The sequence below is a fragment of the Sarcophilus harrisii genome, chromosome 2, assembly GCF_902635505.1.
Source record: "Sarcophilus harrisii chromosome 2, mSarHar1.11, whole genome shotgun sequence".
NCBI lineage: Eukaryota > Metazoa > Chordata > Mammalia > Dasyuromorphia > Dasyuridae > Sarcophilus > Sarcophilus harrisii.
The window spans coordinates 195,662,205-195,789,657 of NC_045427.1; the positions used below are offsets into that span (position 1 = coordinate 195,662,205).

The 127,453-nt window shown below is 34.3% G+C and overlaps 1 protein-coding gene and 1 long non-coding RNA gene across 2 annotated transcripts; one reads left to right on the forward strand and one right to left on the reverse strand.

Annotated features, from left to right (window-relative positions):
* The first annotated feature begins 4,457 nt into the window (after positions 1–4,457).
* TAF1B (TATA-box binding protein associated factor, RNA polymerase I subunit B) lies at positions 4,458–100,171 on the forward strand. Its single transcript, XM_003757871.4, has 15 exons — positions 4,458–4,538; positions 5,932–6,030; positions 13,928–14,018; positions 16,588–16,685; positions 17,982–18,077; positions 22,445–22,595; positions 43,944–44,100; positions 52,586–52,685; positions 77,472–77,619; positions 81,159–81,336; positions 81,946–81,992; positions 85,039–85,129; positions 88,127–88,197; positions 89,430–89,649; positions 98,741–100,171. Exons 1-15 carry the CDS (start codon positions 4,521–4,523, stop codon positions 98,931–98,933), a joined length of 1,758 nt encoding a protein of 585 aa, XP_003757919.1. The 5' UTR covers positions 4,458–4,520; the 3' UTR covers positions 98,934–100,171.
* On the reverse strand, positions 99,005–118,154 carry LOC116421486. Its single transcript, XR_004231859.1, has 2 exons — positions 118,005–118,154; positions 99,005–99,248 (listed from the first exon to the last, which is right to left on the reverse strand). It is a non-coding gene; the product is annotated as an uncharacterized LOC116421486 (long non-coding RNA).
* Positions 118,155–127,453: the final 9,299 nt, after the last annotated feature.

Genomic DNA, 127,453 nt, shown 5'->3' on the forward strand with positions numbered 1-127,453 from the left:
AAACCAGACTCACTTTGGAGGGGGATGAGGAGAAGGGAGGTTGGTGGAGAGCTTGTGGCAGTTTTGTCCATCTCCTTCACTTCTCCCTCTAAAGACCAAGGACTTTTGCTTATCCTGACTCTGGCTGATTCTGAGGCCTCCAGGGAGCTAGCCTGGAACTTTACACTGGAGGGGATGTGGGAAAACTGGGACACTGATGCATTGTTGGTGGAGTTGTGAATGGATCCAACCATTCTGGAGAGTAATTTGGAACTATACTCAAAAAGTTATCAAACTGTGCATATCCTTTGATCCAGCAGTGTTACTACTGGGCTTATATCCCAAGGAGATCTTAAAGAAGGGAAAGGGACCTGTATGTGCAAAAATGTTTGTGACAGCCCTTTTTGTAGTAGCTAGAAACTAGAAATTGAATAGATGCCCATCAATTGGAGAATAACTGAGTAAATTGTGGTATATGAATATTATGGAACATTATTGTTCTGTAAGAAATGACCAGCAGGACGAATAGAGAGAGGCTTGGAGAGACTTACATGAACAAATGTTAAGTGAAATGAGCAAAACCAGAAGATCATTATACACTTCAACAATAATATTATATGAGGATCAATTCTGATGGAAGTGGCTCTCTTCAATAACGAGATGAACCAAATCAGTTCCAACTGATCAGTAATGAACAGAACCATCTACACCCAGTAAAAGAACACTGGGAACTGAATGTGGACACATAACATTTCCACTCTTTCTGTTATTGTTTGCTTGCATTTTTGTTTTTCTTCTCAGGTTATTTTTACCTCCTTTCTAAATCTGATTTTTCTTGTGCAACAAGTGTATAAATATGTCTACATATATTGTATTTAACATATAGTTTAATATATTTAACATGTATGGGACTACCTGCCATCTAGGGGAGGAGGTGGAGGGAAGGAGGAGAACAGTTGGAACAGAAGTTTTTGCAAGGATCAATGTTGAAAAATTACCCATGCAGATGTTATGTCAATAAAAAGCTATTAAAAAAGAAATGAATTTATATTTACTTGTTATATATCTTGGCAATGGGCATTTTCTCTCACAGTTTGCCATGCCTGAATCCTTTCCTTCCTCATTTCTACCTATTGGCTTCCCTGGCTTTCTGTGAGTCCCAATTAAAATTCTGTCTTCTACAGGAAATCTTTCCTAATCAGTCATAATTCTGGTACATTCCTGTCTGTTAATTATTTTCTATTTTTCCCTATATTTAGTTTGTTTCTACATATTTGTTTACTTGTATCTCCTTCATTAGATTATATTACATATGTATCTTTTGCTTCTTTTGTATCCTTAGTGCTTAGCACAGTGCCTAGATCATAGTAGGTACTTAAATGTTTATTGATAGATTGATCATATGTAATAGTTTGACAGAAAATTAAACATAAACATCTTACAGAGCATTGTGGTGGTGGGGGATAGAGCAAAGTACCTAGGATCAGAAAGTCCTGAGTTCAAATCCAAATTCAGACCCTCACATAAGTCAAAGGCTATCTTCAATTCTTTAATCTGTCTCTCATCCTGCCTTCCCTCCCCATGTCCTGTATTAACTCTATTCTTTTCTCTGACATTGGAGTCATTGATGGAGTCCTTCCTCCTGCAAATTTCACTTACAATCTAGCTTCCATTAAGCAAGTGATCTTCCTAATGCATAGGTTAAATAAAATCACCTTTCTCCCTCTCCCTCCATTCAAAAGACTCTAGGATTCGGCTTTTAAAGCCCTTCATTATCTACCCCTTTCTACTTATCTAGTCTTCTTTAACCTTGCTCTCTTCCATATCCTCTGGAATTCAATGACCTTTATCTCCTTGATACGCCAGCTGGAGTATGACCTGCACTCCATCTCTCAAGATCTAGAACATTCCTCCTCCTCACCAGTTTGGTTGTTGTCCTTTATTCTCCAAGAGGACCAAGATGACATCATTACCTTAGAAATAAATTACAGTGTGTTCCACTGTGCCTGATCTCCTGATCTCAGAATGCTCTGCCACACACCTTTACCTCCTTGGCTTTCCTGATTAATTAAATCTCAGTTAGTCTCATTTTCTTCAATAAACCTTTCCAGATTCCCCTAGTGCCTTCTTTTAGGTTGCTCGCCATTTTATCCAGTATATATTTTCCCACTATTGTCTTCCCATGAAACTGTGAGCTCCTTGAAAGTAAGAACTGGTTTTATGCCTTTCTTTAAATCTCCAAGCACATAGGTATTTGATAAATGCGGCTTGTTGTGATTTGACTTGACTTGCCCTGGGTTGCACAGCTAGATAAATGTCTGAGGCACAATTACAACTCTGGTCTTATATCCAATCCAGCACTACATGAATACACACTTCTCTCAGTAGAATATAAGCTCCTTGTGGACAAAGGAGGTTAGTTTTAATTTCTGTTATCTCCAGCACCTATTACAGTGATTACCACATAATTGGCTCTCAATTAGTAGTTGTAGAAGTGAGTTGAATGCTAATTAAATTTATCTGATTAGATTTAATTAGTCAAATAGCATTTATTTATTTTTAATTTCATTTATTTACAAAGCATATGCATGGATAATTTTTCCAGTACTGACCCTTGCAAAACCTTTTGTTCCAAATTTTTCCCTACTTCCCCCCCATTCCCTCTCCTAGTTGGCAGTAGTACAATACATGTTAAATATGTTGAAATATATGTTAAGTCCAATATATGTACACATATTTACACAGTTATCTTGCTGCACAGGAAAAATCAGATCAAGAAGGAAGGAAAAGAAAAACTAAGAAAGAAAACAAAATGCAATCAAATAATAACAGAGAGAGTGAGAATGCTATGTTGTGTTCCACACTCTGTTCCCATGGTTCTCTCTCTCTGGGTGTAAATGGCTCTCTTCATCACTGAATAAATGGAACTGGTCTGAATCCTCTCAATGTTGAAAAGAGCCATGTCCATCAGAATTGATTGTTGTATAGTCTTGTTGTTTCCATGTATAATGAGCTCCTGGTTCTTCTCATTTTACTCAGCATTAGTTCATGTAGGCCTCCCCAAGCCTTTCTGAAATCATCCTGCTGGTCATTTTTTACAGAACAATAATGTTTCATAGCATTCACATATCATAATTTATTCAGCCATTCTCCAATTGATGGGCATCCATTTAGTTTCCATTTTCTAGCCACTATAAAGACTCTTGCCACAAACATTCTTGCACATACAGGTCCTTTTCCCTTCTTTAAGATCTCTTTGGGACATAAGCCCAGGAGTAACACTGCTAGAACAAAGAATATGCACAGTTTGATGACTTTTTGAGCATAGGTCTAAATTGCTCTCCAGAATGGTTGGATCTGTTCACAATTCCACCAACAATGTATCAGTGTCCCAGGTTTCCCACATCCCCTCCAAGATTCGTCATTATCTTTTCCTGTCATCTTAGCCAATCTAACAGGTATGTAATGGTATCTCAGAGTTGTCTTAATTTGCATTTCTCTGATTGATAGTGATTTGGAGCACTTTTTCATGTGACTACAAATAGTTTCAATTTTTTCATCTGAAAAAGTCTATTTATATCCTTTGACCATTTATCAATTGGAGAATGGCTTAAATTATTATAAATTTGAGTCAATTCTCTATATATTTTAGAAATGAGGCCTTTATCAGAACCTTTGGATGTAAAAATGTTTTCCCAGTTTTTTGCTTCTCTTCTAATCTTGTCTGCATTAGTTTTGTTTGCACAAATTTTTTTAACTTAATATAATCAAAATTTTCTAATTTGTGATCAATAATGACCTCTACTTCTTCTTTGGTCACAAATTCCTTCCTCCACAGATCTGAGAGGTAAACTATCCTATGTTCTTCTAAATGGTTTTTAATACCACTCTATATCAAGACTATGAACCCATTTCGACCTTATCTTGGTATATGGTGTTAGGCGGGGGTCAATGCCTAGTTTTTGCCATACAAGTTTCCAACTTTCCCAGCAGTTTTTGTCAAATAGTGAGTTCTTATCCCCAAATCTGGGGTCTTTGGGTTTGTCAAACACTGGATTGCTATTGTTATTGATTATGTTGTTCTGTGACCCTAACCTGTGGGAGCACTGATGGACTTCTCCATAAATAGCCTTTATCAAGCTTCTGCGCTCTATGCGTTAAAAGATACAAAACAAAGCAAAAGACAAAATTTAAAATTTCACGGGGGAGACGAGAAGAATTAGACACAAAACAAGAAACAGACAGTACAAATTTCGGGTAGTCTCAGAAAACACCCTAACCGGTCAAGACTAGTGTCATGTTGTTGCCTCGGGAACTTCAAGCGCAGTAAAAAAAAACGAGAGCATCAGTAACGGAGCTGCAGCAGTCCCATTGCCAAGCGGGGACTGCCGGCAGGTATAGGAACGCAACGATCCCGGAACCAAATATCTCTGCCGTGAGTTTCCGGGCCGGTGCTATTCTCACGCATCCCTCTCAGGACTTCCGGAATACGGGCTGCGGGCACTTGTATTCTCTGAGTAACGGAAGGTAGCGGTTCCGCTATGGATACTGAGGAGACGGTGAGTGCTTGGGATGGGGCCGGGATGGGGATGGAGAGCGAGGGAGCGCTTCGTCTGACCTCCGGGAGATTGTGGGTATTAATCAATGCACGGAGAGCCTCGGGGCGGGGCGGGGCTGGCCCGGGTGGTGCCGGGAGTGGCCCTCTTGCTCTCGCTGCTTGGTCCGGATCGTGGCTCTGTTGTGTGCGTGCGTGTGCGTGCGTGTGCGCGTGCGTGTGTGTGTACATTTGAAGAGGTACTGACCGTTAGGTGGTGTCCTATTGTGTAAGTGCGCGGACGTATGTATGTGTGTGTGTGTGTTTAAAGAGAGACGGACAGTTGCTAGGTAGTTTCAGAGTGTGAATGGGTACACAAGCTCAGGGAACATTTCTGAAGCTCGGCCCTGGAGGAGGCAAAAACGCAGGAGGAGACACCAGCTCTGCCTTTTAGCTTACATTCTGCTGGAGGAAAATAACCGCTGGTAGATAACTAAGCCGAGTTGTAATTAAGATGCGGATAGATTTGAAGGGGGGGTGTGTGGGTGTCTTTTTGTATTGTGAATAAAGACAGTGCCTGGCACCTGGTAAGCACTTCGTAAGTGTTTATTGGTTAATTGTGTCATTGTAACAAGCTTTGTTTATTTGGAATTCTTTTTTTCTTTTTTCTTTTTTGATCACCTCTACTTTAGTTGAGAATTCTTTCCTTAGCCCTTACTCTGAAAGTCACCGATCTTGTTTTCTTATAACTCTTTTTGTGTTGTAACCTTTAATAAGGTGATGTATCCATTTTGAGCTTATTGTGGTATAAGATGTTGATCTGTATCCAGTTTCCTGTCTGATTTCCCCCAGCGCTCTTGTTGTAGTCGTTTTTTTCAGTTATTCCACGGTGAGGAACATGCTAGTCGCCGAAAAGAGAAGACATCAGCATTTCATCTGACCTAAACTTGTGAATCTCACAGAATTTGAGAATTAGAAGGGACCCTCATAACCATCTATTCTAACCCATGCTTGAAATGAATCTGGTTATACCAAGCAAGTTGTCCAGCCACTGCCTAAAGAACACACTACTTATCAAGGCGCAACCCATCTCGCCTTTTTTTTTTTCCCCCCATCTCACCTTTTTTAATAGCTCTAATTTTTAGGGAGTTTTTCCTGATATCTCTAGAATAGACCTCCTTAACCTGAATTTTTACTTCTCAATTTACATTTATATTAGAAGACCAGGAAGATAAATCTTCCCAAATCTACTCTCTGTCTTTTTTTTTTTTTTTTTTTTTTTTTTTTGGTCAGGGCCTCTAGTTCATGTCTTCTCCTTGAATAATTAGCCAAAATAAACAATAATGAGGAATGCATTATGTAGATTACATTTGAGTTAATTAGTTTGAATGCATGTTCTTTTTCCTCTTTTCTTACAGAGAGACTTTAATGAACGCTGTACACAGTGTGCTGCTGTTTCCTGGGGAATTACTGATGAAGGAACATATTATTGCACATCTTGTCTCAATGTTACAGAGGTGAGTAATAGAAATTTTATGAAATAAGTTTGCTTACATTTAAAAGGTTTTGTCATAAATGTAAAATGCTGAAATATAATTTGCAAAGCTTTATAAATGAACATCCAAACGTATATTTTTATATCTTCTTCAGTAATGTCATGAAAATATATCACAAAAATTGTGGTCTTAGGAGAATTGTAAAATAAATTTAGGATGTTGTCTTAAATTATATTGAGACAGATTCTGCTAAATGTTAAAATGGTTTTTCTTAACAATTAAATGTTAAACTCTTTCAGGGAAAAGATTGTCTTAACTTCCTTTAAGGAAGATATTTTAAATCTTCAAAGTCATTAGTGATTTGATGATGGTCTGGCACCTGTGATTTTATGGATGGAAAAATACTTCTTGTGGAAGTTCCCTACTCCAAAGCAGATCAGTAGATCATTTGCTATATATATTTATAGGAAGTTGCCTGAGGCAGTAAGAGATTACATGACCATGGATCATATAGTTAGTTTGTCAAAGTACAGATTGTACTTTGTCTGTACAAGTACAGTTATAACCTAGGCCTTCTTGACTTGAAAGCTGGCCTTTTATCCACTGTGTTACATGTTTTTCTACGGCGTAGGTACTTAAGAAATGTCTATTTTAGTATTCTTGGAAATAAACTCTGGGACTCAGGGAAAAATATTTTCTACTTTTCAAATTATTTGGCTCTAGTTATTAATACTGTTAAAGGTTTTGCGTGTTATTCTATATTGCTTTCATTCATAGCTAAATTTGCTATAGTAGCCAAAGAAATTCCCAAAATACTGAGTAGTATCTATAAAAATACTGCAAACAAACTATAAGCAGATCCTTACTTCTGTAACCATTAGGAGACTAATGTCCTAATCAAGTGACCAAATATGAACTCCCCTAATAACCTTTCTGCCTCCTTCAGCACCCATTTAATAAGTGCTTAATATGTACTAGGTTCTGTGATAGAAATTTGACAGTCTCTTCAAATAGCTTATATTCTGTTGGGGAGAAACAACATGTACACATATAAATGAATATACATATACAATATAAGAACTTCAATTTGAAGGAAGCTAGGACTTCTAAAAGCTGGGAAGGTGGGGAAGTTTTACATTCTAAGTATATGCAGGGGAAGTAAGGGGGGAAGAAGAGGTACTAACAGGCATGTATAAAGAATATAACAAAGAAATACAGAAAAATATATGAAGTAATAAAAGGCATGGTCAGCAAAATAAGAAAAACAACCACTATATTGACTAAAATATTTTTTTTAAAGTACCACTTAACTTTTTACAAATAGGTGAATAAAAGGATAAAAATAAATTGATTTTTGTTATTAAAATTCATATTACATTTTCAATCATAATGTTTGGATTTGATGATTTTATATATAAATATATTCCATATTTTGTTTGCATTTGAAAGTATAGCTATTTTAAAAGTAAAAAGAAATCTAGAGAAATTCTTGGGGTAGCAGCATGGTACAGGGGATCATTTGCTGGATTTGGAATCAAAACCTGAGTCATGACTTTGCCACATTTTTACTTGTGAATTTGGGCAAATCAACTTCCCTTCTTTGGGCCTCAGTTTTCCCTTCTGTGAAGAAGATCTGCATATTTCCTTCCAGCTTTAAATGATCATTTGACAGAGCACTCAACTAATAACATTTATTAAGTGTCTCAAAATACCATGCGTTGTGTTTAAGTGCTAGGGAAACAGATATACATGAAATGTTTCTGCCCTTAAGGAACTAATATATATTAGCAGATGACAACTTGTACATATATATGCACATACAACAAATGCAAAACAATTTCAGGAACAGTAAGAATTTTGTAGCAGGTTGAAGGGCTTCAGTAAAGTCATTGAGTAGGAAATGGCATTTGGAATGGGCAGAAAGACACAAAAAAGAATGTTCCAGTCATGGGCAGTAACCTGTACAAAGCACAAAGGAATGGATGTGAGGAGGACAAGAAAGCCACTTTGGCTGGCTCATAAAATGTGTGAAGGGGAGCAATATTTAGTAAGTCTGGAAAGGTAGGTTGGAGCCAGGTTGTGAAGGACTTTTAAGTGTCCAACAAAGGACTTTGATCCTTTAGATAATAAGGAACTCCTGAAGTTTGATTCAGGATCATGGTCAGATCAGTTCTTTAGGTCTCTTAGCTCTTTGGCAGTTTTGTGGAGGATTGATTGGAGAGACTTGAGCCAGGTATACTAATTAGGAGGCTTTTATAGTAGTCAAAATAAGAAGTAAAATAAATGCTCAAATTACTATGGTATCCTTGTTAGGTAAAAAGGAGACAGATATGAGTGATATCATATTGCTAAAATTGATAAGAGTGAGTAGCTGATTGGATATGTAGTGTTGAAACCCAAAGTAAAAATTTGTAATATTGAAATGTTAGAGGCAATTCCACTTAAAAGCAACCTAAAGATTCCTGATGTTACTACTTCCATTTAAGAAAGCATTGGGAAAAATAAAACATGCCATTTACAAAGAATTATAATGTGAGCAAAGCACATTATTTTTCATTTGATTCTGCCGAAAACTCTGTATAGTAGGTATTTGGGTATTTTCGTCCCTATTTTTTAGATGATGCCTTATGAGATTCTTTATTCCCTTTTGTGTCTTTCCCTTTTGACATTTCTAACCCAGCTCTTCTCTTGAACCTTGCCACCATTATTCAGTTTCACACCTCATCCCAGATTTAGAGTAACATCTTTCATAAAAGAACCAGGATTATAATAAGCCTTTAGGGTATTTTTCCCTTCTCTCCCTAGTGTTTGTGCCTCTGACAGCCGTATCCCTAATTCCATATTATCATCTTATTGTCCTCCAGATCACCTGCCTTAAATTCTCGCACTACTTGTCCCTTGAAGAACCTTGTTATCTAAAATTCTAGCCCTATTTAACTCTCCGGCCCATAGAACTGTCAGCAATGACTTGGCACTGCACTGCTTAGTTGGTTCAGGGAAAAGAAAAGAAAGTTCTCATTCCCACTCTTAGTGTTGCATTAATGAGAGATGTATTCCAGCATTCCAAGAGGTAACTCTCAATTTATTTTCACATAGAAACATTTGTATACATGATATATGATTCTAGAGTACTGAATAGTTTGTCTTTTATGAATTAAGCAAGCTTGTGTTCTAGCCTTGGAAATCTAGTCACCATGTATAGTCATTTTTTCTACATAGAATAATATGCTGATGATGTCTAATGATCAAACTTTGATATTGCAGCCTGTTACTGCCAACTTTGTATTTGGCATGTAATAAGTGCTTATTAAATGCTTTAACTAGCTGACTGGTCTAGAACTTTTTATCCCTATGGAAGGTTCTATAAAACCTTTTTTAAAAATTAGGTTCCTTTTAATAGGAAAGTTTTTCCTTTCAGGAATATATTAGATAATTTCTTCCTATTAAGCATTTAGGGAACTAAGGGATGGAATTACTGGAAAGTATTTTGCTTTGTAATAGTATGGGGAAAGTAAAACTTCAAAAAAATAATCATGGCAAATAAGAATTCACTGCAGGGGGAAAGGAAGAATTCTTTAGTTGTATATTACAAAAAAAAAAAACATAAAATTCCTTTCAAATTAGCTATAGAATGTACAAAATGTTTGGGAATCCGTATAATAAGATATACACAGCATATAAGTACAACTACAAAATTCTATACAGAAATAATTGAACCCTAACATACAACATATCCTACCAAAAAAAACTCTTATGTGGGAGTTCTGAGAGCAGAGCTAAGATGATGGAGTGAAGCTAGGAGGCTGTTCAAACTTTCCCAGTTTCTCTCAAAAACCACATGAAACCAAATCTCTGAACAGAGTCTGATGGAATGAAACCACTCTCTAGCTTAAGATAGATTAGAAGGACTTGAAGAAAGGTCACTCTTACTGGGGTGGAAGGGATGTTCAAGCAGTTCAGATGGTGTCTGGGAAAGCCAGTGAAAGGGTCTTAATCACAGCATATCAGGAATTAAGACCCTTGAACCTCACACAGTAGCAGAGCAGACCAGTGAGACAGTCTCCAGTCCCAGGGCAGAAGGCAAATTTCCAGCTCAGGAAAACCAGGCTGTTTTCCTGGAGAGAGTAGATAGGGCTATCCTCTGTTGTGAGCAAAAAACCAAACACTAGGAGCCCCTATGCTCAAAGCCAAAGCTCAGAGCAACACAAGAAGCTTGGGACTGTAGACTCTTTATCCTAGGAGCAGAGCTTGACCTTAAAAGTCACAAAAAAGGAAGAAAGAAAATGAGTAATAAACAGAAAACCATAGAAAGCTACAATGATTACAGAGAAGACCAAAAACACCAATTCAGAAGAGGACAAAATGCCCACAAGGGAAATCTCAAAGAGTGAAATAAATTGGTCTCAAGTCCAAAGAAGTTTCTTGGAAACACTCATAAAGGATTTTAGAAGGTAAATAAGAGAGGTAAAAGAAAATTTGGGAAAAGAAATGAGAAGTATATAAGAGAGAGTTAATGGTTTGGAAAAGGTAGGACAAAAATTGACTGAAGAAAACAAATGGAAAAATAGATACAAAAGCTAACTGAAGAAAATCATATATTAAAAACTAAAACGGGGGCAAATGGAAGCTAATGACTCTAAGACATTAAGAATCAGTTCAACAAACTAAAAAGAATAAAAAAATGAAAGAAAATGTAAAATACCTCATTGGAAAAACAGCCGACCTAGAAAATAGATTCAGGAGAGACCATTTAAAATTATTGTTCTACCTGAAGGTCACTACCAAAAGAGCCTGGATAGCATTTTTCAAGAGATCATCAAGGAAAATGTATATGGTGGGGGAGGTATCAGCAAAATTTCTCTATGGTTCTGACTCCAAATGCAGGGTCTTTAATTATACAATTTAGTTTTCTTTAGGCTTCAGACTACTTTAGATCCATGGCCCATGAGTGAATATAAATAAAAACATTGTCTTCTCTATGACCTAAGGCTCTCTTACATAATAGCAATGCAGCTCACAGCTTCATCTTTTTCTACTGGGAAGATTTGAACCTTCCTTCCTACACATACACACCCCTTCCCCTTCTCTGTAAGGCTCTTTGAGTGAATTAATGGTTTTTGAGATCCAATTAGGTATATATATAGCCTCCACATAATAGGCAGAATAGTTTGTGGTTTTTTGTTTTTTGTATTTTTGGCCTAATCAGTGATTGGACAAGATAACAAAAGTTTATTGGGTTAGTGGAGAAAGCAAAAACATTGGGGATGAGATTGGAGATCTCATTTTCTGGCAGTCACATTCTATTCATGGAGAGTATTAATACCTTGAATGCACCATTTTCATTTAATAATATAAGAATTCTGTGATTTACCCATCTTGTTAGAGGAACTATCTCACATAGCTCATGCATAATAGGTCACTTTGGACAAAGGGTATTAGTATGACTCCAAGTCATCTGTTCATTAGTGAGGAGAACTCAGTAACAAACATTTTTTAAAAAAATAGTAGAGTGGCCTTGTTGGGAATTTTTGATCATTTATTCTCACAATATCTTTGTGTCTGCCAAAGACTTCATTCAGTCTGGTCCTCATGGATAGAGGCCTCCAAAAACATAGGTTCTTTAAGATAATAAGGACTTAGGAGGAGAAGCTTCTTGTTAGCCTGTCTAGGTTTTATGAGAACTTGTTTGTTTTTTTTTGGACCCACTAGATGGACATTTAAGAGTAATTCAATACATGGGAGTCGTCTATGCAGGTAGAGAATACAAATTCTGTAGAACCCAGAATCCTATGAAACTCTGGGCTCCCTTTTTTAGATTGTGAGGAATTAAATGTAAGTTATTATGGATGCTATATGGAATTATATGGATTTTCCCTATCCACTTTATTTCCAAACCTTAATTAAGCAGATTGGACCCTAAATTTTCTTAGATTTGCTTTTTCTCATTCTTTTATCTCTTGTGTGAACTATCATCTGATCTAAGACCTCTGCTACTGGGGCCATAACCAGTTCTGTGAATATTGGTCCCTCCCTCACTCTCTTCTTCTTTCCTCTCTTCTCTCCCTCCAGTAAACTATTAAGTCCTAATCTTAGCTACCACATTTTTTTGATTATTATTTTCTTGGGACTTCTCCTTTTTTAGGGTTCCTTTCTGGACATTGAAATGAATTATTTCTGTCTTTACTTTGCCTTATGAATCTAATGAATCTAGGTAATTTTTACTTATAATTTCTTAAACTATTAGTGTCTAGGCGATTTTAATCATGTGGTACCATTGATTCTTACATTCTTTCTCTTTGGCCTATTACAAAGGTCAGTTGTTTGTGATATCAGATACCTTAATCTATATTTTCTGTCTTTTTGTTGGGCCCTAGTGTTTCTTACTATCTTGTGGAGTCATTGGTTTCTATTTATTCTATTTTGATTTTCAGAGTCTTTCTTGGGTAAGATTTACTACTTGCTGTTTTCCTCAAATTTCTTCTTCTAGGGCTTTTGTTTTGCTTTTTATCTGTTGCTTATTTTTTTTCTAAGTATTTATGTAGTCGTAAAGTATACATTCCCTCCTCTCCAAAAACTTCTTGGCCTTTGCAGTGCAATTAGATTTGCAATGCTTTTTGTTAAAATCAGACCCAAAAATCAGGGTTGTATCGCCTGCTATATTTTTGGGTAGAGTTGTAGACTTTATTTGATTTCATTATGAGCCCCTGGGTTCTTATACTATCCTGAGTTAACCCTTTCCTCCAGCGGATCTTCACATTTCAGAGCTCTGGATTTTTAAGGCCATCTCTGGTATCTTAAGACAGTTTTGGAGACCTTAGAGCCCCTTGGGACCTTGGTTGTCCTGAGTCACTATGCTGAACAACACTTTTCTGGTCACTCCAGGCTACTACTCCCAAGGCTTCCAAAGTTTCTAACCTGGGGCCTTCTGGTAGTTCAGGTATTTTAGGGGACATTGCTCTGGTCTTGCTGCATCTGGACACAAAGCCTTATAAGTTACATATATTCCATCTTGGGTCATACTGAACCTCATATTGCTTGAGAGCTTCCTTTCCTATTGCACTTTAGGTTCTGGTTGACTTTTTATGCAGTTCTGTCATGGAAGCTGTCAGTTACTATATTTTCCCACTGGATTTCTTTTATCTTTCAAAGTTTTGCTGGAGTAGAGGTGGGGCAACTAGCCAAGTAGCTATCTTAGCAGGAACTGCTCCTATGATGTATATGGAAGATCTGGATGTTCTAATATGCCACCATCTCTCCACATTTTTTTCAGCTGAATTTGCAAGAACAAATCTTCTCCCAGCCTATGGAATTCTGCAACTGACAAGAACTCCCATTTAGACATACCCTCATTACCCGTTGTTTTAATTATTTATTAGTTTACTCTTTAAATTTCTCCAGCAAACACCCAATTTACTTGGTAATGAAAATTAGTAGATATTTTGACTCCCTAAAAGAGGAAGTAATTTCCTAAGAGGTATTATCTTAGGAACATTTTTATCATCCCTTTCAAATTTTCCAAGCATTTATCACACTGAGCTTACAGGCAGTTTGAAAGATTTCTTTTTATCCCACTGAATTACCTATATACTCCCCAAAAAGTTAGCTATAGGAAACCATGGTCTGATTACCCAGGACTACTGTTCTTTTCTAACAATTTTCTGACACTTAAAAAAATGAATTTAATTACAAAACCATTGTAAAAACAACTTCTTCTGATTCCATCAAATATCAAACTAGTCCTAATCTAGGCACATCTAGAAATTCCGATTTTCTATCCAAATTGCCTTTTGTTTGGATAATGGGGAATCAGGGTGAAATGCAAAAGTACTAATGAGCAGTCCTACAAACTCTTATATCTTCTGATGAAGTTCAAGTATCATTTTCCATCTTTTTAATGATCTGTATCTGCTTTTCTCAGAGGCATAAGGAGGTTGAAAGTATTGTGGACTTTACACCTAACACAAAGATCCAAGCCATCAACAGAGGACTTAAAAAAAAAAGGAAACTTGGTATGTATACTTGTGATATATTAATCAATATTGTTTGTAATCATGTACACACACATATACATATAAAATCATTTTTAAAGTTTTCATTTAAAGGTGACTAATACCTCTAATGTGAGGCTTGTAGAACCCTTTTCAGGGCTGCTCATCCATTTTCAGTGTTCACCTAATTCATCCAAATCTTACTTGTGGCTACAAGAAGCTGTAGCATGTGCAGCGGCCACTGGTAAACCATCTTGGTAGATAGATTAAACATGGTTGAGGGTAATAGATAGGCCTCAGACCCATCACTGAGTTAGGGGAGAATTTCTGCCTCAAGCATGTGAAGAATTTTCCTTGACAAAATGGACATATAAGAAAAATGTGTTCCAGGTGCCAGGAAAGCAGACACTGTGGAACACTCAGAGCTCAATCAGACATCCAAGAAGCCAAGATTCATTCGCTGCATGCTGGATTTTCTTGTAATGTCATCAATCAAAAAAAAAAAAATTGAACAAAAATAGTCAATACAAAAATAGGGTCTAATAATGTATTCTCATTCTTCCCTTATAATCAATTGATTTCTCTGTTTAGAAAAGAGATAAATTTCGGTGTATTGTCTGAGGCAGTTTTGGTTTATTTAGTTACTCAGTTCAGCTTCTTTCAAGTGATCTTTTCTTTTACATCATTGTAGTTAGTGTTGTATATTGTGCTTCTGGATCTTATTTATGGTGTCACTTCATACAAGTCCTTCCACTTTTCTTTGAATTCCTTATTTCTGTCATGTCTTATTGCTGTACAATAATTTTTAAATACACTTGTATACCCCGGTTTGTTTACCTGTATTTAGTATCCACTTTGTTTCTAGTTCTTGGTTACTACAAAAAGAGCTGTAATAAATATTTTGATGTATATTGCATAAAAAAGGATTTTTTAAAACTGCTGTCTGAAAAATAAATTAGATCCTTTACAAGGTTAGTGGGCTAACTATTACTGATAGATGACTGTTTGTCAGGGATATTCTAGAGGGAACATATACATTGGGTAGAGAAAAGATTAAGCACTATGTTCCATGTATGAATTTTAATATAACAGAATATATATATTTCCTTTTGTGTAAATAGTTTTGGAGAGATATTTATAATATTTAGTATAACAAACTCTTAAACTAGTATAGCATGAGTGCTGGACATAGGCATCAAGAAGATGTAGGCTCATATTTTGTGTCTGACATTTTCATAATCTTGCTCATTTGTAAAAATGGAAATAATAATGCCTAAAGAATCTATCTCACAGGATTTTTAGAAGGCTTAAATTAAATAGCACATTTTAAGTACATTGTTAACTTTAAAATATTCTATGAATATCAGTTATTATCCAAGAAATACTCATACTAACTTATTCATATCTGCTCATTAGAGCAGGTGACTGATGAACCTCTAAGAGATGAAAATTTTATTAGTCAAACTAAGAATCCATTGTCCCATTTAAATTTAATAAATAACATTGTCTTTCTAAAAAGTTCATTAATTCAGTTCAAATATTTATTAAAAATACCTACTATGTGTAATCCTGTTCTCTGTCAGTGAATTTGTAATAGTATGTTTTCGAGTTTCATTATCTTTACCATGAAATCAATGAATTCATGTTTTTCCACCTGCTCCCATGACTTCTGTCATGGATATAACCCTTGGTGCTCAAAGGCTATCCCTGGATCATAAGCTGTGATAGGTTTATCAATCTGAAGGGTTTCAAGTGATGGCCCCAAATCTTTTGTCTGAGGACTAGCCTTGTTAAATTCTGATCACCAGATTTGCCACAAATTGATCACTTTCTCAGTTTCAAAAATTCACTAAGACCAATTACTAAGTTAGGGAAAGGATTGCAATCTACATTGGAGAGATGATGGAATGATAGATCCTTGAAGTATTGAAATGCTAATGCTACTAAAAAGAGTATGCCACTGGTCATTTAGTATCTTTCTTTTTGGCTTTTTCCCAGTATCTGATCACCTTTTCCATAAGACTCGACTGTCATAGCTGACCTTCTGTGTAGTTAACTCTTGACTCCTTCTTTATTCCTTGACATTCATGTGTTCCTGGCATCATTTATACTGTCTTCTCCTAGGTTAGCAGATAAGTATGGAAACAAGAGTTGGATGCTTTATATAGTTTTTATATGGCATTCATCCATTAAAGTACACATTTTTCATTACCTTTAGTTTTATCCAAAAAAAATAAAATTCTTTATCTCTGGTGTATATTTTCTCTATCTCAGGTTATATTATGAAAAAAAATTACAGGCCATTTAAAAAAAAAAAAGATTTTCTTGTTGATATATTATTAAAGTATAAAACTGACTTTTAAAAGGCAAATCGCTATTTTGTGTACCTACTTGATAGAAAGGAAACAAATGTTAGTTTGGAAAAATAGAATGTGGAAATAGTAAAACCTATATTCTGAGGTATAAAGAAAATAGATTTGAAAAGATTAAACTACAATTTTTAATTGTACAGTAATATTGGTAGAAATGCTTTTTTGTCAGATGTCAAATTGTGAATGCAAATAATTGAAATGTGTTCTTTGTCATATAGAGAAAGGCTGGGAATGGTATATCTGCGAAGGTTTTCAGTATATACTTTATCAACAAGCCGAGGCTCTGCTATCCCTAGGAGTATGTCCCAAATTAAAGGTAAGGTGCAGTAGAATGTGTATGTTAACTTAACATTTTGTTATTTCTAGGACAATAGTATTTAGAGTAAAACTAAAGATCTAAGACCACTGTAGAACTATTTTTCTCATTGTCTCTTGAATACCTTTCTGGTTTACCATACTTTTTCCCTGGAGTGATATATCTCATGTTTCATCTTTACTTAAATTTCATGTTCTCTAGTTTTTAGTATTTGGATTAGTTACTTTAATTTAATGATAACTAATTCTTTGTAGATGCCTTTCATTTAACAAGTATTTGTCCTTAATAGTAAACCTATATGCCTTGTACTGCTAAAAGGAGTCTACAGTATTAGTGAGAGAATAGTGCACATGAATTGATAATCACTAAGATTATATAGTCTGGTTTTTAAAAACTAACTGCAAAAGGAATTAAGAAAGATCCCTATGGGCTGAAATGGTCAAAGAAAGCTTTTTAAAGAGAGGAACTTTTTAAAAACAAATCTATCTTTGATAAGATAAACAAGAAGAAATCTCAGCAAAGAATGTCTTGAATTTTTATTGAGTAAATAGATATTAGTTTGTTCTTTTAATACATTTTATGGGAGTAAACTTTTAAAGAACATTTATTTAAATCTTTGAACTACTAGAGATTTCCCTGAATATAATAATAACATGTAATAATTAAGTCACTGATTCAAAACAGAAGTAAAACATTTAGACAGAAGAACTAATTAAATTAACTTTAGTTATTACAGTTTTTTTCCTGCTGCAATAACCCTGTTGTAAAAGACTATTATTTTACACAATTGTTATGCATTTTCATTCTGACTTGAGTGATGCAATATATCATTTCAGCCTGGCTAATATATTTTATTAGGACTAGGATTTTATTTATAACTAACATGGAAACAAACTTTTGGTAAAATCAATCAACAGTATAGTGTACATAGTACATAGTATACATAACAGTATAGTAAAATCAATTAACAGTATAGTGTACATAAAGTGTTAAACTTTGGAGTCCAGTTAGATCTGGGTTTAGATCCTACCTCAGACATAAGTTCCTGTGAACCCGAGCAAGTTACTTAGCTTTCAGAACCTCAGATTCCTCATCCTGAGGGAATTGGACTCAATGACTTTTATAGTTTCCTTACAGCTTTAAATCTCTGATCTTATGATTATTTAGTAATTAATATGTGCCTAGAACTTTTAAAAACTTGTTTGGAAAAACAAAGAAGAATATCATATAAGAATATGATACTGTTATATGATGGACATATCTGTTATAAATTGAACTATTTTTTTCTTTCCTTAGGATGAAGTATTACATAATTTTTGGAAGCGTTATCTTCAAAAGAGCAAGCAGGCATATTGCCGGAGGCCAATTTATTCCAATGATAATAAATCTGTAGTAAGTCTCCAAGTTCAAAAATTGAATTAACTATTAATTAACTAAGCAAAAAGTTAAAAGTTTGAAGAAAGCACAGATAAGCAGGATAACTTCAAAAGTAATATGTTGAATTTATCTTTTCATTTAATTTATTTTTATTTCTACCCCTGAGATTAAAAAGAAATGTAAAACTTTTCTAACATAATTGCAATCAGATAAAAAAATGCTATTTTGGCAATTTACACACACACACGCACACACACACACACACACACACACACACACACACACACATTATTCTCTGCATTAGTACATCATCTCCCTGTTACAGTATGGATAGCATTCTTCATTATTGGCCCTCTGCAATCATAGTTGATCATTACATGGATCCTCATGTATCTCCCTGCATATAAGTCCTGATAGGGTGAATAATGAATTTCTTGTGGTCCCAGGTATTCAAATTCATACTATTTGAAGTTAAAATTATGATAATTCTTTCTCTCCCAATAAAAATATGCTTTACAAATTTGAATAATGTGACTTCTTCAGGAAATTCATTTTCCATACTAATTGGGACCTAGTTATATGTTCCCCTGATATTCAGCTTCACTTTACTTCTTACCTAACTCATCTCATGACTCTCTTGACTTTGTTTTGGCAACAATTCTACCCCTCTACCTGCTTCCTCCAATTAGTGAATTCCTCTCCAGAATCTCCATTTGACACAGTATCCTCACTACCTATGCTCACTTCAGATCTTGTTCAGCCTGTACCCTGGACTGATTTTCTAGTTTACTTATTCTGATCCACTGTCTTTCTCCTATTTGAATATGTTTCCTTATGATTAGGGCTGTCTTTCTGCTTGTGTTTGTCTTTCCAGCACTTAGCACAGTGCCTCCTTCTAGTCTGTTTTTCTTTCCATCTATCCACCCATCCATCCAGAAATCTACATAATGTAGGTATGAATATATATATGTGTGTGTGTGTATATATATATATATATATATATATATATATAACTTGTTCAACTAGTTGATGGTTGAACCTTGTTACTTTTTTCCAGTTCTTTACCATTATAAAAAAGAGCTGCTATTAAATATTTTTGCACATACAGAACCTTTTTCTTTTTCTTTGATCTCTCTGGTATGTAAGCCTAGTACTGGAATCACTTAATTAAATCAGTAACTTGTTGATTCAAAAGCAAATTCCAATTTGCTTTCCAGAATGCTTGAGCCAGTTCTGGTCTCCAACAACAGTACATAAATGTGCCTGTTTTCCTGAAAGCCCTCCAACATTTGCTTTGCCAGTCTGATGCGTGTGAGGTGGAATTTCAGATGTAAATTTCTCTAATAGTGATTTCAGCATTTTTTTTCACATACCTATAGATTAATTGGATTTTTTTCCTTAAGAATTGTCTTATCATATCTTTTGATTGTTTATCATTGAGGGGAGGATTATTAATTTTAATGCCTTGAATCAGTTTCATATATGTATATTTATATTGGAAATGAGACATTTGTCAGATAATCTTGCTGCAAAGATTTTCCCCAGTTAACTGTTTTCCTTTTTTTAATCATAACTTAATTGGATTTGTTTGTGCAAAATTAATTTGATGTAATCAGATTATTAATTTATTGCCTTTGATCTGCTCTGTCATTTTTTTGGTGAACTTTTTTCCTATCCATAGATTTGAAAGGTAATTTTTTTACTTGACTAATTTGTTTATATCTGACTTTTTATGTATCTCTCTATTTAGAGCCTGTTTTGTTATATAGTGCCATGTGCCTGGTTTCTGCCAGACTATTTTCTAGTTTTCTCAGTAGTTCTTGCTGATGTTTCCTTATCCTAGTAGCTGAGTTCTTTCAATTTATTAAATTCTAAGGTACTTTACTTCTGTCTTATTGTGTACTTGGTCTGTTTTGTTCAAAATATAATGAGGAATACATCCAAGATAAGAAAGGAAATGATTGATTGGGAACCAATCTTTGTATCAAGTATCGGTGATAAAAGTTTGACATCCAAGATAAACAGACAGCTAATAGAAACAAAAGTCATTCCCTTGGACAAGGGGTCAAAGGATAGCACAAACAGCTGCCAAAAAGATTGCATACTATTGACCAACACATGAAAGAATATACTAAATCCTAATAAGAGGAATGGCAATCAAAACAACCCTTTGGTTTTACCTCATATTGAGCAAATTCACAAAAATCACAAACACTAAGAACAACTGATGTTGGTCTTACCTTCTCTCAACTCCTTAAAGTCTTCTGCCAAGGGAAGCCATCTAAGGAGCTTTTTGTGACTGGAAAGCTTATTTCTCTCTTCCTCCCACCTTTCTCTTCCTCTCTCCTCCCTCTCGCTGTCTCCCCATCTCTATCTATTTTTCTTCTCTGTCTCCCTCCTTCCCTCTTCTACCTCTTCCACTATGGGAATTAAAAAAAAAAAAAAAACTCAACCAACTTAATCACTGTCTTCAAATAGCTTACATATATAATAATAATAATAATACATATATATATATATATATATATATATATAAATATTTAGAGAGGGAATTGAGAGGTATTGGAGATTATCTTGTGAAAATAACCAAGTCTGATGAAATTAATATTTTGAATTAAGGTTTCAGTATCTGTCCAGGGCATTATCATCTATAAAATAGCCTACTTGGAAACCATACTTTAGCCAAATTCCTAGATCCTAGATCCTAAGAATGTTCATTTTATGAGTTAAATGATTATACAATCAATGACTACAATTGCAGATGGGATTGATCTCCTTTTATCTCTCTGATATAGTAAAGCAATGAATGATGATATAGTTTGTCCTACTTATACTAGGATCATTGTTTGCTGAAAGAAGATTTTTAAAGACAAAAGTGGAAAAGCACTTTTCAGATCTTTTGTGCTTGTCCTGCAAGATGAAACCACTGAGATCATTGCACATTCTTGCTGTTACTGTGTACAGTGTATTCCTGGTTCTGCTTATTTTGCTCAGCATCAGTTTATGTAAATCTTTCCAGGCCTTTCTAAAATCAGCTTATTCATCACCTTTTATAGAACAATAATATTTCATTACCTTCATGTATCATAGCTTACTTAGCCATTCCCCAATTGATGGGCATTTACTCATTTTCCAATTCTTTATTACCACAAAAAAAGCTGTTTCAAACATTTTTGCACATGTGGGTTCTTTTCCCTTCCAGATCATGTGTATATCCAGGTAAATCCTTTAAAAAAGGATTCTCAGTTATGGTACATTAGTCATGTGATGAAGGGTGCTGATTTTATTGCTTTGGGGAAAGAATAGTTTCTATAGGTCCAAGGATTCAGATCAGCATAGTTTTAAATATTTTTGTGTAGGACTATAAATTTATGTTTATTTATTTATTTAAAACAAATAAGAAATATATTTACCATTTGTACTTAAATATATGTACATGTATATGTATATGTATACACACACATATACTCTATTTTGTGCACCTGAATATTTTTTGCAGTCATGATTCATGTTTTCATAAATATTAACTCTGATCATGTCTCTTATCTACTGAATAAATTCTAGTGGCTCTCAGTTGCCTGTGGGATCAAATATAAATTCTATTTGACATTTAAAATCCTTGACTTATAGTTATTATAGTAATTATAGTAGCATCAATTATTATAGTAGGAATTATAGTAGCATCAGTCTCCTAGGGTTTTTGTAGATCGTGTGAAATAATATTTGTAAAGTGCCATAGATTAATTCCTGGCACATAATAGGTACTTAAAAATTCTTGTTTCCCTTTTTCTATCTTGGCTTTCTTTAAGAATCAGTCAAGTTTTACCTTCTGTAAGAAGTTTTTTCTGGTGTCCAACTTTGAGGACCTTTTCTTCTGAAGTTACCTTCCATCTATTTTTTATATATGTATATACCTTGTAATTATATAGATGCATACACTGTTTTCCTCATTGGGATGTAAGCTCATTAAAAGTCAGGATTATTTTTTAATTTTTCTTTGTATTCCCAGTTTGATACAGCATCTGGCATACAGGCACTTATTGTCAATACATTCATTGAGTTGAAAATCAGTTGAGCACCCCTAGCTCTCTAAATGGCATTAGTATTATATGGACTTAAAATGCATGTTTGTAATTATCTACACACAGTAGCAGTCTGTATTTGCTATCTAAATGACTATTAATGAACAGTCATGTCATCTGTCCTCAAGCAGTTAATATTCTTCATTATCTTTAGTCTTAAAAAATGATATGGTTGTTGGGTTGCCAAATGATTGTTTTGTACTTTTGTCCAAAAGATATAAATCATTTTAACTTTGTAGAAGTTATGTTCTTCACTATTTTCCAGGCAGTAATTTTTTTTTCTTTTAATTTTGAGAATAGGCGTCTGACAGCTATTTGAGTCTTTCAGGCTTGGATAGTGAACCTGAGCTGCTTAGTATCCATAGCTACCCTTTCTCAGAAAGTGAAGCAGAATCTCACTCTGAAGTCAGTGATAGACTGATTCTTCCCAACATCAAATTTACACACTCTGGTAAGTGGAAATTCAAATTATATAGAATTGTAGAATTTTAAAATTGAAGGGGATCAATGATTTCATCGTTTTTAACTCTTCAATTTTGTATATCAGGTATCTGAAGTCTTAAGTAGGTTTCTTGCCCGAAGTCTCATTGGCAAAACTTAGATTCCTAATTCTCAATCCAGTGTTCACCTTATTATTATACCACAATTTTGTAAATCCTATAATATTTGTTTAAAAATGGTACACATTGGCAGAGGATATGCTATATATGACTTGGGAATGAGGAAGAATTAAATTTTAATTCTAACTAGTCTTAATTCTTTTTGTGATTATAGCATATCAAAACAGGTATAGGATCTTAGGAGCTATGCTAAAGAGGCAAGACAGTTTTCATGTCATCAGAACCATAGTAACTAGGTTGCCCAGTGGAGAGAGCATAGAACTAGAAGTCAAATCCACTCTTCTGTTCAAGTACTTAATATCAACTGTAAAATGGGACTAATAATAGCACCTATCTTCCCAGGATATTGTGAAGATTAAATAAGATGATATTTGTAAAGTGTTAGCATAGTGACTGACACATTTTAGGTACCTAATAAAAGGTTTTTTCCTCTTTTCTCCATAGGAGATCAGCTGAGGCCAAGAAATAGATCTTTTTAAACTAAATTACTTTGCTGAGTAATTCACTCAACAAATATTTCTTAAGCACCTACCTTGTGATAGGCACTGGGATATGAAGCTGTTCTGGTGCTCAGGTTTGCAAGGGATATAGCAGTAAATACAATTGAATTTTAAGAGAGACTACACTAAAAATAGTGTAAGACTTTAAATAGGAGATGAAAAATAAGTGGACTCTTGAAAAAAACTAGTGATATTTTTGAAGAAGTGAAGCATTTCAGTTCTCTGTATTATTCCCAGAGGGGAAAGCATTCTAAGAAAGGATCAGCCCCATTGTGGATACTTATTGAGATTAAATATGTGGAATGTCAAGTTTGAGAAAAGTGATTGTACAATGTGGTATGATTATTGCAATAGCCTAATTAAAAGTTCTTTCTGCCTCAGGTCCCTCTACTCTGTAGTCTGTATTCTATATAGGTGCTGAAGTGATTTTTCCTAAAGTGCAGGGATGTCCCTTGTAGCTCTCCTCATTAGCCAATCCAGTTGTTATAAGGAGTAAACTCTGCGTAACCTCTAGAAACAAATACAGACTTCTCCTTGGGCATTTAAAGTTCTTCACGGTTTAAATGCGGCCTACCTTTTCATATTTAAGATGCAGTATTCATTTTGATGTACTGAATATTTCGACTATACTAACGTCACTGCTGTTCTTCCTTATACATGTCTCTGATTTTGTGAGAGTAGGCCCCATGCCTGGACTCCTTTCTGATCTTCATGTTTGAAAATATCTAGTTGTTTTTTTTTTGTTTTGTTTTGTTTTGTTTTTTTTTTGCTGAGGCAATTGGGGTTAAGTGTCTTACCAAGGGTCACACAGCTAGAAAGTGTTAAGTGTCTGAGGCCAGATTTCAACTCAGGTTCTCCTGACTTCAGGGCTGGTGCTCTATCCACTGAGCCACTTAGCTGTCCCCTAGTTTCATTTTCAAAAGTCTTTCCTAATCCTTCCAGGTATACGTGCCTCCCCCCTTAGATTTTGTTATTTAGTTGTTCAGTTGTGTCTGGCTTTACATGACCTTGTGGATTTTGTCCATAGGGTTTTCTTGGCAAAGATACAGGAGTGGTTTGCCATTTCCTACTCCATTGTGTCCCCACTTTAGAGATGAGGAACTGAGGCAAATAGGGGTTAAGTGACTAGCCTAGGATCACATAGCTAATAAGTGTCTGAGGCTAAATTTAAACTTAAATCTTTCTGAGTGCAAGCCCTGTGCTCTATCCATGGCACCACCTTATATTAATTGTGAGTATATGCTTTTATTTATATCTTTGACTCCAGTGATAAAATGTAGGTTGGCACTTTATTTATTTATTTAGATTCTGGCCACTGATTTCATTGATAATGAGGATTATTGGTAAGGAAATTCCTTCTACTAATGTTGATTGGCAGTTGTACTGTAACTTACATTAAGAGCTGCCTTTGGTCCCAAGAAGTTAAATGACTTACCCAAGATCACACAGCTTCTGTGTCAGAGGTAGGACTGGAATCCAGGCCTTCATATCAAGACTAGTTCAATCCACTGTGAAATGGCTATCTCTATCTGACATATAATAGATGCTAAGTAAATGCTTATTGATTGATTGATTTTCCTAGAACAGAGTCTGTGAAAAGGATTAATATAAATTAAGCATCAAAAAATAGCTGGAAGACAGATTGTAGAACAATTGAGTTCTGGATTGAGTGGTTTATCTTTATTTTTTATTTTATTTTATTAAAAGTTTTTTATTTACAAAACATATGCATGGGTAATTTTTTCAATTGACCCTTGCAAAACTTTGTTCGAAATTTTTCCATCCTTCCCCCCACTTCCTCCTCTAGATGGCAGGTAGTCCAATAGAAGTTAAATATGTTAAAATATATGTTAAATCCATTATATGTATACATATTTATACAGTTATCTTGCTGCACAAGAAAAATTGCATTCAGAAAGAAAAAACTTGAGAAGAAAAACAAAATGCAAGTAAACATCAACAAAAAACGTGACAGTGCTATGTTGTGGTCCACACTCTGTTCCCATGGTTCTCTCTCTGGGTGTAGATGGCTTTCTTACTCACTGAACAATTGGAACAGATTTGAATCATCTCATTGTTGAAGAGAGGAGTGGAGTGGTTTATCTTTTATTCTAGAAGCAATAATAAGAAGTTGCTGCAGGTTTTGAGAGTGGTATTGATAAAAGTCTTTTTTCTTTGTAATATTATTCGACAATTGTACGTAGGTGAAATTGGAGAAGAAAGTCAGAAGCAGTGATGATATGTAAGGCTAGAGCTTAGAGTTGATGAAGTTCAGAAGTAGAGTAAGGGCTATGTGAATGGAAAGAAGGGAAAGATTAATCAAGCAACAAATAATCATAAATTGCCTACTATATGCCAATTACTTTCTAGGCCTGGTAATATAAATACAAAGAATAATCCTGTTTTGAAAGAGCTTCTCTTCAAGCATGGGAGACAAGAAATACATGTCTGAGTATGTATAGGATACATTTAAAGAAAATAAATGCAAAATAGTTAAAATACAGTGTAGTTAAAAAGGGAGAGGGAAAGATTATCATTAAGCTGAATCAGGAAAAGCTTTATGTTAGATGATGGTGCTTGAGGATGATGCTTCCTTCTTGAAGGAAGAAAGGGATTTTGTTAAATGGACATAAGATGGGAGAATGACCAATAGAAAGGTAGAGAGATGGAAGATAAAGTGTGATGCATTGTTGGAATCCTTACAAAGTGTTAAGTCATTTGATAGAGACAATAATTATCTAATTTGGCATGGTTCAGTATGATTGATCTGATCCTACAAGGAGATGTTATGGGCCAGAACTTGAAACAAGGTACTAAGTGGAATTGATGGAAGCAATGCTTGTGTGCTTGGGTTTGCACTTTTATGAGTTTACACATTAGAGGTCACATATTAGAGCTCACACATTGGAGTTCACAAGTATGGGAGATGCACAAAATTAACTTTGTAACTTTGTGAATTCACACCTCCCATAATCCCACTCTTGGAGGAGGAGTCAACCTTTTACACCAAGCATAAAAAGAACTTCAGTCAGTCAGTCAAACAGAGTCAGTTCAGAAGAAGCCACAAGTCGGAGTTGAGCTAGAGCCAGAAGTCACTTTGGAAGATTGACAGAGTGAAAGTCAGTTCTTTACATTGCCAGGAGTCGGAGTTGAGCTAGAGGCAGAAGCTGGCAGAGCTAAAAGACAAGAGCTCTTGCTCTTGGAATCAAGCAGAGAGATAGGCCTCTAAGAAAATTAACTGGGCTATTTTGGAAGAGACAATAAAAGACTGTACTTAAATCCCTGGCTGCATTTGGGATAATTATTACTTTGAACCAAAACTAAGGCTACCTCCAGAAAATCTCCCCAAGAAACCTGCTCACAGAGAACGATTATATTATAAAAAAGAAGAACATCACCACATTTTGGTGGCCTAAATGTGGGACTGACAGGATCCTGATTTCAGTGGAAAAGCTTCTGATCCTGATCCAGTGGAAAAGTCTCCTCAACCCAAAAATTAGGGTGAGTACAACAAAGAAATTTTATTAAAAGAGTTAAAGTAAAATTTCAGCTAAGATGGGACAGATGTTTAGAAAACAGCCCTCTGTTTCTGTTCAAGGAAAATGTTTAGAGAGCATTGTCAAGGTTATGAAAAGCCAAGTTTTGATTATAATTTTGCAGCAGATCACTGAACTTTTAGAAACTGTAAAGCACATATACCCTTTGATCCAGCAGTGTTACTACTGGGCTTATATCCCAAAGAGATTATAAAGAAGGGAAAGGGACCTGTATGTGCACGAATGTTTGTGGCAGCCCTTTTTGTAGTGGCTAGAAACTGGAAACTGAATGGATGTCCATCAGTTGGAGAATGGCTGAATAAATTGTGGTATATGAATAGTATGGAATATTACTGTTCTGTAAGAAATGACCAACAGGATGATTTCAGAAAGGCCTGGAGAGACTTACACAAACTGATGCTGAGTGAAATGAGTAGGACCAGGAGATCATTATATACTTCAACAACAATACTATATGATGACCAGTTCTGATGGACCTGGCCATCCTCAGCAACGAGATCAACCAAATCATTTCTAATGGAGCAGTAATGAACTGAACCAGCTACACCCAGAGAAAGAACTCTGGGAGATGATTAAAAACCATTACATTGAATTCCCAATCCCTATATTTATGCCCACCTGCATTTTTGATTTCCTTCACAAGCTAATTGTACAGTATTTCAGAGTCTGATTCTTTTTATACAGCAAAATAATGTTTTGGTCATGTATACTTATTGTGTATCTAATTTATATTTTAATGTATTTAACATCTACTGGTCATCCTGCCATCTAGGGAAGGGGGTGGGGGGTAAGAGGTGAAAAATTGGAACAAGAGGTTTGGCAATTGTTAACGCTGTAAAGTTACCCATGCATATAACCTGTAAATAAAAGGCTATTAAATAAAATTAAAAAAAAAAAAAAGAAAGAAATTGTAAAGCACATATGTCTTTGTTTCTCTATGGAAAAAGAATTGGATCTAGATGAGTGGAAATTAGTAGGAGAGCAACTGGGTGAATACTACAATTCTAATCCAAATTCAATGGAGTGGAAATTAGTAGGAGAGGATCTTTATCAATTCTGCAATAAAGACATACTTAATACATATAATTTAATACAACTGGCTTTAGGAAGTTATCTAAGTGTTAGAATGAGGAAAAAGAAGAAAGAGCAGGAGGGGGAGGTGCCAACTAAACTAGGTGAAAAGGAGGAAGAATCAGATAAGAATGGAGTTAATTTTGAGTGTGATATTTCACAGCAGGAGAAATTAGATTATTCCACAGCTCATGACCATCCCCCCTCAATTAACTCTTCACGGGTGGAGGGAGAAGGAGGGGGAGAGGGAGTAATGCAATCAGAACCACCTATTAAGGAGCCTGTGACAAGATTTAAAAAAGCATTAATTAAGGCAAAAAATGAAGAAGATATATCTGATTTTATAAATGCATACCCTGTGATCGAAGAGCTTGACTCTTCAGGTAAAAAAAGAAGATACACTCCTTTTAATTTGGAAAAAATTAAGGATTTGAAAAAGGATTGCACTCTTTATGGGGCTACATAATCTTATGTTAAGATGTTATTAGATAATTTGTCCTCTTAACCCAAAATGATTGGAAATCCATAGCTAAAACATGTTTAGAACCTGGACAAAATTTATTGTGGCTTTTGGAGTATCATGAATTATGTAGGATACAAGCCCAACACAACAGGCAAACAGGAGTTAATGTACAAATGGCTTTTGACCAGCTAACTGGTAAAGGTCAGTATGGAAAGAATTCAGAACAGATTTATTATCCCATACCAGTGTATGAGCAAATTTCTAAGGCTGCAATAAAAGCTTGGGGTTCGCTCTTAGGACAAAAAGATCAAAGAGAAGCCTTCACAAAAATAGAGCAAGGTCCCAATGAAGCTTTTGCTGATTTTTTGGGATGTTTGCAAACAGCTGTAATAAGAACCATTGGAGACAATGCAGCTACAGAAATAATGACCAGACATTTGGCTAAGGAAAATGCCAATGAGGTTTGCAAAAGAATTATATGGGGACTAGACAAAGATGCTCCTTTAGAGGATATCATAAGGCGTTGTGCCACGGTGGGCACAAATGCTTATTATACCCAGACTATGATGAACATGGGAAGACAGGGTCCCTCTTGGCAAGGGACTTCTAGAGAAAATCATTGATGTTTTCAATGTGGAAAAATAGGACATTTGAGAGCCCAGTGTAGATATGGAGATAAAGTGAGAAGACAGGGTAAGAGAAAACCCCAAACCCGATGTCCAAAATGCAATTGAGGCTTTTACTGGGCCTCTGAATGTAGATCAACCTAGAGAAATGAGAGGCAGGGCTCAGCCCCAAGATATCAATCAAAAGACAGGTGGGCATCATGGCAGCTGAGGTTAGTCTTTAGAAGGTCAGGACTCTGGTGATCAACCAACAGAAAAGCAATCAGGATTACAGTTGGGGAGAATACAGGCCTTTTAACCCAACAGGGCAGTGTCCAGTGCAAACAGCTCCAATCTAATTGCCAGTTGATGAGGAGAAATCTCAAAAGTGGTAAATAGAAGGGAATTAGATAGGTTAAATGCCTGGGGAAGAGGGTTTGCTTGTATCTCCACAGATGGAGAAGGAATCAGATGGGTGCTAATGAGCCGTATTCACCTTGTCTATCAGAGAGAAACAGAAAAGGAGAAAAACTTCAAAACAAAGGAGAAGATTTAAGAAACATCTGACACTGAAAGAGCATGGCTGACAATGAGACTGTTAAAAGAACTTTAAAATCTTCAGGAATCATTGGATTCCCTAACACAAGATGAACAAAAACCAGCAGGAATCATTGGATTCCTTAAGATGAAAAATTATTGATGAGACTATTGCAATACTTCAAAGCTTAGAGTAATTATTGGATTCCTGGCACATGAACTAATGGATAATGGATTCCTTTTGGATTATTTCTAGGACTTATGGACATGTATAAATTCTCATGTTGATTCATGTTATTTGTTACATTACTACTAGCCTGTGTTATATTGCTATGTGCTTAAGTAATTATGTGTAATACCTCCCATGTTGATGGATTTATGTATACCTTTTTCAAGTGAGCCCCTTTAGAAACCTGCTAATCTGATTTGATTTCCCATTTCCTTTGGTGTTTTCATCTCCCTTCCTGAGATGTCAGGGAGGGTGTGACCACCTTCTTTTTATGGTGCTTTCACTTCTTTTTTGAGCAGTCAGGGAAGGCATGATCACTTTTTTGGGGTTCTCACCTCCTTGAGAAGGCAGGGAGGTCATGACCACCTTATGTTCTAAAATAAAAGAAAGTGGGAGATAATTAATGCCTTTTCTAATCAAATGTGATGTTCTTTTTTTCTATAGTATGATCGTTCTCTCTGGTAGGTTTCTCGGGGAGGTTTTCTAGAAGCAGCCTTAGTTTTGGTTTAAAGTAATAATCATCCCAAACGCAGCCAAAGATTTAAGTACAGTCTTTTATTGTCTCTTTCAAAATAGCCCAGTTAATTTTCTTAGAGGCCTATCTCTCTGCTTGGTTCCAAGAGCTCTTTCAGCTTGTCTTTTAGCTCTGCCAGCTTCTGCCTGTAGCTCAACTCTGACTCCTGGCAATGTTCTGAACTGACTCTCACTCTGTCAATCTTCCGAAGTGACTTCTGGCTCTAGTTCAACTCCGACTTGTGGCTTCTTCTGAACTGATTTCTGTTTGACTGACTGAGTGAAGCTCTTTTTATGCTTGGTGTAAAAGGTTGACTCCTCCTCCGAAAGTGGGATTATGGGAGGTGTGAATTCACAAAGTTACAAAGTTAACTTTGTGTATCTCCCATACTTGTGAATTCCAATGTGTGCCCTCTAATGTGTAACTCTTAAAAGTGCAAACCCAAGCACACAAGCATTGCTCTTCCATCAATTCCACTTAGTACCTTGTTTCAAGTTTTGGCCCATAACATCTCCTTGTAGGATCAGATCAATCATACTGAACCATGCTAAATTAGATAATTATTGTCTATCAATTCTAATGACTTAACACTTTGTAAGGATTCCAACAATGCATGAGAAATAGAGACGAGGCCACAGAGTAGGCACTGAAAGAGGAGGAATGTCCAATGAGACTAGAAGGCTAGATTGGGTGACAGGTTGTGACAAGCTTAAAAAATAAATAAAAGAGTTCAAGGTATCCCAAAAGTTTCAATGTACTTTTAAATTTAAATAACTTCAAAAGTATAAATGCTACAATCTTACAAAAATCAATGTTTGATAAGTTAATTATTTAGATTTTAAGATATTAATGTTTCTTATTAAAGTTTAATATGACCATCTTAAGCTATCTGAATTACCCTAAAGTCAGTTTTCGAACTTTGTAAAAACTTTTATCCTATTGTTCTCAGTGACTGATAGGATGCATTTGTAATCCTATATTTAAGATCTTACCCTTAGGAGGAACTGAAAAAAAATTAAATTTATAATTTGAAATTCATAAAACTAAATAGGTGTTTTTTAAAACTTGAAGCATTTATACCTTTGAAATAATTAAAGCTTAGAAGAACACTAAGCCTTTTGAGACCCCTTGTATTTTATTCTAAAGCCAATATGAAAGCAAAAGAATTTTCTAAGTATGGCAATGATGTGATTAGAATAGTGTTCTCTAGCATTCAGGAAAAGTGGTTAGGAGTCAACTGTGTATATTTGAGATTGCTAAGAATATTAGAGTGAGAAGAGAAAAAGACCCAGAAAAGTGTCTTGGGAAAAATCTATCATTGATGAATACTATATGAATAACGAACTAATAAAAACTAAGAAGTAGTGAGAAAGATGGAAAAATCCACAGAGAGAAGGGTCAGAGAAAGGTAATGGAGGAGATGGTATCCAGGAGAAGGATGTGGTTAACGGTGTCAAAAGCTTTCAGGTGTCAGGTAAAATGAAAAAATAAACCAAGACCAGTAGACTTATCACTTAAGAGACCATTTATAACCTTGAAGAGTACAGTTTCATTGAGTGGAGACATAGGGAATCAATCATTGTAAGGTTAGAGGACTGAGAAGAAGAAAAGGAAATCCAATAACCAAGGTAGAAATCTAATGCAAAGAAGAAATGAGAGTGCAAAGGGAAACCTTTGGTTCTAAATCAGTAGAGCTTGTTAGCTTCCTGAAAGTGGCTGACTTCAATAGCAATTTACAGGAATCTAATCAAAGGTAAGCCCACAGGTGTGTTACTGGACCCCAAACTCAAGTCTAAATTTGGAGAACTCAGGCCAGAATAGAATGGAGAAGAGCAGGGATCACATTTTGCCCTAGATCTCACCACTTTGGGAATACTTGAAAACTTGCAGGTTCCCCACTTGAGTTTTTTCTGATATCCTAAAATTACACAATACTTAATTCCCCCAAAGAAGGTGACTCAGGACACAAACTCAATCAAGATATTTCCTCTAAAAGTATACAGAGTCCAGCTTTAATATAAAGTCCAAATTCAGGAAATAGGCTGAAAAAAAATGATTAAACAAACAAGTCCCATCATATGTTATGATAAAAGAGGCACTCAAGACACAAACCCTGAAGAAGAAAATGATAGCAAAAGATCTATAAGCAAAGCCCCAAAGAAAAACACAGTTTAGGCTTAAGTTCACAAAGAATTCCTGGGAACAGTTGAAGCAAGAGCTTTTAAAAAAGGGAGTTTAAAATGTTTTATTTTATAATTGAAATGAAATTGTTAAAGGAAAAAATTTTAAAAGAAATGAAAGTTATGGAAGAATTAGAAATAGACTTAACAGCTGTACATATAAAGTACAAAACCTTTTCTGAACAACAGTAAAAACTAGAATGGAATAGCTATAAGTTAATGAGTCCATGAGACAACTTGAAATATTAAAAACAAAGTCAAAATATTGAAAAAAAATAGAACATGTAACATAATAAAAACAATTGACTTGGCAAATGAAATGAGGAGAGAAAGTTTTAGAATTATTGAAAAGCTTGAAAGCTGTTACCAAAAAAAAGTAGCCTATTTCAAGATATCATAAAAGAAAACTACTATATCTCTTTGAACCAGAGAGCAAAATAGAAATAGTCTGCTAATCATCTCCTGAAAGAAACTCCAAAATGAACACTCCCAGGAATATTATAATCAAAATCATCCATAATTTTTAGGTGAAAGAGAAAATACTACAGGCAGCCAAAGAGAACAAATGTAAGGACTATGGAGCCACAGTCAAGATCACACAAGATTTAGCAGCATCATTTTATTTATTTATTGAAGCTTTTTATTTTTAAAACATATGCAAGGATAATTTTTCACCATTGACTTTTGCAAAACCTTGTGTACCAATTCCCTTCCCCTTCCTCCCATTCCCTCCCCTAAATGGCAAGTAATCCAGTATATGTTAAACATGGTAAAAATACATGTAAATCCAAAAGGAAAAAAAATGAGAAAAAATAAAATTCAAGCAAACAACAAAAGAAAACATGGACAAACAATATCTAAGAAGTAAGCAAAACTAAACTATATTATAAAATGGTGAAATAATACATATATCCCCTATGGTGAGGGATGATAGAGTCTAATAAGACATGGAGAGACCTGTACTTTAAAAAGGTTAGTTTGACAGCTAAGTGGATGCTAGACTTCAGTGGGGAAATACTGAGACGGAGAAACCAACCAGCAGACTGTTGAAGTAGTCTAGGGTGTGAGATGATGGTTTACATCAGAATATAGACTTACAGCTTCATTTCCTGAATCCAAGCTTTGTGCCAGCACCAGATTCTGCCCCTGATTCTCATGGTTAGGATGTTTGGCTCTGCTTGGTTTCATTCTGAGTCTCTTGGATTTTTGAACTAACTTTTATCTCCTTGGATTTAGCTCCCTGGATCTTTCAAGGTCAGAGAGAATGCTTGACCTTTAGGGTTCTCTATGTCTTAGCATAGAGTGTTAGGGACTTCTGATCTTTGGCCCTGGGTTTCCCGATTGCTGCACTTTGGTGTTTAGAGCCTTGAAAATTGTTGCCATGGGGCAGCTAGGTGGTGGAGTGGTTAGAGCACCAGCCCTGAAGTTAGGAGGACCTGAGTTCAAATGTGACGTCAGGCATTTAACACTTCCTAGCTGTGTGACCCTGGGCAAGTCACTTAACCCCAATTGCCTGAAAGAAAGAAAGAAAGAGAAAGAGAGAAAGAAAGAAAGAAAGAAAGAAAGAAAGAAAGAAAGAAAGAAAGAAAGAAAGAAAGAAAGAAAGAGTGAGAAAGATCCTGGGCAAGTCACTTAACCCCAATTGCCTGAAAGAAAGAAAGAAAGAGAAAGAGAGAAAGAAAGAAAGAAAGAAAGAAAGAAAGAAAGAAAGAAAGAAAGAAAGAAAGAAAGAAAGAAAGAGTGAGTGAGTTAGTTGTTGCCACTGTTCTTTGCTATTCTTTAAGTCCATATCTTGAGGCTTTCTCACCACACTGGGACTTCCACATGGGATCCTTCCATACTTGCTGCTTCCAGACAAAGCATTTTACAAAGACACATGTTTTCCAAACTTTCTTTATGATAATGTTTACTTTGCTGGAAAAGTCCGCTATGCTATTGTCCATGGACTTCGGACTTACTTATTATGCAATTATGGTTGGAAGAAATGAAACTAGATGGTTTCATTGGATTTCCTGAACATCATTCCTGAACACCATTCCTGGTGCAAACTTCAGGGTTTTTGCATGTCAGCCAGCTAATAAGTTAGTCAATAAGCATCTATTATATATTAGGCACTTTGATAAGAACTGTAGAAAGAAAGTCAAAATAAGGCCCCTGTCCTTGGGAGTTCATGATCTTAAGGGGAAGACAGTTTAATACAGCTTTGTACAAGCAGGCTATGTTACAGGACAAGTAGTAAATTATCAACAGAAGAAAACTACTAGAATTAAGAGAATTTAACAAACTTTTCCTGAGTTGGGATTTTAGCCAGGAAGGAAACCAGAAGGCAAAGATGAGAAAGGAGAGAATTCCAGACTTGAGGGACAATCTGAGAAAATTCCTGGAGCTGAGAGGAATGCCTTATTTGAAGAGTATCTAGGCAGGCCGGCCATTTAGTAGGCTATTGTAGTAATCCAGGCTTGAAAGCCTTCACCGTTGTTTTGACAGTATTAAAGGAGACCTATTAAGAGATATTGTAGAAATGAAATCAGCAGATCTTGGCAAAAGATTGAATTTGGATAAATGAGAGAGAATGAGGAGTCAAGCACAATCCTGAGAATGTTAGTGCCCTTGACAGCAATCAGGAAGTTTGGAAGGGACAAAAGTTTAGGAGGAAGGATAATGAGTTCAGTTTTGTGAGTTTTAAAATGTGCGTGATTTAAGATTTCTTAAAAGGCAATCGGAAATGCCAGGTTAGAAGTCTGTGGAAAGATTAGGGCTGAATTGGTAGATCTGAGAGTTATCCACATGATAATTGAATTCAAGGGAATTGTTAAAAACAAGTGAAGTAATATAGAAAAGAAAAGGGCCAAGGATAGAATCCTTTGGGACCTAAATGGTTAGTGAGCATAACTTGGATAAAAATCAGTAAAGGAGACTGAGAAGGGAATTCATGTAGGAAAGTAGCAGGAGAACCAGGAAAGTAGTGTCCCCAAAATCTAGAGAGAAGAAAACATCCATCCAGGAAAAGAGGGTGATCAGCAGTGTCAGAGGTTGCAGAGAGGTCAAGAAGGATAAGAATTGAGAAAAAGTCACCAGATTTGGCAATAAGACACTGGTAATTTTGGAGAGAGCAGTTTTTGTTGACTGATGAGATTGGAAGCTAAATTACAAAAAGTTAAAAGTGAAAGGAATTTTGTTAGTTGTAACTATTGTTAGTTACAAAAGGCAGAAGAAAGATGGAATAATATTTAATGGGGATGGAAAGCTTACATGAGGATTTTAAAAAATTGTATAGTGGTAGAATGGTACTCATCCTTAATTGGTTCCAGAAAACACAATAAGTAGTAAAAGTTTGTTTCATTTAAGGTCCATTTCCTACTATATAGTAGTATTTTCAGTTTTGCTGAGTTATTCTTGATTATAAGCCAGTATTCTCTGCCTTCTGGAATATCATATTCCAAGTTCTCCATTCTTTTATATTGTTTACTGCTATACCATGTGTGATCCTGGCTGGCTTTTCAGTATTTGAATTCTTTCTTTCTGGATGCCTGCAGCATTTTTTCTTTGACTTGTGAGTTCTGGATTTTGTCTGTGACATTGCTGGGAATTTTTGTTTTGAGGTTTCCTTCAAAAGGAGATTGATTGATTCTGTTTCCATTTTGCCCTCTGGTTTTAAGAAACCTGGACTATTTTGTTTTAAGATTTCTTGAAATATAAATTCTAGGCTCCTTGTTTGGTCATAGAAGGCAGATAGTCTAACGATTGTTATATTTTTTCCTTCTTTAATCTCTTTTCCAGGTCATTTGTTTTAACGAAGACGTACCTTATACTTCCTTCTTCCTTTTTTTTCAATCTTTTGATTTTTAAAAAATATTGTCTTGTTTAATCATTGACTTCTGTTTGATCACTTTTAATTTTCAGTTTGTTGTGTGGGCAAGGTATTGAACCTCTTATATGAAGCTCTTAACAATTCTTTCTTCCACAGCTCTCTTTTCTTTTTCATTTTCCCCCCTCAAGTGCTGTTATTTCATTTATTAAAAAAAAAAAAAATTTTAACTACTTTAAAAAAATCCAGCAAATCCCAAACAACTTTTTATTTCTTTCATTCCAGGAATCCTAGTTGAATTTTTACCCAAACTTTGTTTTGCTTGGGGTTTTGCTTGGAGATGTTTTGGGGTCATTTTCTTGGGTTTTTTACCTGGATACTTCAGACACTATAATAGCTCATTGTGGGGAGGGTTTCTTTTTTTGTCATTTCTTCCTGTCTTCTTGACTTTAGACTTGATATTAGAATTGAATTCTGCCATATTAATGGAGGGAAGATTTAAACTGGTCTCATTGCTGTTTTCTTGGACTATTTATTGAGTGTTATGTTATCCTAGGATTTGAGGAACAAACTGGGGCTCTGCAAGTTTTCACTGCTCCCAAAGAGGTCTGATCCAGAGTAAAGTTTGATAATTGTCATCCTGGTATGAGTTCTGCAAATTCCTGAGAGGACTTTTGGTCAGAGTAACAATAAAATCCTGCTGGACTCAGTCCTTATCAGTAGTTCTCCTGATAGAAAGCAACAGAACTACAGGCTTTCCTTTGGTCTGGGATTCTTGCCCTGGTTTTTCCCTTGCAGTCTGGGCAAGATGCTGTGTCTCAGATACCACTGTGTTCCTGGGATCTGAGCCAAACTGCTGCTGCTTACTTCAGAATTTCTTTCTTTCTTAGTCCATTGCCTAAGACCTCTCACCCTTCAAGTTACTATCCCTATGACACTTCATGTGCTCACTCTGTGACATAGAACTGGGTAGTTGGCTGCAAGGCTTCCAGTTGGCACCTTTCCTTATCACAGTGCCTGACCATGAGGTTAGAGGTGCTCCAGTATGGATCTGGGACCTCCTCTTGCATTGATGCACTGTTTTTTGCTGGGTGCTGGAGTGTTGCATGTATAGTAAGTTCCTTCTTCAACTTAGTCTCCTATATCAACAGAGCTCTTCCTATTTTCCTAAGAAAATTTGGGCTAGATAAAGGACTTGTGATTTTCTCTGAGTTTTTCTTTCAGGATTCAGTCTAGTTTATTTTGTAGATCTGCTTTGCTTTCTGCTGTTCTATCGCTTTGGCTCCAATTCCTAAAGGAGATTCATTTTTTAATATGGGAAGATATAGTAATATTTATAGGCAACAACAAAGCAGCTAGCAGATGGGAAAGAATTGAAAATACAGAAGAGAATGAGGATGATATAGGAACAATCTCCTGGAAGACTTGGGATGGAATAGGATCACTTGTGCAGATAAAAGGGTTTGCCCTGGAAAGAAGACTATCTTCTTATGTAAGATAGCAGTGAAAGAAGAAAGAGGAAGAATTATCAGAGTGATTTGAGATAAGGAGAGAGAGATTTCTGTAAATAACTTTAATTTTTTTCAGTAAAATATTCTCAGCTGGAGGGTTGGGGAAAGAGAATTTCAAGGAGGGATGACAAGTTTAGAACAATTGCTGTTTTAATCCTAAAATGATATGTTAATTAGGAAAGTATAGAAGGATTTCCTATTGACAGTGAAAGTAACATAAATTATAGTGGACTCAATCAAAATGATTGTGTGATTTTTTTTTTCTCCATCTTCATTAAGAGCATGTGTGTAGGAGTGAAGGTGTGGTGGGAATGATCCAAGATTGAAGATTGGCAGGGTGTAATCAGTAATATGATAAGGAGGAAAGAACTCAAAAGAAGGGGGCAGTGTGGAGTGAACTAGTTTACTAAAGGTTCAAGATTGGGGAAGGGAGGGGGGTGTGGCTATTGCTTGGGTGATTATCTGGGGAAACAACTGAGGAGTGGGGAAATTGGAAGTTACGTTATGTACAACTAGCAGGGTTACAGCATAAGAAGGCAAAGGGAGTGGTAGAAAGTAAATAGATCATGATAAAGATATTTCAGAGTTGATGAACATGGAGGTAGTAAATTTGAAGATGACTGATAGATCAAGAGTATGACCATCTTTGTGTATGTGGGTAAAATGGTAAGATGGGGTGAAAGTAGGGTCATGGGAAATGAGTAGGTTGTGGGATTGAGGGGTTAGGGTGTTTTGAGAAAGTTCCAGTGTGTATGTTAGAATTCTCCTAATATGAGGACTGGATTTGAAAAGGAGAAAAGATTATGAGCCAGGTTTTCATTGTAGAAGGAAGAGGGAAATCCTGGAGATCTGTAGACAAAAGCTACCAGGATTTCAATTGAGTTGTAGAGGTGGATTTTATGGACCTCAGAAGAAGAGAGTATACTAAATGATGGTAGTAAGAGGAAAGCCTGGAAATGGCATTGGGGATAAGAAGTACTCTAATTCCTCTACCTCAGCCATTGAGATGAGTGGAATGAGGAAAAATATGGCCAGTGGTGGAAAGAACGTGCAGGAAGAGTCTCTTCAGGAGGGAGCCAGGTCTAGGTCAGAGCCAGAAGATGGAAAAAGTGGAAAAGGACAAATTTTAAGATGAGAGTGTGTTTATTGTCTGTGGAGGAGGCATTCCAAAGTGCACAGTAGAAAGAATGAATGGTATTTGGTTAGGACTTCGTACTGGGAGTTAGGTTGTGGGAAATGAGGAATACAAACTGGATATAGAGGTACAGGAGTTCAGAATATTGTGGAAAGTATGACCAAGTCAGAGTTTGGCAATCATTAAAAATTAAGAGATATTTTCAAAGTATTGTGACCTAAGGGTAGAGTTCTTATAAAACTTTGGGCAGTTCAGAAGTGGATAAGAATTTGGAGCAGAAGTGATACTATTCTTCCCCAAAGTAGAAGATAAAGCTGAAAAGTTAATAGAATGGCACCCTCTCTCTAACCACAGGATTCTGAAGAACAAGCAGGAGTGAAAGTATGACAGTAAGGCAGCCACATCACTTCATATTCTGACAGAAGCCTGGAGATCAGACAGGAAATGTATGGGGCAAGATGGAGGGCACTTTGTCCTTTGTCTGTCCCCATTAGGCCGGAGACTGACTTACCGCAAGATGGAAAGCACTTGTCTTTCATCATCTTCCAGAGGATGGAGATTAGATAGGAAATATGTGTGGCAAAATCAAAGGCCACACAATATTTATGATTATAAAGTCTGATGCAAACTTCAATATTTTGTTATTTTAGATCTATGGAAATTGAGCAGTCTTTTTCCCACTCAGGCAACAATAGAATTCCTTACAATTCTCTTTTTAGGGCACAATTGTAGTATTCATCAACAAGTATTTTTATTAAGTATCTGCTTAGTACTGGTACTTTGTACCAGGCACTCTTGTGCACTGGAGATAAAAAGAATAAAAAAAAAAAATCCCTACTTGCAAGTAAATTATATTCTGAGAAAGAGAAATATATGCAAATGTATATACACACATACACATATACATGTGTGTGTGTGTGTGTGTGTGTGTGTGTGTGTGTGTGTGTGTGTAAGATGTAGAATAGAACAGTGGGCCTGGAGTCTGGAAGACCCAAGTTCAAATCTAGCCTTAGACACTAGCTGTGTAACCCTGGGCAACTCACCTAACCCTATTTATCTCAGTTTCTTCCTCTGTAAAATGAGCTAGAGAAAGAAATGGAAAAGTATCTTTGCCAAGAAAAACCCCAAATAGAGTCATAAAGAAATGTTCACAACTGAAATGACTGAACAAAATAAAAGCACATGCCCGTGTGTGTGAGAGAGAGAGAGAGTGTGTGTGTGTGTGTATATATATATATATATATATATATACACATATACATATATATGTGTATATATATACATATACATATATGTGTATACATATATATATCATATATGTGTATATATATATATGATATATATATATCATACACAGAACCTGAGTAAACACCAGTATATACAATGAAGTTAAATACAGAGTATTTTAGGAGAGAGAACATTAGTAGTTGGGGGAATCAGGAAAGACTTCATGCAGAAGATAGGACTTAGACCATATTTTAGGGGAATATGGGCATTCTATAAGGAGGAAGCAAAGAGATGTCATTCAAGAGGATGAAAGCTAAAAAAGCTTATTCTGAGAACTAGACTAGGGCAGTTTCTACGAATGTGGAGAGGAGACGCCAGATATGAGAAATATTATGGAGACAGAAGTGATGGGACAGGAGAATTTATTAGTCATGTGGGTGAGGGAGAGAGAAGTCAAAAGATGATTGACAGGAATGGTGATGCTTATATTAGAAAAACTAGAAGTTATTAGATAGGATTATTTTGATTAGAAAAATGATTTCCATTGTAGCGTTTGATGTGCTCAGCATTGTGGAGATATCCAGCAGCAGTTAGAAATGGAGCTCTGGGGAGCTTAGATGTCATCCATATAGAAATAATTATTGGACCTATGATTACCGCAAGATGGAAAGCACTTGTCTTTCATCATCTTCCAGAGGATGGAGATTAGATAGGAAATATGTGTGGCAGAAGAAGAAAGAAGAGAAAGAATCCTGGCCATCACCCATGTGTAAGGGTTTTGTAGAGGAAGAAGAGGAACTGGGGGTTGCAGGGATAGAGGACAGGTGTGAAATCCTCTTCTGCAATTCCATTTTTGTGTCTGTCTTCACCCTGAATGGCCTGTAAACATAATTTCCTAAATACCTTTTCATATCTTCTTTAACTCCTTTCTACATAATTATAAAATAACTATTCAAAGATAATCTGGAATTCATACTTGTTTATATTGTGCCTAGCACTGGTTCTTAAGTTGTAATTCATTACTCTCTATTGTCATTTTTGCTAATCTCAGTGAGAATTCTTAATAGGGTGCTTATAACTTTACCTCCACATTTTGAAACTTTATGCAAGTTTTTAATTCAAAACAAATTTTCTAATTTCATTTAGTCAGTACATAACATTTATTATTTATGCTTGCTAGGTGTTAAGCTAGGGGGATACCACTGGGGATACCAAGAAAGGAAAAAGACGGTTGCGCTCAAGGAAATTAAAATCTAATGGCAGAAGACAATATATTTTTAGAAAACTGAAAATCTGATGGTAGTGAGGTGCAGGAGGGAGGAAATATCCATCTTGGGGGCGTGATGACAACCTGCATTAGGGTAAGAGATGATGAAGTGGCTGTACTAGACCTCCTCCTTAAATGGAGTATCTTCGGAGAGCTCTCCAGGTCTCACCTTCTGTTCTCTCTAATTAGAGGATGATAGGGATCCCAGGGCCTGCAGTGGAAGGGACATTGTGAGGGAATGAATTTCAAAGTTGTTTCAATTTTATTGGAAGATAAGTTACTGAAGATGATGGCATTTAGCGGATTTATGTGAACCTGAAAAAAATCATCTATTTCCTAGTCTGTAAAATGAGGATAACAGCATTTACCTCACAGAAGGATTATGAAGACCCATATAATATATAAATTATTTAATATACTTTAAAGTACTATATAAATCCTAGTTTTTATTATATAAATGACTTCTACTATTATATAAGTGACTTCTACTCACTTCATTCTGTATCAGTTCACACAAATCTTACATTTCTCTGAATCCATCCCTTTCATCATTTGTTAATGGTACAACAATATTCTGTTGCATTCATATACTATAATTTGTTTATCTATTTTTCAAGTGATGCGCACCCTAGGAACCAACAGATCTTAAAAGGGAAAAAAAATGATTTCATGGCTCCATTCAAATCACTAATATGAAAAATACAGATTAAAACACTTCTTAAGTTTCAACTCATACTCATCAAATAGGCAAAAAAAGGAAAAGAAAAACAAGCAGTAAATATCAGAGGAAAGACAGAAACATTAATATCCTGTAGTTGAAACTGAATTGGTTCAGTGATTCTGGTAGTCAGTTTGAAATTACAAATCACTTAAACTCTTCATATCCTTTGACCAGCAATCCAAATGATTAGTCAGTCAATCAGAAAGTATGTATTGTGTTCAATTTGGAGACAATATGCTAGGCACAGAATATATAGTGATAAAAATAAAACAGTTTTTGCTCAATTAGAGTTTTACATTCTTTCAGGAAAGACATATACATAAGTACATATAAAATATTAGGAAGTAGTGGTAGGAAAAAAAGTAGTTGGGGATATATTATGCAAGGTCAGTGACAAAAAGGTCTTATTTATAACAAAATAGTTATAATAGTATTATTTTTTGAAGGAAAAAAAGGAAATAGAATAGGTTCCTGTCAAATAAGAAGAGCTGAACAAATTATAGAATTGTGATTATAGATGTTGAGTATATATTACTGCACTTTTAGAATATATAAGAGGAGTTTAGAGAAACATGTAATACTTTATAAAGTGACTGAAAATGAGAAAAGAAAAACAAAAAGAATATTTGTGCCTGGCTATAATGATAATATTTTAGGAGGGCTACTGATCAATCCATAGACATTTATTAAGCACCCTCTAGGAATTTAAAGACAAAAGTTAAAAAGTGTCTGCCTTTAAGAAGTTTACTTTCTATCAGGAAATAGATAATCATAGGATGTCACTATATACAAAATTCAATGACTAGGAGTTGGATACTTTCTGGAAGGGGGCAACAAAGAGAAGGGAATGCATTGTAGGAATGTAAGACAATAAGTACAAAGGAACAGAGATAGAAAGCTGTGTGATAAATGGTACAAGGCCATTTTGGCCAAACCAATGTGTATGGCAAGGGAAATAATATATAATGAGGTAAAAAAGGTACGTTGATTCCAGATTGTAAGTTGTCTGAAGCAGGATCTGAACTCAGGTCTTCCCGACTCCAAATCTATCCACTATACTACCTAGTTACTACAATAACATGAAAAAGAAAAACATTTTTGAAAGATTTAATTAAAAACTCAGATCAGTACAGTGACCAACCACAATTTATGAGGATGGGTGAAGAACCATTCTTCCCATCTCCTAACAGAAGGATTAATGTATCTAAGTGCAGATGAAGACAGGTATTTTCAGATATGGCCAATGGAAGAATTTGTTTTAATTGGATTCTGCATATTTGTTACAAGAGTTGTGTTTTTTGTTTTCTTTTTCCATTTTGGGGAGAGATTTGGAAAGGACTAGCAGTAAGTTTACCTCCCAACAGAATTATTTAATTAAGATTTTTTAAAACAAAACCAAGATAATTGAAAGAAGTCCAGAAGGAAGCAACTAATCAAGACAGCTTTGAATGTTACATGTTGAATTTATTATATAATAAAAGGGGAAAAGTTTTATATATAATAGAGATTTGTAATTTCATTTACAATCCTCTTTTGTTTTTGTTTTACTATGGTTATGTGGTTATGAGTGTTTACTCATTTTATTGGTATTAAGTTCAGAATAAAAGAAAATTTTTATAAAGGAAAAAATGTTTTTCTGTTCCTATTTTTTGAACACTTATTTATTAGTATGACTCTTAAGACATATTTGTATCAAAAATACATATCTTTCTTGGGTATCAGACTTTTATTACAACTTTTTAATTTCATGCAATCATAGAATCCTGTCCTTGGTAAAGAAATGCTACTAATGCATTTCTTCTTTTGTTGTGCAGAATAATAAGTTGGGTTTTCTACTTTTTTCCCCCTTCAAAGAAACTACCTCTGTATGTTCTGGATCAGTTGATGGAGTCGAGTACTCAAGGCAGAAGGAAAAAGGGATTTTGAAGATGACTATGCCAATGACACTTGCATTCTGCTATCTATCATTACTTTGGCAGAGGGAAGCAATTACCCTTTCAGATCTCTTGAGGTAAGATGAATATTCAGAGAAGAAAAGAGAAATTGTGGGAACTGCAAGTAATAACTCTAATTGGGGGAAAGGTTAATTATTGCACATTTTCATTTCACTTAAGAGACTTGGGAATAAATGCCCTAGGATCAGTGAGATAATGAGACCTGAGTTCTAAATCTAAAGCTTAAACTCCTAGAATAGTGAGTAATCTCTACTTAGTTTCTTTGTTTAGTGGAAATAATCATAATTACCTCATAAGCATGTTTGAAAAATTAATTAACTAATATAAAGTATTTTGAATATTACAAATGCCACTTATGTAGCTAGGTATTATTATTAAGTATTTTAATTTATAAGAGAAAAAAGATGAACAGATGGTCTTTGGGTCATCTGTGTGATTATTAGTAACTTTTTAAGTTGTCATAAATCATAAGTTATCATATGTATGTGGGATGAAAGTGAAAATAAGGATAATAAGAAAACCTAATGTATAGACATCTTTTACATTTTTCAGAAAGCATGCAGGTTGATGAGCAGTATATATATAGGAGTGCCTCTTTAAGTATGACACACCAAATATCATGGTCTGTTACTACTTTACTCTAGAAAAATCAAAACACTTTTTTTGAGGATCGAGATTTCAGTATAATAACAGTAACAACAACAATAATAATTACACTAATGTAGCACTTTAAGACTTTTGATATATTTTACATATGTTATCCTCACAACCCTAGGAAGTAGTTGCACTATTATTATCATCCCTGTTTTGCAGATGAGAGAATAAATAGATCAAGGAGATTAAGTAATTTCCCATGGTTACATAGCTAGTTCAATAAATGTCTGGGCTCAGATTAGAGCTCAGATCTTCCTTAATCTAAGTCCAGAGTGCTATATCCTGTTTTGGATATTTTTAATTTTTCTATCCTCGTGCTAGTCTTGAGGCAGGATGACAAAAAAAATCAGAGTTAGAATCCTCTCTTTAGAATTATAGTAGATTCTACTTGTTGGAAACATTCTGTGAAAAGGTTAATTTTTTTTAAAAAATTATCCTTACTATTTGATTCAATTAAATGAAAACTGAAATCTGTCATGAAGATCAGAATCATGGATTCTCAAGAGTGGGAATAAAGTTCAGAGATCATCAACGTTAACTTATAGATCATCCAGCCTTTACTTGAAGGCCTCAAATGAGATGGAACCAATTACTTCCTTAGGCAGCCCATTTAATATTAGGTTTTACAAATAATAATAAAAAAACTTGTACAAAGTTTTTCCTTTTGTCAAACACAAATCTACCTTTCTGAAATGCCTATCCTTTAATCCATTTCCATGTGAAAACCCTCTGTCAGCTATCATGTCTGTAATGTGAGCTGTATGCCAATTAAAGTCTTCTCCCTGTAAAATTTCTTAGTGAATTGGATATTACATGCATTTAATTTTTTTTTTTTTTTTTAGTTTCTGGGAACTTAGTAGTTTAATATGAACTTGAAACTTTAATAAGACCTAGTAAACATGTTTAAAATTAAAATTTGAATTCAAATAACTGTAACCATTTATTCATTTATTTTCTCCATTTTTCTCCCCAATATCTTTGTTCAGGTACTAAGTATACTCTTTTTGTGTATGTTGTTAAACTCACCATAAATATTATTCTTCTAGTTCTCCTTTTTTTTTGCTTTTATCAGACTGTCTCAGCTTTGAGCATAAACATTCCTGATTCCTGAAGAGAAAAAGGCTTTCCAGAATGTGGGGTAATGAACCCAGGTCTTCATTATCATTGTAACAGTGATATCACTGCCCAGTACTTCCTCTGACAACTTACAGTATGGTCCAGTGTATGAGATTCTATATAGGGACACATACAGAAAAGAGGCATACAAATAAATATACATAGACACAGCAAAAATTAGTGAGGTAGCCTCAAAAATGTATTGCTCTGTTTCAAAGAAGCTTCATAAGCCTTTTTTATCCAACCTGACAATCACCCTAAAAACTCATTTCTGTAATCAAAAGATAAGGACCAATCTGGACACCAGGCACAGAATCCTGAGCAGTTTCAGAGGAAAAGTTGCCTTTAGTATTGTTGGTTTTGTCTCATTTTGATAGCTTTGCATTACTTAATATTTATTTTAATGATTCTTTATTGATTGATAACTTTGTATAGTTATTCTTTTCACATTTTTTTGTTTCTTCCTATTGTATTTTTTCTCAAAGATATCCTTTCCTCCTGTTCTTCTTTGAAGTTCTTCCTTGATTATATATTGCAGAGCACTCACACCTAGCATGTACCTCTCTATTACCCTTTGAATACATTTTGTTCATGCCATGTTGTGCATATTATCACTGTACCAATAATGCATTAATATACCTGTTTTCCTATGAGTTTTCCAACAATTGTCATTTTCCTCTTTTGTCAACTTTACCAATCTGATGTGATATGGTATGATGTCAGAATCTGAGTTGTTTTAAATTTTATTTCTCTAATTATTATTGATTTGAAATATTATTGAAAGCTTGTATTCTTTTTGCCTATTCATATCATTTGATCTTTTATCAGTCAAGGAATGACTTTCATTTTTATATATTTAGATTAGTTCCTTATATAACTTGGTTATTAGACCTTTATCAAAGAAATTTACTATAATATTTTTTCCCAAGATGCTTAATTTCCTTTTAACTTTATAGTTGCACTTTTGTTTGTGCAAAACCTTTTTAATTTTATGTAATCTTAAATTATCTATGATGCTCTCTATGTCTTGTTGGGGGTCATGAACTCTTTCCCTATCCATAGGTCTAACAAGTAATTTCTTCTTTGCTCCATCTACAATAGGACCTTTTATAGCTATGTCATGAATCCATTTGGAATTTACCTTGGTATATGATGTGAGATGTTGATTTACACCTAATTTCTTTCAGACTACTATTCATATTTACTAGCATAGGTAGTCCAATACATGTTAAATATGTTAAAATACATGTTAAATGTATACATATTTATGCAGTTATCTTGCTGCACAAGAAAAATCAGATCAAGAAGGAAGAAAAAGAAAAACTGAGAAATAAAACAAAATGCAAGAAATAAAAACAGAGAGAGTGAGAATGCTATGTTGAGGTCCATACTCTGTTCCCACAGTTTTCTGTGAACCTAACCTATTCCACTGATCAGCTTCTCTATTTCTTAGCCAGTACCAAATGGTTTTGATGACCACTGCTTCATAATATAGTTTTAGAATCTGGTACAGCTAGGCCACCTTCATTTGTTTTTCTCTTCATTAATTCCCTTGAAATTCTTGATCTTTTGTTCTTCCAGATGAATTTTGTCATTATTTTTTCTAGATCAGTAAGATAGTTTCTTGGAAGTTTGATTGGTATAGCACTAAATAAATAGATTAGTTTAGGGAGTATTGTCATCTTTATATATTCATTCGACCCATCCAAGAGCACCTGTTATTTTTCCAATTGCTTAGATATGACTTTATATGGAAAGTGTTTTGTAGTTTTACTCATATAATTCCTGACTTTCCCTTGGCAGATAGATTCCCAAATATTTTTGGGACAATTATTTTAAGTGGAATTTCTCTTTGTATCTCTTGCTGCTAGATTTTGTTAGTGATGTATAAGAATGGTAATGATTTATATGGATTTATTTTGTATCTTGCAACTTTGCTAAAGTTGTGAATTACTTCTAATAATTTTTTAGTTGATTCTCTAGGGTTCTCTAGTATACCATTTTATCATCTGCAAAGATTGATAATTTGGTTTCCTCATTACCAACTCTAATTCCTTTAATCGCTTTTTCTTCTCCTATTGCCAAAGATAGCATTTCTAATACAATATTGAAAATAATGGTGTTAATGGGCAACCTTGTTTTATCCCTGATCTTATTGGGAATGGTTCCAATTTATCCCCATTACATATGATGCTTGCTGATGGTTTTAAATAGATGCTACTGACTGTTTTAAGGAAAAGTCCATTTATTTCTATACTCTCTAGTGTTTTTTAATAGTAATGGATGTTGGATTTTATCAATATTTTTTCTGCATCTATTGAGATAATCATATGGTTTTTGTTAATTTGGTTATTGATATAGTCAATTATTCTAATAGTTTTCCTAATATTGAACCAGCCCTGAATTCCTGGTATAAATCCTATTTGGTTGTGATGTATTACACTGGGGATAATTTTCTGTATTCTCTTTGCTAATATTTTATTTAAGATTTTTGCATCAATTAAGGAGATTGGTCTATAATTTTCTTTCTCTGTTTTCGTCCTACCTGGGTTAGGTATTAGTATGTCTGTGTCATAAAAGGAATTTGGTAGGACTCCTTCATTCCCTGTTTTTTCAAATAGTTTATATAGTATTGGAGTGTTAAAATGCTTGGTAGAATTCACATGTAAATCCATCTTGTCCTGGGGATTTTTTTCTTAAGGAGCTGTTAATATAGCTCTATTTCTTTTTCTAAAATAGGACTATTTAAGTAATTTATTTGCTTTTCTGTTAATCTGCACAATCTATATTTTTGTTGGTATTCCTCCATTTCATTTAGGTTGTCAAATTTATTGGCATAAAATTGGGTATAGTAACTCCTAATTATTGCTCTAATTTTCTCTTCATTGGTGGATAGTTCTCCCTTTTCATTTTTGAGACTAACAATTTGATTTTTCTCTTTCCTTTTTCTAATCAAATTAACTACAAGTTTATCTGTAGTTGGGGTTTTTTTCATTTTTTCAAAACCAACTCTTAGTTTTATTTATTAATTCAATAGTCTTTTACTTTGTTTTATTAATCTCTCCTTTTATTGTTAGAATTTCAAGTTTGGTATTTGGGGTTTTTTTATTTGTTCTTTGTCTAGCTTTTTTAGTTGCAAGTCCAATTCATTGATCTCTTTCTCTATTTTATGCAAGTAAGCAACTACAGATATAAAATTTCCCCTTATAGAAATATAAAATATAAATTTATTTTATATAAAAATAAATATAAAATATAAAATTTCCCACTTTGGCTGCATTCCACAAATTTTGTTATGTTGTCTCATTATTGTCATTCTCTTGGATGAAATTATTGATTGTGTCTATAACTTACTGTTTTACCCATTCATTCTTTAGGATGAGATTATTTAGTTTCCAATTACTTTATGGTCTGTTTTCCCCTGGCTTTTTATGGAATTTAATTTTTATTGCATTATGATCTGAAAAAATGCATTTACTATTTCTGCCTTTTTGCATTTGATTTTGAGGTCATTATGACCTAATATGTGGTCAATTTTTGTATAGGTTCCATTAACTGCTGAGAAGAATATGTATTCCTTTCTATCTCCATTCATTTTTCTCCAAAGATCTATCATATCTAGCTTTTCTAGTATTCTGTTTACCTCTTTAACTTCTTTCTTATTTATTTTGTGGTTTGATTTATCTAGTTCTAGAAATCAAGGTTGAGATCTCCCACTATTATAGTTTTGCTGTCTATTTCTTTTTGCAACTCTCTTAACTTCTTCTTTAGGAATTTAGATGCTACACTACTTGGTGCATATATGTTTAATATTGATATTGCTTCATTATTTATGGTACCCTTTAGCAAGATATGGTTTCCTTCCTTATCTCTTTTAATTAGATCAATCTTTGCTTTTGCTTGATCTGAGATCAAAATGGCTACCCCTGCTTTTTTGACTTCACCTGAAGCATAATAGATTCTGCTCTAGCCTTTTACCTTTACTCTACATGCATCACTCTGCTTGAAATGTGTTTCTTGTAAACAACATATTGTAGGATTCTGGCTTTTAATCCAGTCTTCAATCTACTTATGCTTTATGGGAAAGTTCATCCCATTCATATTTACAGTTAAAAATACTAATTCCATTTCCCGCCATTTTATTAATCTCACATTATACTTTTCTCTTTCCTTTTCCCCTTTCCCCTCCTCCCCAGTATTTTACTTATGAGCACTACATGCCTCAAGCAGTCCTCCCCCTTTAGAGACTCTCCCCGTTTCTTATACCTTCCCCCCACTATTTCTTTTTTCCCTTCTATTTAGCTTACTACTTACCCTTTCCCCTTTCTCCTCCCCACTTTTCTATAAGATAAGAGAAGTTTCTCAGTGAAACCAAATATATCTAATATTCTTTCTTTGGACCAAATCTGATGAGATTAAGATTCACACAATATTCATCACCCTCCCTTCTTTCCCTCAATTATAATAGGTTTTCTTTGCCTCTTCCTGAGATGTAATTTCCCTCATTTACCTCCACTTTCTCCTTTTTTTTTTCTGTTACAATCCCCTTTCCACCTCTAGTTTCTATTTTTATATTATAACAGTAAAATCAGATTATATATGTACTCTTTATATACCCATAACAGAAATATTGATCTCAAGAGTTTTTTTTTCTTTTTACTTTTTTATGAATCTCTTGAGTTCTATATTTAGAGGTCAAATTTTTTGTTTAGCTCTGGTCTTTTTTCATCAAAAATAAATGGAATTCATCAGTTTCATTGAATGTCCATCTTCTTCCCTGAAAGAAGATGCTCAGTTTAGCAGGGTAATTTACTCTTGGCTGCATTCCAAGTTCCTTTACCTTTTGGAATATCTACTTCCAGACGTTTTGATCCTTGGAAAGCTGCTAGATCCTGAGTAATCCTCATTGTGGCTCCTCAGTATTTGAATTGTTTCTTTCTGGCTGCTTGTAATATTTTTTCCTTGGTTCGATAGTTCTGAAATTGTCACTATATTCCTTGGAGTTTTAATTTGGGGATTTCTTTCAGGAGGTGTTTGGTGAATTCTTTCAGTGATCATTTTCACTTCTGATTCTATAACATTCAGGCAGTTCTCTTTGACGATTTCCTGAAAAACAATATCTATGCTCTTTTTTTCATCATGGATTTCAGGGACATCAATAATCCTTAGATTGTCTCTCCTGGATCTATTTTCCAGGTTGTTTTCCCAATTAGGTATTTTACATTTTTTCTAATTTGTTCAGTTCCGAATTTTAGTGACTTCTTTTTGTATTTGTCCAATTGAATTTTTAAATGAGTTGTTTTGTTTTATTGAATTTTTTTCCATTTCACAAATTCTGTTTTTTAAGGAGTTATTTTCTTTTTCTGTTTTTTCTGGGAGTTGTTTTCTTTTTCCATTTTATCAGATCTATCTTTTGATGAGTTATATACTTTTTCCAAACCCTCTTGCAAAGTTTTCATTTTCTTTCCATATTTTTCTTCTAGCTCTCTTTTAAGATCCTTTTTAATTTCTTCTAGGAGAGCCTTGTGTGATGGGGATCAGGTTATATCACCTTTTGGAGCTTCATCTGAAAACAGTCTGCCTTTAGTCTCCTCACAGTTTTATTTATTCAAGTAGCATAGAAAAACCAATACCTATGAAACAGTACATTTGTACCTGGGATGTAGCTAGGACATATCTCCTAAATAAACAGATGGGGAAAAAATAGCTCAAAATTAGAAGAGAGATACATGTGTAGATTGGACATCTGGCAAAGGTAACTCATCTTCAGGTGCTACAGAGCTTAGAAGTTCTCAAACTGAAGTCCTAGAATCTCTTCCTCTCCATGGTGCTTGACTCATGATTGCAAATGGGGCACTCCTTGAACCTGCTTTCTCTTTTGGGTAACTTTATCTCTTGGTGTCTATTTAAAATGTGTTTCTCTGTTCCTCAATAGATGTAGTGTCTTCTATTAGTCTAATAATTGTCATGGCCTTTGAAAAGAGGAAAAAAGCATTCATATAGCATCTTCTGTGTGCCAGGCACTGTGCTAAGTGCTTTGTTGTTGTTGTTGTTGTTGTTGTTTAAATAAATAATATTTCATTTGATCCTCACAACAGCGCTGCAGCATAGGTGCTGCAATTATCTCCATTTTACAGTTGAGGAAAGTGAGACAAAAAAGATAAGTGACTTGTACATGGTCACCCTTCTAGTTAATGTCTAAGACCGAATTTTAACTCAGATCTTCTGGGCATTCATCCCAGGGCTCTACAACTACACTATTAACTGCCTCTAAGTGGAAATCTTGAAGTGCTATATAAATATTAGCTATTTTCATATTTATTGGGCCCATCTTTAAAGCTCTATTCACTCCTGATTTATGCTTATAAGTTTCTCACTTCTAACTAAGTGAATAAATTTAAGATGTAAATGATATGGGAATAATTTAAATTAAATTGGTTTTAAGTTAAATTAAATTTAAATTACATGATATTAAGAGTTTTTAAGTTTGGAGTATAAAATGTGTACTACTTAAAAACTACATTTAGTATTTAAGAAAAAGACAGAAGGAAACAGACAGTTTTGCAGATAATTGATTAAAAGATATAAAAGACATTATCCCTGTGTGGATAGAGGTATGCCTTTAAAAAGTTTTGCATATCAGTAAAGGAAAAATGCATCCAACTAGCTCTCACTTTGACTTTTCAAAATAAAAGATTTTTAGAAAAAAAAGTACTCTTTTTAAAATAAATCTATTGTCATTTATGATTTATGCTAGTTTTTAAAATTCAGATTTGTAGAAGATGGTCATATTCCCTACATAAACATTCACCAGAATTTTCCAGAGGAGATGAAGTTATATGGACGAGACATAAAATTTTTTGCCACTGAGGTGAGTATTTTCTTTTTTTGGCCACTAATGTAGTATAAGTTAATAGTAAATCATTCTGTCCAGTAACTTTATATTCCTTGTTTGACTTGCTTTTCTTTTTACTCCATTGAGTTTGTGGTTTTATTATATTTCTTCTCTAGTGATGCAGGTCATAGCTCATCCAAACCTGCCTATTCTGTTTGACTCTTAATCATTAATCATTTGTTGTTGTTATTCAGTTATTTTAGTTGTTTGACTCTCCATGACCATGTGGGGTTTTCTTGGCAAAGATATTGCAGTGTTTTGCCATTTCTTTCTGCAGCTCCTTATATAAGATAATTTTCCCTTACTTTCCTTTACCTTTCCTCTGTAGTATATCCCTTTCCCCCTTTCCATTCTTGTCTCAAGATCATTAAGACATTACAGAAGTTCTCTGAAGCCTTATCAAATTAGACCATTTTATAATCCTTAGTGATATGATTGAGAAGGGGACATTTGTATTTTCATCTTTGAATATAAGTTTATTCTTGTTTGGCTTTAACATTGTTTATTTGTATTTTTTTAATGTTTCCCTATTTCTGTATTTGGACTTCAAAATTTTGGCACAATTCTGATATTTTAATCACATGATGAAACTGTTTCTAGCTAATAGAACTTATTTTTCCATTAAAAGTTCATTTTCCCCCACATAGCATTTTACTCAGATTTTCTGAATAAGTTATTCTTGGGCATAAACCCATAATTTGAACTTTGGAATGTCATATTATAAGTACTGTACTCCTTCTTAGTGATGACTACTAAATTGTATATGATCCTGACTCTGAGTGATATTTAAATTTCTTTTTGCTTGTTTGGAATATTTTTTCTTTGATTTGAAGGTTTTGAATTTTTTTTATTTTGGTTTTTTTTTTTTTCAGGAGGTAACTGATAGGTTTTTTTATATTTCCACTTTGCCATCTGATTCTAAGAAATTTGGATAATTTTCTTTTAAAATATCTTAAAGTATGAGGTTTAGGTCCCCTTTTTGTCCTTTTTTTTTTCTTTTTTCTTTTTTTTTTTAGCATAGTGTCCAACGATTCTTACTTTTTCCCCCCACTCTTTGATCCTGTTTTTCCAAGTCAGTTATTCTTGCTTTTTGAGACAAACATCTTACATCTCCCCCTCCCTATTTTTAAGTCTATTGGTTTTGTTTTAATATTTCTTGTTGTCTAGTGCCATTCTAATTTTCAGGGAGTTAGTTGCTTAAATAGGATTTTATAATCCTTTGTGCCAAACTGTTAATTCCCTTTCCAATTCTTCCTTCCATATTTTTTGTTTTCCAAAATTTTTTAACAATTTTTTCCTTTTGTATTGTTATTTCTTTGGCAAAAAAAAAAAAAATTCTTCATCTCTTCTAAGAATATTAATTGAATTTGTGCCCAAGCTATACTTTTTCTTTGAGGCTTTGATTGTAAATGGATTGGAATCACTTTCTTTTTGTAGGTTTTTGTCATGAGCATCCCTGCCATCATAATAGCATTTTATGATGTTCTTTTTGTTTGTTTCTTTGCTCATTCTTCTGGAATGTATTGTAAATTACTTAGTACAATTACATATAGTAGCTTCTTGATAAATGTTTCTTCCCTCTACTTTCTAATTTTGGATTAATGAGCTAGTCTGTGTGAAATTATATAGGGAAGTTCTGGCTTTACCAAATAGTTACTGCTGTTTTTTGTTTTGTTTTTTTTTGTTTGTTTGTTTTTGTTTTGTTTTGTTTTTGTTTTTTTAATTATTGAGATGTTATTCTGGGATCTCAGAAATCATTGAGGCTTGGAACCTGCAAGCTTTTGGTGCTTCCACAATGGTCTAAAACCAATTCCCCCACCCCCAATTTACACACACACACATGCACACGCACACACACGCTGAGCAAGAATAGTATGCTTGTGGATTCAGTCACAACCAGCCAGCTTAGTAGCTCTGCTGGCTTAGAGTGACAGCGTTATAAGTTCTCCTTTTGGGATAGATTCCTTCCCTTTGTTATTTCTCTTTAAGTTTCAGATTGGATTGAAAGCTGGAACTGAGACCTTGTTCTGTTTATGAGGTCAGAGCCATACAACTGCTGCTGGCTTCTGAACTGACTTCTTTTTCAGGACACAGCTTACATCAAGCCATATCCATGTGCAGGACCCTCCTTTGTCCTCCTTGGATCTGTGACTTGGAAATGGGTAATGGACAACAAAGCTGCCAAGTGCTGGCACTCATTCCTGTTGTAGTACTTATGTATGGATCTGGGGCTTGTGTTTGCTTTGGTGCATGATCTCTCCCTGGTTGTTTTCTGTTTCTCTTTGAACATGGGCTGAAAAAATTACTTATTGCTATTTTTTCTTTTTCCATCAGGATTCTGGGTTGTTTTTTTCTTCTAGATCTTTGTTTTCATGAGGGGTAGAATTCATTGTATTGCTTCCTTCTACTGTGCAATCTTGGCTCCATCTTCTTTGTAGTTAATATTTAGAGATCTATTTGAAATTTATTGTGGCTCATGGTGTGACGTATTATTCTAATCCAAATTGATATCCAGTTTTCCCACGATTTTTCCTTGAATTTCTAATACTTTAATGAATAATTAATACAGTATTTTGTGATCATAGGTTTATTTTATACTGTACAATATGATTTAATCTAGTTGTCATCTATTTCACTAATTTTTTTTAATCTAATATGCTACTATTTGGAATTGCTATTCTGTAATTGTTTATATATGTGCATTTTTGTTTACATAGTAGCTCACTAATGGCCTACGTAGTTTCTTTTTTTTTTTCTGATATTGGCTTATTCACAATTTCAGTTTTGTTAATACCAATTGTTGCATTGTCTTTTTTTTTTAATTTTTCACTTTCTGTGATACTGTCAATTTTGTTGGCATATAAAATTGTCATTTAATATTCTCTGATACTTTTCTTTAGATTCTTCAGTTTTTCATGAGTTGTCATTTGTTCCTTCTCATATTTGATTTTGGTAATTTGATTTTCCTCTATTTTTTTGTTAAATTATCTAATGGTTTAAGATTTTAACAAGTATTTTTGGGGAAAAAAAGGCTTTTTATCTTGTTTTTTCCCACTTTTTTCAGTTGTTAATTTTCCTTTATTCTTAGAAATTTTGTAGATGCTTATTTTGTCTTTATTGATTTTTTCTAATTTTTTAAACCAGAATTCAGCTTTTTTGCTCTCTAGTTTTTTTAATGTAAACATTCAAATAATGCATTTATTGTTTCTATTATCTTGTCAGATTTAATAATGATTCTTAAGAAAATCATTTAGTCTGTTTAGAATGTGTTTTATTATATATTTTAATAGTATCATCTGTCAGATATCATTTAAAAATTCTACTTTTATTTGTAGTAAATTTTTATGCTATAGTGTGATCAGTTTGCTGTCAAACATTTGAATAAAAATAGATTATATAATAAAGTCATTCAATCTCATTATATAGCTATCAAATCTAATTGTGGTAGTATTTTGTTTAGCTAAGTTATTTTCTGTTTTATTTTGACTTGTATTTTGAAAATAGAGTGATTAAATTTCTCTTTTAATCCTTTTTAATTTGGATCCTTTTGTAATTACATTAACTTTAAAAATTCAGTGGTTATGCTATTTAGTATATATTTAACAGTGATATAGTCTGTCATTGTTTCCTTCAATTACAATATAGTTGTCTTGATTCTTTCTTCTGATGCTTTTTACCTGTAATTCTGTTTTGTCATAAATCATGATTTTGACACTTTTCTAGTAGCAATTGATGCATAATCATTTTTTACCCAACTCATTTTAAGTCAGCATATGACTTTCCAAATTAAATATGTGTCCTGTGGACAATGTATTGTTAATTCTTTTCTTTTGTTCATCCCATTATCCATTTTCTGTATGTAAGTAAATTTATTCTACTAGTGTTCATTAATTTTTCCTCTATCATATTCAGCTATATTATTTTTGTCAGTATAATATAAGAACTGCCTTATTTCCATTCTGGTCTTTATAAATATATAAATATATACACTCATCCCACCACAAAATCACAGTATTAAAGTAACGTAAAGTTGATTAGCTAAATTCCATAGATTTACCTTTTAATTTTTCATTTCTATTTCATTTCCTTTTCCCTCTTTTTCACTATTTACTTCTACCCCACCTCATGTTATATAAATATGAGGTTAGCCATTCTCTCCTCTTCCCTCTTCCAGTTCTTGCTTTTTCACTATTTTGAGGACCACAATCAAAAAATTCCTCCTCTTAATGCCCTTTCATTTTACTTTCATAGTTTGTAGATGTGACCTAAAGTCTGAGATTGGAGTGGAAGGGCTTCTTTCCAAAAGAACATTTTTCAGGTTCATCTTGGCTAAAGAGTGGGTATCAGGCTTCTCCATCTCTGTGTCATGTTATCCTTAGACTGGAGTAATTGAGGCATATCTACAACAGAATTTAAGTATGGTTCATTTCTAGGATTTCCTCAAAAGCATGCAGTAGGGTTCCTTCTTAACAAGGTGTTCATTGTAAAGTATATATGTTACAAGGTATAGGAGAATAGTTATATTTTTCACCGAATAGTTTTAAAAATATAGTGAATAAGTTTTTTCACCATACCATGATGCTAACAAAAATGCTTAAAATAGAAAAGATTCATATGCAGTCATTAAAAAATAGAAAAATATAAGACATCATCTGTCATGCATTATACTCTCCCAAAAAGATAACTTTTTGGGATATGAAGTTAAGAGTCATTTATCTATTTCAGATGTATTGTTTGTGCAACTCCCAATATTTAGGTTTAACAGCCATTCAAAGCATGGTCTGGCTTTTCTTACTGCTTTTAGCTATGGTAACGTCTTGGTGGTAGTTCTCTGTGAAACGGTGCTATTTCAGAGATTACCTCCAGTGGATATCTGATATTTTGACTTAGAAACTCTTGACTTCTTAAATTCATGAGCTTACTGTCAAAACTAGGAAAATCCTTTTCTCAAGATTGCTGGTATCAGGACTTTGCTCAAGAAGGAAGGAAGCAGAAAATGGAAGGCTGTGACCAGAAATTCAGGCTTGTGGAGACAAGCACATAATCTGCATTTTGCTGCCTTGTGGTGGTAACCACTAGTTTCATGAAGATTGAGATAAATCCCTTGCTTCCCTTCTTCTCCCACCTCCTTTAAATCCAAGGGAGGGAAAGTACTGGTAAAATCTCAAGAAGAGAGTTCATTGGTTTTTTTGTTTGTCTCCTGACCTATTTTCCCAGATAGTTGCAAAGTGATTTTCCTCAAGTGCAGGTGTGTCAATGTCACTTATTAAACTAATAAACACCTGCTATTTCCTCTTGCTGTTAGGATCACATATAAACTTTTCTGTTTGGCATTTAAAGTTCTTTGTACCTCAATTTCTTTCTACCTTTCTAATTTTCTCAAATTACTTTCTTCTTACACTTATTGATCCAGCTGAACTGACCTGTTTGCCATGCCTTACACATGAAGCTTCATCTCCTGTAAAAGCTCCAGGGTGCTCTTTCTTTCTTTTGCCTCTTGGAATTCCTGGTTTCCTTAAAGATTCACTTTACATGTCCTTCAGCAGAGCTTATCCTTCTATGTCCAGTTGCTAGTATTTTCTCACCTGCTTTGTATACATCTTTTTTTTTTTTTTTTATAATCTATATATATGTGCTGTCTTTTTCTTCAGAAGGAAAATTCCTTGAGAAGTAGGAAATTAATACCATGCCTACAGAAGAAACCGCTAGTAAATGCTTAATTTATCAATAACATAGGAAAGGGTTAAGAATAGGATTTGGGTCTGTGATTCCATTAATAATTAGCATCATTATAGTGCCTAAATGTTTACAAAGCGTTGTACATGTTATATATCATTTAATCTTCACAGCAACTTTAGAAGATAATATTATTATCCCTGTTTTACAAATGGGAAAAATGAGGATCAGAAGAAATTAAATGACTTGTCCAGAGAAAAACAGTTATAAAGTATCTGAAGCAGGAATTAAGCTATATTATCTTCATTCCTCCAATCCCAGCACGTTATCCATTAGACTACCTCCTGACAGATAATAAGTAGCCCTTATTCAGCAATTGCATTACTTTTGAATTGCTTGAACTGTTTCATCATGTCATCATGCCCCAGAAAACTCATCACTGGAAAAATCTTGTAATATTTCCAGAGAGATAAAGCCTTGGTGCTTACATCTCACTGATAATCCTTTCCCCTCTAATTGGAACCTTCTGACTAGAGGGCAGAGCCATCAGCTCCAAAAACCTTAATTAGATTATAAGCTCATTGAGGGCAGGAACTATCTTTTTTATTTGCATTTGTGTCCCCAGATGTAGCAGAGTGCCCTGGTACAAGTAGGCAATTAAAATGAGTATTTATTGACTGTTGACATTTTAAGGTTTGCAAAATACATTACAAATATTCTCATTTTATCCTCTTACCAACTCTAGGATGTAGGTGTTATAATTAGCCACATTTTACAGATGAAGAAACTGAAGCAGACAGAAATTAAGTTAGTTGCCTAGGGTCCCAGAACTTAGTAAGGGCCTGAGTCAGGATTTGAATTCAGGTCTTCCTGGTTCCAGATCCAGTATGTTCTCTACTCTGCCATTTATTTCATTGATTTTAGGAAACTCTAGGATAAGAAAATTCCTACCAATACTGATTGGTAAGTTTTCTGTAGTTTGTAGTTGCTTAAAATAATTTATCTCATTATACTCAAAATCTGTTGGTGGTCCCTATTTTTTACTTTACCAAATATACTAGGCTGCTCAAACTAAATCCTTATATATGCTCCTGCTTCCTGACCTTAGGTATCTTTTTCATACTTTTCTCTGCCTATTCCTTCCTTGTCTCGCCTACTTATTTTAATCCTACCCAACCAATAAAATTCAGCCCAAATACTACTTTTATTCTTTTAAACCTTCCTTGGTTTTCCTAGAATAGTGATTATTGCTTCCTCAGACTTTATATACGACTATGTTTTTACATTTGTTATATCCTCAGGTCTTATTTGTGTTCAGTAACCTCTGTCATAACAAAAATTATGTTTTCTCTAAAATTACGTGTATTACCCTAACACAGTTCTTATTACATAGTATGACTTTAATAAATAATGGTTGAATTGAAAAAAGAATACTTCATAAGGCAATAATTTTTCTGTATTGTTATTCTGCCATTGAATTTCATACCAATTTCTGTTTAAAAACCCTCTGCTAATTTTCAAGATTTATCTGACCTCTTTAAAGCAGAAAATATAAAAGTGTTATTTATTGTTTAACAGATCATCATACTATCTGATAACCTAATAAGTGTCTTTATTAGGTATAATTTAAAAAAAATAAATCTCCAATCTTCCTTATCATCCTCTTCCAGTGCCTCTTCATGACATAGAGTCATTAAAGGCTTTGTTAGTGGAAAGCATGTTTTGGGAAGTTACAACAGGCTGAAAAATGATCCTTCTATAGCGATGAAGTGAAATATTGCCTAATTGATAGAGTTCTCGATTTGGAATTAAGGTTCATTTGACAGATAAAAATACTACGGCTCAAAGAAGTGAAATGATTTATTTGCCTAGGGTCACATAACTAATAAGTATCTCAGCCAAGATTCATGCTTAGTTCTCTACTCCAAATCTAGAAGGAATTTTATTGACCACAAAAAATCACAAAGACTATGTAACAAATCATAAAGGGGTTGTGATCTCCATGATGGAGAAGAGATTCACTTTGCTAAAATCATAAGTCCTTGAAGTATCTCTAATACATGTCTTTTAGTCTTTTAAATTTAGCTACTAAATTATACTTGCTCACAGCTAGTCACTGTGTGTCCAGTACTTAAATTATAATACAGAAAGTAGAGTAGCTTTGGTTTGGTAATAGTAGGTGTGTATCTTTTTTTTCCTAATTACAGTGTAATTTCTGGGAGGGGCTGATGAAAATGAATCACTGTAGTTTTTGATCATGAGTTAGTGACTTTGTCTTGACTAATGAGAGAAGTGAAGTTCTTTTCAAATTCTCTATTGTTCCATGTCTTATATCAGGCCCTTGCTAGAATTTTAGCCCAGATTTTTAAATATCCTTACCACTTAAGTGATGTTGACATAATTTTGGAGCTTAATGTTTATTTACTTGGACTTTCCCAGACTTAGAGTCTTTAATTGCATTCTTACTTATTTAATATATTCCACTCTAACTAGATTGGAATGCTTCAAGGAGAGATACTCTGCCTTATTCTTAGAATCAGGCTATTAGGAAATTATCTTAGAGATTGTGTAGTATAATCTCAGTTTTGCTGATAAAGAAACTGAAATCTAGAGAGATATGTTCATCAAATGTTATCCAGAATAGGAAGGTGGCTTTAAGATAATGTGAACCAAGTTGGAAAGACTTCCATAAATGTATCCTTAAAGGTAGGAGGATTTCATTTACATATAATAAATGAAGAATGGCCTCTATTATGTCATTTTAGAGAATGTACTCTTGGCTTTTGTGCTGATAATTAGGGATTTGTAGTTTCCTACTACATTAGGGAATTTAGTTTACTTTATTACATACTATACATAACAGAAACTCAAAAATTTTTATTAGGTGCTCATTGTATACAGATCATTGTGTTGGGAGCCAAAGGAGATACAAAGTTCAGATAAGATGGCCCCTCCACTCAATATATTTATCGTATAATAAGGAAGAAAGAAAACAAGCCTTTATTAAGTTCCTGCTATGTGGCTGCTGTTTTACAAATATTATCACAACAATCCTGGGAAAGGTAAATGCTATAATTATCCTCATTGGTTAAGTGACTTGCCTGGTGGCACACAGTAAGTGTCTGAGGTGCTCAAATTGTTCTAATTCTTGACTCCATTGTCTATCCACAGTACCACTTAATTGCCTAGACTAGGATAAAATGATACTATATAACTATAATACACGTATTAAATGAAAAGTATGCAGTTAAAACCAAAGTGCTGTATGATATCTAAGAAGAAAAGTCATTTTGAGTCAGGATGATCAGGAAAGGTTTCACAGAGGAAGCAACATTTGTATTGGTCTTTAAAGAATAGGTAGGTCAAAGAGGATGACTGAGTCAGCTGGGGAATCCATTTGAGAAAGCTGGGAGAAGGATTTTAAAGTCATGGGATGGCAACAACATACCCAACCTCAAGTACCTAGTACTTGTGTATAACTAGTGGTTTACTTTTACACATAGTGGTAGACTTAGTATTACAGAATTTTTAAGTGATTGTGGATATGGCTTGTAATAAGGAATATTGAAAACTTCATGTGATTGTTACTAATATTTTCATTGTTTTAAATACTCTGTAAGCTTAAGCCTAAGCTTTTAGTTATGATGTGTACTGCCCTCCAATGGACAGTGTTGAAAAGAAGTGCATTTGTTTTTAGTGGAACTTTTAAAACATATTAACCTATAGTGTTTGTAGCCTCACTAAAGGTGACTTGGAGTTTTTAGCTTAAAATACAATGTTCTCAGCATCTTATCTTTTAAATCTTGACTGTTCCTCACCCTAGAATTTTTATATTTAGTAAATTTTAAGTATTATTTCAGAGACTTGGGCCTTGTCATTTAACAATTTAAGTGGGTCATTTTATTTTCCTTTGGTGTCACATTGCCACAGGAAACATTTCAGTGATTATTATAGTTGGAAATTAAAGATGTAGGATTAGATTTTCTTCAATTTTGAAGTGTTGGCAAAAATTTTCTTTTACTTTAAACTTTTTCTTGTTGACAGTTATTGATATTTTAAAAATTGTCGTCCTATTTTTGAAAGTCATTATTGCTGTGCTAAATCTTTAGTAATGAAATGTGTGATCTTTAACCATTTTTTGCTTTGTATGGTCAGAATTGTGTGTGTGGAAGAATATATATTAACAAATCTGTTTTTAAAGTTAACTCCTTGGCCCTTATACAGTTTTCTCATTTTCTGTGGGTTTTCTGAATTAACCATGGAGGGGTTGGAGAAGAGAAAAAATAAATGAGGATTCTGTTTAGAGATTAAGGGTGAAAAAATTATATAGAAACAAATAATCTGGGATTATGTATTGGGGAAAGAATGAAATGTTGCCATACAGGTCTGGTAGCCAATGCTGGCCTCATTCCCAGGTTACCATACCACAGATACAACATTGGATAAAGTGAGAAGTGTCCAGACTCCAGGAAAAGCAACTGTTCTTCAAGGGTTCTTTAATTGATGTTGGTTTAAGAAAACCTTTTTCCTTTATGCAAACTATATTCAAAAGGATTTATATAGTCAGTTGTTGAAAAGTGGACTGTGAGAGAAAAATATTTCAAAGCACTTTTGAAAATTAGATAAAAAGAAAAGGTATTCCAGATGACAAGATTTTATTGATTCAATATAGATATTTCTAAGTTGTGGGGAAATAGATGATTAATACATTAGGAAGGGCTATATAAAGGTAGTTTGCTTTGTTTTGCATTCCTGGCCTACTTTTAAATGTAATTTTTTCCTTTCATTTTGTCCTTAATCACTACACAAATATATAGATATTGGTTGTACTTTATAGGTAAATCTGTCTATAGCCTCTTTCGATTGAACTGGCCCTTTTACAGGAATCTCAAACTCTATATATCTACTCACCTTTCTTCTGAATGACCCTATTATTACTTTCTACTATCAAAGACGCAATGATCTTTTTTTTAAAAACTCACTTTTATTTTCAATTCCAAATTCTTTCCCTCTCTCTACTCCTTTCCCTACCTACTTACTACCATCTTTCCATTTACCACAGTTCATAATTTTGGTGGTATCTTCACGTTCTTACTCTCATACTACATAATAAATTGTCAAATTTTGTTACTTCTGTATCCATAACATCTCTTGATCTAGCTTCTTCTCACTCTCACAGCCCTAGTTCAGGCCTTTTTACCTATAACCTGGACTGGACTATAGGAATATCACACTGTTTGATCTTTCTGCATCAAACTTCTTCCCATTCCAACCATCTTCCACATACACACCAAAATAATTCTCTTAAATTATACTTCTAGCTATATTTCTACTCCCATCCCCAATAATATCAGTGGGTCTTTATTGCTTTTAAGATCCACCTATAAATTAATATATTTTTAAAGCATTTGTAGGTCCTTCTTCCCTTTCCATTCTTCTTATACATTATTTCTCCACTAAGTATGTAATAGTCTACTTGCTGTTCATCATATGACATTGGTTCTCATCTCTGTATAAAGATACGGATTCTATCTAGCTTAGAATGCTTGTCTTCTTCATCTCTACTTCTTGAAATACTTAATTTTCTTCAAAACTCAACTAAAGTGACACCTTTCATTTTCCCTCATTCTTTTGTTTCCTAATTGCTAGTGTATTCAGTCTCCAAACTACTTCATGGCCCTTCTCTCTCTCTCTTCTGTCTCTCTCTCTCTCTCTCTCTTTCCCCCTCCCCACATTTGTATACACACACACACACACACACACACACATATACACGTTGTTTCCCATGTGTAAACTCCTCGAAGACAGGGATTATTTTATTTTTATCATTGTATTTCCAGCCCTTAGCATTATGCTTAGCACATAGTAGCTATGTGTAGCTACTACTACTATGTAGTAGTAGCACTTAAATTCTTGTTGATCAGTCATTTATATTCACATAGGTAGATATATATTACGTATATATTTACATAGTACTTTTTAAATATACTTTTCATTCTTTTATTTAGACTTTTCCTCATACTTCTGAATTTTTTTCTCTCTCTCATTTTCCTTGGTCATATAGTATCTTTTTTGTTATTAGTATATACTCCTTTAGCACCTACCAACTTTAAGCTTTTTTCCACTTTCCAGTATTGTTTATAACATTGCTATGAATATCTTTGTGCAAGTAGTTTTTTTTTCTTCTCTGCATTGCATTTAGTACTTCAGATACAGTTTGAAGAGGGAAAAGTATAGCTCTAGTACTATATTCTCATTTTCTGTCCTTTTATAAAGACAGTAGAAGGAGAAGTAGAAGATTCTAGGTTCAAAACTCAGCAGTCCTTCAAATTACAAATGTATACACCTTAGGCAAGTTACTAAGTGGTTTTGATTTATAATAAAAGAGCATGCTGGGATTAAACTCTAAAATCTCTTCCAGTTTTAAGTTCTTAAATGTTTAATTGGGCTTCCACAGTCTGCTAAAATTGGGTCTTTTTCATTTGTACTGTTAGGTTTTTTTTTTAAATCCAATGATTATATTAAATTTCATAATATTAAATTTGGTTTATTTGAGTTTGTTGAGATGTGTTTGGATTCCAAATCTGTAACTGTATTAGCTATTCTTCTCAACTTTATATTTTCTACAAAGTTGATTCGTTTGTCAATTATGTTTTTATCCGAGTCATTGATTAATATGTTGAATAGCACAGGGCCAAGGGCAAAGCCTTGTATATCTTTCTCTTAAGTTGATATTGATCCATTAATCTATTAATGGAATACTGAGTAGATTAGTGGAGGAAGGGTTTGGTTTTTTTTGTGTGTGTGGTTAAGAAACTGGAGGAGAATAGCTAAAAAGAAGGAATGGGTAAATGAGGAAAAACATTTGGATGATATATTATTTAGGACAACTTGGAGCTCCTTGATATGTAGAATGTGAATAACTCCATTTTGTATATATCATACTTTCTCAATAAGTTTGTTCACTACTTGAAGAAGAGGGGTGCCTATCTTATATTTTTGTATATCTACAGTATCTTAACACCCTCCTGGATATGTTGTTGTTTATCTGTGTCTGACTCTTTATAACTCCATGGACCATTGCACAATAAACCCTTCTCTTCTCCACTGTCTCCTCAAGTCTGTCCACATCATGCTCATTGCTTTCATGGTACTTTCTGTCCTTCTTATCCTCTTGCTGTCCCCTTCGCTTTTTTTTCCTTAATCTGGACTAAGTACTTAGAATTGCAGTGGAATTGCTTTAAAGGCTCTCAAGTTTGACTAACTTTTGTGGGGAGGGAGTATTTTAAGTTAAGGGTTATGTAATTAGCTGTTTTGGTTACTTCTGATGTTAATACATGCCTAGTCTTTTGTAAAATGAATTCCAGTAAAAATTTATGCTTTATTTTAGTAAGTTCCAAGAAAAATTCTATATTTAAAAGAAAGAAAAATTTAAAACATAAGATAAAGGTGTGATTAATGTTAGATAATGAAAACCAACTATTAGTTGTTACTTATTGTTTGCCAAGACACTTTTGCAGTAAATCTTTTATAAATCAACTTTCTTTCAAGAAGCAGCATAACATAATACTTTGGAGTCAGTAAATCTATGTTCAGTTTCTCTTGTACCTACTCAGAGTATGAGAATAGGCAAAACTTGTCAGAGTGTCAATTTTTTCATCTATAAAATGGGGGTATTTCCTTGACATATTTCCATAGAGTTTTATGAGGAAATCACTTTACAGACCATAGAGTGAGTTATTAATCCATTCTTCATACCACTGTCAGAATAGCATTTTTCTCACAGTAATATAGTTTTTGTCACTTCCCTTGTTCAAAATTGTTCATTGACTTCTCTCTGGGGGTTCTTTCCATATATAAGTTGTACTACACTTATGTATTCTATTAAAACTACTAGTGTCTTAGGTAAGAAAATATATTTGTGAAACTATATAATACTTTTTTCTGACTCATATTTTCCACATGTAGCCCTTAGATCAACATGGTGTTCATTCAGTGATCATTATGTGAATTTATCAGTTTTATGATTTATCTGCAACATTTTAAATCTCAGACTGCTTTCTTTCCAGTGACAAACACCTTCCAGTTTTGCTGTAGTCTGAACAAAAGGTAATAAGTAAATTGCTTCAGAAATAAAAGGGATAAAATTAATAGCCTATGTGTTATACACTATTCTACCTCTATTCTCCATTAGGACATGTCCATAAGAATTGCTATATGAAATATAGGATGTAGTCCTCCTTTCTTTGCAAACATTAGTGAGCATGAATTATGAAAACCTGTATGTACTGTCTGATTTAGTTGATGTTTGGTTAGTTTTATTGAACTTCTTCCCCCCCCTTCTTTTTCTTTGTTGTTATAAGAAAAAAGTTTCTGAAGAATGAAGGGGGAAGAAAGTTTGTATTTGGAAATGGAGGAAATATAAAAACAAAAGATAGCAATAAAGAAAAAACAATTTGTCAGTCAGTAAGCATTTGATAAGCATCTACAAAGTGCCAGGCACTGTGATAAACATTGAGGATACAAAGAGAAGCAAAAAATAGATCTTGCTTTCAAAGAACACACAATCTAATGAGAAAGTCAGCATGAAAATAATTTTACTAAGAGCTCATGAATCTTTAAATAAAAGAATCATACACATAGTTGAGTATTTCCCATAATGCAGTCATTGGAACAACTTGAAATCTAATGTTTAATTTGTCTGTCCATAGCATGTGTAATCTACCATTGGGGCTTAGTTCTTAACTCTTGATAACGTCTGTACAGGTATCACAGTCCACATATGGGCATACATTCCCAAAATAACAGTGTATCTCCAAATCAGTAATCACTGCACATTATCTTCCTTGGAAGATACTGTTTTGAATATAGATGTTATTATTTGATGCCATGAAATAGACTTATAACCATTAAAATGTTTTCCATAAAATCATACCATCTCAAAGTTGAAATGAAGCTCAGAATTTCTTTGTTCCCATCCTCCTCTCTGTTGTCACTAACAAGTAATCTTTCAGTCTTTTAAAGACTTCCAATATCCAATATAGGAAACTTGCTACCTCTTATGGTAGACTTGTTCCTTTTTTGGCCAGCTCTAATTGTTAAGAACCTTTATCCTGTAGTGAGATGAAATTTGCCTTTCAATAACTCCTTTTCCAGTGCTCTCAGTTTTGTCCTCTGGGGCTAAGCCAAAGCAATTCAGTCCCTTTCTCATGTGACAGTCCTTCAAATGTTTGAAGTTGGCGGTTTTATCATCCATTTCTAATCTGAATCATATTTGAGTCTTACTCATCCTTAACATTTTTAGTTTTGTGTGGTTCCCATGAGGGTTTCAGGATTTCTCACTGTATTACAGAATTACAGAATTTTTAGAGTTGGAAGCAACCTTATTAACAATTTAGTCCAATTCATATCCAAAAAGGACACTTTGCTATGACATGGCTGACAAGTAGTCAGACAGACTCTGCTTGATGAGCTCCAGGAGTCATCAACACTATTTCCAGAGGCAACCTATTATATTTTTTAATAATTCCAATTACTAAGAAGATTTTCTTGACATCAAGCTTAAAATTTTCCCTTTGCAGTTTCCTACTGTTATTCCTGAAACTCATGACAAGTCTAATCTCTCTTATGTAGCAGAGGCCTTTTAAAGATATGAGGATAGCTTTCCTGTCCCCCTTAAGTTTTCCTCCTCTTCAACTAAACATCTTCAGTTTCTTCAACTAAGTCTTCCTAATCATCCTGCTTGCCCTTTGTATGTTCTTCAGTTTTCTAGTGTCCTTCCTGAACTGTGAAATGAACATAATATTCTAGCTTTAGTTTGATTAGTACAGAATACAATAGGGACTATCTCTAAGGAAATTCCTAGAACTCTTATTAATTTTGGCTAGATCACATTAGATTTTTTCTTTGGTTGCTACATCATACTACTGATTGAGCTTTCAGTCTGTTAATTCTCTCCTGATCTTTTTACACAGAAACTACTACCTAACCATTCTGCACAATCTTGTATTTGTAAAGTTGATATTTTAAAACACAAGTCTGGTCTTTGACATTTATCCCTATTGAATTTAATCTTATTTGATTTACCCTAATCCTCTAGCCTTTTGAGATTTTTTTTTTGATCATGACTATCATCCAGTCCCTCCCAGTTTTGTGTCATCTACATATTTGATAATCATGCCATCCATGATTGCAGTTTAGTCATTGACCTTTTCAATGTGGTGCTGAGAGTTCAACACAATACCCCATATGTAGTTTTATCACCTCCCTTGTTTTGGACATGTGCTTTTGTTGATGCTTCCCAATGTTATATTAGCTCTTTTGGCTCTCACATCATACTGCTGATTCAAATTGGGTTTGCAGTCCTTGAAAACAACCAGCCACACTCATGTGTATGTGTGTATGTATATATATATATATATATATATATATATATATATATACATATATTATATATATATATATAATATAATATATATATATATATATATATATATATATATATATGCCTGTGTGTGTGTGTGTGTATACTATAATGAAATCAGGGGGTTTTAGTCTTTTTTTGTGTCATGGGTCCCTAGGATAGTTTGGTGAAAAAGCCTTTGGACCCCTTCTCTGAATAATTTTTTGTCCGTATTAATAATTAGAGAATATTATAAATTTCAGTTAGAGGTTAGTAAAAATTAAAATGTAATTTTTTTTCCACCCTAGTTGATGGAGTCCCTGAAATTTCATCCATGGACCTCTTTAGGGTCCATGGTCCCCAGTTTAAGAATGCTTGAATGAAATCCCTTAAAGGTGAAGAGGGCACTCCTACTTTATATTTCATGCATTTTGTGGACTGTCTTTTTGATATTTTTTTTCAGAAGTGTAAAAGACTATTTTGACCATCCTACCCAATTCTTTTAGAATCATGAACTTGTTTATTTTCTTCTTTCTCTAAGATGCAACTTATAACAAGCTTTACTTGTTACTTCTATTTTTATTTTCTTACTAATTTTCATTTATTTATAAAAGCCTATGGATTAGCAGGTGCATTCAGCATCAGATCTTTTTCTCAGCTGAAACTTAATTTCAAAACAACAATAAGAATAAGGGAGAGGCACTGCCTTTTTAAAAATAACTAAGCAGGAAGTTCACCTCTGACAGGGGTGTTGTAATCACAGTTATCATAGGAACCTGCTGTTGGGTAACAGAAACTCTAGCTTGTTCTTACCTGCCTGGAAGCATTGCTTCATGGAGGAAAATAAACTCAATGGAATATTTGTGAAATTCATTAAATTTTCTTCCCAAGCATTCAGTTTAAATGCTTGTTAGTCTAACCTATTATAACTTTGTAGCTTTTAAAAACATGTTAAACTTGGGAATCCTTTACTATTGTAGGGAAACTAATCCATATCACTCAAATTTGTTTATATGCTTTATTCAAGTAGTACCTTTTAGGCACATCTTTCATTGAAGTGTAGTAATATTCCTTACATACTGAATTTCCCTCTTTTCAGGAAAAGGTGAAGGTTTGGGATGTCTTCATGTGACTTTGTTTAATTGACAGGCAGCTATTCTTTATTGTGTATTTTGCATTTGCTCACAAAAGTGCATTCACTATTCTAATAGTGTATGTTGAAACTTTAAATGGAAAAGGCTTTTCATTAACAAAGAGAGCATTTTCCTCCCTCTTTCCATGTCTTAGCTTTCTCCACTAAGTCTTGGCTTCTTCAGCAGCAGTACTTCTACCAGAAATGACAAAAGGTGCAATTGTTTTAGGAGATGGAGATGGAGATAGTGCCAGTGGAGCTTTTTGTGTGGGCTGCTAAGGACTGTTTTTCTTCTTTGTTTGGTTTTTGTTTTGTTTTTGTTATTCCAGAAACTGAGCAAACCTTTTTTTAGAGGGGGAAGGGAGGATGAAAAAATTCTTAATGCTTTTCTTCAGCCTTTATCCTAGGCAAGATATTTTTTTCCTCATTAAAGTATTCAGGTAGTCTTAACTGCTAATAACAAGAAAGTTACAGACTTTGGACACCTACTGCGTAGCCTAAAACAAGTCATTTCCCTTCTTTGGGTCTTGATGTCTTTGCTTATTTGGAAAAGAAGCAGCTTGGATTTGAAGATCTCTTGGATCTATTTCATTTTAGTAATTTAAATCTTTAATTTATATAGGAGAGTGCAGCTAGAAATTAGTGTCAGTGTGCTTTGGTTTCTTTTTAGGAGCAGGGATTGCGTTCCTACCTTCAGTCTGACTTGAGTTAAGCTCAGGATTTCAGGCAGGTGTGCTCCTTACATTTTAGTATTTCCACTCGTCTACATGCACTGTCATTTTTCCCCTCAGGCAAATAACCTTTGTATCTGACTCAAGTTTCTGGAGCACGGTGTTCTGATTTGAAGCCACATTTCTTGTAGTGAAGCAGAAATTTTTCTGTTGAGTGAAACAGACAGTGAATCTAGATCTTTTTCAAGGATACTATTACCAGTGAATTCATGAAACAATTGTTACCTTCCTAATTGTTGATTTTGAAGAGGTGTGAGACTTGTACCTTATCAATTTCACTTTGTAGCAATTTATTCTGTTAATGAACTTTTGGTAGCAATATTAATAGTATGTTGTTAGACATGATTTATTTTTTATATATTTCAGCTTCTCAAATTTTGATAATTTACACATTATAAAGTCAAACTATTATAATCCTTGATGGTATGTCTATAATTCTCCTTAAAATCATCATCCATCCTCAGACTTCTAGCACAGTGAATAAAGAGAAAATAAGGAATCTGATCACAAACATCAGTTCTCCAGTTTTTTTTTTTTAATTTTTGTGATCTGCTCTTTGAATACCATTATAATCTGCTCTTTGAATGACTACTAAGAAAGATGTAATGCTGGTTCAGCCAAATCAACTGCATGGCATTTTGCCATGATGATTCATTTAAACTTGGAAAAAATTTTAATATTCCTTGTGAAACCTAGTCACTATTAGCTAAGGGAGGAAAATGTCTCTGAGAGAATTTTCAGTTATTTCTTAAACGCTTCAAATAAAGGAATCTCTGGTCAAATTTGGAACACTTTCCAAATGTCTAGGAGATATTAATACATTGTTGATGGAGTTGTGAACTGATCCAGTCATTCTAGAAAGAATTTGGAACCAACTCCATCAACAATGTATTAATATCCCAATTTCCCCATGTCCCCTTCCACAATTATCATGTAGCCAGTCAAATTAGCTGTAAAATGGTATCTTAAAGATGCCTTAATTTTCATTGTTCTAATCAATTCTGATTTAGAGCATTTTTTTTCATATATTTAGATGTGTTTTAACATAATTCAAAGTTGCTTTTCAGAATGGAAGCCCTAGTTCTTAAGTTCAACAACAGTATACCTGCATTCTTGTCTTTCAACAATAGCATGAATTATATCTTTAGACATATTTGCTAACTGGTTGATCATGAGATATAACTTCAGTCATTTTGATTTTGATTTCTTTTATAATCAGTCAGTAAACATTTATTAAGTGCCTACTATATGCCAGGCACTAAGCATGCAAAAAGAGGCAAAAAAGATTCTTTCATGATTATTTTTAGTTTGTAATTCTTTAGAAAACTGTTTCTTAAACAGTAGTCAGTCGTTTATGTATTATGTACATATAATATATATAAAGGAGCTCTATATATACAGGATAAATAATAAATAAAAAAAGAGGGAAGACATTAGAATTGCAGGCTTAGGAAAGGCTTCCTGTTGAAAGTGGGATTTTACTTGAAGCCTGAATAGGTAGTAGACAGAAATGAGGAGAGAGAGCATTCCAGACATCAGGGATAGCCAGAGATAATGCCCAGAACAGAAAGATTATCATTCTCTTCCTGGAACAGCCAAGAGGCCAGTGTCTCTGAATCAGAGTTCAAAGTGGGAATAGGTGAGAATATTGAAAAGATAGGAAGGGACTAGGTTTGAAGGGCTCTGAATGCCAGAGAATTTTGTGTTTGTCCCAGGAATATATAGGAAGGGGGTGACATGATCAGACCTGTGCTTAAGAAAATCACTTTGAAGGCTGAATGAAGGCTGTATTGGAATGGGAAGAGACTAGCAGGGGTCCTCAAACTTTTTAAATAGGGGGCTAGTTCACTGTCCTTCAGACTGTTGGAGGGCCAGACTATAGTAAAAACAAAAACTTTGTTTTGTGGGCCTTTAAATAAAGAAACTTCATAGCCCTGGGTGAGGGGGAATAATCGTCCTCAGCTGCCGCATCTGGCCCGCGGGCCATAGTTTGAGGACCTCTGGACTAGAGGAAGATTTTGTTCCTTGTTCTTGTATAAATTGTTCTTGTATATTGTTTTTGTATTAATTGTTCTTGTATAAATTGTTTTATTGATTCTTTTCATTTCGAGTCAAAGTAACCAAAATTCTCTGAAATAATATATAATAATATATTTAATTATTTCTTAAGGTATATTAAAATTGTATTAATTCATCTTATCACAGTTTGTTCATCTATTCCTTAAACTGTCCAAAAGCAATCTAACCACCTTTCTAACCTCTTGCCCTCCCCCCCAAAAAAAACCCACCACATATGCAGATTTCAGTACCTTTTTCTGAATCAGGACATTTGTTTTGCTAGAGTCTCATCTTTCTTTCTTAAACTCTCTATGTCCCAGCTTATTTCCCAGTTGAGTTTGATATATTTTTGTTTTAAACTTAATGTATGTGTTAAATCCTTTTTTTGTCCATTTCATTTAAGAGTAAGCTTCATCTGATGCCTGCCACCCCTATCCTTTCCTCCATGTTGGCATATTCTCATATTCTTTAGTTATGAGAAATAGCTAGTTCTTCCCCATCCTTCCTCCTTTCTATATTAATGCATTCCTTATTTTATCTTTCTCCTATCTTAAAACGTTGAGGACAGAATTAAATACATTTCTAGAACTTCTGTTTTTCTTATTTTACTTCTTTTTTGTATTAGGGTAATCCTTTGGATAGAATGCCAGATCTGGAGTCAGACATAAATTTAAATCCAGTCTCAGATATTTAGTAATTATCTGACCTAGGCAAGTCATTTAGCCTCTGTTTTCCTCATTCATAAAAATGAAGATAATAATTTTATATATATATATGTTTTATATATAATAGCACCACTTTTTTGGGTTGTTGTGAAGATCAAGTGAGATAATGATTTTATTCATTTAATTAATAAACATTTGTTAAGGATCTAATATGTGTCAGGTACTATGCTAAGTGCTGAGATTACTAAAGAAGGCAAATAATTGGCTCTGCTCTCAAGGAGCTTACAACCCAAGGGAGATTTGGTCATGTCGAGTTTTTACCATACTACTTTCCAGTTTTCCCAACTTTTTTTTTAAATAGATAATGAATTCTTATCCCAAAATCTTAAGTCTTTATACTTGTCAAATACAAGGTTATTATGTTTATTTGCTACTGTATGTTGTATGTCTACTTTATTCCATTGATCTACTTTTCTATTTCTTAGTTCCAAATAGTTTTGATAATTTATTGCTTCATAATATACTTTTAGATCTGGTACTACGAAACCTCTTCTTTTATATATTTTTATCATTATTTCCTTTGATGGTCTTGATTTTTTGTTCTTCCAAAAGAATTTTAATATTTTCTAATTTTGGTAACATAATTTTTTGGTATTTTAATTGTAATAGTGTTGAATATACAGTTTAAGTAAAATTGTCATTTCTGTTATGTTGACCCTGCCTACCTATAAACAGTATTTCTTCAGTTATTTAATTTTTATTTTACTTTTTAAAGTTTTTTATAATATTATGTAATTCTTTTGTTTTGTTTTGGCAGGTGTACTCCCAAGTATTTTATATTGTCTAGAGTTGTATTAACTCATTCATTATTCTGATTCATTCTATTTCTTTTTTCTGTCTTATTACTATTGCTAGGACATATAATATGATATTGAATAATATTGATGACAGTGAGCATCCTTGTTTTGACGCCTGGTTTTACTGGGAAGGTTTATAGTTTATCACCATGCAAATAATGCTTACTGATGGTTTTAGGTAAATGCTTTTTCTCAATTTAAGGAAAAATCCACTTATACCAGTACTTTAAAATGTTTTTGATAGAGTCTAAAATGCTTAAAGTAGCTCTCTTTGTTGTGACAAAGCATTAGAAATTGTAGAAATTCAATTGGGGTATGAATGAACAAGTTGTGATATAGGATTGTGATGGAATACTACTGTGCTATATGTTATGGAAATGCTTATTTTATTCTATAAATTAAAAATAAAATACATTTAAAAACCAATCTGATTGGGAAAACAACATGAAAACAAATATGTAAAAGCAAGCTATATACAAGATAAAAAGAAATAATATAGGGAAAGCACTAGAATTAAGCGGGGCTGGGAAAAGCTTCCTATAGAAGATGGGATTTTAGGTAGGACTTAAAAGCACTTAGCATAGTGTCTGGCACTTAATAAGTGCTATATAACTGTTAGTTATTAACTTTGAAGATAAAGTTCTGAGGGAACATATGTTTCTTCTCCCTCTTTTTTAGAATGTTAGTACCATGCATCTAGCAACTGTCTAACCTCTTAGATAAACTTAGTTTTCTAGGTTTTTCTGGACCCTTGTGTTTGTTTTTCAAAGTTCTGCATCAGATTTGTTGTTTTTCATTAGAAACACTTGTGTAAGTTCTCTTTTCCATTACAGGGCTGTTTTCCCCCCTATTCTTTGTTGTAATTCCCCATCTTCTGCTTTTTGAAATATTGTATCCATAATCTATCTTCTAGATTACCTTTTTTTTTTTTTATTTCTTTGATGCAGAATCTCTGGGTTTTAGCTATGATATTATGTGGGACTTTTTTTTCAGGAGGTAATTGGTGGATTTTTTCAGTCTTCACTTTGTCTTATTATTCTGATAGAATGGAACCCTTTTTATTCAATTTCTTTAGATATAGGCTTTTTAAAAGCATAGTTTTCAGGGAATTCAAATGATTCTTAAATTCTCTCATTATTATGTTACAAAATCAGTCTTTTGGGGGCCATTTTTTTATTTGTTATTTTCTTAATTTTCAATATTTACTTTTATAAAATTTTAATTTCCATTTTTTTCTCCCTTCCTTCTCTCTTTCTCTTTTCTCCCTAAGACAGCAAACAATCTTATATAGGTTATACATGTACAGTAATATTAAATATATTTCCATATTAGTCATGTTGTAAAAGAAGAATCTGAATAAAAGGAAAGAACCATGAGAAAAAAAAAACAAAAAAAAAGTGAAAATAGTATGTTTCAATATGCATTCAGAACCTATAGTTCTTTCTCTAGATATGGATAGCATTTTCCATCACATGCCTTTTTGAATTGTCTTAGATCAATGTATAGTTGGGAAGAGTTATGTCTATCAAAATTAATCATTGCTTACTGTAGAATATTCTCCTGGTCTGCTCACTTCACTCAATATCAGTTCATTTAAGTCTTTCCAGGCTTTTCCGAAATCAGTGTATTTATCATTTCTGATAGAACAATAGTATTTCATCATATCCATATATCACAACTTGTTCAGCCATTTCCCAATTGATTGGCATCCCTTCAATTTCCAATTTTTTGCTTTCACAAAAAGAGCTATTATAAACATTTTTTTATACATGGATCCTTTTCCTTTACTAATGATATTTTTGGGATACAGAACTAGTAGCAATTGCTAGATCAAAGGGAGTGCATAGTTTTTATAGCCCTTTGGGCATAGTCCAACAATGCATTAGTATTCCAGTTTTTCTACATCCTCTCCAACATTTATCACTTTCCTTTTCTGTAATCAGTTGTCTTTTATATCTGACATCTTATATTTGTTTTGGTTTTGTTGTTTATTGCTGTTTCATGGAGTCATTGATTCTTATTTGGTCTATTCTAGTTTTTAGGGTTCCATTTCTTTGGTACATTTTCCCATTTCCTCTTCCAAGCTACAAATTTTTCTGATTCTTTCCTCCAAAATTATATTTCATTTTCTTCTTCTTCTTCTTCTTCTTCTTCTTCTTTTTTTTTTTTTTTTTTTGCTAAGGCAATTGACAATTGAGGTTAAGTGACTTGCCCAGGGTCACACAGCTAGTATTAAGTGTTAAGTGGCTAAGGTCAAATTTGAACTCGGGTCCTCCTGACTTCAGGGCTGATGTTGTATTCACTGTACCACCTAGCTGCCCATTTTCTTCTCTCTTTTAATGTCTTCTCTGTTTATGTGGAAAATTCTTTTTTTTTTTTCTGTTGACTCTCTGCTTATAGTTCTTATTGAGTTAAATTCCAATAATTTTTGATATTTCTTGGTTTTTTCCTATGATTTGCTTACTCTCCTGCTTTAGTTTATGAATTAGAACTTTAATTCCCCATCTCCTCCTTTTTCCCTTCTATAATCTTTTGAGTGGGGTGGTCAGTCCTGTTTGATCTTATCCTGAGCATGCTATATTCTTTTAATGATCTCTTCTTCTCTGGGTTTACTGCTTCACTCCACTAGTCTTTAAGGTTCAGAATGCTGAATCTTCCAGATGATCCCCCTATTTCAGGAAGTAAGGTTTAGGATCTCAGAGCCCCTGGTCCTGAACTTTCTCAGTTGTGCATTGGTTAGCACCTCACTGGTTAGCACTATGCTGCTAATTCCCAACGTTTCCAATGTCCACCCTGGAATTTTGTGACTATTCTATAGAATATTCTATTCTGAATATTCTATGACAGAATATGACTATTCTGAGATCTTTCCACTCTTTCCCTCTTTAAACACAGAACCTTGTTGTAGCCTACAAGTTTCTTTCTATGGTTCCTCCCCCACCCTACTCCACTACCCCATTCCTTACTTTGCTTGAGAGTCTTCCTTTCCTGGATAATTTTTTTTTTCTTCAGTTCTAAAGTTATAAAATAGATTCTCATCTGATTTCTTATTCATCATTCAGACTGGTGCAAATTTCAGGGTTTGGAGGTATGTGGGAGCTGAATAGCTTGTCTTCCATTCAGGCTGCACATTTGTGGAAGTCTGGTCCATATTCTTTTATTTTTTGTCACATATCTGAAAGTTTTAAAAATTATATTACAAACATATTTCTTTACCTTGAATATCTCCGTTTTATTTTAGTCTTGGCCTGTCTATGAAGATATATATGAAAAAATGATTGAGCTTGCAAAATTTTTGGACTTACCCCGTTTTCCAGATGTAACTGAGAATTGTTTTCTCCATCCAAATATGTTGTGTATGAAGTATCTGATGGAAGCCAATTTACCTGGTAAGTAGACCACATCTGTATAGCTAGCTATAATATGTGTAGGAGTGCTTATGTGTGTGTTGAGAAAATGTTTTTATGTTTATATAATATACATTAGACATACAGGTAATAGAATACTAAGATAGAAAATCTGAGGCTTCTTGGTATTGTCACCAGTAGAACACAAGGATGACATATTTTAATAAAATGTAACATCCTTGAGAACAGGGACTGTTTTTTTCTTTGTGTTTTAAGTATATCACTTAGATGGGTGTTTTACAAATACTTTTTTTTTAATTGATTTATCAGACTAATATGATAACTCTGACTTAACTACCAAACATATGCTATATGCTTCAGATCAGAAGAGTTATTCTAAAAACCATGTGGTTTCTGAAAAGGTTTCATTTCTTCTTCACAACAACCCTGATAGCTAGGTGCTATTATCATTCCTATTTTAGAGATGAGGAAATTGAGACAGAAGGAGATTAGGTAACTTGCCCAGGATCACATAGCTAATAAGTGTCAGAAGTCAGATTTAAATTCAAATCTTCTTGATTTCAAGTCTGGTGATTTCTCCACTAGATGCTTGAAATTCACGTTTGCTCATTTCTATTTCTATCAGGAGATGGATAATGGAGTTCAGTGTAACAAGAACAGCAATTAATTCCTTGAATTCAGTGTAATGAAATACAAAATGTAAAAAGACATAGCTTAAAAAATACTAAGCTACAGGTAACCTAGTTGGAATCTGCTGATATAATCAGTTCCTGAAATTCTTGCTAAACTGGAAGTGTGAGAAATTCAAGAGATTTGTTCTTGTGAGAAAATACAAATATGGTGACCATACTGATGCAATAGTAATTTCAAAGATGTGAGATTTGTTTGTTTGTTTTTTAAATAGGAGCAAATAAATTGGACAAATTGACCATATTAAGCTAAGTGACAATAAGCAAGTTCTTTATACATTTTTCTTGATGATACTTAAACCTCAATGGCTAGTCTAATGTTTTCTTATTTGGAAGATCAGATTTCTACACTTGTAAGATTAAGAGTAGTCTTATGTTAATTTTTTTTTTTTTTTTTTTTTACTTTTTCTTTCAAAGAATAGAGGTTAAAAAGCCTTCTTTCATTGGAGGCAATTGAGTCTTCAGCTTTACTAAATATGCTTCTGTGTTGAATTAGGTAGAGATGGTTCCAAGCATCAGAAAAAATAATTGAAACATTCTCCCACTGGTAAATTGGTAACTTTATAGCAAGCTTCCATCTGAGACACTAGGTCTGCGGTGGGAATGGCCGGTTTGGCTCACTAGGCTGGTTTAATGGTCTCACTTCCTGTATCAGGTTGAGTAAAGGACTGTAGAATGGAAGAGACATTACCATTGTCATCTAGTATATATTAGGTGTTCTGTTGTCTGGCCCCAGAAGGTAGACTTGTTGAAGCCTGGCTCTATTGCATGCTGCCTACTGGGTCTTAAAGATAACTCACTTGCCCTTCCTGGGCTTCCCATTTTTCAGCTTTAAAAAAAAGATTAAACTAGATAATTTTTAAGATTTAAAGCCATACAGCCCTTTTTATAGTGGCTAAAAACTGGAAACTGAATGGATGTCCATCAGTTGGAGAATGGCTGAATAAATTGTGGTATATGAATATTATGGAATATTAGTTCTGTAAGAAGTGACCAACAGGATGATTTCAGAAAGGCCTGGAGAGACTTACACGAACTGCTGCTGAGTGAAATGAGCAGGACCAGGAGATCATTATATACTTCAACAACAATACTATATGATGACCAGTTCTGATGGACCAGGCCATCCTCAGCAACGAGATCAACCAAATCATTTCTAATGGAGCAGTAATGAACTGAACTAGCTATGCCCAGAAAAAGAACTCTGGGAGATGACTAAAAACCATTACATTGAACTCCCAATCCCTATATTTATGCACACCTGCATTTTTGATTTCCTTCACAAGCTAATTGTACAATATTTCAGAGTCTGATTCTTTTTGTACAGCAAAATAACGTTTTGGTCACGTATACTTATTGCGTATCTAATTTATATTTTAATATATTTAATATCTACTGGTCATCCTACCATCTAGGGGAGGGGGTGGGGGGGTAAGAGGTGAAAAATTGGAACAAGAGGTTTGGCAATTGTTAATGCTGTAAAGTTACCCATGTATATATCCTGTAAATAAAAGGCTATTAAAAAAAATAAAATAAAATAAAATTTTTCCCCATTGTCTTAAAAAAAAAAAAAAAAAAAAAAGATTTAAAACCATAATCCCAGAAGAAAAAATAGTCCCTGACTATTAGAGTTTTACATTGTGATGCTAATTAAATGTGACATAACTATAATATAAAATATTGTATTGTTGTACAGAAGTATAAAAACCAACTCACTTTCTTTTTACTTTCTGTACCACCTCTTCTCACTTTCTATTTACTTTCTGTACCACCTCTCCCTTATCTTCCCTGTCTTTTTCCTACTGTATATTTCTTCTATTGGAGAATCAAGAAATTGCAATGACAAGTAGTAATAATAGAGTTCTAACATATAAATTGCCCAAGAGAAAGCTGTGTACTTCCCTAGAGGTGATGCAAATAATATGCAAAGTTAGCAAATGTTTTTGTAAACCTTTCTTAGAATATTAATGAAAATTCTCTTGATCATAAGAGCAAAGTCAAAACACCTAAGTTTTTCAATGTAGTAGACATTTATATTTAAGTTTCATGGTGGAATATCTTAAAATAAATTTATAAGTTTTCTTGGCTAAACATTTTCCAGTTAGTATAAAACTAATATTTTAGCTTTTTATTAGTGAACTTTTTAAAATAATATTATTTTTCATTTAGAATAACATAAAGTATGATTGTTTTGAAATTGTTTCAAAATATATGATAAAGACAAAGAGTGCTTTAATAGATTACAAGAAAGAAAGATGTGCATAGTTTTTATTCTACTAAATATGCTAACAGTGTGATACAATAGATGTTAATGTGTCCAGTATAACTACATGTAAAACTACATTTAACTACATTTATTAAGTGTCTGTTGCATGACGGACATTATTCTAAGCACTAAGAATACAAAGAAAGGCAAAAAATATAGAGTCCATGCTTTTGAGGAGTCCAATGTCTAATAGGAAGAAGACATGAAAAATAACTATGAACAAGATATGAATGTAATAAATGGTGAATAATCTTGGAAGATACAAAATATTCAGGGGGAATCAGTGTTCTTAATCTGTGTTCCATGGACTTGTTTTTAAAAAATATTTTGATGATATAATAATGTCCTTATACATATATTTTCACCGAATTTGTTTAGAAAATGAAATATATAACAATGAATTTTAATAAACTAGCCAGTTTTTTTGTTGTTAAAAATAACTTTAGGAAAGGTGTTAGTTTATTTTTTTCTGAGTTCTGTCATTAAATGCCATTTCTCTTAAATATTTATAAGTGCATCTAAATACATCCATAATGTACAAATATTAGAATATTCAGTTTTTTAGGAAAACTCCATTTATGTCTTCCTATTTTATTTTTCTACAGATGAAATGAATAGCCTGACTTGTCAAGTGATCAGAATGATTGGAATAGGAGAAGTGAATTTCCTGACATTTGATCCAATAACTGAAAAGACAAGGACAGTTAAATATGATGTTCAGGCTGTGGCTATCATTATTGTGGTGTTGAAACTTCTCTTTTTATTGAATGATAATGTAGAATGGTAAATATGTGATTTATATCTTAATTTAGTAGAGATAATAACTTTCAATGATAATAATATTAACTGAAGTAAAACATTGTTATTAACTTTACTAGTTATTTTGAGTGAAGAAATTTTTATTAAATATTTTACATTGGAAAATCTTAATTGCCATAAAACATTTGACAGTTATAACTATTATATGTATGTGTGAATAACATATATATATATAGTTATGTAAGTGTGTTTTATATATATATATTTAGCCAGTATGTTTATATCTCAGTTATTTTTCAGAATATTTACTTGTACTTACTAAATAGTTTATAATGTATTAGATTCTTGGCATTACCTGTTAGATATTCATATGAGGACCTTATTTATTTGTCCTCAGATTTTGATAGTGTATGTATTTCTTTGGCTTTAGATTTAGATTGCCTTTAGAGAACAAGATTTTTAATAGTCCTCTCCCTCTTCTTTCCTTCAGCCCTAGCCATATAGTACTGAACAGATCAAATGATTTTTTTTTCACCAAAAAATTGGCTTCAATTACTTATGTATGTTAAGTAGAAGAATTCAGATTATGATTGTTTTCAAGTTAGTTGATAAGTTTCATATTATTTTTTGCAGGTCCCTTTCTAGCCTTGCTCAAGAAAATAATGAAAACAATCAAAAAGGTATTTGAATGTCTCTAATCATTATTATTCACTGTGAAAGCTAATTTCTAAATTGTGCCCCCTTCAAATTGTGCTTTCTGTTTATAGGCCCTTTCAGTTTATGCTTAAAGCATATTTTGGGGTTTTACATTTCATCTGAGGTTAATGATATTCTCAATAATAGGATGCCTAGGAAAACGGTTTTGATATTCATGGCTCTATATTGATATGATATCAATATATTATTGATATTGATCAATATCAATTGATCAATTGAGACTCAGTAACTTCAGTTGAAAAGTAGGTTGAGACCTGAAAGTGATGGGACTAGCAAAGAAACATGCTCTTTCCTTAGGGCAATATGAACTCACCAAAGATTTTTGAGCAGTAGAATAATTGGTATGAAGAAGTAGAGGAATGGAGAGGGTGTTAAAGAAACTATTTAAAGGCTACTGCAGTTGTCTGAGCACATGATAATATGGTAATAATTTTTTGAATAAAGTGATAGCAGTAGAAGTAGAGAAGCAAGGGCAGATATGAGAGTTGTAATGGTAGAGCTACTAAGTTTTCATGGAGCCAGCTTCTGTGGATCTACTGTAGTATTCCTTCGAGAGCAGGTAGTTGCTTTCTTCTAAAAAAAATTCATATCCCTAATCTTTAGGAATAGCCTTTAAAAAAAAATGCTCCAAGTATATTGTCTTTTCCCTCTCCATCTTTCTCTGTGAGATATTTTTCTATCCTCCATCTTTCCAACATATTAATTTCTCCTGGGCTACTTTATATCTTTTGCTTTTTCCATTAAACCTAGGCATTTGACATTTTCTTTTGTTGTTATTTATTTTGCTTTGTTTTAAATATTTTTTAGCTCCTATTAACTTGTATTATGGAGCTACTTTCACCTGAGGGAGGAGAGTGGTCTACAACTTAGAACATAAGCATCAGTTATTTGACTGTGGCAGAAAATAAAATATTAAACTTTCAGTGAAAGTCACTGAAGTGTATTCACCCCATTTTCTATATTTATAGATTTTCAACCTTGTTTGTTTTTGAACTGCTTGTGAATATTTACACCTAATCCTCTATCCTTAGTTTTTAAAACTTTACCACTTATTATTATCTTTTAGCCACTTAATGGCCAAACCTAATTTTCATTTTCGTTTTTTTTTAAGCTATTTTTTAGCCATTTCATATGCTTTATTGCTCTGCTTGTTTTGCCACTTTCTTTTGCTATGTAAACTGATAAGATGCTTACTTACCATTTCCTTTCTTCTGAACCATTTTATCCTTTTCCTTCTTCTTAAGTTCTGTTCTTTAGCTCAAGTTATTTTTTAGCCCAAGTTATTTTCTTTCAGTTTAAGTTCTCTCTAGTTTTTGTCCCTCACTTTTAAACCTCAGATTTTCTTCATAAGTTTAAACTGTTTGAAATCACCTTCACAAATGAGCAGGACCAGGAGATCATTATATACTTTAACAACAATACTATATGATGACCAGTTCTGATGGACCTGGCCATCCTCAGCAATGAGATCAACCAAATCATTTCCAATGGAGCAGTAATGAACTGAACCAGCTACGCCCAGAGAAAGAACTCTGGGTGATGACTAAAAACCATTACATTGAACTCCCAATCCCTATATTTATGCCCACCTGCATTTTTTATTTCCTTCACAAGCTAATTGTACAATATTTCGGAGTCTGATTCTTTTTGTACAGCAAAATAACAGTTTGGTCACGTATACTTATTGTGTATCTAATTTATTATTTTAATGTATTTAACATCTACTGGTTATCCTGCCATCTGGGGGAGGGGGTGGGGGGTAAGAGGTGAAAAATTGGAACAAGAGGTTTGGCAGTTGTTAATGCTGTAAGTTACCCATGCATATAACCTGTAAATAAAAGGCTATTAAATAAATAAATTAAAAAAAAAAAAGAAATCACTTTCACAATTTCTTCCTCTTTATATAGCTTCAATCCTTGTTTCTTCTCCTATTCCATTTCTTGCAACTTTCTCACAGAGAAGCTTGAAGTAGAATCTGGACCTGCGATCTATTTTCCTTAACTTTTTTCCTGTTCCCAATTTTTATTTTTTGAATTTTTCTTCTTTTATATTCAGTTTCTACTTTCTTGATAAGTCTAAACCTTTCCAGATCACCTTCACAATTTCTTTCCTCTTCTTTTTGAGTCTTTCTTCTCCTCCTCCATCAGAAGTTTGAATTAAAAAAAAGAAAGAAAGAAAGAAAAAGTATCATTGAACAGCAACAGGTACATTTTTTGTCTTTGTTTTTATGAACCACAAATCCATATTGGATAAATGGATGATTAACTTAGAATAGTTTAGCAATTATTTTGATAAGAAAAGAAAAATGCTGTCTTAGAGTCCTATATTAACTCATTGAAACTGTCACTTAGTTTTCTTTAGTTTTCATTTCATCTCTTACTTTCTTTTCTTCTCTAACACAGTCCAGTTTTTTTTTTCCTCTGCCCCATCCTTTCTTGGTTTCCACCTATAAATAGGAAAAAAAAAATGAAGACTGAAGGACCATATAGTAATATGTTCATCCTACTCCCCTCATACTGGCAATGAGTGTTCTTTGCCCTCCGATCTACCTTCTTGTCTTTAGGGATCTTTGAAGATGTTGTATGGGATTAGAAAAAGAAATTAATGAAGAAAAGGCAGTATGACATAATGGAAAGAGGATATATTTAGTTTGCAAAAGCCTAGCATCATTAAGCTCTATCTATCTATAGGTAGTTTAACCTACCCAGGTCATTGAATATCTCAACTTCAGTTACTATACTTCACTTCAAGATTCATAGGGTTTTTGTAGGGATTAAAGAAGATTGGTAAATTAGCAATAGTTAAGTATGAAATTATTGGTTCTATATGTTTGCCAACAATTATTATTAAAGTGCTTAAAAACAATGGTGTGCATTATATGATCCTTTGGTTCCTTCTATCTCTAAATCTATGATTCCTTAATTCTAATATAATAAATGAAGTATCATTTGGGCTATGTATATTATTCCAGATTTTACATAGTTAATAATAAAGTTTCTTTTCTTTCAGATAGGCCATGTTTTGACTTCAGAAAGTGGTATCAGATTTTGAAGAAAGTAATTGATGAGAAACAACAAAAACAAGAGGAATTCAGAGCAAAGTACTTTTATTTTTTACTACTCCAGTTTGAATCACTTATTGTATTCCTAAATCACTTATATATTTTCAAATTATCTTAGATATTTAGAAGCTGAAGTATAATGAATTTACAGGTTTCATCAATATATACTTAACCCTCTTTTGGACAGTAGGCTACATTTTGTTTATCTTGGTTTACACTACCTCCCTCCCAGTAAAACTACATCACCCCTTTTCAAAATTTCCTTCCTCATCCTATTTATCCCAGTACTACTAAAAACTGAAGTGAAAGCCCTTAGCAGTTATGCTATTTTCTTATAAAAACTGCTCTTAAAACCAAAGCAAAGATAAAGAAGGGAGGTATCGACAATTTTACTTTTGGTTTGATTGATTCCTCTTGGGGCCCCCAGAATGATTTTGTATGGAACCAATCTTATTTGACAAATCATAGAACTTAAAAGCTAGAAGAAACTTACTCCACATCTCACATAGGCATATTGTGTTAATATTATAACCTGGAGCACATCTAGAGATGGGCAAACAAAATGGTGACAGTATTAGAAACCATGCCAGTTTTTGAAGAAACTCTGAATATTTAACAAAAGTTGTATAAAAAGGCATTTTGACTCAGTGGAAGAAACTATTTCTTTAATAATTAGCATTCTTTTAAACTGAGTTTCTTATATCATTGGATGTCTTCAGGTAGACATTAAATGCTTACTTAACTGATTGTCTGAATATAATTCCTTAATTCAATTATATTTTGGACTAGATGGCCTTTTATGTTTCTTCCTGACATTATATGTTTCTGGGATCATAGGAGCAACCTCATATTCCATGTTGAACAACTCTCTTACTTTCAGAGGGAAAAAACTGAAGTTCAGGGACTTAAATGAGTTGCCTAACATCATACAGGTAGTAAGCATCAGGGACAGGTTTTCCCACTATTCTGTATTTCTTCCTAGATCATCAAGCATTTGGCCATGTGTGTTTCTCTTTAGTCATGTGTGAGTAAGAATGATTGGGGAAAACATTTTTTGAACTGATAAGTTTAATTTTATTTTGTGTCAGTATGATAGTGAAGCGCTTCACAAAGATATTAAATTGAAGTAAACATATGCAGTGTATCTCAAAAGCCTAAAATTTAATAATTTAAAATTGAAACTGAAACTTTTGGGACAACCTGTGTTATTTTTTTTTATTAAAGCTTTTTATTTTCAAAACTTATTCATGGATAATTTTCAACATTCACCTTGCAAAACTTGGTGTTCCATATTTTTTCCCTCCCTTCCCCTCATCCCCTCCAATATGGCAAGTAATTCAATATGTGTTAAACATGTGCAGTTTTTCTATACACATTTCCACAGTTATGCTGCACAAAGAAATATCAGATCAATAAGGAAAAAAATGAGAAAGAAAACAAAATGAAAGCAAACAGCAATAACAAAGTGAAAATACTATGTTATGATCCACACTCGGTTTCCACAGTCCTCTCTCTGGGTACTAATGGCTTTCTTCATCATAAGATCAATGGAACTGGCCTGAATCATCTCATTGTTTGAGAAAAGTCATATTGAGGCTGCTAGGTGGCACAGTGGATAGAGCACCAGCCCTGAAGTCAGGAGGATCTGAGTTCAGATCTACTCTCAGACACTTACCATTTCCTAGCTATGTGACCCTGGACAAGTCACTTAATCTCAATTGCCTCAGCAAAAAAAAAAAAAAGAGAGAAAGAGAAGAGTCATGTCCATCAGAATTGATCCTCATATAATCTTGTTGTTGCCCTGTATTATTTTTATTCCACATAAATTGGAATCTAGTTTAAGTTTATGAATTCTAAAGCAACATTTCCAAAAAAGAACCCATTTGATCCTTTGTTGCATAATGAACATTAGAGAAGAAGTCACATATTTTAGGATCTCTGCTGAAAAGCTAAGGCTTTTGGGCAAAATTTACACCCATACAATAAAATTGTGAGCTTACTTCAGAAACATTTATTGACTATACTATGTTATTTCCTCCTTTTAGCTCCTACAAGAGTAGTTCAGATGCTTATCTTTTTTCATATAGATTATTCATATACCTTTATAAATTGTATTCCTCCTCATGGCTGTTTTAATAATTTTCCCAGTTGTTTTAATTACAATATTCCTCTACTCAATAACCTTAAGTAACTATGAATTGGGATTCATACCAAAGAAAGTAAAAATTCTTGATTTTATTTTTATACCCCCTCTACATCCTGAATTCAAACCATCTTCTCAAGCTTAGGTCATTATTCATCTCTACAACCTCTATTTTTCAGCCCAATTAACTGTTTTCTATATCCTGTTCTTGCTTGCCTTTTTTTATCACCGTGTTTTTAACCTTGCCATCACCATATCTAAAATGGATTATCACCAGCTGTTAAATCAGTTACAAATATTTATTGAGCACTTAACTGTATTCCTAGCATTATCCTAGGTGCTAAGTATACAGAGACAAAAAATGAAATGGTCTGTGCCCTCAAGAGCTTTATGTTTTATCAGGGGGAATACTTAAGTAAGTTTGTATAAAATGTACAAAGTAAATGCAAGATAATTTTAGGGGGACATGAAGCAGGGAGGTGGTATGTGATTTCATATGGTACTTAAGCTAAATTATAGAAGAAATTAGTCTTTCCTTTTTTTTTTAAGGACTAACAGGTATGATTTACTCTAGATAGCATTCTTTTTCTTCATTGTCTTCAACTGAAAGTGCTCTTTCCATCATATTTATCATAACATACTATCTGAACCTTCTCTTTGCACTTATTATCTAATGCTTCTTGATAGCATTGTTCTTAAGATTTAGAGATAGAAGGAACCTTGGATAACATCTAGTCCAACTTTTCATTTTATAATTAAAGAAGATGAAGACTAGACAAATTAAATGGATTTTTCTAGGTCTTTCAAATAGGCTTTTCTTCTAAGAATTGGTCTACTGAAATGTGATCAGCCACATTTTTTTTCCATCATGTTACAAATTTTTCCATTTATAGGTACCAATGGAAAAGCGAAAAGCCATTTTATTATTCATCAGGGGACAGATCAGTAGTTTACAAAAGACGACGTGAGTTGAATTTTTCTCAAATATTGTTTTCACTTGTAATTTTTGTAGGATTTAATATGTGACCAAAACTGTTCAATTATGTTGACAATGTTTTCCGATAATAATTAGTAAAAATAATGATAAAAATCATATTTCATAAATATTTAACTTACAAGATGCTTTCCTTATAACACCCATGTGAAGGTAACAATGTATGTTTTATTTTGTTCATCTTACATATGAGGAGACAAAAGCCCAAAACTTAGAGTGATTTGCCACAGACACACATAGTTAGGAAGTATCAGAGATGGGATTCAAACCTGAATCTGTTGATTCCATGTTTACTATTCTTGCCACTATACCAGGCCACCATTTTAATAGAAGTAAAATCTGTATTTTTTAAAACTCTGAATATACAAGGTTTGATTATAAATTATGATTGATTTTTAATGCCATAATGCATGCATCTAAATAAATATTGTGCCCATTGGTATAACTACTTTAGTTGTCAATATACTTTGACCAGCATTGCTACCATTATTAAAAATTGAGCTTTAAATGTCTGCAACTCAAAAACTTGAAGTTATGTAGTTGTAACATCTTTTGAAATAACATTTAGATTCATTCACATTTTCTTTTTAATATTTTCATGATTATAAGTCTTAGAGTACAATTATTATATTCTAAACCAAGAGAAGTAAATTTTAGAATCATATCGTGAATCTATCCTCTTTGCCTCATTTTACAATGGAAAAGCCTGGAAGAAGTTAAGTGATTTGTCCAAGATTGCATAGTAAATTAATGTCTGATCTGGACCACAAACTAAGTCTGTTGAAATCTCTTCAGCCTCTAGTCCAGCTCTGCCCACATCTTTTAAGATAGGGTTTGAATTTTTAAAGCAGGAAAAAAATATTTTCCTATTTTTTTGAAGTTATTTGAGCCTTGGTGAATACAGTGAATAGTTAAAATAGGCAGCCTTGTTTTGTTTTAGGAATAAAATGTAATTGTAAAAAAAAAATTACTATTTTTCTGTGCCTCACAAGCTATAAATGTAATTGTAAAGAAAGAGTCCTCAAAATATTTTGCATTATTTTTTGGACTTAATATCTAGACATTCAAAGGAATTACTTTAAAGGGGAGCAATATTCTAGGATATTTATTTAAACAATTGTAATGATCATATTGTATATCTTGTATTTTTGTGAATTAAGCACTGCTTTTTTCTTATGCAGTCTTCTTCCTTCTTTTTTCAGGAATGGTAGTGAACCTCCAAAAACAGTTTAGCATACTGGTTGATTCAGCATCAAATCCTGAAAAGAAAAAACCATCAAGTTTCCAGTTAAATTGGACAGAAGACCAGAATACAACTTGCTTCCATGGACACAGTCTTGAGAAAATCCTACAAAAGAAAGGCAAATCATTAACAACCCTCAACTCACTATATTGGCTTAGTACTCAGAAATTCTGTAAGAGGTATGTGGCACTTTGAGGGAAGAGTTAGGCCAAAGGGAATGAAGTTTGCCCTTTTGTTAAACCAATGTCTCTTTTTATAACAAGTATTTTAATAGAAAATTCTTTATGTAAAATTAGGCATATTAGTCAATTATAGCAAGATTGATGTGATTGAAAGATTGGAGATCTAAAAGTTCAAGGATGTACATAAAGTGAGTCATTTCCTTGTGTTAGTACAAAACAAAAATGGAGAGAATTTTTAAAAAGGAGATGATACAGAATTATAGAACCTTTTGGACCAACTAATTCATCTACTGGAAGGTAGGTGAACTAATTGAAATGCAGATAAATATTGATCAGTGTTATAATTTGTTTCCTAAAAGCATATTGCACATATACTCCATTATACTTTGTATTTTTGATCAACCTTAAAACATCAGTACTAGAATTTTTTTTAAAAAAGTTGAACTTCTGGTTACTATTTGCAGAACAATTGTCACTTTTCTCAAAATAGCACTGTGACAAGATTCAGGGGAAAAAATTTCTTATAAGAAGGAATGACCTGTCTTCTGAAACAAAAGTAGTCTTTTAAACAAGTTAAATCACAAAAATATTCAGTCATACACATGTAGAGAAACTTTGGGGCTTGTTATTAGAAAAGTGATTTCAGATTCTGTTTGGACTTAGTAAAGATGATCTCATCTAAATTCTGAAATAAGTATTGGTAGCCATTTGCTCACTAACCATAAGTATCCACTGTATGCAAAGCATTATTCTATCCTCTAGAGAGACAAAATTTAGATAAAGCATGATCTCTGTCATCAAGGCAATTAAAGTCTTCAAGAGTCATAAGGTAATACAATACATTAGATTACCTGACAAGTGCATTTAAAAATTTGCAAAACAAATGATATGTGATTTTCTCCATTAGAGAACTCAGAAAAGATTTTCCAAAAGGAAGTAGCATTTGAGTTAAATTTTTTTTAATTGGTAGAAATTCAGCAAAGGAGAAGAAGAGAGGGAGCATCCTAGGCATAGGGGATCACTGTGAGCAAATAATTAGTTCTGTCAAAGAAACCACTATTCTTTCAATAATTAAAGTTTGGCATCTACGAATTATCCTCAACTCTGTATTTTTTCTCACTCCATATAATCAGTCAATTAATTGCCTTCTCTTCCCTTCTTTCCACTAAATAGCCACTGGCCTGATTGAGCTTTCATTACCAGACTGTTGTAATAATGTCCTAATTGGTTTCCCTACAGTTAGCTTCTCTTCTGTCCAAACCATCCTCATATAGCTGCCAAGTCAATATTCCTGAAGCATGTATCTGATAGCATCACTTTCTTACTCAAAAAGTTTTAGTGGCTTCCTTTTTGGCTTAGGATAAAATACAAATTCTTTTCTTTGACATTTAAAATTCTTTACTGTCTGACTCAGGCTAATCTCTTGGAGTTTTTTCACATTCTTAATTCACTGCTACTTAACTTACTCTTGTATTATGGCCAAATTAGCCTATTTATTGTTTTCTCACACTTGACATTACTGAATAAATTTTCCATCTTTCCTGGAATGCTTTTTCCTCATCTCCACCTCTTGGAATTCCTACAAGAGGGCCTTTCCTAATTCCCCCAGTTGTTGGTCTTCCTTCTATAATTGTTTGTTGTTCATCGAGCAAAACTACTCTATCTGTATTTTGTATATACTTTATATTTATCTTTGTACATGTTTATTTTCTCCTTCCTCAGAAGAGTATAAGTTTTGTGAAAGCAGGTACTGTTTCATTTTTGCCTTTGTATCTTCACCATCTACCACAGTGTTTGGCACATAATAGGCATTTAATAGATGTTTGTTGAATTAATGAATGGAGCTAAGATGCATATTCACTTGCATTATACAAATTTTTTGATAATTGGTGTTACATATATAAATATGACTAATCATGTCAATAAGAATACTACATATTTTTCTATATTTTCAGATGAAGTTATATTGATGGACAAGTCCAAGTCTGAATAATTGCCTGGTGAGGTTTAAGAAGTGATCTAGTGAACTTCTAGCTTTTTCATTACATACATATAGAAATTTTCATTTAAATAGTAGAGGAAAATCCCTGATATACATATGGTTTTCCAAAACTAACTAAACAATGCATATATATGTGTATATTAATACACATATATATCTATACACATATGTGTGTGTGTGTGTTATGTGTATAGATATATAGGTTTTCCTGAACTAAAATACTACCTGTATTACCAGGGGCAAGTCACTACTAATCTTCTTAATGCCTAAATCTAAGATTATGAGTTATAGGATATATGTTGATCTGCATCTCTGAAGAGAATGATGAAATCACTATTTTAACCCCTGAAAGGGTATATATATATATATATATATATATATATATATATAATCTTCCAATCTGCTTTTATGGTAGGGTTCTTTAGTCAATGCTAGAGGAACGACACATCTGAAAAGTCTGATACATCTGGTGTCCTTTGGTCAAGGTCCTTTACTGAGGACCCCCTACATACATAGTAGGTGCAGTGGGAAACAAACCTGAGCATGACTCAGTCTCTGCCCTCTTGGAAATCAAAGTGGGAAAGCGGGAATGTTTGTCTGAAATTCTTGTCTGAAAGAACTGGAAAAAAAGATACATGGGCCTTCTTTCAAGGCCTAGCTCAGATGGCATCATTTTCATGAAACCTTAACTGATAACCCCTTTTCCTTGCTTCAGATTTATCATAATGCATTCCTATGTGTCTCCTTTGTACTTATCTCACTTTCCCATAATATTAGTGAGTTGCCTGGACTTATTTGGAAGACATTACTTTTCTTTATTTCACTATTACTTATGTACTTGTTCCTCTCCTCATGCCTCCTCCCCAAATTAGATATTTCTAATTTCCCTGTAACTATGGAGCGCTATCTCATGTGTCCAGTTCCTCAGGTTCTAACCCAGGACATCTTCACTGTCTCTCACCCCCCCATATCCAATATGTTGCCAAGGCCTGTTGATTTCATTTTTGCAGCATCTCTCTAATATCCCCTCTCCCCTCTGACACTGCCACCACCCTAGTGTGGGCCTGGGTTATTACAAAAACATGCTGGTGGGTCTGCCTGTCTCAAGTCTCTCCGAACTCCAGGCCATCCTCCACTTAGCCACCAAAGTGATTTTCCTAAATACCATTCCAGCCATCACTCCCTACAATAAACTCCTATGGCTCCCTATCACCTCTAGAATCAAATACAAAATCTGTTTGGCATCCAGAGCCTTTCATAATGTACCAGCTTCTTTATCTTTCCCATCTTCATATCTTATAGTTCCTTAAGTAGCTTTTGATCCAGCAGTACTGGTCTCTTTGCAAGTTTACCAAGCAGATATTCTCTCTCAGCTCCAGACATTTTATTGTGTTGTCTGCCCTTCTTGCAATATAATCCCTCTTCATCTCTGCCAACTGGTTTTCCTGGCTACCTTCCAGTGCCAGCCAAAATCCCATCTTCTATAGGAAGCCTTTTCCAACCCCTCCTCTAGTACCTTCCCTCTTTTAATTATTTTCTATTTATCCTGTAAGTAAATTATTTGTTCACGCTTGTTTGTTCCCAAGTAGATTATGAACTCCTTGAGGATAGGAGCTGTCCTCTTTTTGTATCCCCAGTGTTTAGCATAGTACTTGACAAATAGTAGTTCCTTAATGGATATTTATTCATTATAAACTTTCAAAAATTAGAGCCTGTATTTTATTTATTTTTTAATTCCCAGTGCCTCAAGCTTGACCTTTCATATAGTAGGTACTTAAAGATTAAGTGAAGTATAATTGAATTAGGGTACCTAGCTGTGTGGACAAGGCCCACTGAAAACTTATCTAATTTCATTGGACCCTTATTGCTTTTATTCTTCTCAGTTAGCTTTCTTTCTCCTTCTCCACAATGGCAGTTAAAGACCTCTCTTTTTTCAAGCTTTCTACGTTATTCTGTCCTTACAGGGTTATAGTGCTGGCACTGGAAGGAGCTTCTGAGGCCATCTAGTCCAACTTTCCTTTCTCCCTTTCTTTGCAGATGAGAAAATTGAGGCCTAGAACAATCAACTGACTTGACCAAGGCCATAAAATTAATTAATGGACTTTTTAGCAAAGGACCTGTTTTCTACTTTACTTAGAAAAACATGTCACGAGCTGTTTTTTTCTTTATTGCACACTCTTTTACTTACCCTTGCATTTGTCTACTCTTTGAAATGATCACTCTTCCATTTTTCTTCCCTTTTTCAACTAAACTTTAAGGGAAAAAAAAAAACTTAATTCATTGCCTCAACTTTCTCAGTTTCTGTTTACCTCCTAGTCCTTTGTATACTAACTTCCAACCCCACCATTTGACTAAAACTATTCTTTCCCAAGTTAAAACAGTTAGTTGCTAAATTTATTCCTAATTCTCTTTGGCTTCTTCAGTTTTTGATATTATTGTACTTCATTTGCATACTATCCTCCCTTGGCTTTTAGGACGTAACTCTTTCGATTCTTCTCCTGCCTTAGTGGCAGCTCCTTTCAAGTTAGATTATCATTCATAATCTACCTTCTAATCCCCTCAGCCTTCTTTTCTCAATTTTCTCTCTATATATTCTATCATTTCATCAGCTGCCATGGATGATAAGATCATATCTCTGCAGATGACTCCCAAGTTATAGATCTTTTCCTGATCTCTCTCCTGAGTTAAACCTTGCATTACCAGGTACTAACTTCCTTGTGATATCCTATAGGTATCTCATATTCAGCATGCCCAAATTTGAAATCATTATTGTAATTCACCTTCCCTCAAATTTCTTTGTTGAAAGCACTGCCATCATTAAATGTGTCTATATCCAAGTTCTAACTGTGTGAATTGAATTATGAATACCTCAAGCTTTTTAAAATCATCATTAATTCAACAGAATGACAACAATTTTAGAATAACTTTATTCTTTAGTTCCTTCCCCTAAAATATCTGGGCATTTCTTCTGTTTTGTCGTATTCAAATATTACACTTTCCTTTTTGATCTAAAATTTTACTTTTGCTTTCATTTCAATCATCATATTCTTCAGGTATCTTTTCATAGTGCATAGATTTTTTTTTTTTTTTTTTTGGATCACCACAGACTGTGAAATATCTAAGACAAAATTTTTAAAGAGTTTTATTGAAGTGTTTTAAGAATCTACTTTGAGGGCATCTAGGTGGTGCAGTGGATAAAGCACCAACCCTGAAGTCAGGAGGACCCGAGTTCAAATCTGGCCTCAGAGACTTTAACACTTCCTAGCTGTGTGATCCTGGGCAAGTCACTTAACCCCAACTGCCTCAGGGGAAGAAAAAAGAATCTACTTAGGATAAAGTTAAAATGCAGGAAAAGGTTACATAGGGATAATAAAAATTCAGGTTAATTTAACAGACATCTATCAATAAGCATTTATGTCTACTATATGCTATATATTGTTTAGGCACTGGATATACAGAGACAGGAGTAAAGGAAAACAAAATCCCCAAAGCATGGTCAAGAAAAAAATTCCTAAATTGTCCATGTCCATATATGTATATATTGGCTCATTGGCATGCTTCACTTTTAGTCCTCTGAAATCATGATTATTGAACTGATCAGAGTTAAGTTCTTAAGTTCTTTTGTTCATTATCAGAGAGTTGTTGTTGTGGTAGTGAAGTTCTCTTGTTTAGTCTCACTTCCTTAACAGTTTATACAAGTTCTAAACAAGTTTCTTTAAAACCATTTCTTTCATCATTGCCTATAGCAAAATAATACATTCATATGCTGTAATTTGTTTAGCCATTTCCTCTTGATAACACCTTAATCTACAATTCTTTGCTAATATAAAAAGAACTACTACAAATATTTTTATACATATGGGATCATTTGTTCTTTTTAAATCTTTTTTAGATATTTATACAAAAACTTTTAAATTTTACTTATTTCTCTCCATCCTATTTTCTTATTTTTTTTTCTTTTTACAGAGAAGAAGAATCTGGAATAAAAGTATGCTCTATCCTTGATACATGTCCCTGTTCCTTTGTCCCACTTCTCTTCCCTTCACACAGTCTTTCCTTCCACCATATTTACCCTTTTTTTCTTTCCTTTTAAACTTTTCTTCTTAATCTGCCCCCCTTAGAATTTAGGATTTGTTTTGCTTGGGACTAATCTCTTCCTAAATCTCTCCTGCTTTCTTATTCTCCCATTTTCCTTTTGTTTCCTGTTTCTCGGTTGGATGTATCTTTATTCCCAAATCGTTCTATATGCATGTGTGTGTTTTACCTTCCTTTGACTAATTCAGTTGAAAATGAGGTTCGTGACAGTTGGTCTCTCCTCTCCTCATTTATTTAGACTTCTTGTGATTCCTACTTATGTGAGATAACATTCTCCCACTCTTCTCCCTTTTTCTTCCATACTGTACCTTGTTCCTCTTTTTTTTTTTTTTTTCCTTTCTCCTGTTAAGATCTTCAAAACATGACAAAAATATTCTGGTTTTCTGTCTTCTTTGACTTTCTTTATACCCCTTGATGACATCTTAGAAATCTTGTATCATAACCTACCCCATTAAAATGCAAACTCTTCTTCCATAAAATCTTTTCCCAATTTCTCACTTCTGTTTATATTTTTATATTTCTCTTTCCTCTCTTATATTTGTATTTTAGAGCTTCTGCTGAGTTCTGTTCTTTATAACAGGAGTGCTCAGAAATCCTGTATTTCTTTAAGGAATGATTTTTCTCCCTTTGGAAAATGCCCAATTTTATATTCTTGTTTATAAGTCTTTAACTTTTACCTTTTGGAATATCACATTCTAAATTCTCCTTTGTAGTGCCTAACTGTTAAATCTTGTGTGATCCTGATTGTTTCCTTGGCACTTGAATTCTCTTTCTGGCTGCTTTCAGTATTTTTTCTTTGACTTGGAAGTTCTGAATTCTGGCTATGAATTTAGATATAAATTCCTGACAGTTCTCATTTTAGAGTTTCTTTCAGGAGGTAATTGATAGATTCTTTCAATTTTCATTTTGCCCTCTTCTGATATGTCTGGGAAGTTTCCTTCATAATTGAAATATATATATCTTAGTTATGTTTTTCCGATAACCCAATGATTCTTCATTTGTCTATCCTTAATCAGTTTTCAGGTTTTTTTTTTCCTATGAGATACTTAGATTTTCTTCCATTTCCCCCCCCCCCCCCCCCATTTTTAGATTGGCTCCCTGAAGCAACAAGAATTTTAAAACATTGACTTCTCTTTGGATGATTCTAATTTTCAGAAAGTTGGGTTACTTAGGTATGGTTATATACCTTTTGTGCTAAGTTGTTAAATTCTCTTTCCAAGATTTTTTTTCATAACTACCATTTCTTTTCCAGTTATTCCCCTGTGTTTCTCATTTAATTTATAATATTTTTAACACTTCAAAAAAATCTTACATCATTTCTTCTAGGAATTCTAATTGATCTTGTGTGAAACTATATTTTTCTTTGAGGCTTTGCTTATGTTTCATATGCATGCTCTTTGACCAAGTGACAGTGGTGGTGGGTCTCAAATTTATGTTTAATTATGTTTAATTTATGTTTATATTTTAAGACTATTAGGTAAAGTCAGAAAATCAAGGTTGGAATTTCAGCTATGCTACTTACTTGGCTTTATAAACTTGGATAAGTCTACTTTACTTGTTTTCTCTTCTATAAAATGAGGAATTATACTAGATTGTCTCTGAGATCCCTTCCAACTCTAAATCTATGAGCTTATTATCCACATGCTAGAGCTGATGTACTTTACTCATAGATGACTAATCCCTCCCTCATTTCCCTATCCCTTTCTTGTCATTTATAACTGTTTACTTATTTTACATGGCAGTTTTTACAATTTTGCCTATTTGGATTCTAAACTTTCAGAAATATAACTTAGAGACAGACATTCTGATAGCAGCAAAAAAAGATTTTAACACCTACCTAAACAAGAAAAACTATCAAAAACAATCACAAAATTTCAGAAAATATGATTGTCTAAGGCACATAGCCCACTACAACCAGGAATCCTGAGAGGGCTATATTACCATATAGCTCAGTAATTGATGTGCTTGACCTTGAGTCAATTAGTATTAAATTATGTTCTATATCTTAAATTTAAGAAGATAAAGTATGTAATACAGCCTAGAAACATTTTTGTTTTGGTACTTAAAAGTTGCAAACCCATAGCTTTTTGGAAAACAATGTATACACAACCCTCCTGTGGGTTTCAGGTATTTTTTGTTGTATTATTATTTATAGAGTACAGTCAAGTTTCAGAACTTGAATTTGAAGAATTAGCAAGAGCTATTCCATAGTTGGGGATTATTTACTTTGTGTATCTGAAACTAGGGTAAACTATGCTAAAGGTTTTGCATGACTTTTGTCTATACATGGAAAAGAATTAACCTCTTGAGCAAAATAGTTTAATAGTATAATTTTTATGTAACAAAACCACTGATCCCCAGAACTCAGAATTTCAGATATAAGATCCTCTAAGTCTATGCTGGGAAACGTCAATTCAAAAGAAAAAAAATGGGTATCTTTAATCTCCATCTAAATCAGTAGTCTATAAATGGGGCTTTTGATTCAATGGGTTGTTGGATATGTGTAGAATTTACCCTAAGGTGCTAGGATTTAACTGAAAATAGTCATTAGGGTGGAAAGATGGGTTGTGTTCTAACCTCTCCCATTATAGACAGTTAGAGACAGTTATAGACAGTCTCCCGTTGTCTCAACACAATTCCATTCAGCATTTCCTCATATTCCAATCTTATGTTCTCTCATTTTGAAAAGACTCACTACCATGGATTCAAGCTTTTCTATTTTGTTAAGCTGTGCAGGTCATAAATTCTATGGGATCTCATTTAAATTCTCTAAAGATTCTGATTTCTCTTCTGAAACATTTTGGAATACTCTACTTCCATTCCATTCTTTCTTAAGAAAGAATGGGATTCTCTCTTATCAAGTATTGGTTCAATTTCCTTGATCTTGAAAATTATATTTCAAGGAGTTTTAATCTTTTAGATCTATTATTCACCTTTCTTTCTGATTTTAAAAGAACATTATTTAAATCATGTTTTCTTTTGTTTTTCTAGTTACTGTAAGCATGTGACTACCTATGAAGAATCAAATTTTTCTATGAGCTACCAGTTTGTATTAAATTTTTTCTCCTTTTTATTGAGGATAAAGGCTTCACTACTTCATGAAGAGGTAAGCTTAATTGAAAAGAGACTCTTTTACAAAAAATATGAGAATAAAAGTAAAGCCTCCAAATCTAAAAAAGCATGAAGACCTTAAAAGTGGAAATGATTTTGAGAAATTTGCTTCTACATATCTTCACAGTCTTTTTGCCACAAAACTGTATTTCATTACTTCGAAAGATTTATTGTTTCATTGTGCACAGTCCATCCATCATTGCAGATGACAAGTTTTACATATCTTAAGACATTTTAATGAGTTGTTGTAAGTCAAAAATAAATCCTGGTAGCCAGCATTCCTGTGATAAACCTCTTCAAACTTAGCTAGGATGATCCTTAGGCCTGCTGCCAGGCCCATCCTTGAAGTCTTGTCAACTTGATATCACCTGCCAGAGCTGGTAATCTGCTGTTAGAGAGAATTCAGAATCACCTCTACACCATGAAGAAGCATCAAGAACTTAATGGAAATAACATTGTTTATAAAGCCTTTATGTTAACATTATTGAGCAAAGCAAAATATTACTCAGATGTTTTCATTCACTTGTGAAACAAACATTAAAACTGTCTTATCTTTATATTTCCCCTATTGCTTAGCTTGGGGTTTATTGAATCAAGTTAAAACAACAGATGGGGGAATTTATTGCTTAAGAGTGACATAACTAAATTATATGTTGAATTAAAGTTTTTTAAAATCATTTACATATGCATGTATTAATCCATATGTATATTTACATATGTGTTACAAATTTTCATTATATGTGTGTAAGCTCATACTTATGCATATAAACAGTGTATGTGATTGGTGTAGTGACTAGAGAGCCATCTTTGAAGTTAGAAACACATAAGTTAAAAGTCCTGTTTCTGACACATTCTAGTTATGTGAAGTCACTTAATCTCTTCGTGCCTGTGGAAATAAGACTGAATTGCAGAGCAAATTGGTGAATTTCCTCATTGAGAATCCCTGTACCAATGAAATCATAGATCATCTTTAAAATAACATATTTGTTTACATTCTCCTCCATTAGTCTGTGAGGTCTTTGAGAGCAAAGACCATGCTTTTGACAATTTTTTGTATTATCACCAGGGCTTTGCCCAGTGCCTGATACATGGAGAGTACTTTATAAATGCTTGTTGACTTGACTGTTTGACAATGCTCACAGAGTTCTGTATTAAAATAACAGTTGTACTATATTAAAAACCAATATCTAATTTGAGCTATTTATAAATTTTTTTCAGGAAATGAGTGCCACAGAAGTTACATAAATATTTTGTCTGAAATTTTGTATTCATTTTTCAGCAAAATTAAAATTGTTTGCTAAAGAATTAAAATGGAAAACTTTCATTTGAATCTAGGTATTATGAGTATTATATGAAGTATAGGGAGGTGTACAACTGACTATATAGTCTTCACATTTATGAACCTTTAGTCCAAAGTAGGCCTCTTTAGAATGTGATAAAAATACATTGTGTCTTGAATCAGTCTTGATAGCTACATTTCTTTAATTGTGAACTGGAGAAAGAATGTAATTGGAAGAAAAGAGAATAAAGAAAAACTCTGGAGATGTTTCTAGAATCTAGTTGAATTCATATAAATCCAAGTTGATTCAAGATATAAATATAAGCTTTGGTTAAGGAATATCAGACACAGTATTAACTTGTCAATAGTTAATATTTTTCATATTTTTATAAAAGGCAAAATTTGATATTTAACAGTAGCCAGTAATTTTTTTGATTGTAAAGGAGATTTCAAATAACTATCCTATCTTCCAGAGCTTTCATGCAAATCCTTTTTCAGCTCCCACTTGAAAGGGATCATAAGTTTCACTGAAAAGCCTTAGAGGTCCTTTATAGATCTGAGATTCTAGGGTTCTTCAAGAACTAATCCTTGGAATGAAACAATCTTTCAGTCTTTGTTGAAAGATCTTTTAATTGTGATTTTTATTCAAGCAATATGTTTATTTTAATAGCTTAAAAATATTTTCTAGTTCATATTGATAAAAAGAAATTTCAAGTAGTTGCAACTACTTTTTTTTTAATAGCCTTTTATTTACAGGATATATGCATGGGTAACTTTACAGCATTAACAATTGCCAAACCTCTTGTTCCAATTTTTCACCTCTTACCCCCCCACCCCCTCCCCTAAATGGCAGGATGACCAGTAGATGTTAAATATATTAAAATATAAATTAGATACACAATAAGTATACATGACCAAAACGTTATTTTGCTGTACAAAAAGAATCAGACTCTGAAATATTGTATAATTAGCTTGTGAAGGAAATCAAAAATGCAGGTGTGCATAAATATAGGGATTGGGAATTCAATGTAATGGTTTTTAGTCATCTCCCAGAGTTCTTTTTCTGGGCATAGCTAGTTCAGTTCATTACTGCTCCTTTGGAAATGATTTGGTTGATCTCGTGCAACTACTTTTTTAACCAGTATCTTCTGTATTTGATCTTATTATCTAAATATAGGATCTAGTTGTTTGAGCAGTTGGTAGTCCCTAAGTATGCAAATTTTATGCCATCTTTTTTTATTTGTTTTATTTTTCCAATTACATGTAAAGATAGGTCTCTGTGAAGATCGTGTATTTTTAAATCAGCAGGAGACAGGAATTCAGGTTAGGGGAAAACCGTCAGTCTTTATTCTCAGTGAAGAAGGATAGGAGGTGGAAGAGAATCGGCGATAGCAATGTGTGCAGCTGAGTCAAGAAGCTAGCTCGACCAGCAGCCACACAACCAGCAGCTCGGAGTCTCGAACCCAGGCCCAATCTATCCCAGCTTCTCTTCCTGTCCCTCTCTCTGCCTCCACCCACCAAAATCGTCATTTCCTATACAACACATCAGGACTTGCACGGAGAGTGGGCAGGGACCATTCTTTATCCAATCATGTATATTAATAGAGTATAGCCCAATTACTATTTAGCCCCACGTACTTGGGACCTCAGTGCATCAACTCAAGCCTCAGCCCATTACAGGTCTCAACATTCATTTTTGAAAGATTTCAAGTTCCAAATTTTTCCCCTCATCTTCCCTTACCTCCCCTCTTCTCAGGATAGCAACCAGTATGATTTAGGTTATACATATACAATCATTTTAAAGATTTCCATATTAGTCATTTTGTGAAAGAAAAATCAGAACAAAAGGGGAAAACTACAAGAATGAAAAAGCAAATAAAAAAAGGTGAAAAAAGTATACTTTAATTCACATTCAGTCTCCATAGTTCTTTCTCTGGATACAGATGTATGCCTTATTATTTGAACATTAAAATTTAAGGTATATAGATGGACTTGATTTTTGGAAAATCCTAAATTCTATACAATAGAAACAATATAAAAAGAAAAATATACAGCAAATATGACAGAATTTAACATCTAAAATTTGTGATAAATTAATGTAACAAAGCATTCATTAGCACTGGATAAATAGCAGAAGAGTATGAATAGGCAAAGTGCAAAAGAATAAAAACCTAGACATTTTTTAAACTGTCAAATTGAATCACTAAAAAATTTTATTTTCAACCATAGTAAGCATAAATTAAGACAATTTTGACATACTACCTCATTTAATCACACTAGCAGAAAAAAAAAAAATAAAAGTGACAAAACTCAGCAGTAGATGGTTTCTAGAAAAGTAGGTTTGCCCATATATTGCCAAAATAGTTGGTAGAGAGCAATAAAGATATACAACAAAAGTGATATTCATACTTTTACTCAATAATTTCACTCAATAATAGTAGATCCTCAAATAACAGCTAAATATGGGGGGGGGGGGTTGGAGGGCTCATCTTAGAAGCTTCTCAAATTTTATATGTATAAAATTATAATTCTTTATTACCTAACCAGCATATCATTTCTCTCTTTGAAAGATCATTGGTGAGGATTATGGAAAATGTGGGCATAATCGTCCCCCAAAACCCCAAGTTCTAAGTATGTCCCAGAAGGAATAATGAAGAAAAACCAGAAATTTAGCTATAAAACTCTTCCATCCAGTATATATATATATATATCAGAAGACTAATATAATCTTATGAAAGACAGACAAGCCATAGTAGGTAAAAACAGCAGACCAGACAACAAGAGACAGTGCCAGAGCAATGCCCAACAAAGGGCAACCCTAGAGTGTTTCAGGCACAGCAGGAGGGCAGATCATAGGAGCACTGGGTTCAGGATGATCCCAGAAGACCAGTAGGAGATGATGCATCTTAAAACTGTGTAAAATGTGGAACAACCTCAGAAATCCGACAGAAGCAAGAAATGGGGCCAGATCGGGATCCAGGTGAACTATACCTGAGACACCCAAGCAGCCTATGCAAAATGTCTATCTAGTATCCAGGTTCCTTGACTTTGAACCACTATGAGAGAAAGAATAGATACTTTCTACAAAATGTAGCCCCTATTCTTGGGCATTCCACTCAGCAGCAGGCAATACCTGCCTACACCATCCAGAAGAGTAGAAGCAGAGTTTGACCCAGACAAAACCCCACAGTTCCAGAAACAGAAGCTAGAAATGAGGAAAGAAGAAAATACCCAGCTCAATGAAAAAAAATTTTGAACTGAAATAACCAATAATTAAACCTAGTAGAAGACTATTAATTCCACAAATTCAAGGAGGCCTTGGGGGAAATTTTTTTTTAGCCAAAAGGATTATAGGAATACCTGTGGATGTAAAGTAGCTAAAGAGGGGAAAATGGCAAGGAGTATTATTAAACCTTATCCAAGATAACTCTTGAAAATTAAAAGGGTTGATCCAAACAAATGAGTGACTCAATGAGATAATAATAAAAGAAAATATAAGATGTTAGGAAACAAATCAAAGTTAAAGTCTTCAGACTACCTGAAAATCATAATTTCTCCTCCCAACCCCCTGTCCAACTTTGGATACAATATTTTCAGAAATCATATGTAAACTGCCCAGACCTTTTAGATGTGAAAAGGCAAAGTGAAAATGGAAAGAATAAACTTTTCTCTTTTGAAAGAAATTCCAAAATTTCAGAACAATGGGGGAATAGTTGGGGAGGAAAGTAGGAGAAAAGGAAGGAAATTTACTACCCCATGTTATAGGAGTATATGAAATGAAACATGCAAATATGGAGTAAAGGATCAGGGGAATCAGATTTCTATGATTTACTTTCATCTTGACTAAGTAAAAAAGAGGTGAATACATGCAAAGTGAAGTGTCTAAATACAATTAAACTCAATGGGGAAAGGAGAGTTCAAAAGGAAGTTAAAAAATATGAGGGAGTAGTTATAATCTCCATTTCAACCTCTTCTTCCCCCAAAATCCTTCCTCAATCAAGTGGGAGCATAAAGGGAGGAAAATAGTAAGAATCTGTGATTGACTATGTGTCAAAGAAAAAAAGATACTATTATAGATCACAAATATTAGGTAAATTCTTAAACACCTTTGTGAAGAGGGAGACAGAGGGACAAAGAGAAGAAAGCAATAGAGGACAAGATGAAAGGCAATAAACAACGAATAGTTGTTAAAATAATGTAAACAGGGTGAATTCTCCCATAAAACATAAGAAGGTAGCAGAATGGATTAGAAGGTAGAATTGAGCAATATATTTGTTACAAGAAATATACTTAAAGCAAAGAATCACACAATATTAAAATGAATTGGAGTAGAATCTGTTATGCTTCAGGTGAGTTCAAAAAAAGGATAGTAATCCTGATTTTTTACAAAAAATATAGTAAAGAATTGACAGTAAAAGATCAGCTAAGACACTTTCTCTTTAAAGACATCATATAGGTAATAAATCAATGAATGAATAGCTCTATACATATGCATATACATTTTTATACATACATATACATATATGAATGTATGTATTCATCAAATAGTATAGCACCTAAATGAGAAAATGTTTATCAAATTTTAGGGAGGAATAGTAATTATAAATCATTATAACATTATAACAATATATAATAGAAATTGACAATAATGAAGCCTTTTCAGATTTAGACAAGAACAAAGTTAAGGATGTAAATAATATTTTTAAAAAGTTAAAAGATGATAGCTCCCAGGTGATGGATGGGAACAGAAAAGAATTTGCATATTTCTTACCTGTGAATGGCACCATTATAAAAATTGACCATGAATTGGAGCAGAAAAATATTAACTACATCCTTTTCTGACCATTATGCAATTTTAAAATTACATTTTTAAAAAGTCTTTAAAGAATTAAAAAATCAATGAAGACTGAATCATTTAATCTAAAAGAATTAGTGGATCAAAGAAGAAATCATAGAATCAATCAAAATCATAGTAAGAAGGCAGCATATCAAGACTTATGGGATATAGCTAATGCAGTCCTTCAGGGAAAATTCATATCTCAGGGCTTTCTTCAACAAAAGAAAAGAATTTTGGGAACTTCTACTCAATTCTTAATATTTTCCTATATCTCAACTTCCCTCTATTAAAATCATTGCTATAGAACAAAAACATCTCCCAGGTCTCCTGCCTATGTTAACTTATTAAAGACCTTAGAATTCTGAGAAGACATTTGGTTCTTAGTTTTCTACGAGGAAGACAACAGAAAAAAAGCAACAAATCAACCTTACTCTTCCCTTGCCTCTCCCAATTTCCCATCATATAGGGAGAAATTTTAATAATTGTTTTAAAAAACAAAAATTATAGGTAACTTTGAGCAATGTTAAGACCAAATACTTTTTAAAATTCAATTTTATTTTTTGAAACAAAAATTTAAAATTTCTCTTCAACTCCTTCTCTCTGTTTGTTTTAACTGCTCACCCCAAACCAAGAAAGCAAAAGTAAAAGAAATAAACAAAACCAAAAAAAAAAAAACAAAACCCTGTTACAAACATGTATAGTCAAGCAAAACAAATTCCTACATTGGCTTGTCTACAAAAAATTTCTTAAGGTGTACTTGAGTCCACCTAGGAGTTGGGAAGTGTTTCATTATTAGTTTTTTGCGATTATAATTATTCATTATTGGATTAAAAAAAAAATCTTGTCCATATGTTACTTCTCAAAATCAAGCCTTGTTTTGAGCTGTCAATTTCATTAATTTTGATTTTTTTCAATATTTCTGCTTTGTTGTTTATTTGGTGGGGGAGGGAGAGGCAAGGAATGGAGGAGTAAGATGCTCCCAAGTTCTTATTTTCTTTTGCTGAAGAAAGCCCTGAGATATGAATTTTCACCTAAGGGCTGCTTTAGTTGTATCCCATAAGACTTGGTATGCTGCCTTGCTGTGATTTTCTTTGATGACATTTTCTATTGTTTCTATGATTTGTTCTTTGATCCACTAATTCTTTAGATTAAGTGATTTAGTCTTCTTAATTTTTAATTCTTTAAAGGCTCCTTTTAAAATGTGTGTCTTTCAACAAGTGAACTATAAAATAGGTGTTGCAAGGGGGATGAATTGGGTAAGACTAGAACAGACCAAGGTCTTTTCTTGATTGATTTTTCATAGACGTGACTTGTGGCTTTCTAGAAATTTAATGATTAAAAAGGGTCCTTTTGCCACTTGTGTGCCATCATATTTAGTGATTTGTATAAGAATCTCTTTTCCAAAATCTTGTTTTATGTTTCTGATAACAAAAGTCTTTTACTATCATGAAGTATGATTTTGTAATTAAAATGTTGGTACTGTCTGTTTCCTCCAAAATGTAATATAAAAGCACATTTAAGACAAAATAGAGGCATACATTTTATACAGCAAGAATATGGTACCCAGTGAAATTTTACATGATTTTTCAATCCTTTATCTAACAGTTACTGAATATCTACTATATAGGTAGAGTTAAGTGTGGCAAAATGTGAGAGGTACAAAATGAATAAGAAAGATAAAGTTCCTCTTCCCAAAGAGTTTATAATTTAACAGGCAACAGAATGTGTGTCCAAACAAGTAGAAGGCAAAATTTCAAAGTCCAGTAAAAAGTTTTATGATAATTCAAGGAATAAACAAATTATTTCTGGCATGGGGTGGGGAGGAGAAATTCTAGAGGAGGTGACATTTGAACTAACATTTGGAAGATAGAATTGGGGGAGGGTTAGAGTATATGGAGTATATGCGGACATGATAAATAATGAACAGAAGGCATCAAAATGAGAAAACAGAAAAATTCTACATACAGGCAACATGAATGGGGGGAATATAGTTGGGGATGTCATGGATTAGAAAATAAGTGATTCAAGTTATCTAGTGTGCCTTTGTATATGTATACAGATTAATATGTTTGAATAAAAAGTTGATCTTATAAACAACTTTTTAATCTTTCAATTAAAGGCTATAGCAGAAGTGATTTGGGACTTTTGTCACTGATTTTCATTTATTACCCAATACAGGTCTAAAGCCAAGCCCCACGTGGTCATTGTTTGGGCCCATTTGGCCCAGAGGGAATGTAAATAGCAATTCTTTTATTATTATTATTACATTCTTTTTTTAATAAAGTTTTTTATTTTCAAAACATATGCACAGATAATAGGACATTGACCCGTTTCAGATTTTCCCCTTCTTTCCCCAACCCCTCCCCTAGATGGCAAGCAATTCAATATATGTTAAACATGTTAAAATGTTAAATTCAAGATGTATAAATGTATTTATACAATTCTCTTGCTGCACAAGAGAAAACAGATCAAAAAAAGAAAATAAATAAGAAAACAAAATGAAAATGAACAACAACAAAAAGAGAATGGTATGTTGTGATCCACATTCAGTTCCTACAATCCTCTTTCTGGGTGTAGTAAATAGCAGTTCTTTCTGTTTGGCCAGAGACCCTGAGAGTCTTCTCCTCTCAAGTGGATATATTTGTTTATCTGTTTAGTTGGTTAGGTACAAGAGGCCATTCTCTGCCTCACTTCTTAATTAGCTTTAATCACTGATTGGGCCCTTCCTCTGTCAGAGTGAGACCTGATGAAGACCTTAGTTTAAAAGGTCTAATGTCTCCCACTGCATCCAGAGCCGTCTCTAGTCATCCTGATTTGTATCTGGCCACTGAACCCAGATGGAGGAGAAAGTGAAACTGCTGACCTTGCCCAGCCCTCCCTCATTAAAATCCAGTTCACATGCCTGTCATGGAATCACCTCCCTGATGTCATGGTCCCCTCAGAGAACAAAAAACAAACAGTAACAGAAGTGATGGACTTAGAGGCTTAGGAGAAGACCTTTCAGCTTAAGAACCTGGATCTGGCACCAGAAACATCAGGATGAGTGCCTTGATGTATTAATATTCATCTAAGCAAAGTCTACACCATTAGCCAAATGATAATCTTGTAATGTTAATATACAAAAAACAATGACTACAGAGCAATATTAAGAACATTTTTTGAAAGTGGTGCAAATGATGGTGGATGAAATGGCAACTAGGGCAAAGTGATACTAGCTTCTCCCTAAATTCTTTTATACTAGACTGAATAAAAAATGTGGACATTTCAGACTATTAGAAAAAGAAAAAACTGGAAGTATTTTTCATTGATTTCACAGTTCTGTTTTGTTAAGAGGAGTGTATTTTTTGGTTTTGGTGTAGAAAGAATTTTAATATAAAGTCTTAAAAACAAAGACTAAAAATACTTGAAATGAGTCAGATATAAATGAGTTATCAGTAACACAAGTTTGCTTCTTAAAACTAAAAATGGTTTATTAAGTGGTCCTCATTATGTAATTATGTAATATTCTCTCTAAAATGTAATGTTCTCCAAGGTTTTCTTGGGGTCTCTGGAAGCAGTCTTTGTTTCAGTTCAGTAATCACCACAAGAGTAGTCAGGTGATAAAGTCCAAATTCTTTATTGTCTCCTTCACTTGGGGTTCGGCTAGTTTTCTGGAGGCCTATCTCTCTCCTTGGTTCCAAGAGCTTGAGCTCCCACCTGCCTTCTCTGGCTTCTGAATCTCCCCAACTCCAAAGGTTTGTGCTTCAGCCTGCAGCCACCACAAAGGTGGACAATGGAATGAATCTGTCTCAGCCTCTGAGAGCTTCTAATACACCTGCCTTTTTTGGCCCTGAGAGCCTCTCGCTTATATGTTCCACACTGAGTATACACCAATCATTATATCACTAGGAAACCATTATTTGTTGTAGGATTAAATGAATGCTAAAGTAGATTTAACCATTGTCTCCTCAATTCCACTTAGTACCTTGTTTCAAGTTCTGGCCCATAACATCTTCTTGTAGGATTAAATCAATCATACTGAACCATGCTAAATTAGATAACTATTGTCTCTATCAATTCCACTGACTTAGCACCTTCTTTCAAGTTCTGACCCATAACATCTCCTGCTTTTCTTTGTTTTTAGAACATAGGTATTTCATGACCTCCCCGACTTCTCAAGGAGGTAAGAACCCCCAAAAAGGAGGTGATCATGCCTTCCCTGACTGCTCAGAAAAGGGGTGGAAACCATAAAAGGAGGTGATCATACCCTCCCTGACATCTCAGGAAGGGAGATGAAAACACCAAAGTAAATGGGAAATCAAATCAGACTAGCGGGTTTCTGAAGGGTCTCACTCTTAAAACAGGTATCCATCAATATGGGAGGCATTACACATAATTGCTTAAGCACATAGCAATATAACACAGGCTAGTAGTGATGTAACAAATAACATGAATCAAAACAAGGAACTATACTTGTCCATAAGACCTAGAAATCGTCCAAAAGGAATCTATTGTCCATTACTTCATGTGCCAGGAATCCAATAATTCCTGCAAGTTTTGAAGTCCTGCAATAGTCTTATCGAGAATTTTTCATCTCAGAGAATCCAATGATTCCAGCTGGTTTTAAAGTTCTCTAACAGTCTCATTATCAGCCATTCTCTTTCAGTGTCAGATGCTTTTTAGATCTTCTCCTTTGTTTTGAGGTTTTTCTCTTTTTTCTGTCTCTCTCATGGACAAGGCAAATACAGCTCATTGGCACCTATCTGATTCCTTCTCCATCTGTAGAAATACAAGCAAGCCATTTTCCCCAAGCAGTTAACCTATCTGGTCCCTTCTATTTACCACTTTCTAAATCTCTTCTCATCACCTGGCAATTACATTGGAGTTGCTCATTATATTGGAACTATTCACACTGGACACTGCTCTTCTGTTGGGTTAAAAAGCATATATTCTCTCCAATTGTAATCCCTTTCTGCCATCTGATTGCCTTTTGGCTGAGTGATTATGTTTTAATATTGAACTTTTAAAGACTCTCTGAGTGTAACCTCGGCTGCCATCATGTCCTACCTGGGGCCCTGAAGCTGGGCCCTGCCTCTCATTTCCCTGGGTCAATCTACATTCTGAGGCCCAGTGGAAGCCCTTGTGGCATTTTGGACATGGGGTTTTAGGTCTTCTCTCAGCCTGTCTTCTCATTTTATCTCTGTACCTACACTGGGTTTTCAGATATCCATTTTTTTTTTACACTGAAAGCATCGACAAGTTTCTCTAGAAGTCCCTTGCCAAGAGGGGCCCTGTCTTCCCATGTTCATCATAATCTGGGTATAATAAGCATTTGTGCCCACTGTGGCACAGCGTCTTATAATCTCCTCTAAACGAGCATTTTTGTGTAGTCCCCATATAATTCTTCTGCAAACCTCATAAGCATTTTCCTTAGCCAGTTGTCTGATTATTATTCTTGTAGCTGCATTTTCTCCAATCGTTCTTGTTACAGCTGTCTGCAGACATCCCACAAAATCAGCAAAAGGTTCAGTGGGACCTTGCTCTATTTTCATGAAGGCTTCCCCTCCATTTTTTCCTGGGAAGGAGCACCAAGCTTTGATTGCAGCAGCAGCAATTTGTTCATAAGCTGCTATGGGGTGATTAATCTGTGCTGAACTGTCTGTGTATTGATCTTCACCTGCTAGTTGATCAGAGATGATTGGAGTATTAACTCCAGTTTGCTTATTGCGTTGGGCTTTAATACTGCATAATTCATGATACTCTGAAAGCCACAAGTTTTGTCCAGATTCTAAACATGTCCTTGCTATGGATTTCTAGTCAGTAGGGGTTAAGATTTCATAAGCCAAATTCTCTAGTAACATCTTAACATAAGACAATGTAACCCCATAAAAAGTGTAACCTTTTGTCAAATCCTTAATTTTTTCCAGATCAAAAGGAGTGTATCTTCTCCATTGTTGACCTGAAGAGTCAAACTCTTCAATCACAGGATATGCATTTATTAAATCAGATATATCCTGTCCTTCTTTTTTAGCCTTAACCAGTGCCTTTTGTAATCTTGTCATAGGCTGCTTCATAGGTGGTGCTGATTGTGTTGCTGCTTCTCTCTCTCCTCCTTCTCCCTCCACTCATGAAGGGTTAATTGAGGGGTGGAGGGTCATGAGATGGGGAATGCCCTAATGGCTTCTGCTGTGAAGTACTACACTCAGAATTGTACTTAACTCCATTCTTATCTGATTCTTCATCTTTTTCACCTAATTGTCTGGATGCTCTCCCTCCTGCTCTTTCTTCTTTTTCCTTATTCTATAACTTATATAATTTCCTAAAGCCAGTTGTATTAAATTATATGTACAAAGTTTTTCTTTGGAAATTGAGTCAGGTCCATTATCACTGTAGAATTGACATAGTTGCTCTCCTACTAATTTCCACTCATTTGGATTCAATTCTTTTCCCTTAGAGAACCAAGGAGATGTGTACTATACTGTTTCTAAAAGTTCAATGATCTGCTCCCAAGTTACAATCAAATCTTGGCTTTTAATGAGTTTAACTAAGGTTTTGACACATTTTCCTTGAATTGGAAAAGAAGGCTGTTTTCTAAACATCTGTCCCATTTCAGCTGAAATATTATTTTAGCCCTTAACAAAGTTTCCTTGTCTATTTTTGTACTTACCCTAATTTCTTCAGCCTCCAGCCACCACACAGGTAGATGATGGAATGAATCTGTCTCAGCCTCCGAGAGCTTCTAGTGTGCTTGTCTTTTTTGGCCCTGAGAGCGTCTATCTTATATGCTCTACACTGAGTATACACCAATCATTATATCACTAGGAAACCATTATTTGTTGTAGGATTAAATCAATGCTAAAGTAGATTTAAGTATTGTCTCCTCAATTCCACTTAGTACCTAGTTTCAAGTTCTGGCCCATAACATCTTCTTGTAGGATTAAATCAATCATACTGAACCATGCTAAATTAGACAACTATTGTCTCTATCAATGCCACTGACTTAGTACTTTGTAATAATCCTCTGTTTCAAGTTCAGAGTCCTGGCCCATAACAATTAAGGTATATCTTTTTTAAAATTACAAAACACTGATTTTTTCCAAGCTAAACTATTTAAATCTGATTAACTTTAAAACATGAGAAGAAATCTCCCCTCCTCCTTTGCACAGTCAATTGCACCGTCAGTCCATCAATAAACATTTAGTAATAAGCACCTACTATGTACCAGGCATTATGCTAAGCATTAGGAATACAAAAAAAGGAAAATATAGTCCCTGCCCTCAAGGAGTTTACAATCTAATGAGACAACATGTAACAAATACACACCCAGCAAACTATATACAAGATAAATAGAAAATAATTTAAAGAGAATGGGCACTGAAATTAAGAGGCTTGGGGAAGACTTCTTGTTAAAGGTGGAATTTTAGTTGGGACTTAAAGGAAGCTAGAGAGGTCAGATATCAGCATGGAGGAGGGAGAGAATTCCACATATGGAGGGGACAACCAAAGAAAATGCTCGGAGCAGAGAGATGGAGAGTCTTGTTCATAGAATAGCCAGGAGACCAAAGTCACTTGACTGAGTGGTACTTGTCTGGGAGGAAGGTGTAAGATGACTGGAAAGGTAGGAGTTGCTTGGGTCATGAAAAACTTTATATGCCAAACAAAGCATTTTGCATTTGCTCATGGATGCAATAGGAAACCACTGAAGTTTCTTGAGTAGGAGGATGACATGATTGGACCTGCACCTTAGAGTAATCACCCTAGTGGCTGGATGGAGGATGAGGCAGAGGGAGACAAGGCAGGCAGACTCATCAGCAGGTTACTGCAGTAATTGAGGCATGTGGCTGGTACCAGATTGTTGGCAGTGTCAGAGAAGAGAAGATATATTCAAGAAATATTGCAAAGGTGAAATCAAGAGATCTTGGCAACAGCATGGTTATATGGGCAGTTCAGAGATAGCTAGGAATCCAAGATGTTAAGGAGGCAAGGAAGATTGTGTATATTTTCATATTTATGTATTAATCAGTTATGCTGACTTTTCTCTACCTTAAAAAAAATTGTTATATGTGATGGCTCTTTGGGAGGAAAATGCCTGTATTAATTAATGGATATGTTAATATGTGTCATGTATATGTAAATATTAAACAGATTTCAATAAAATTTATATTTTTTAAAACTTCAGCTCTTTAAACGGTTAAGTGGTCTGCTTTGGAATATCTTGGGTTCTATCCTAACTGGAGAGCTTCAAGCAAAGACTAGATGACAACCAATCAGTTATATTGTAGGAGGGATTCTTTTTTTCATATGCATTAGATTAAATAGCCTCTATGTCCCTTCTAACTGAAATCTTATAATTCCCTAACTGGGGATAATTTTATTCTGATGGGCAAGTCACTTAACCTCTTTATGCCTGTTTCCTCATAAATAAAATGGAGACAATGCTTTACTCACTCACCTCATAGGTTTATTCATAAAGCATATGATAAACTGAAACTCTATAAAAATGTGAGCTTTGATTAATAATATTTTACCATTCTCCTTCCCATGGCCAGCTCTATCACAAGGAGGTATATGTGCATGTACTTATTTTTAAATCATCAAAATCCCAAAGTAACTTAAAATCATAGATCAGAAAAATTAGAGTAGAAAGAGATCTTAGTAGGAATGTGATTATTTCAACATGCCTTTTACAAATGAAACAAAGGGGCAGATTCGTAAACTTGTGCAGTTTCACATACCCAGTATTTAAAGATAAGTATTCTGATTCCAGGTGCATTCCTTTTCCATTGCACAGCACTGAAAAGCTGAAATTTTTCTTAGCTTTATTTTGGTATATGGAAAACAACAATACTGAGCTTTAGTATTGGAGCAAGTAAAAAATGGAGAATAGTAGCTCCCATTTCTATAGTGTGTTCAGATTTCCCTCACAAGACTAGATAATAGCAATTGTCATCTGCATTTTCCAAAGAATATTTCATAAGCATCGGTTAAGGGGAAAAGTTTAAAATATGGTCTTCCCTTTTTGTGGTTTTTTTTTTACTTCAATTTGTACTCTTTTTTTTTTTTAGGCAGTTTGGATCCCTATATACTCAGGGGGAAGTTAGACTTAAAAGAGAATGTTCTAATTTGTTTCATGTTTGATCCTCCAGCAGTTTTGTCAATCAGCATTATTTTATGACTGTAATAATGATTAATATACGTCAGAGTTATCTAGTACCTTATCTCCAGTGAGATTCTTTGGAAACTTTAGCATTGCTACACTCCAAATAGAGCCCCTGCCTCAAAGCAGAGTTAAATAGCCCAAGGCTAGGAAGTCTACCAATACCCTGCTATTGGCAACCTTGCATTTAATCTGATTTTTGTTACTTGAATAGTTTTTTCCTCTTTTCTTTTTTAATCCTGAGTCTACACAGAACTATATTAAGTAAAAGAAAGGAAAATGAATTTTCTGGAGCATAGAGAAGAACATGAATATAAGTTCTTGTTAAAAGTTTTGTGAATCATTGTCATAAAATACAAATTGGTAATAACCCATTTTTCTCAAGTATCAAACCAGTAAAACATTTATTTTAAAATACCTTTTTTTAATCCTTGAAAGTTTATTTAATTCTTACAATATCAAATATATTGTAAAATATAGTCAAGGATCTTTTAGTGTTATAGCTTTTCTTATGCCATTATAAAGTATTTCAACAGAGTATTATTTTAGTATCATGTATCTGGCAATAAACTGTTTAGTTTATAGAAAAATAGTCATCTCTTATAAATGAAAAACTTGCTAGGTATTTCAGCACTCTAATTCTAGGCCTTTTTCCCTTTTGGAACAACTTAAGCTGAACTAGATGACTTATTTTCCTGGCCACTCTTTTCCAGCAAATTTGCTTTTGTACTCATACTTACGTCTCAATGGTCCAAAAGTAGGAGATGGATTTGGAATTTGTCTGCTCCCATTGCTACTTCCAGGCTCTTTCCTTTATCACTATCAATTAGTAACTTCTGTTCAATCTACGTTTATCATTAAATCAAGTTTCTAGTGGCTGCTCTCTATCAATCTACAGGACATTCTCCTTAATGATTTTAGTGCCTGGCTCACAGTCTTTCTCACCTCCCCATATCCTGTCCTCACACTTAGGAGACTTCAACATATATGTAATTACTCCCTCAAACTTCCCACTCTCCCAGTTTCTCACTTTACCCATTTCCCAAAATCTACAGTTTTCTGCCCCACCATAGCTACACCCAGAGATGATCTTGATCTTGCCATCATCAACAAATGTTCCACTTCCATAATCACAAACTTTGAAATTCTTTTATTTGGTTCCACTCTGTTGTCATGCCATCTCTCCCTTTGCTTTAAACCTATCTATGGTGCCCTCATCATGAGCTCCCCCACCCTTCAACTCTTTTTGGAAACCATCACACTTGCAATGGCCATACTTCTCCCTTACCCATCTGACTGCTTAGTACACTAGTTCAATTATGTGCTATTCTCAAGTCCCTTGTCCCCTTATCCTATCACTGATTTGCCCTTCCAAGGATCAGCCTTAGATCAATCACTCCATCCTCTGTCTTTGCTCCTACTTATGTGTTACTGAACAAAACTGAAGAAAATCACCAAACTGTGTTGACTCTGTGTGACGCTACCTATTCATGTCATATAATCTCAATTGGCTCTCATTATTGCTATATGATCTTTTTGTACCGATTAATTCACAATAACCTCAGGGGCTTTTCCAAACCCCTCTTTAAACCTTATTTGGCTTTTCCTTTCATTGACATTCAACTGAGTATTTTGCTTCATATTTCACTTAAAAAGTTCACTAATAGCTTTTCTCCTCCTAATCATATGGCATTCAACTACCTTCCATTATTATCTCCACCACCAGTATCCCATACAAGGTGATCCTTCTTGCAACAGCAACTCCTCTGGTTCAAAGGATCCCATTCCATTCCATGTTCTCCACTAGGTTGCTGTTATCATTGTTCAGTCTTGTCTGACTCTGTGACCCCCATTTAAGGTTTCTTGGCAAAGATATTGAAGTGGTTCATTCTTGTCCAGCTCATTTTATAGAGGAGGAACTGAAGTGAATAGGGGTGAGTGACTTGCCCAGGGTCACACTAGTAAGTGTCAGAGGCCAGATTTGAACCCAAGAAGACAAATCTTCCTAAATTATGTCCTGCACTTTTGTCCCTGTGCCATTTCTATCATCTCTTCCCTCTTATGATCTTCAAACTCTCCCTTTCTACTAACTGCTTCCCTATTACCTACAAACATACCTACATTTCCCTGTCCTAAAACCCCCCCTCACCTGAGGGTTATTTGTCTACAACCTTGTTGTGCCTCTGGGCCTTTTGCACAAGCTGTCCCTGTGTGGAATGCTCTCCCTCCAGTTTCATTTCTTGGAATGCCTGCCTCCATCAAGGATCAGCTCAAGTGCCTTCAGCATGAGGCCTTTCTTGATTTCCCCTATCCCGAAGTTGTTCATGCTTCCTCTAAATTACATGATATTTGCTTTGTATTTTTCATTATCTTAATCTGTGGACACATTTTCCCCACTCTCCCTTCCTTGAATGTAAGGTTTTGACAGCAGGAACTGCCTTTGCGTCTGGGTGTTTCCCTAGGACCTTACATAATGTCTGGCGCCATGAGGAGGCCAGTGGCCCTGGACTGCTGAGGACATGGAAGGGAGACAAAACAAAACAAAAAATGCTTATTCTTACCATTCCTGTTAGTTATTGTCTTCTATCTTTTTTCCTTACTCAGTCAACTCTTTGAGACCATCTACATTCATCCCTCCATTTTCTTCTTACTTATCCTTCTGTAGTCTGGCTTCTGACTCATCATTTACCTGAAACTTCTCTCACCCAAACTGCCAGCTATCTCTTAATCACCAAATCTAAAGACCTTTTGTCATTCCATATTGTTTAATCTCAGCAGCTTCCAATACTGTCAATCACCTCTGCTCCTTGATACTCTCAAAGTTTTCACTCCCCTACTCTCTCCTGCTTCTCCTCCTAGCTGCCTGACCACTGCTCAGTCTCCTTAATTGACGCTTTATCCCAGTCATGCCCACTGACTCTGGCTTTCCTTCTCAGTGGCTTCCATAGATTCAGTTATCTCTCTACTAAGGATTTTCAGTTCTACCTATAACCGCCCTCCTATGCTCCAGTGTCACATTGGCCAAGTGGCCAAAATTACCACATTGAGATAGTCATCTCAAACTCAATAACCTAGAGACATTTTAAACTCATTATGGCCAAGAATGTATTTTCTTTCCCCACCAAATCTTCCCTTCTTTCTAATTTCCTTCCACTGTCAAGTGGGCTACCATCCTTCCAGACCCCAGGCTCACAATAGAGACACCATCCTGCCCCAATCATGTTCAATCCATTGTCAAATTTTGTCTATTCTACTTTCAGGACATTTTTCATATCTGTCTCCTCTCTTTAGATTCCCTCCCGCCCCCTGTACAGGCCCTTGTTCTCAAACCCTTCCCCCCAGTACAGGCTCTCATCTTCACCCCCCTCTCAGTGCAGGCCCTCATCCTTAACAGCCCCCACAGGCCCTCATCCTCACCCTGCCCCAAGGTCCTCATTGTTAACACCCCCTAGTGCAGGCCCTCATCCTCCCCCCAGCCCGAGTCCTCATCCTCACTACTCTCCTGGTACAGGTCCTTGTCCTCACCATCCCCCCAGTACAGGCCCTCATCCTCACCTCCCCACTGAAGGCCCTCATCTTCACACACCCCCATATAGGCTCTCCCCCTCATCAACCCCCTACCTCGTACAGGCCCTCATCCTTAACACCTCCTAGTGCAGGCCCTCATCCCACCCTGACCCAAGGCCCTCATCCTCACCACCCCCATGCAGGCCTTCATCCTCCCCCCCTTCCCCCCATTGCAGGCCCCCCCCCCCTGCCCCAAGGCCCTCATCTTCACCACAGCCCTGGTGCAGGCCCTCATCCTCATCCCCCACCTCATGTAGGCCCTCATCCTCCCCCTGCCCCAAGGCCCTCATCCTCACCACCCCTTGGTGCAAGCCCTCATTATCACCTCATACTGGTATATCACGGTAGCTGGTTGGCTTCTCTGCTACCAGGCTTTTCCTACTCCAACCCATCCTTCACTCAGCAACCAGAACCATCTTCTTAATGTGTAGAACTGACCAATAAACTTTCCAATAAACTCCAGTGGCTCCCTATCACTTCCAGGATCAAACACAAAATTCTCTGGCTTTTAACTTCTCTCCTCCTAACCCAGCCTCTTCCTACTTTCCTGTTTTCTTTCACCTTCCTTCTCTCTCCTTCCCCTTTCCCCCACCATGATGGACTATCAGGCCAATGGCCCTAGCCTAGTTGCTGTGCCAGACATTATGTTAGCTGGATCTTAGAGAAACAAAAACCTTGCTCCCCATTCCACCCTCCAAAATGACAATTTGTGCTGCCCAAACTTTACATTCAAAGAAGGGAGAGTAAGAGAAATGATGTGCCCATTGATAAAGATAACATAAAAAGTATACATAGTAAATACCATGTAATTTAGAAGAAAGCGTTAACAACTCTAGAAGGAATCCAGGGAAAGCCCCAAGTGGCAGGTGGCTCCTGAACTGACTCATAAATGGAGCTAGATATTCCAAGAAATGGAAAAGAGGAGGGAGAGCATCTCAGGCAAGGACAGTCTCTGCAAAGCTCCCAGGAGCACAAGAAGGGCTGTTGTGAGCAAAGGACAGCAATTCAGTCAGTTTGCCTAGGACCTAACGCAGATGGCAGAGAATAATGTGAAATAAGTCTGAAAAAGTTCTGGTGATGGCTTTAAATGCTAAACACAGTAGCTTGTGTTTTATCCTACAGACCAGTGTTTCCCAAAGTGTTTGGTGGGGATATGCACTGCACCCCGCTTAGCTGAGCCTAATTCTACGTTCTCATGAGTCAAGTCAAGACAATCTTGTGAGGTGTGAGATGGTCCAGTCCAGATGGACTGGAATGGTCCAGTGAGATGGACCAGATAGCTGGTCCAGCCAGACACTGCGTGAATATACTACACTTTGTTATAGAGACAACTTACTTTGTTAATAGTTAGTGGCTTCTCCAGGTGCCTATGTGTTTTTAGCTTTTGTGCAATTTTTCTTATAGGAAAGGTTTGTTATGTGCTTTAGTAAGTCCCATTGATTTTGATTATTTTTATATAGAAGATGAAATTGTTTGTGCTGAGATAACAGATCGTCATAATTTGGTTCCCTGGTTGTTAATTTTAATTTCAGATGCGGCTCCACGTCCAATATTCTGTCCCCTTTTTTTGACTTAATGTCTACAAATGCTGAAAAAGCAACTTCACATAAATATGAAGTTGGAAAAGGCAAGATATATTTCAGAATTTTTCTGTTAAAATAGGATAAACATATTGCATGGGTAACCAGAATGATGTTAAAAGTACACTCCTTATGTTTATTTTTCAAGAATCCGTCTGAAGCCAATTCCAACAATTGCTCTTCTTCCGCATGCAACAAACCTTCTGGCATGGATTTATATTGTATTATGAATAATTTTATTTTCTGTTTATTATTATTTTGTGTATGTATCAAAAAAAGAAAAAATGAATATATTTTGATTGTTATTAAAATACATCCTTTTTTTGATGAGGGGTACTCAGTGTTACGAAAATTATAGAAGGGGTACACATATGTCCAAAGTTTGGGAAACACTGCTATAGACAAAAGGGAGCCTCCTCAGCAAACTTCCTCAGCAAGAGAGTGACGATATTTAGACCTGTGCTTTCAGAAATATAACTTTGACAAGAAGAATTGGAAGAGAATGGAGGCAAATTATAAGCTTACTGGACTGGTGTTCCAGAGACCTGGGCATAAAGGCCTTCAAGAGGTGGGATAGGTAGCTTTAGGTGTGATTAGAAAGTGAGAGATGAGGATAATGAATCCATTGCCTGGTCCCTCCCTCTCCTGCCCTTACAATTAGTCCCCAAATCTTGTTGATTCCTCTTTGGCAGTGTCTTTTTCTCTTAATCCACAGATTCCTCCATACTTAATTCCCACTTTTCAGATCTCTTCCCAGAATTATTGGAATAGTCTCCTATTTGGCTTCCCTGCTGCCAGGGGCTCCCTTCTAAAATCTCTCATGCTTCCTGGCTTCCCTGGCTTCCTTCGGGTCTCAGGTAACATCCCACAGGAAGCTTTTGCTGATCCTCTTCTACTCCCTTCTCTGCTTATCGTCTCCAGTTTATCTTGTATTTAATATATTTACACAGTTGTTGGTGTGCTTTCCCCCATTAGATGGTGAGCTTCTCAAGAGCAAGGGCTTATCCTTTCCTTTCTTTGTCTCCCCTTTATTTAGCACAGTTCCTGCAACAGGGCAGGTATTTAATAGTGTTTATTGACTGACTGACATGTCTGCCAAATTAATCTTTATAATGCATAAATCTCTCTGACTGCTGAGGGGAAAAAAACTGCTGTGGCTTATTGCTTCCAAGAACAAATATATAATCCTTATCCTGGCATTTGAAGAGTTCCAATATCTGGCTCCCGCCAACCTTCTCTATGTTATAGGTTTTCACATGTACTCGCCAACCCAAACTGGACTTGTTTAGTCCCACCACTTTTGCTCTGCCATCTCCTGTGTCTGATTAAGTAACCTCATTTCTACTTGTTGGAATCTTTCTATTCTTTGAAGGTCTAGTTCAACTGTTACCTTCTTCTCTGTTCTCCTTCAGGGAAAATGATCTTCCCTTTTCAAATTGTGTATATGTGTGTGATTTTACTTGACTCTCCTTCATTTCTTTCCCAGTCTTCCCACCTATCCATTTATCATGTTCTATAATTACATTTTGCTTAGTGTATATTTTTAACTAATTTTTTAATCTGCTTAAGGGCAGGAACTATATTGTATTTATCTTTATCTCTTTCCAAGCACCTAGTACAGTGCTCTTCACAAAATAAGAGTTTAATGAATATTTGTGGGAGGAAAATTACAGAAATGGAAGAGATTATGTGTACAAAAATATAGCACTTTAAGATTTGCTAAGTGCTTTACAAATATTATCTCATTTGATTCTCTAGCAAAGCAACTGCTATTACCCCTCACTTAACAGAATGGGAAATTGAGGAATACAGTGGTTAAATAACTTGCCCAGGGTCACCCATCTAGTGTCTCAGGCTAGATTTGAACCCAGGTTGCTCCAGGTTCCATGTCCAACATTCTTTTTTTTTAATAGCCTTTTATTTACAGGTTATATGTATGGGTAACTTTACAGCATTAACAATTGCCAAACCTCTTGTTCCAATTTTTCACCTCTTACCCCCCACCCCCTTCCCCAGATGACAGGATGACCAGTAGATATTAAATATATTAAAATATAAATTAGATACACAATAAGTATACATGACCAAACCATTATTTTGCTGTACAAAAAGAATCGGATGTCCAACATTCTATTCACTGTTCTACCTGTTGAATATACCAACAGTTATATTTAAAGAGTTAATTACTTTTGTTGAATTAGGCTTTTTTTTTAACTTTTACAAGGCATGGATTACTAGGTAGGGGAAGAGGAAGGGAAATATTCAGAATGAAACAAAAGGTATTAATAAAATAAGATGACAAATATTTATGAGAAGAAGAGAGATAATTAAAGGCACATTATGTAGGAGATAAGATCATCTGCTATTATCAATTTAGGAAAAGAGGGTTAGGATTAGTGACTTTGACTATGGAAATGTTTAGAACAACTGTATTTAATAAATCACCATTGTTTAAAAGGTAAGCATGTCCATTGTGTCCCTGAAATATAAAATTAGTGGTAATTTGTCAGGAGAGCAGAGAATGTTGGCATTTTGGCTTCACTGAGTGAGCCCTGACACTGTCAAGCAATATTCACCATTACCATCTGCTAAACCCATAGAATGATGGTACTGTAAGATACGTGAGATATCATCTAACCAAGTCATCTCAAACTAAAATTTCAAGTCTTGAGTTTATAGCACTAAACATTTTGTGCTGCTGCTGCTGCTGCTGTTACTACTATTGCAATTATTATTCTTACTACAATACTTATTTCTACTACTATCTAAATCTTCCTTTTCTTATCCAGACTTATTAATATGATTAATATTAGAATATCCACAGAAATCATTTGCATTCCTGTATATAAACAATAGCAGGAAGAGACAGAAAGATAAATTCCATTCAAATAACTATAAAAGTTGGTGGAGCTGTAAATTAGTCAAGCCATTCAGGAAAGCAGTTTGGAATCATGCTGACAAAGTTACTACACTGTGCGTACTCTTGATTCAATTAAACTACCACCAGGTCTATCTATTCTTCAAAGAAAGAGGAAAAAGAATATATACCTACAAAAAATGCATATCATTCTTTTCAAATCAGAAACTAAGGGGATGTTCTCCTATTGGGGCTTCAAAAAAAATATGGCATATGAATTCAATGGAATAAGAGAAATTGTAATGTGAGAAATTATAGAACATATAATTTCAAAGGAAATTGGAAAGATCTTTAGGCCCTGAGACAAAGTGAAATGAACAGAATTAAAAGAACAATTTATACCATGTTAACATAGAGGAAAAAACAACTTTGAAAAACTTTGAATGTCTGAGAATGCAATGATAAACTAAAAGTCCCAAAGTATAAAGATGAAACACATCACTAACCTCATGACAGAGTAGTAACAAAATGTAGAAAGAGATATACATTTTCAGAATGTGCTAATGTAGGTATATGTTTTTCAGTACCATGCAACTATATATTGAAGGCTTTTTTTAATTGTTCATTAAGGATAGTAGGAGGGATAGATTAAAGATGCTTGTTACTCAAAACAAAAAAAAAGAAAAGAATTGTTTAAGAAAAAAAGAAAGAACAAAGACTTCTTTTTTATTATCTCCCTTGACCTCTTCTTGGTGGTATTAAGACTACCATCTACTTCTATTTTTCTTGATGCCCTCTTTTCCCTTGGTTCTATGATGTTATAGAGTTGTAGCTTCAGCCCTAACTTTTTTATATACATATATATTAAACTTTTTTATTTTCAAAACACATGCATAGATAGTTTTCAACGTTCACATTTGCAAAACCTTATGTTCTAAATTTTTTGTCCCTCTTTTCCCCTACCCGCTCCCCTAGATAGCAAATAATCTGATATATGTTAAAAATGCAATTCTTCTATACATATTTCTGCAATTATCATGCTGAAGAAAAATTAGATCAAAAAAGGAAAAAATGAGAAAGAAAACAAAATACAACCAAACAACAAAAAAAAAGAATGAAAATAGTGTATTGTGATCCACACTCAGTTCCCACAGTCCTCTCTCTGGGTGCAGATGTTTCTCTTCATCAGAAGACCATTGGAACTGGCCTGAATCACCTCATTATTGAAAAGAGCCACATCCATCACGGTTGATCATCTCATAATCTTGCTGTTGCCATGTATAATGATCTCCTGGTTCTGCTCATTTCACTTAGCATCAGTTCATATAAGTCTCTCCAAGCCTCTCTATATTCATGCTGCTGGTCATTTCTTACAGAACAATAATATTCCATAACATCCATATACCATAACTTATTCAGCCATTCTCCAATTGATGGGCATCCACTCATTTTCCAGCCCTTGCCACTACAAAAAGGGCTGCCACAAACATTTTTGCACATGTGCAGCCCTAACTTTCTGACTCTTCCTTCTCTGTCTTCTCAACTTCATCATCCTCTATTTCTTTAAATGGAAATATACCTTCATGGATCTGTTTTTGACTCTTTTCTTTTTTCTCTAGTTCTCATTGGTTATTTTGTCCATTCCTATGGCTTTTATTATCATTTTTATGACCTCAAAATTTATATCTTCTTTCTTCCCTGAGCTTCATTCTCATATTTCCAATTGTCTACTTAGGCATCTCTATCTCAAACTCAGCATATTCAAACTCTATCTTTCTCACAAATTCTGTCCCTCCCCCAAATCTATTTTGTTGAAATTTTCTCAGTCTCCTGATCATATAGAAATCTGTTGTTTTCCCTTCTCTCTTATTTGCACATTGCCAAATCCTATTCATTTTACCTTGATAATATTTCTCTCTTATTTCTTCCTTTCCAATCCCATTGCCAATGCCTCAATTTAGGCCCTCGTTACTGTTTACTTACACTTTTATAATTAAATTCAAGAAACATTTCTTAGATGTTTACTATATGCAAAGTACTGTTCTCATTTCTTGGAATTCACGTGTGAAAATCAATTTGCCAGAAGGGATGAAAAGTCAATATAGATTATGATGGATTGACAGAAATAGTCATTCAGACTGCTTCTGAGAAATTTGAAGTGGGAGAAAACTCTCAGTTACAGTGATCAGAGAAGATTTTATGGAAGAGGAGGTACATGAACAAAGCCTTGAAGGAAAAAAAGAGAATATCAAAAGCTATCCATCCAAAGCATTAGAAATAGAATTAGAATTTCCCATAGATTGAAGAATGACAGAACAAATTGTAGCATATGATCATGATAGAATATTATTGTGCTGTAAGACATGATGAACAGGCAGATATTAGAAAAAACTTAGAAAGATTTATATGAATTGATGCAGAGTGAACTGATCAGAATTAGGGGAACATCATACACAGTAACAGCAATACTGAATGAAGATCAAGTGTGAATGACTTAGCTATTCTCAGCAATACAATGATCCAAGACAATTCCAAAGGATTTTTCATGAAAAATGCTATCCATCTTAGAGAAAGAATTGATGGAGTCTGGAAACAGATTAAAGAATATTATTTTTTACTTTATTTTTTCATAGGTCTTTTTTTGGGAGAGGTCTCTGTCTTCTTAATTGACATGACTAATGTAGTAATATATTTTGCATAATTAAATTTCTTTCAGAAAAAAAAAGGAAAAAAGGAAACACCTTTTGTTTTTATTACAAAACAAAACATTAACAAAAAAGCCATCCATTCACATCATTCCACCATCTGCACTGCCACTGAACTCACTTCTTTCTATGTGAAACAGCAAAATCATTTCCACCAAAGCTTTAAAAACCACATTCCTAGTCCTGAGGACAATTAATCCACTTGGTTTTGGAATGTCTTTCAACTGAGCTGCTTTGGTGATTGAATGCAAACTTACAAGTCTACTGTATCCAACTGTCTCCAGACCATACCATGCTTCATATCCCATCCAACTAGTCATGCAGACCCAAACCATTTGCTCTCCCCTCCCCACACCGTAGCTTTTTAATCTCTTGCCTTTGACTTAGAAAGTAAATCAATGCTACCACTGCTTCTGGAAAAGCTTTATCAAGCATTTCACTAATAGAATGGAGGAGTAATGGCCAGGGAAAGCATAGCTGGACAAGAATAAGTTATCCAACGACAACAATAATGCAAAAACAACAACAACAAAAAATGAACAACTTAAGAACTCTGATCAGTATAAAGACCAGCCATGATTCCAGAGAATCAATTATGAAATATGCTATCTGTACCCTTACAGAGTGGGTATAGACTGAGGTATAGAATAGATTTGAAAAAATAGGACCAGTGCCCTTTTGTAGTGTCAAGAAACTGGAAATTGAGTGGATGCCCCATCAGTTGGAGAATGGCTGAATAAGTTATGGTATATGAATGTTGTGAAATATTATTGTTCTATAGTAAATGATCAGCAGGATGATTTTGGAGAGGCCTGGAGAGACTCAGATGCTAAGTGAAGTGAGTAAGAACCAAGAAAACATTGTACACGGCAACAGCAAAATTATTCGATGATCAATTCTGATGTATGTGGCTCTTTTCAATAGCTAGGTGATTCAGGCCAGTTCCAATGATCTTGTGATTAAGAGAGCCATTTAAACCCAGAGAGAGGATTGTGGGAACTGATTATGGATCATAACATAGCATTTTCACTCTTTTTGTTGTTTGCTTGCATTTTGTTTTCTTTTTCATTTTTTTCCTTTTTTTTTTTTTGATCTGATTTTACTTGTGCAGCACAATAATTGTAGAAATATGTATAGAAGAATTACACATGTTTAAGATATATTGGATTACTTGCCATCTAGGAGAAGGGGTGGGGGGAAGGAAGGGAAAAATTTGGAATACAAGGTTTTGCAAGGGTCAATGTTGAAAAATTATCCATGCATATGTTTTGAAAATAAAAAACTTTAATAAAAAAAGAATAAAAACAGAAAGAAAAAAATGGGGCAAGTGCTGGAATTTTTTGTTTAACTGTGTATATTTTACAGGAGTTTTGTTTTTCTTCCTCTCTTTTTTAATGGGGGTTGGCATAAAAGGGAGAGAAATAGATTTTTGTTAATTAAAAAATTATTTAAGAAACAGAACATAAATTATGTCTTAACCTCCTTCTTCCTTCAAAGAATACCAACCCCTTGAGGGCAGAATCTATTTCACCACTTAGCACAATATCTGGTACATGCTAATCCCTTAGGCTTAATAAATGCTTTTTTTTAATTCATTTTTTCCAAAGGTGAAGAAAATAATAATAATAAAAATCCAACTGCCCTTTTTGCCTAGTCTTTACTCTCTCTAATCCATCCAAAATATAGTACCAGGCTGTTAGGTGGCACATGGATAGAGAACCAGTTCCAGAATCAGGAGGATCTGAATTCAAATATGGTCTCAGACACTTTACTAGTTTTGTGACCCTGAGAAAGTCATTTCACCCTGTTTGCCTCAGTTTCCTCATAAGCATAATGAGCTGGAGAAGGAAATGGCAAACTACCTCCAATATCTTTGCCAAGAAAATCTCAAATGTTTTTTAGACATGAGCAAAATGACTGAACAACAAAACCCCAAGTTACACATTTTGATGTAGTTAGTCCCAGAATTTAGAACTAGAAAATGGAGGTCATGTAGCCCAACCTCCTCATTTAATAGATGAAGAAACTCAAATTCAGAGATAAAAATGATTTGCTCAGAATCATACAACTAGTAAGCAACATAACTGCAATGTGAACTCAGGTCCTCTAATTCTAAATCTATCAGTCTTTACAGAGTAGTAAACTGTGATTTAAAAGACATGTATTCCATTAGCTCTCTATATGACAGTGACTAAAGCACTCAAACGTTATAGCACTCAATTTCCTCCTCTGTAAAATCAGTGAATTGGACTAGATGATCCAGTGGTCTCTAAAATCTATTTCATTTTCAAAGTATAGATTGTGAGTAGTTATGTTGACTCCTTCTTGAGACAATATGAAACTTAATAAGGCAGTCTCTATTTGAATTTTAATTTAATCCCATCTAAGGAAAGTTTGCTACTAAAGGTTAAATTCAGGACAAAAAGTCAGACGTTTTGTCAGACGTTTTGTCAGGCGTTTTGCAATTGTTTAAGCTGATGTGAGTCTGATCTAGAAGCTAAAATCTGAAATGAGGCCACAGGAAAAGAATGTGAGACATCTAGATTTCTAGATTTGCCATTAAGTGGTTGACACCCAGCTTTAAATCCCCTCCTTTACAGCCCATTATTAAGAAACGGTTGTTGAGTTGAAT

Bases quoted from the DNA above. Each gene is read 5' to 3' on its own strand.
- TAF1B (XM_003757871.4), top strand. The intron at 14,019-16,587 runs GTATGTATACTT...TTTGTCATATAG, and splicing joins TAAAAAAAAAAGGAAACTTG to AGAAAGGCTGGGAATGGTAT. The intron at 89,650-98,740 runs GTATGTGGCACT...TTGTTTTTCTAG, and splicing joins ACTCAGAAATTCTGTAAGAG to TTACTGTAAGCATGTGACTA.